This window comes from Prionailurus bengalensis, chromosome C1, assembly GCF_016509475.1.
Source record: "Prionailurus bengalensis isolate Pbe53 chromosome C1, Fcat_Pben_1.1_paternal_pri, whole genome shotgun sequence".
Classification (NCBI taxonomy): domain Eukaryota; kingdom Metazoa; phylum Chordata; class Mammalia; order Carnivora; family Felidae; genus Prionailurus; species Prionailurus bengalensis.
Genome location: NC_057345.1, coordinates 113,784,705 through 113,928,883, shown reverse-complemented (window position 1 = coordinate 113,928,883; position 144,179 = coordinate 113,784,705).

Sequence of the window (144,179 nt, the reverse complement as noted above, 5' to 3'; positions counted from 1 at the left end):
AAAAGTTTGGAAGTTTTAATGACTGTTTTCTTCTTTGTTTTTGTTTTGCTTCATTTTCGGTTTTGTTTGTTTTTGCTTCTTGAGCCCTCAAATTAAAAGTATAAAGTAGGAATTATTATGTCAGCTATGGAAGGGAGTACCTGAAGCTTACATAAATACCTAACTCCTTGGAGGTGAGGAAAAGGGAGATTAAGCTGTGAGAGATACCGGAAGCCGGAGCTTGGCTCGCCACGGTACACACTTCCTGGTTGCTCTTACATAAATCCATGAAGCAATAAATATTGGGAAAGCATGCTTTTGTGACATCACGATGTTAGAGATTCTATGACATGGGCCATGCAAGAGAGCATGCGTCGCACCATTTACACACACACATATGGAAGCGCAGATAGGGAAAGCTAAGTGTGCAATTAACACACGGTTAATAAGCACAGAGGGACAAAAGTCATCTTGGAGACAAAATACTCCCTGGGTGCACAGTTGGGTGAACAGGGTCATAATCCTCCTAGGAAAGGCTTTGCCAGTCATAAGGGCCATTAAGCAACAGAAATTTCTGAAAGGAATAGCACAGACACCAGTATCAGCACTTTCTTTCCAGAAGTTTCCAGGAAGGTTGGTCTTTTGACTAAAGTTCCATTCCTTCCCAGCCTTACAGGGACACATGAAGTAATAGAAATAAATGGCAGGCTGACAGGTATGCCAGAGAGCCTGCAGGGAGAGAAGGCTCTAGATCCTGCCCCAAGCTTTCTAGTTCATGGAACCTGACAGTTTTCATTACGACTTATCCATTTCTTTTACATTTAGATTTATCTCCTGTGTGTTTCTTTTGCATGAAACAGCCTTCAAATCCACTCCATTTAAAGACACTTATGAATCAAGTTTCTACACTTGCGAGGCAAAGGGCCAGACAGCTTCTCTGTGACACATAGTGGCCCTTGACCAGCCAGCATTTTCCTAGTGATACTCATCATTTGTCGAAAGTTTACTGCAAAGTTTTTGAGTTAGTAGCAAGACATTGTCATCTCATGCTGCTGCTCTCATTGCGGTTAAAGAAAAATAATGCAGTTAAGGACAGCATATTTATATGAGCATAGTTACGTGTTTTGTATTACATATATATTACATTACATAAAACTATGGTTGTCACGTACATATATACATACATATGAATGTGTATATATGCACATATATGTATAATACACATATGTGTGTGCATATATACACATATGTGTATATATATTTAGCTTTTATTTTTATTAATTATCAATTATTGCTTAACATATCAAAAACTTAGTGTCTTCAAACAGCACGCACTCATCTTCTCACATTTGTTTTTGAGGTCTCTTATCTGGTCGTGGCTTAACTGGGTCCTCTACTTCAAGATCTCTCCTAGGCTACAATTAAGGTATCTGACAGGGCTATGGTCTCAGGTCTGGTCTCAACTGGCCAAGGATATTAAGTTCATTCATGGTGCTGTTGGCAAGATTCAACTTTTTGCAGGATGTTGGACTGTGGACCTCAGTTCCCTGCTGGCTCTTGACTGGAAATCACCCTTAGTGCTTTCCCCATGTGGGTCTCTCCAACATGACAGTTGACTTTCTCAAAGCTAGCAAGAGAAAGAGAGTCATAAAATAAAATATCCTTATTCTTTTTTTTTTTAATTTTTTTTTCAACATTTTTTTATTTATTTTTGGGACAGAGAGAGACAGAGCATGAACGGGGGAGGGCCAGAGAGAGAGGGAGACACAGAATCGGAAACAGGCTCCAGGCTCCTAGCCATCAGCCCAGAGCCTGACGCGGGGCTCGAACTCACGGACCATGAGATCGTGACCTGGCTGAAGTCGGACGCTTAACCGACTGCGCCACCCAGGCGCCCCTATCCTTATTCTTTTTAATGTTTGTTTATTTTTGAGAGAGAGAGAGAGAGACAGAGTGAGTGGGGAAGAGGCAGAGAGAGAGGCGGCAAAGGATCTGAAGCAGACTCTGTGCTGACAGCAGAAAGCCTGATGCAGGGCTCGAGCTCAGGAACTGTGATATCATGACCTGAGTTGAAGTCGGGTGCTTAACCCACTGAGACACACAGGCACCTCGATATAATGTTTTTAACCTAGTCACAAAATAATCATTCTCTTACTCTTACCACATTCTATTAGCTAGAAACAAGTTACTCAACATGAGGGGGTTTTACATGGCCGAGAATACAAGGAGATGGGAACATTGGTGAGGAGGAGTATTTAGAAGTCTGCGCACTACAGGATATTCTTTCATATCCATTGTTTTATTTACATGTTTCTCATAATAATCCTCTGTATCAATTATCATTGCCCCTGTTTTAAACATGAAGAGGATGAGGTCCTTAGACTTACCTGATTTATCCAGAGTCATAGCACCAATAAAAGATAGCATTGGCTTTGATTTCAAACTGTAACTGAATTTTCTCGGCAAATATGCCTCATTTCCTGAGCGAGATTGGGTGACTCTTCCAGAAACATTACCTGATTAAGGGCATTAATGAATACAGACAAGTTGTATTAATCTAAAGTTCCACCTGTGACATCCTTGGGTTTTCCTTCTTTTGATCTTTAACTGCCTTCAACTTTTCGCATTGGGGAATTAAGAATGGAGGAAGGAGTGCTGGATAATTTAAAATGGTTCATTCACTTCCCCAGACATTATGGATTACTAGAGAACAGGTACTAAGAACACTTGGCAATGCCTGTTTCGTCAAGTGTTTGAAGGATTATAAGCCAAAAAGAACATACCATCTGGCCAGTGGAAGTAGATTGTCAGGCATCCATAGATCCTCCTTGGACCTAATTAAAGAAGCCAATTCCATTCAGTTGAATCAAAATGTACCCTGATCTACTTTCTACTCGGTGCTGTGATTGAGTGCTCAAGACACAAAATGAGTGAGAAACAACAAATCGTACCTTTGAGAAGCTCAGTATTATAAGAAAGAGTATAGCATAAGTGACTTCAGTCGTCCCTGAAGCAGTCCTCTGTGAACCCCTCACTTTTCCCAAGGCTAACACTTGTTGCCATGGGACGTAGAGTCCAAAAAAAAAAAATCTTATGTGTATAATTATGGCCCTTATGAACAGAATTCACAAGATTTTGATTAGGTCCTTCCAAACTGTCTTCTCCTTCCTGCTTCATTTTAGGGAGCAATTTATATTCTACCTTTTTTTTTTTTTTGCACCCAAGCCTTTAATGAGAAAATAAAGAGATTTTAACATTTGCTTTGCCAAAGGCTTCTCAAAGGAGACAATAGAACAAAGATCCCAAGAAAACCTCTGTAGAAATCCCATAGTTACATCCAAGTTTTCATATACTTAGCATTATTGAACATCTTCTGGCCATGAATGTGGAAGGATTGAAGTTGAATGATGAAGGTAAATTGTGGTTCTTCATTTTGGGAGAAATAAGGTAAAAGATCATTTGGGTTATTTCTGTAGAAGTGCTCTTGTAAAGTTATATTTTTATTATATATTACATATACCATGTTTGTCATCTTTATTTATAAATATAAATAAAGGAAAGATAAAATATAATAAAATAAATGATTTTCTAGTATTCCTTAATTCAAAGACTTTTGAAGGTGAGTTGTATCTTTTGATCTAAAAAAATACTTCCACAAATGACACATTTTTTATAAAGATGCCCCTAATAGGGCATAAAAAGTTAATTTAATAGTATTCAATGTCATTACATTGAGATGCCAAGATTAATTAGAAAAGGTGTTTGATCACAAAAACACTATGAACTTTCTCCCCTTTTTTCATAATGAATTTAAATATGCACTTGATAAAGGAGAGCAAAGAGGGAGAAGAAAATTATGTATGCCTTTTTCTTAGAGTGCTATAACAAGCATAATTAAGTGCCCATTTATTATGAAATCCTTTTTATTTTCTTATTTCTTCTATATGACTCATATGACTTTGTGTTTGTAAAACAAAGCCATTGTTAAATTTACATGATTGGGCTAAAATATGTAATTCTATTTACACAAGAAAATTTACTCACCTTTTGATATTCACCTGCATCTAAATTCTATAATGCCTAACCCAAACTGGGTTAGTTTGCACTAGGGAGAGACAGAGGTTTATGGGAAACGTGTATGAGGGTCAATATTCACTGGGAAGTCTACCATGTTGCCGCCGATCATTTAATAATCACCTCATCTGCTCTGGTAGCTCTCAAGCACAGAACAAAATCCAAATAATTCAGCTATATATAGGTTTGGTGAAGATGATCATGGTGCAGTGTCTGCTGTTATGTGTTATCTGTTATCTGTGAATGGTGAGGTCATTTATTGCCTACCACTGGGCCAATTCTTTCCCTTTGTCTCAACCTACTCAGACTGGCTTTGCCTAAGACAGTTGTTCCTTCAATCTTAAGGCAGGTGCTCATCCTAAACCCAGAAACAATTACAAATCGATCACCACCATGACAATTCCATTACGTTTGGATTGTAATTGAGTTAGGAAATGGCAAGCAAGTAGTTCTGGGCAATAAAATGTAAGGTAAATGTTTTGGATTGGGAGTGTGGTGGGAGAACGTTCTGGGAACTATTTTCTTCCCAGAAAAAAAAACTGAAGTCTTCTGAAGAGAAAATCTAAGCCATTTTTCTTCCTGTCTCAAATTGGTATTGGTGTGGGAAGAAGTTGCCTAGAGCATAGCAGGCATATTATGACTAAGAGGTGACAAGCTAGGAGGCTGAGGATGGGAGAATAATAAAATAGAGACAATCGCTGCACCAAGCCTGGATCCTACATCCAGCTTCTGTTTGACATCATCCACTCTCTTTGTTTCTCAATTTAAATCTATCCCAGAATTCTGCTATAGGAGCTTAATTCTGTCTACAGAGTCAGAGAAGGGCAATCACTTTTCCAAGCTTCCCCAGCTAGTGGGACATGGACACAAGAGCTAGTCTCGGCCAACCAGATACAGCCACTTGGATCTTGAACCTGGGGATACTGGCACAAAGAAGCAGGTGGGGGGGATCTCATGGGTCATTGGTGCTGGTGGCAGTTGTGTCTGCCCCATTTGAGGGCAGTGGTACCTGCAGGACCATTGGAGGTTCAGGAGCCCTGTCTCCCAGGCTGGCTAGGTTCCTGGTGGTCCTGGTTACTTTTCTGCTCTGTGTCACTGTGTGCTCCCCAAGCTTGGTTCTATCTAAGCTTGGTTCAATCTAAGAGCCTCCCCATAATGCTTTCAATACTTTCCTTTTGATAAAGTCAGCCCAGGTCAGTTTGGGATGTCAATCACTTGGAATAAAGAATCACACTTGATTCATAAATATTCTTATGCCCAGCTCAAGAAAGTTTAAGGTGGAATTCAGGAACTTGTATTCTGAAAAGACTCCCCCGGTGGTTCAGATTATCAGTTAAATGTGGACTTTACTGGACAGACGACTCTTTAAGCCTTTCTCGTATTACAATTGTTTTAATGTCTATTTCCTTCTTTTTAAATGCAACGAGATATCCATTTTTTATTATTTATTTTTGGGAGAGCACAAGTGAGGTAGGGACAGAGAGAGGGGGACAGAGGATCCACAGCAGCCTCTGTGCTGATGGGCTAACAGCAGCGAGCCTGATGTGGGGCTCAAACTCACAAACTGCAAAATCATGACCTGAGCTGAAGCCAGATGCCCAACTGACCGAGCCACACAGGTGCTGCGAGATACCCACTTTTAAGCTCCTTATGATCAGAATTAGCCTTTGGTGAAACTCTCCAGTTAGCTAAGAATCCCTTAAGAATTCCTTTACTCCACCTGTCTGCCATCCCATCCTCAGATGTTTCACACTCAGGATCATGGGCATCCTGCTTTCTCTCAGTGCACAGAGGCACCCATTCTCCCCCTGTACTTACCAGAAAATTTCCTTAGGGCAGAAGGATCTGATAGCATTAGGTCCCTCTTTAGTGTGACTGCAAGCCATTCCTCTTCTGTCAAAATTATCCACATTTTCCTTTCTGTCTCAATGTGGAAAAATATTTTATCTCTAGAACATGAGTATCACAAACACAACAATGCCAGTGACTTTTATTTACAAATATAAAGTTTCATTCAAACATCCAGGAAGATAGGAAGTTTACTTACCCTACCCACATATGGATGAAGTAAGATTTCTTAAGATGGGGGCATATAAGTGACTCCATCTGAAACTATTTTTAGATATTTCAATACTTCCTGATGAAATAAAGAATTAGTTGTTTGTGTTTTAAACGAAGATCAGTGGATAAATATAAAAAAGGACATTTATTTTGACTCAAATGAAAAAAAGGGAAACGTAGCTTTTACGGAATGTATCTAGAAGTGACACCAATAAATGTAAATCTCCAGAAAAGCCTGCATTTCCTTTAATCACAGGATCTCATACTTGGAAATGAGCTGATATGTTTCCCAGAAGACATAATGATATGTTTTTGTTTGTGTTTTTAATATAAAGAAGCTACTAACTAGTGAAGCTGTCCTCTGCATTGACATTCCATACTTCATTTCTCTAGAGTGTCTCAATAATCTTGTGAAGTGGTAGCTATGCATTACTCAAATGAGAACCTCATGGTTTAGAGACTTTAATTGGTTTATGATTATGCAATGTGTAAGTATCAGAGCTGGAGTTCAAACCATGTCCCGGAGCCAAGTACTTCCTCCTACTCTTTGCAGTCTCATCTTAAAAGCAGAAGTGTCCAGGTGCACTCCTGGGGATGAGTTTCATGGAATGATAGATTGTATGTAGAGGGTCCTGTTTTGTTTTTTTTTCATGTATTTAATGATCTACTTTGCCACCAAGAAGTTCAAAGTGTCCTTGAGGACCAGGGCTGTGACAGCACTTGATGAAGACACCCCAGTCCCTGAAGCAGAGCCTTGGGAGATACCCAAGTACATGACTGTGCCTCACATCTTGCATGGGACAAGTGTGTAGAGGGTTTTATAAGAGGGTGCAATAAGACTGCACCTTATTTATTTGTTTCCCCGCATATACTCCCAGCATATACTCCATATACTGTGTCAGGGTCTGACACAGAAACACTGTTCAGTAAATATTTGTGGAGCTTCTCACGGCCAAAGGCAGAATTCCAAATAAGTAAAATAAAAAATAAAAAATAAAAAAAAACCATAAAAATCATGGGGTGATATTTTCCTGCTCTGTGCTTTTACAGATCTGAAAGAATTTATATTAGCATGGATCTTTCATTTGCAGAATTCCAACCGTGCTGTATTTTCTGGTTCAGCCTTAGGAGATCAGCAGAGTTTTGCAGAATGAGCACTACTTAAATGAAGTTGGAAATTAGGAGGGAAATCATCTCATTCCCTTTACCCAGAGCAGTAAGCTGACAATCCTCGAAGAGCTGAGATAGGCTTGAAGCCCAATATATTGAAGTGAGATATTAGGAAATTATTCTACCTGGAATCCTTCTTGACTTAATGAACAATTAAATTTCATTCTTCCTTTGAAATTGCAGAAGTGAGTGAGCCCAATTGCTCTGAGGGTCCTTCTTCAGAATATCTTCTAAAGGCAATAATTTAGTAGGAAAGTAATTGCATTTTATTGTTGGGGAAATTCTGCCATTGTGGATTATCAGTATGTTTTGTGGAACATTAACCATTGAAGACAATAAAGGACATTTTGTGATGACAGTAAGGACCATTTATAAAATGTCTTCCTTCAAGAAATTAAGAAAGTCAAGTTGGGCTTTGCAGAGAACTAAACCTCGGTTCAAATCTTGTGCTGACACAAGCAGGATGGTTTTTTGGGGCAGTTTGTTCTTTCTCCCTCTTATTTTCTGTTTTCATAAAGTTACAATAGTGATATTTACCTCACCAGTTGGCTACAAGATTAGATGAGATTATGCACATGCGTGGTTGCTGGTATAATTCCTAAAACACATGCAATGCTCGATCACAATTGCCTCTCTTCATTAAGTAGAATACCACCAGTTTGTTGATGCTACATTTTGGCGAGATAGAGATAAGGTGACCTGACCGAAGGGGTTCTGACTGTTCTGTATGACCTCGGGAAGGTCATTTAATCTCTTAGAACCTCAGGCTTCTCATCTGTTGATGATGAGAATAGTTGCAAATTTGAGTGGTTATCAGGAAAATAAAGTTGGTAGGTGTCAGTAACACAGGACTTGATGCCCCCTAGGCCTGTAAGGCAGACTTGCTCCCAGCTGGCTCAGTATTGTTCTCAAAGACATCACTGGTGACATTGAGAAGCTCACTTTGAAATGCATCATAGGGTACTGAGAAACCAGGCATGGTCTACTGGAAAGGCTCCTGGTCAGGACACCATATTTCCCCCAGGGGTATTTTGACTATTTTCCTTATTGGTGTTTTTGTGATCTACTTACATAGTCATTATAGTCATTTTGTTCCTCACAGGTTTATGTGGTATGGCTTACTAAAAATTAAAAAAAATATATTTTTCCTCTTGCAAACATAAAAATCTGAGTTTTTCTCACTCATTATGTCCTGTGTCAGATCCTACTATCCAATGAAGATAATGAATTAAGGAACTCTTTGTATGGGATGTATAAATACCCATTTTATTAATTATCGCAAAGGCAAATAGTATGAAAGATGCACTGAGTGGTTGCTGCCCTGTAATTCTCTGCCTTAAGAATGGGGAACTGGGGTAAATGCTCCTCCTAAGGTGACCTCTGAGTGAACTCCCCCCACTTTTTTTTCAAGCTAGACAGAGGCTGTACCTAAGTCTCTTGACTGTGATTAATCGTCCCAAAGAATCCTCATAACATGAATGTCTAGTTTCAGAGTGTTGAGAATTTATAAAGACAGTCACCTAGAGCCTTGTTATTTTATAAATATAAAAATAAACACATCAGAGTTTACAGTTTTCAAGCTTGAGTAACTTTTCCAAAAGGCATTGTGGTAGCTCCAAGCAAACATTCTAACTAAACTCCCCAATCCAGTATGAGCAGATAGTTCATCGTCTTGGCTCTTTTTTTTTTCCTTGTCTGTGGGCTTTATAAAGCTCTGATCTAACTGTACCTCTGGCTTTGGAAGAGAAGCAAGAAGTATGGCAGTAATGGGCACAGGTTAAAGTCTGATACGCTCTGAAATCTTGATCTAACACCCAGAAATTGAGTAACTTTGAGTACGTTATTTGCCTTTTGAAACTTCATTTTCTCTCCATACAGAATCAGAATAATGGTGATAATTGCAGAGGGTTTCTGTGTGGATCAAATGAGATAATATATTTAATATTTCTGGGTCAGTTCTAGAATACAGTAAAATAACTGCCAAACTGGTGATGTTATAATTGTTATTGTCATCATAATTATGAAGTTGTTCATTATAAAGAAGGCGTTGATAGTAGAAGCGAAACAAAAAGGAAGAGAATAATGTAGTTAATCTAGCCAATCTATAGATCATTCAATCTCCTGAAACAAATGTTAGTACAAATAAGAGTGTATTATTATAAGGCCTACTAAAGCTTTATGTATATGAGATTGCATTGACACTGTGGCAGACACACACAAATAGGCTAATTCCATTTACCCTGTGAACTGTAACCTGTGATAAGCATTTGAGAAAAAGTTATGGTTTATATTTCCGCTGTTCAGCTATATTACGGAGCTGGTCATTTTGGGGCTTGTCTACTGTATGCAAATAATGCAATTTTTTTCTTCATGTTAAATATATTTTCATTTTCTTCTCAAATCTTTGATTTTTGTTGGCATCACCAACATCAGGTAACAATTGGCAAAAATACCCAAATGAACTTTGCTTAACCACTCCTCCTTCAAAGCCCCACTACTATGCTCAAGAACAGACCATCTTCTCAGAATGTTGACTGCCTCACCAATCAGGTGGGGATGCCTTGGGACACCATGTCCCATCTGCCTTGCTAAAATGAAAAAACAAAAAAACAAAAAAAAACAAAACAAAAAACACACAAACCATCTTGAGTGGGTTTTAAGAGGAAAAGAAAAGATAAATCCTCAATTTAAAAAGAGGTATGGGGAGATTGGACTTGTCAAAATATAATTACTCAAGTTGGAAAAGGTCCAAGATATCAAGTTTAACAATCATGAATAAAAAAAAACTATTTATGTCTTGGGGCATTTTTAATGATCACTTTTTTTGCAGCATATCAACATCCACTCTCAATTCCCAAGTCCCCAAGGTGGAAAGCACAACATAAGAAGGGTCATCCCAACCTCTTTTGGTAGGATCTGTAGCAAAGCTGGCAGGTGGTTAAAATGCTTCAAGGACAGAGATGCTATGTTCCCAAGGATCACGGTATCCACAAGAAAGTGAAATCTCTAATGTCAGAGATGAGGCACCTTCTGGAAACTTATTCTCAAGTGTCCAGAAAATGTTATTGGCTATTTTCATCATCACAAATGTGTCCAGGCAAGATGATATGTGATGCCTCCCTTGTGCCTCCCCTGGGCTGGACTGAGTAGGGGAGGATGTTGAGGAAGAGCCAGTCTGTCAGGCTCTGCTGTGCATTCATGCAGATCCAGAGTGACCTCCCTTCTGCACCCTGTCACCTTGTCATGGAGGTCATATGATGAGACTTTAAAAGGCCACCTTGAGGAAGAATAGGGATATTCATCATAAGCCATATGAGGAGAGTTCGATAGAACAGAATCAAAGTTCCTTAAGGACATCAGGAGCTGAACTGAAAGTTATAATTAATCAGGAAGGAAGATCTGTAGATATATTTCATCTGGCAAATTGTGCCTTGGGAGGATTATATTTGGGAAGTTATGACATTATGATCTGTGCAAGGCAAAGAGTTGCTGCTGTGTGATTTCAGGGGACTTTAAGTGTAACTGCAGAAGGAAAGTAATGAACCTGACCAACTGCTAGCCAAAGATATTAGAAAAAAATATATTTGCATTGATTATTTTTATTGATCTACATGGGAGATCCATAATATTTCCCCGAAATCTTTCATGGAGGGGTTGTGGTAGCTGGTGCAAGGATGGGACCCAGAGGCCTCAATACTCACAGAAGAACCTCCACTGGGACAAGGAGAAACATGACATTTGGGAAATAGAAAAACTCCCAGTGCAATACACAAGTCTCTAGGGCAGGTCAGAATGACAGCAAATCCAAAGGGGACAAAGCAGAGGTCACAGCCCAGGCTGGAGAACCAAGAATTTGCACTCTGGAGACATGACAGTGGACAAACTGGGACCAAGTAGGGGTAATGCAGACTGGTCAATGAGGGATCTGCTTCTGAGAACCACATAGCTGCTGAGGACTTATTTTCAGGAAACTCAAGAGTGCAAACAGTGGGCACTTCAATTTGGCTTAACGTTAGGGCCCGATGATAAAGTAAGGTAACAGCCTACAGGCTCAGTGGAGTAGGTAAGTAGATAGGAATTATTTGCTAAGTGCTTGCTAACATTTATTTTTCAAATATTGCATCATTTTTAAATTCTCCAGTTCCAAAAGGAATGAAACCTATAGTAAGTACCAAAGAATACAAGCATCTTATTAGAAGCAACTTACAAAAGTATTAAAAAGAGTTCGCAGACAATTGCATGGAAAATAAGAGATTAATTTAATCTCTTCCAACCCCCAAATTATTTCAAAGATCTCATGTTATCATGTTCTTTTACTAAATACATATCACTCATATGCTTTAAAAATCATCATAATCATGATCATCTAATATAAAATCTCAGGAATCGAATTAAACATCCAATGTTCAGTTCAGCATTTTCTTAAATGACAGATGGTCACATAGTTGGTTAGAAGAAAGAAAATAGGATCTGCCCCTGATCCACTGGTAATCTAATCGATTCTCTTCTCTGGTTTCTATATATGGCTTCATTCTAAGATTTGTACTCTCTGTGTACCCCATTCAAGAGGATAGATTGATTTAACAACAGATCCATCTAGTATTAACTTGAAGAGAAATATTTTGGAATTTCTGTCTCAGCTCCATGTTATGAAGATAAAGGACAGTTGTATTTCAAATTTCAACTAGATACCAGTTCTTGACCATGAGTTAGGACAGACATGTAGATTGATAGCACACATAGCATCATTTTGCATAAAATAATCCTGGTGACATAATGTTAATTATAAGGATAGAAAATCATACATGTAACATTGTATTAATTGTGCAAGTATCTTGTGCATAGAATATATATACCAAATACTAAAACAGTTATCTAGGGTCATTATCTAGGATAATTGTTGAGAGTCATTTCTTTCATTATTAATTTCTACATCAGTTCCCTCCCCCATTTTTTTTACTATTACAGAAGACAAAGCATAAAAATACATTGTATAAAAAATGATAACTTGTGAAAAAGTTTCATTTGGACCATAAACAGCAAGACTTAAGATAAGCTGTATCTAAAGATATTAGATCTCAGATTCCTTAAATTAAACGAAATAATTTATGAGAATGGCTTGACACATGATATGACCTCAATACATCCTTGTTTACTCCCTTTATTTTATAGCTTCACACTCAAAACAATAGTGATAAAGCATTTCAAAAGACTCAAGTTATAATTAGATTCTTGGAATGCCACTCATTTCTATGGAGTTACAAAAGAAAAGAAATCCCCATGTCACCATCTTCCTCTCATAAACCCAGAGTGTTCAGCCTAGTGCTTAGAAAGTACTCTGAAAACCTGGGGAAAAAAGGGCTGGGGGAAGTAAATACTTACTATAGTTCTGCTGACACATTTTTAAAGTGCTAATGGAGGCTATATGCAATATTCAATTTGAAATTCACATCTATCAAGACTTTATTTAGATGACTGAAAGAAACTTACTTAAATGTGAAAAACTGTGAAACTAACTGGGAGACAGATGTAAAAGAAGAATAATTTCACCCATTTACAGATCAGATCTTTTTTCTTAGACACTATATACTCATTGCTCAAAGTTTGAACATTACCACTAAATGCTCCTCAGGAAATGTGTATTCTCCCACCAACCCCAGGAAGGACCCACACTAATAAAGAAACAGGAGTGCCTTTTTATTTTGACACTTATAAAAATTTATTTTTAATGTTTATTTATTTGGGGGGTTGGGCAAAGAGAGAGGGAGACAGAGGATCCAAGCAGGTTCTGCACTGTCAGCACAGTGCATAATGGAAGGCTCGAACTCATGAACCGTGAGATCATGGGCTGAGCTTCAGTTGGGTGCTTAATAAACTGAGCCACCCAGGCACCCCTATTTTGACACCTCTGCCTATCAGTTTACTCAATTATCCTTAACAGTATACTATGGAGACATTGGAAAATATATCAAATATTCACTGAGCTCCTCTTTTGGTGCCCAATGTTGTGAACTGCCTAATATATAGAATTATAAGACACCACTACTAACATTAAAGCACTTTCAGTCTAAAAACAATGATAACATGATCAGCCTAGATAAAAACACAAGTACAAACATGGAGAAGGGCTTTAGATATATATATTTTTTTAATTCAACTGTTTCCAAAGGCTAGTCTGAAAACTTCTGTAAAGTTTGAACTATTTCTGCCAGAATCACTTGGGAAGCCAACTGTTAATACTGATTACTACACTTAAACACCCTGATATTGATTTTGATAAAGAAATTTCTGATGCAGGCACCTGAGTGGCTGAGTCGGTTAAGCGGCCGACTTTGGCTCAGGTCAGGATCTCATGGTCCTTGACTTCAAGCACCACATCCTGCTCTGTGCTGATAGCTCAGAGCCTGGAGCCTGCTTCTGTTTCTGTGTCTCCCTGTGTCTCAGCCCCTCCCCCATTTGTGTTCTGTCTCTCTCTGCCTTTCAAAAATGAATAAATGTTAAAAAAATTAAAAAACAAAAAGAAATTTCTGATGCTATCATTTGGGACCCTGTAAAGATCCTGGAACTTTTAATTAAGTAACTCATTAAATTCCCATTTTTATCTAAGTCACATTTAGATGAGTTTATTGTAACTAAATGAGTCCTTGATATTCAAAGTGGCTGTCTCCACCCCTAAAATGGTAATTTTTTAAGAAAACTGTCAACGGTCACCTTGGTGGATTAATTAAGTGGTCAACATCTACAAAGTATGAGACATGTTTCTTTTTTTTTTAATATGAAATTTATTGTCAAATTGGTTTCCATACAACACCCAGTGCTCATCCCAACAGGTGCCCTCCTCAATGCCCATCACCCACCCTCCCCACCCTCCCATTCCTCATCAACCCTCAGTTTATTCTCAGTTTTTAAGAGTCTCTTATGGTTTGGTTCTCTCCCTCTCTAACTTTTTTTTTTCCTTTCCTTCCCCCATGGGTTTCTGTTAAGTTTCTCAGGATCCACATAAGAGTGAAAACATATGGTATCTGTCTTTCTCTGTATGACTTATTTCCCTTAGCATAACACTCTCCAGTTCCATCCACGTTGCTACAAAGGGCCATATTTCATTCTTTCTCATTGCCACATAGTACTCCATTGTGTATATACACCACAATTTCTTTATCCATTCATCAGTTGATGGACCTTTAGGCTCTTTCCATAAATTGGCTATCGTTGAAAGTGCTGCTATAAACATTGGGGTACAAGTGCCCCTATGCATCAGCAGTCCTGTATCCCTTGGGTAAATTCCTAGCAGTGCTATTGCTGGGTCATAGGGTAGATGTATTTTTAATTTTTTGAGGAACCTCCACACTGTTTTCCAGAGCGGCTGCACCAGTTTGCATTCCCACCAACAGTGCAAGAGGGCTCCGATTACTCTACATCCTCTCCAGCATCTATAGTCTCCTGATTTGTTCATTTTAGCCACTCTGACTGGTGTGAGGTGGTATCTCAGTGTGGTTTTGATTTGTTTTTCCCTGGTGAGGAGCCACGTTGAGCATCTTTTTTAATGTGCTTGTTGGCCATCTGGATGTCTTCTTTAGAGAAGGGTCTATTCATGTTTTCTGCCCATTTCTTCACTGGATTATTTGCTTTTCAGGTGTGGAGTTTGGTGAATTCTTTACAGATTTTGGATACTAGCCCTTTGTCTGATAGGTCATTTGCAAATATCTTTACCCATTCCATCTATTGCCTTTTAGTTTTGTTGATTGTTTCCTTTGCAGTGCAGAAGCTTTTTATCTTCATGAGGTCCCAATAGTTCATTTTTGTTTTTAATTCCCTTGCCTTTGGAGATGAGTCAAGTAAGAAATTGCTGCAGCTGAGGTCAGAGAGGTTTTTTCCTTCTTTCTCCTCTAGGGTTTTGATGGTTTCCTGTCTCACATTCAGGTCCTTCACTCATTTTGAGTTTATTTTTGTGAATGGTGTAAGAAAGTGGTCTAGTTTCATTCTTCTGCATGTTGCTGTCCAGTTCTCCCAGCACCATTTGTTAAAGAGACTGTTTTTTTTCCATTGGATATTTTTTCCTGCTTGGTCAAAGATTAGTTGCCATACTTTTGTGGGTCCAATTCTGGAGTGTCTATTCTATTCCATTGGTCTATGTGTCTGTTTTTGTACCAATACCATGCTGTCTTGATGATTACAGCATTGTAGTAGAGGCTAAAGTCTGGGATTGTGATTTCTCCTGCTTTGGTCTTATTCTTCAATATTACTTTGGCTATTCGGGGTCTTTTGTGGTTCCATACAAATTTCAGGATTGTTTGTTCTAGCTTCGAGAAGAATGCTGGTGCAATTTTGATTGGGATTGCATTGAATGTATAGATTGCTTTGGGAAGTATTGGCATTTAAAAAAAAAATTTAACGTTTATTTACTATTGAGACAGAGAGAGACAGAGCATGAAAGGGGGAGGGTCAGAGAGAGAGAGGGAGACACAGAATCTGAAACAGGCTCCAGGCTCTGAACTGTCAGCACACAGCCCAATGTGGGGCTCGAACTCACGAACTGCGAGATCATGATCTGAGCCGAAGTCGGACGCTTAGCTGACTGAGCCACCCAGGCGCCCCAGGAAGTATTGGCATTTTAACAATATTTATTCTTCCAATCCATGAGCAGGAAATGTTTTTCCATTTCTCCATTTTCCAATGCATCTTCTTCAATTTCCCTCATAAGCTTTCTATAGTTTTCAGCATACAGATCTTTTACATCTTTGGTTAGGTTTATTCCTAGGTATTTTATGCTTCTTGGTGCAATTGTGAATGGGATCAGTTTCTTTATTTGTCTTCTTGTTGCTTCATCATTAGTGTGTAAGAATGCAACTGATTTCTGTACATTGATTTTGTATCCTGTGACTTTGCTGAATTCATGTATCAATTCTAGCAGACTTTTGGTGAAGTCTATTGAGTTTTCCATGTATAATATCATGTCATCTGCAAAAAGTGAAAGCTTGAATTCATCTTTGCCATTTTGATGCCTTTGATTTCCTTTTGTTGTCTGATTGCTGATGCTAGAACTTCCAACACTATGTTAAACAACAGCTGTGAGAGTGGACATCCCTGTTGTGTTCCTGATCTCAGGGGGAAAGCTCTCAGTTTTCCCCATTGAGAATGATATTAGCTGTGGGCTTTACATAAATGGCTTCTATGTTCCTTCTATCCCGACTTTCTCGAGGGTTTTTATTAAGAAAGGATGCTGAATTTTGTCAAATGCATTTTCTGCATCGTTGACAGGATCATATGATTCTTATCTTTTCTTTTATTAATGTGGTGTATCACATTGATTGATTTGCGAATGTTGAACCAGCCCTGCATCCCAGGAATGAATCCCACTCGATCATGGTGAATAATTCTTTTTATATGCTGTTGAATTCGATTTGCTAGTATCTTATTGAGAATGTTTGCATCCATATTCATCAAGGGTATTGGCCTATAGTTCTCTTTTTTTTTTCTGGGTGTCTCTCCTGGCTTAGGAAGCCAGGAATGCTGGCTTCATAGAATGAATCTGGAAGTTTTCTTTCCCTTTCTATTTTTTGGAACAGCTTGAGAAGGTAGATATTATCTCTGCTTTAAATGTCTGGTAGAATTCCCCTGGGAAGCCATCGGTCCTGGACTCATTTGTTGGTAGATTTTTGATAACTGATTCAATTTCTTGGCTGGTTGTCGGTCTGTTCAAGTTTTCTATTTCTTCCTGTCTGAGTTTTGGAAGTGTGTGGATGCTTAGGAATTTGTCCATTTCTTCCAGGTTGTCCAGTTTGTTGGCATATAATTTTTCATAGTATTCCCTGATAATTGCTTGCATTTCTGAGGGATTGTTTGCAATAATTCCATTTTTCATTCATGATTTTATCTATTTGGATCATCTCCCTTTTCTTTTTGAGAAGCCTGGCTAGAGGTTTATCAATTTTATTTTTTCAAAAAGCAACTCTTGGTTTCATTGATCTGCTCTACAGTTTTCTTAGAGTCTATGTTGTTTATTTCTGTGCTGATATTTATTATTTTTATTCTTCTGCTAGGTTTGGGGTGTCTTTGCTGTTCTGCTGCTATTTCCTTTAGGTGTGCTGTTAGATTTTGTATTTGGGATTTTTCTTGTTTCTTGAGGACAGCTTCAGATTGAAAGTGAGGGGATGGAGAACTATCTATCATGCTACTGGAAGTCAAAAGAAAGCTGGAGTAGCCCTACTTATATCAGACAAACTAGGTTTTAAATTAAATGCTGTTACAAGAGATGAAGAAGGGAATTATATAATAATTACAGGGCATGTCCATCAGAAAGAGCTAACAATTATAAATGTCTATGCACCGAATACGGGAACCCCAAAATATATAAAACAATTAATCACAAACATAAGCAACCTTATTTATAAGAATGTGGTAATTTCAGGAGACTTTAAAACCCCACTGACAGCTATGGATAGATCATCCAAACACAGGATCAATAAGAAACAAGGGCCCTGAATGATACATTGGATCAGATGGACCTGACTGATATATTTAGAACTCTGCATCCCAAAGCAACAGAATATACTTTCTTTTCGAGTGCACATGGAGCTTTCTCCAAGATAGATCACATATTGGGTTACAAAACAGCCCTTCATAAGTATAAAAGAATTGAGATCATACCATGCATACTTTCAGACCACAATGCTATGAAACTTGGAATCAACCACAGGGGAAAGTCTGGAAAAACTCCAAAAGCATGGATTTTAAAGAACACCCTACTAAAACATGAATGGGTCAACCAGGCAATTAGAGAAGAAATTAAAAAAATATATGGAAACAAAGGAAAATGAAAATACAACAATCCAAATGCTTTGGGATTCAGTGAAGGCAGTCCTGAGAGGACAATACATTGCAATCCAGGCCTATCTCAAGAAAACATTTTGTTGAACTGCTCCAAAAATACAAGCAAGCATCAAAAGCATTATTCCAAACACAAGTGAGTTGGATCTTCAGACTGGGGAGCAACCATGAAGTGATTAGGAGGTTACAAGTATTCATGGATGTAAAAATAGAGTTTTTAAAAGTCAAAACCAAAAAAACAGATCATCCAGTTAAAAAAAAAATGGGCAAAAGACATGAATAGACGTTTTTACAAAGAAGATGTACATATGGTTAACAGACACATGGAAAGATACTCAACATCACTCATTATCAGGTAAGTACAAATCAAAACTACCATAGCACCTCACACCTTTCAGAACAGCTAAAATCAACAACACAGGAAGCAATAAGCATTGGCAAGGATGTGGAGAAAAGGGAACCATCTTACACTGTGGGTGGGAATGCAAACTGGCCCATCCATTCTGGAAAATAGCATTGAGGTTCTTCAAAAAGTCAAAAATAGAACTACCCTATAACCCTGCAATTGAACTACTAGGGTATTTACCCAAAGGATACAAAATACCAATTCAAATTGATACATGCACCCCAGCCCTTCAAAGACATTTTGTGTACTTTTGCAGTCTTCTGGGTTCCTTCACACTCTCAAGTTGATCTCTTCAGCTTTTGAACCCCTTAACTATTTCTCCCTCCATAGATAGTCTTCCTTTTTCCACCAATGCTGCCTCACCTGCTTGGCTGGGCCAACTCCCATAAGATTGTATAGAATCTAATGCCTTTTCCTCTCTTTATTATATTGTAATTTCTGTTCATCTTTTATTATCAACAATAACCAAATTATGGAAGGAGCACAAATGTCAAATGTCCATTGACTGATAAATGGATAAAGAAGAAATTGGATATTTCTTCTAGATACATAGATACATAGATATAGATATGGGTACAGATATAGATGATATAGATATACATAAATATAGATATACATAGAGATAGAGATAGAGAGAGATAGATATAGATATAGATGATAGATAGATAGATAGATAGATAGATTATGAAATATTACTCAACCATAAAAAAGAATGAAGTCTTGCCATTTGCAACAATATGGATGGAGCTTGAGTGTAGGATGCTAAGCAATTTAAGTCAAAGAAAGACAAATACCATATGATTTCACTAATAAGTGGAATTTAAGAAACAAATGAATATGGTGAGGGAAAGAAAAGAGAGGGAAATCATAATACAGACTCTTAACTACAAAGAACAAACTGATGGTTACTGGAAGGGAGGTGGGCAGGGAATGTGCTAGATGGGTGATGAAGATCAAGGAGAGCACTTGTTGGTGCCTGGGTGCCTCAGTTGGTTAAGCTTCTTGAACTTGGCTCAGGACATCATGTCAGTTTGTGAGGTGGAGCCCCACGTTCAGCTCTGTGCTGAGAGAATGGAGTCTAATTGGGATTCTCTCTCTCCCCGTCCTCTCTCTTTTTCTCTCTCTTTCAAAATAAATAAAGAAAACATCCTAAAAAAAAAAAGAGGGCACTTGTGTTGAGCACTGGGTGTTATATGTAAGTGATAAATCACTAAATTTTACACTTGAAACTAAGATTCCACTGTAAGTTAACTAGTTGGGAAATTAAATAAAAACTTTAAAAAAATAGATGGAGCTTTCTAAGCTAAGACAGTTTCTATGGATTTTATATGATCGGAGCTATACCATGATATACAGGCAAAAACCAAAAGATGAACAGAAATTATAATATAATAAAGAGAGGAAAGGTGATTAGATTCTGTGGAATCTTATGGGAGTTGGTCCATCCAAGCACGTGAGGCAGCACTGGTGGAAAAGGGAAGAATATCGATGGAGGGAGAAATATTTAAGGGGTTCAAAAAGCTGAAGAGATCAAATTGAGAGGGTGAAGGAACCCAGAAGACTGCAAAAGTACATATGATGGCTCTGAAGGACTGGGTTAAACAAACTCAAGAGAATAAAAATAAAAAAAAAACAAAAATAGGCCTGGGGTTTCTTAGAATTCAGCATTTGTAATTAAATTCATGTTGGTAAAAGTTGTTTCAGTCTTGGGTCTTTTAAAGACAGGAAGGCCATGAAGGGAGCAGATGTTCTCTTCTAAAAATATTCTTTTTTTAAAAAAAAACCATACATTCATTTTTGACAGACAGAGACAGAGCATGTGTGAGTGGGGGGCGGTAGAGAGAAAGGGAGACACAGAATCCTAAGCAGGCTCCATGCTCTGAGCTGTCAGCACAGAAGCGGATGTGGGGCTCAAACCCAGGAACCTTGACTTCATGACCTGAGCCAAAGTTGGACGCTTAATGGGATGAGCCACGCAGGCGCTCCTCTTCTAAATATATTCTAGAAGAGGCTAAAGCTGCCTCATGAGCTACCAATCTAGTATAGCAAAGACATTAAAAAAATAATAAATAAATCACAACCTGAATCTTTGCCTTTAATCTGCTTATTAAATACATTTGTATATGCCAAGACCTCCTTTTGAATACCGTCATTAATTAGATAATGGAGACCAGAATGAACAAGGAGCTACATATTAGCATGTCCTTAATGATTGTCATTGCCTGATTCACTAAGCATGGACTGTAAAACAGAAACAAATTGGATGAATATGAATGTTCTAATCTATTTATTGCAGTGACCCAGTTTCCCTTCACCTACACCTCCTCTAGGAAAATATACTGAAGTTACAGGGAGTCATGAGGAGCAGGACAGACAGGATAAAGAAAGTCAGAGAGGGGTGCCTGGGTGGCTCAGTTGGGTGAGTATCAGACTCTTGATTTCAGCTCAGGTCATGATCCCAGGGTCATGAGTTCATCATTCCAGTGCAGAGCCTGCTTGGGATTGTCTCTCTCCCTCTGTCTCTGCTTCTGTTTCTCAAAATACTTAAAGAAATACATTAAAAAAAAAAAAGATTCTCTTTCCCTCTGCCTATCCCCCGATCATGTGGTCTCTCTCTCTCTCTCTCTTTCTCTCTAAAAATAAAAAAGAAAAGAAAAGAAAAAAAGAAAGAAAGAAAAGGATGTGGTGACAATCTTGCCTACAAGGGTGAAGAGTTAGAAAAAACAGAGATGAGGAGGAAAATGAAACAGGATGTGAAATTGTCCTGAATACCACTAATACTGAAACGATTTGATGAAAGACAATAAAGCCATTTGTGAGCATCCACAGTGCGATTTTGTAAAGTACTTGAAAAACACTGTGTCATAAAAATGACTTAGAGGAATGCAAACATATCAAGAAAAACAAGAGAAATTGTGGGTTTTGGGTTTTTTTGTTATTAAATCACAACTGTGGTATAAAGGTGGCAGCAGCATGTAGCCTGTGTATGTTTCTCTTCCTGGGAATGTGACCAAAATTCAAACAAAAGTTGATAGATGGATAGATAGATAGATAGAGAATTAAAATAACACCCACCCTATTTTTAGTGGCAAGTTGCAGAGTGGGGCTTGCAGAAGCCAAAGAAAGGACAAGAACAGCTAAGAACCCGGCATGAAAACCCTAAAGGAGGGCTCACACTGAAACACAACATCATGCCTAAGATAACTGGAACCAGGGCAAGAATTAGCGATTTAGAAATCCAGCAGGAGACACAAGGGACAAGTTTAGGGAAGGGGAAGACTAGAAAGGCCCTAATGAAAGCCTCTAGAAGATGTAGCAGTTGGCAAGAGTACACTCTGAGGGCTGGAAATGTCCTTGAAGTTACTGGCTGCATGTCCTATTTGAAGTGGGCAGTGGCTTCGTGGGTGAGGAAAGTAGTGTGGCAGAAACCCTCATGGACACACTATGAGACCACAGATTACTGCTAAAATCTCACTGAGATGCTGTGTTGGAGGAATGAGTCTGGTGTCAGGCAGAAGGGAGATCTTCAGGGCTGCGAAATCCATAGGGTGCCCTGACCCCCAGAGCACCGAAATGGGCTACAGAGCACTGATGGTGCAAACTCCAAATAATTGAAAACATTCCTTTGACAATATTTTGTAAAGTATCAATACAAAGGTATTATACTTAAAAATGTGAAAGCATTGCAAAATTAAGCAAAGGATGAACGTTAGTGCAGAGAAATTTCTATAAACATACAAGTTCATTGAAATCACAATCATGCAGAAGTATCAGAAAGTGTGTGTGAAAGAGAAAGTAAAAGCAATGGGGAAAAAGGTGGTGTTGGACTTGAGGAAAAAGGAAATAGGGGGTTAGCAGAAGGAAAAACTGTCACAGGAAATAAGACAAAATGAAGATACATAAAGAGACATACATTTGTAAATACCTTAAGGCATTTAGACAATAAGGAGCAAGAACATAAGAAATAATTAAATAAAAATACATTGAACCTTGAACAACATGGGGTTTAGTGGCAACGACCCTCATGCAGTTCAAAATCCACAGTAGGGGGCGCCTGGGTGGCGTAGTCGGTTAAGCGTCCGACTTCAGCCAGGTCACTATCTCGCGGTCTGTGAGTTCGAGCCCCGCGTTGGGCTCTGGGCTGATGGCTCAGAGCCTGGAGCCTGTTTCCGATTCTGTGTCTCCCTCTCTCTCTGCCCCTCCCCCGTTCATGCTCTGTCTCTCTCTGTCCCAAAAATAAATAAACGTTGAAAAAAAAATTAAAAAAAAATCCACAGTAGATTTTTTGAGTTCCCTAAAACTTAACTACTAACACTTTAGTGTTAACTGGGAGCCTTACCAATAATAGAAGTAGTCAATTAACACATACCTTGCATGGTCTATGTATTATATGTTGCATTCTTTTAATAAAGTAAGCTAAAGAAAAGAAAATGGTATTAAGAAAATCATAAGGAAAAGAAAATGCATTTACTGTATTGTAAATACTGTATAAACAAACAAAAAAAAAAAATAGAAGTGGACCCACACAGTTTAAACATTTATTCAAGGGTCAACTGTAGCTAGACAATATATTTTCTCCCATATGTGTGTGTTTATATATATATATATATATATATATATATATATATGTATGTACATATATGTATATGTATGTATGTATACATGTATATACATATGTATATACGTATATAAATACATATGTATATACATATATATATATATATGTAATAAGCAATGAAATATCCTATACAGATTCAATTGGAATGCCCGAAGAGTATGTATTTTGAATAAAACAGATAGATGATAGATAGATGACAGATAGATAGATGAAAAGGACAAAAGGTAAATGTCAGTAAAGAAAAAAAAAACTATTTTTGTTTGCACATAAACTAATTTACCATATGTAGTAAGTCCAAAGGAATAATGATTACATTATTAAAATCAAGCAGAGTTTAGTTGTTTGAATAAATAAAAATCAAAGTGTAAAAAATAATTTTATACATAGCTTTTATAAGTTAGATAATAAACATTTAGATATGTGTGTATCACCTATAATAGCATAAAAATGTCGAGTACTAAGCAATATTTCATTAAAAATAACAATATGATTGAGAGAAACATGAGTGATAGTGAATATCAAATATTAAATATAATCTAAATAAGTGAGAGATGTGCATTGTTGGTAGATTGCATACATTATTATTGAATAGAAGGCAATTATCTGCTCATGATTTATTGACTCAATAAAGTTCCAATAAAAAGCAATAGGGATTTTTTATTTATGTGGCTGTCTAGATCTGCAAAGCAGATTCTATAATTTACATTGAAATACAAGGTACCAAAATAAACATAATATTCTTGAAAAATAACAAAATGGATGAATTGTCCTACCAAATATTAACATCCTTAGCAAAGCCATAGTAATTAAAAGAAAATAGTATTGGCACAGGAATAAAGAAATTAATCAGTGCAACAGGCGGAAGAGTCCTGAATAGACAGATGTGCATAAACACTGTGTATACGCCCAAGTGGTGGTGTACAGCAAAAAGGAAAAGATAGATAAATTATATACTTCTTTAGAAGTAATAATCTGACATACACAAAATAAAAATGATTCTGAATATTGTTACGAAAGAAGAATATATATAGAGAGAGGTTTACATGGACAAAAGACTTAAAAAGGTATCAATAGACATTTGCAAAAGGGAGAGCTCCCTTTGTGAACTTCTGTAATGCAGACATTAAATGCATGGGAAAGTGTTCAGGCACATTAATAATTAGAGAAATAAAAATTACAATTACAATTAAATAACACTGCATACCGATTGGCAACATATTTTTTAAATAATGAGATAAATTCTGGTAATATCAATTATTGAGGTTTTGTATAGCAATAAAAATTCCTAGGCACTTCTGGTGAGAGTGTAAATCGATTCAACCATTACGACTTATAGTTTGGCACTACGTAATATGACTGAACGTACATATGCTCTATCAGCCAGCAATTCAATTGCTAGGTAATATCCTACTGAAACTTATGACTTTGAACACCAAGATACGTGTGCAAAAATGTTCATAGGGGCATAGCATCCAGATCCTGAAACTATCCATCTACATGTACTTTAAGAATGTAAAGGATAAATTGTGGTGTGTACATACAAATTAAATAATAAAAACAAAAAGGAACCCAAGCTACTTGCAACAACGTGGATGGATCTTGCCCTTTAAATAAAAACAAAAAACAAAAAGCAAAAAAAACCAAACAAACAAAAAAAACAACAACAATGATGAGGCACCTGGGTGGCTCAGTTGGCTGAGTGTCAGACTCTTGAATTCTACTCACATCATGATCTCTTAGTTGGTGAGATTGAGCCCAGTGTCAGGCTCTGCACTGACAGCGTGGAGCCTGCTTGGGATTCTCTCTCTCTCTCTCTCTCTCTCTCTCTCTGCCACTGCTCCCACTTATGCACATGTGCACACATGCAGTCTCTCTCTTTAAATAAACATTTACAATAAATAAATAAATAAATAAATACATACATACTTACATAAACAAACAAACAAACAAATAAGCAAGCCTTGAAAAATCACATACAGTATTTATATGGAGTGAAGACATTTGTAAAGCTAAATTATATTATTTAGAGGTAGACAGGTGGACAAATAAGTGGAAAAACTATAAGGAAAAGTAAGGAAATAATCAAGTGAATGATATAAAACTATCCCTTTAGCACAGCTATTTTATAATGTCCAAAAGTGAAAGATGTATCTCCTAAATCTCTATAGTTTTTGTTTGTTTGGGAAACCCTTTAATTCTCTGTGTATTTCCCCAGCCTGCTCTTATGTTTTATAAAAAAAGAAATCTTTAGTCTTTTTCCAGGTTAATGGTAAGTTATCATATTAAAACATTTTTTTAACATTTATTTATTATTGAGAGGCAGAGAGAGACAGAGCATGAGCATGGGAGGGGCAGAGAGAGGACACACAGAACCCGAAGGAGGTTCCGGGCTCTGAGGTGTTACACAGAGCCCGATGCAGGGCTCAAACTCACAAACCCAGCGAGATCATGACCTGAGCTGAAGTCAGACGCTCAACCCACTGAGCCACCCAGGCGCCCCTAAGTTATCATATTTTTTTAAGTGACAAGGGCAATAAATAAAGCAGCTAAAGTAATAATTATAAGAATAATACATTCTAACGTAATATAAAACACTGTTGTATAATAATCTTATATCAGAACAATTTTCTTTTAAATCCAAGAGTCAATAGTTATTTTCTAATGTTAACAAGTAAGAAATGAGATACAAGATTGTTATTTAGAACCATGGTGATTGCCACCAGAATTAAGCGCACACACACGCACACACACACACACACACACACACATACACACAAACTCATATACTCCCATATAAACCATCAAAATAATCTGCCTATGTGGGTTGAATGAGAATCTATCGTTTTTGTCAAAAGTGTTTTTATTCTTTGACTTGATATTTATATGTAGGATCAACTTTGGTGACTTTTTATTGACAAGTTTTAAAAAAGACAGTTAAATTCTGGAGATCCACTATACAGTTTAGTGACTATAACTAATAATACTATTATGTACTTAAAATTTGCTACCACTTTGTTATGTGTTTTTCCAGGGCACACAAAAAATAATGCTAAGGGAAGGAAATGTTGGGAGGTGATGGATGTTTATGACCTTGACTTTGGTGATATTTTCATGGGTGTAGCCATATTCCCAAACTCACTGAGTTGTGCACATTAGCTACAGACAGCTTTTCACATGTCAATCATTTTCAATGAAGGGATTAAGAAAGAAAGAAAAGAAAGCAAAGCATCAAATAAAATAAACAGCAAAAAAAATCAAAATAATTTAGAAACAAAACAAAAAATCAAAGTAATTTAGAAGGTTTCAAACAAAAAGAAATTGAATATATAATAATTATCTAAAGTCAATTGCCAAACTTCATATAACATATAACATGTTACTGGGTCTTCTATCATTGCAACCAGCCATGCTTCTACCAGGAGTACTGATGCTCCATCAGTTTCAGATCCTGGTATATTTTAGCATCTGGAGCATAAAGAATATATATGACTAGAAATGTGGTCTGGCAACATTTCAGAGTCATGATAGACATTTGAATATATCTATTGATTTATTAGGATCTTCAATTTCCCTTATGTCTTCATGATGCCAGGAAGAGTTGACTTAATTATTTATTATTGTGTAAAAAAATATTCCAAAATGTAGTGGCTGAAAAGAGCATGTATAAGTTATCTCACTCATCTGTGGGTCAGGAACTGGGGCACAGCTTAGCTGAATGAATCTGTCTCAGGGTCTCTCACAAAGCTGCCATTAAGGTGTTGGTTGGAACTTCAGTTATTGCAAAACTAGATTTCAAGAAGTAGCCTTTTCGTTGCTGACTTGAATTCCTTGCTTCCTTGCTTCCTTGCCTCCTTGCCTTCTCGGAAGGATTTGATTCTCCACAGACTACTGGGGGAGACCATCAGTTCAGCATTGGCTATTGACCAGAGGCCTCACCCGAGGGCAGCTCACAACATGGCGTCTGGCTTCCTTTGCAACCAACTAGTTAATGAGGGAGGGAGGATAAGCAATATGGAAGTCACAGTCTTTTATAACCTAACACTGAAAGTGGCATTTCTTCATTTTTGCTGTGTTCCATTCACTAGATGACAGTCACTGGATAGAGGCCATCCTCTCTGGGAAAGGATTGAGCAAGGGCATGAGTACCAGGAACTGGGAATCACTGGGGGAAATCTTTGGGGCTCCCTGTACAACATTGAAGAGTACATATTAATCACTCAAAAGGATAGTGCATTGAAAATAAGTGCTATTCCAGCATTAATACCATACAGTCTTTGTTTTGAAAAAATGTTCCCCAATATTAAGAAGAAAAAACACTGGAACAGAAAGCACCGATCTCTGTGCTAGGCAGTTCTCATGCATTACCTCAATAATCCCTTACAGCCACCTTGAAAGTGCTGTTTTCCCCATATTCCAGGTAAGAAAAATTCTGAGGCGGTAAGAAATGCAGTAATAAGCCCCAAAACCACAACAAATAAGTGTGGGCAATTATGCTAGTTCCAATACTTTTGCATTCAGTACAGTTCTTCTCTCCCCTTCTTACCACAGATGTGATCCCAAGATTAGACAAGCCCAGAAGTTCTCCCCTAGTCTGTTCCTCACCGTTACACATCCAGATGTTTCCCCACAGAAAGTCAAAATCTGCTGATGGACAGGAAGATCCCAGCACGTTGCTGTAGTCTACAATTCTCAGATAAATATATTAGCACATTTCTCCCTCTACTTATTTCTATAGAGTTTATTCTGTTTCTGGCCACTTTTATGTGATATGAATGAAGACTTTCATGGGAGACACCTTCTATGTCTTCTTCCTGCCTACTGTTATTCCCCTTCTAGAAATAAATATTCTACCCACTTGGCTATCTGAGCAAATATTTTATGCCTGGCCCAATATTTATACACACATATTTTTTTTTCCAAAAAGCATCAGAAGGGTGAATTTCATGTACAGTAATATATTTGAGGTGCATTGTGTCACTCCTCGAGGGTGAAGCGGGTTGCTGGTGACAAATAAAGGAAAGAATGATTTCAGGAAAACAACTAAAACTTACAGGCGAGAGCTGTCTTGAAAGCAAATCCCTGAATTAGTACGGAAAGCTTATTCTTTGGTAACTGTGGCTTCATTACAAAACCTGTGCACTTAAACTGAGGAGTTAGTAAGGGGTTTAAGGATAGATGTCTGGTTAATCACAGCCTTGTGAGCAATCTGATGTTAGCATCTGGAGCATGCTTTTGGTGGAAATATAGTTTGATCTTTGGAGGCCTAGAAAACCTTAGACAGGGTCTTGGCCCTGAAAGTTACACGCTGTGAACTCCTGAGAAGGTTGGTTAACATTTTTAAAACTCTTACATTCCTCACTTATATGTTTTTATGATTTATTAAGGTTTTTTGTAATGACTTAAGGATAATTCTTGTATGCCATGTATCATATTGTGTAGTATATAGCAAGTGTTTTATTTTAAAACATTATTATTGTTACTAATGTTGATTCTCATCTTGTCTTTACATTTTTGTTACTTTCCTCATGCTATCCCCCCAGAATCTGTAACTTATATTTTCATTTCTCTTCCAATAAACACTTATTAGGAACTTGCTAATTGACAGGGACTCAGCTAGCCATCACTGATATTGAATAATGCAGTCACCCTACCATCAGAAGCTTTCAGGCGAGTAGAAAGGACAGTTTTGAAAATCATCATTTATGACAGCATTTTTACAGAAAAACCAGCAGGGTACCATTCTCATCAATAGAAAATGACATACTGCATTTTAACCCTTGAAAATAATTATCAGCCATTTCAGAAGGAACAAATGCAACAAATAGGAAACAGTTTCAGAGACAGTAGATATTATCTAACTAGATAAATAATCACGTTAAATGCCAGATGTCACAACCTATCAATTAAAAGACAAATTGTCACAGTGACTTAAAAAAGATCAACAACATGTTGTCTGCAAGAAATAAACTGCCTTAAACATACAGACTCAGATAAGGTGAAAGTAGAAGGAAGGATAAAATATGCCACAGTAATGCTAATCAAAAGTAAGCTTAAGCAGTTATATTAATTTCATCTAAAGCATGCTTCAGAATGAGGAAGACTGTAAGAGATACAGAAAATGATTACATAATCATACATAAGTAAATCAAGTTTCCAAGAACACATAAAAACCCTAAACATGTATGCACTCCACAATAAAGTATCAAAATACACAAGGCAAAACCAGATAGAACTGAAAGGAGGAATAATTGAAGACCTCAATATATCTCTGTCACTAACTGATCAATCAAGCAGAAATTCAGTAAAAAGCAAATAGATGATTTGAATAACACTATTAATAGACTACATTAAATTGACATCTTTGGAATTGACCATCCCAAACCAGCAGAATACACCTTCTTCTAAGCTCACATGGAACATATTCTGGGCCACAAAACACATTTTAACAAGGGTGAAAGAGAAGAAATGAAGCAAAGTCTGTTCTCAGACCACAGCAGAATTAAATCAGAAATCCTAACAGAAAGGTAACTAGAAAATACCCAACAATTTGATAATTAGACATGCCTCCACTAAATCCATTGGTAGAGGAAGATTTTTAGAAGAGATTTAAATAATATTTTGAATTAGATTAAAATAAAATACAATTGAATAAAATTTGTGGTATACATCTAAAGTAGTACTTAGAGGGAAACTTATAGTATTAAATGTACATAATAGAAATAAGGAAAACCTAAAATCAAAATCCTAAGCTTTCACATCAGAATACTAAAACATGAAGAGCAAATTTAATCTGTAGCAAGCAGAGCAAGGGGAATGAAAAGGATCAGAAATCAATAGAATTAAAAACAAGACAACAACAGAGAAAATTAATGAACTATCTGGTTCTTTGAAAAGATCAGTAAAGTTGATCAACTTCTAGCAAGTCTATCCAAGAAAAAAAAGAGGAAAGACAAAAGGACATGGCCAGTTGACATCACCAGATTTTTTTGGGTAAGAAGAGGAGTCACCATCCTGACAAGGTAATTGACCCTGATTACCTGGGTGGAGGTAGGGCTGCTGATACCCTAGGAAGGCAGGAAGCAGTACCTATGCACTGGAGTGCCCCTTGTGGTTCTGTTTCTGAAATAAACTAGAATGGTTACCAGAGACTCAGGCTGCCCCCCAATGAGGGTATGGCTCACACCACTAGGCAAGCCTCCAAGACCAACAGAGACAATATGTCCAGAGTGTAGTGTAGGGAGGGAGTGAAGGAGTACAAGTTCAGGCCATGTGACCAAGTGCAGTGTTGAGAATGTCATTCATCCCACCAACTTTTCTTTTCAAAATCCTCCTAAGGGGGGAAAAAAAAGAAAAAGAAAAAAAGTCTTACTGATAAGCTGGGGAAATTTGCTCCCCAAATGTGTTTGGAGATGTGGACCACATAGTGTTGGGTGGATAACAGAAGTCAAGTGATCCTTCATTTGGAGCTCCCTCAAGGAAAGAACAGTTGTTATGTTGCAAGAATCCCCCCAGCATTATATCTCAAGCAAGACTCTCCTTGGGCAGCCCTTGAGTGGAGAGTATGGAGATATGAGAGTCTGCCCATTTCTGTCCTAAGTAGGACTCTTCTGCTGCACAGTGGGCCCCCCCCCCTCTGATTTCCTACCATCCTTTTCTTCCACAGATAGTAGATTTGCACAACATTTCGGAAGCTTCACTTGCCCAATTATGCTTCTCCTCACTGTGTTTTGTACCAGAAAGTCTCTTGCACTCTTAACTCTGTCACACCATCTGCTTCCCAGGGGAATATGAACTAGCACAACTTTTTTTTTTAATGTTTGTTTTTGACAGAGAGAGAACAATTGGGAGAGGGACAAGGAGAGAGGGAGACACAGAATCCGAAGCAGGCTCCAGGCACTGTGCTGTCAGCACAGAGCCCGATATGGGAGCTCAAACTCATGAACTCTGAGACCATGACCAGAGCTGAAGTTGGATGCTCAACTGACCAAGCTACCCAGGCGCCCCTGAACTAGCACAACTTTTAAATAAATATCAATAAAATGCATGAAACTATTATTGAAGTGATCAATGATGAGCAAGGATACTTCCTATCTTATAAATGACTTTCCTCTTTTTCAGGACCTTCTGGAATGTTTTTAAAAGAGAAAGGAGAAATATTCAAAAAACTAAAACAAAAACTAGCAAATCTTCTGAAACTATGATTACCTTATATTATCAAGGAAGTGAAAACCTTTAGACTAATGCCCCAGTGCTTAAAACTTCTTAATAATGCCTGTTAGAATTGCCTTTTTGTTTGAGTGGCAATAAAGCAAAGCTTTGAGTGGCAGATATAGATATTGAGATAGATAGATAGATATAGATAGGTGATAGATAGATAGATAGATAGATAGATAGATAGATAATAGATAATATGAAGAGAGAGAGATATACAGAGAGAGTTTAAAGTCATAGATATACATATATTGATTTTTTGGCTACAGAAGATGAAACACAGCACCTTTATAATTATGCTCTGTAGATGGAGCAAGGAAATAATGCTATTGTTCCATTAAAAAGCAAGGAAATAATGCTATTGTTCCATTAAATTCCTGCCATATGAAACCATCAAGTTAGCTAGGCCATAAAATCTCACCTTCCCACAACAATAAAGGCATCCTATCAATTTATCATCAAAATATTTCTTGGACCTGCTCTTCCTCTCACTGCCTTCTACTTCTGTCTTACTCAGGTCCTCATTGCCTCTTACCTGGATCTCTAAAATAGACGTCTCTCTGCTGCCCTGTCTCAAATACTGTTCCTTTCAAAACAAATTTCAAAAACAACAAGTGAGCTTTTTTGGAAACACTAAGGTGACTGTGTCCTTCCTTGGCCATATAACCCACCAAGCCTTAATTCCTCCAGCCTTATTTACACCATAGAGCTTCTGTTTTCCTGTACCTCCCGGCACATTATGTTTCTCTTGTCTGGAGTGTTTCCTTTACAACCACCACACTCTGCCATCTTCTTCCCCTTCCCACCAAGCACCCCATTCTCTTTCCCTGGCTATATCCTATTACAGAGTCAGTACTCCGCTCAGATATCATCCTCTCAGAAGCTCCTCTACCCCCCATTCTGCATGACCTCTCAGGTCAAGTTGTTTATAGACTAAAGTTACTGAGCAACTGAGCACATTGTGTTACTCCTTATCAGAGCATTGCCATAATATTTTGAAAACTTGCTCCTATATGTTTGTATCTCCTCCCATTCCATAATCTTCATGGGGGCGTGCACTACACGCGGCATTTATAGTGTCTGGCGTAAGGCGGGATTTAATACTTGTTTATTGAGTTGCGTTGTAACTTTTACTAAACTTCAGTGAGTTATCAGATAGAAAATTCATCAGTCTCCACAGTTTATAAAGATTTCAAAACATTAAATGGCATTCTAAAGCACCGTTATCCCCAGAAAATGTTGTTTGAGTCTTCCTCCACTCTGACAGAGTGACCATCACTCCCTCCTGCATTACCTCTATAACTTATACCTCAGCCATCATAAAAATTAATATTGTATTTTAATCCATTTGTTTACATAGTTATCTCCCTATTGGCTATGATGAAATGAACTATTTCTTACGTATTCCTACATATTTATGGCTTGGCACAGTGACTTGCATACACCAGATTGTTAATACATTATTTGTTTAAAGTGATAAATCTGTCTTTCTAGCTCTGCTGATAGGAACCATTTTGATGAGACATAATGTAGCATAATCTATTGGATGCTTTGCTACTCTCAGATTTCAAAGACTTAATTTCTGGCCTTTAGTAAGTTGATTTTCCTAGAATAATTTGTTTGGAGATTACCTCCCAAATAGGACTGTTGTAAAATGAAATAAAACAATAATTTAAAATCTGTCTTGAATGCCAAAAGTTTGATTAAAATGTAAAATTTTGAGTAGTATCATACTAATTTCTGTCATAATTGTCATCATGGTTAGTATCATATTCTTTTTAAATAGCTACACTGAGCTGGATTCCTAGTGTTTCTGTGAAAAGTCTTTGAAAATGTGAGTAGAATATTGTACAGCTGCACAAGCAGAAACTGATTGGAAATTCAATCATTTGGAAGGATATCTGTTATTTTCCTCCATTGCTTTTCTTTTATCCCCTGAGTGCTTGCCCAATTTCCTCTTCAGTCCAGGAGTGTAGCTTTTGTGACCTTAAAGATTCCTCTGAATGGGAAATTTGGCTCGGGAGAACATACACCTGCACCTACCTAGCAGGGTGGGGCCACACCACAAATTAATTGCACTCCAGTGAGTGCTGTGAATCTGGGGAGTCAATTTCCCAGCCATCTAAATTACGGATTAGGCACTAGGATGGCTAGGACTTTGTATCTAGTCTCTGTTATGGTGTTTCTCTTTCCTTTCGTACCATCAATTTGAAGCCAATCAAACCTTGAGGTTAAATTTATCATTTTTCATCTCAGAGTACACACTCCTTGAATTTTTACTGTGAAGTTTATATGCCTGTATACAGTTCACAGGTCTGTGACTGTGGGCTTTTCTTGCCTCTGTGATTCACCCCATTACTGTTAATATTTCTATCCTCAAACAAAAATATAGAAGTGCCAAAAGAAAAAAAAAACCCTCTCTTGGCATTTATAGCTTCCAAATAAACAAATCTATTAAGACTCTCATCATGTTTTTTATTTGTAAGCATCAATTATTCTATTCTGGATTTTCTCTTTTCTGGCGCTGTTTCTTCACTGTTTCCCTAGAATATATATTTTATTATAGCTATATTTCTTGACCACTTTAAGTTCCTCCCACTTTAGAAGTAAAATTTTTCATTGAGATGCCCATCAGATAAAATATTTCCCACCAGACATATATTTACTCAAGTTGCATTGGAAAAGTAAATTTGTGTCATATTGTAGACCATAAGAGATGCTAGCAGCAGTAAATCCATGCCAAGAATCTTGCAGCTTTTTGTGTTAAATGGTAAAATATGTGATAGAGTATGTCCCTCTTATTAGTTAGCCGATAGTTCTTTGAAGTAATCCAGAATTATCCTCTTAAGGGAAGATGTCATATGCAAAAGGAAATGTAGCCTTTGATTGGCACCTCCTTCCCTGGCCCTTTTAAAGGAAGATGCCTATGGGGAATGCACAAAAGCAAGTCATGGCAAGCCGGTTTTCATTCACCCTGACACTCCCGTCTAGCCACTTTGCTCTTATGCTTCCTCTGACACTCTTTAGAATATGAACTATCAAACGTTTTTTAGTCTATGTGACTTTATAGTTCTATATTAAAATAGATAATAATTGCTTTCATTTCGCCTTTATGCAACATTATAACTCAACTGACTATGGTTTGCTTAGAGCCATATGAGATTTAATAGCAAATTACGACAGTAAGCTATTGATTGTTTGGAAAATGTTGTCAATTAAATATAATTTTCTTTGAAATCTCTAAGCATTGGATTTCTTTTTTCTTCAGGTGTTGTAATGCTCTGGTGGGAACCATTCTTGTAATAGTAGTTTTATATATAAAATCAACAGTCTCCGAGCTTTCTGGTTGCCAGGATAGATCCTGGGGCATTCTTCCCTTTTTCTTGACCTCTGTTTTTGACTTCCTAGTTTCTGTGCACTCTAGTTTCAGATTTCCAGATGTATGAGAAGATTTGGAAACCACTTTTCATGAAGACAAGATTAAACTGAGAACCCAGTAAAATTTATTAGAATGCAATCAGAATAATAACATCGCAAACGATTTACAAAATGTAAAAATCAGAGAAGTATACTTATTATGTGATCTAATCAAATCATTGGTCAGCTCAAGTAATTCAGATTTTTTTTTAGAATCAATATATACAGATTATGTTTGTAAAGGGAAACACATGATAGCAATATGGTATCTCAGTTTCTTAGGGTTTAACAATCTGTTGATAAAGACATGATTTCCCGAGACAGCTGTTTCTTCTGCCTTTCAGAAAGAAATTCTCTATATGTGAAGATAAACCTCAAACTTGTCGCGGCCGGCACAACAAACACCGAGGTCAGGGTCCTGAGGGTAGGGGAATGCAAGAAAAAAAGAGAGAAGAGAAAGTTTGGGAACAGGAGGGTCCCCTGGGCTGATGGCCCAAGTGACGACTTTATTGTTGCTATACACAATCTTTTATAACCAGACTCTTATGGGTTAGGTCATTCTAAGAATAAACAGGTTTCACATAATTGCTGCCCACCAAAACATTTAGTTCTGTGTTTCTTGTGCATTTTCTAGACGGGTCATAAGACCTTGTTGATAAGATTGCTAGCAAAACACAATTCCCATGTTTGTTTCTATCTGACTCAGGGTAGAAAAAGGGAGGTAGCATTACTGCCAACACCTGCAGACCACAGTCTTCAGGAATTAACTTTCTCAGCCTTGACAAGGCTTTCATATGCCATTGAAAGTGGGGGAATGGGAGGGGGAACCACCGGGTTGGCTTGAGTCAACGGGGAACATTGCTCGACCCGGTCTCAGCCTGGCACCGGGGCCCAGCCCCCCACACAAACTAATGGGGAGAACAAAGATATGTACCACACAGTCAACATTACCTTAGGTCAAGCATATGTTATGGTCTCCATCAGCTGTGTAACCCTGAACAAAAAGCAAATCCTACAAACACAATTTTTGACTCTGTTATGGGTATATTGTCTGAACCCACAGCTTCAGTCTGTGGCAATTAGTTTCCTTGCCTCCATGGTAGCCGTTAGGTTTTTCCATCCAAGAATGCCCCATAAAGTAGTAGCACTTCCTGTAAATAAATATGAGATAGCCAATAATATAATTTCATACTCAGAAGCTTTGCATCCCCAACACATTGATTCCAAAAACATTCATCTCTCAATCTTTTACCTGTGTTTACACATGGAATGCTATCTGCAAGGAAGACCTACAATTGTTAATGACACTTACTCCTGAATGCTGGAATTTGGAGACAATGTAGTTTCCCCATGCTCTTATTTGAAGCTTCCTGTTTTAATTTATTATTTTTTGAGATTAATAATTTCCTCTTTGCACAGCCAAAAAGAAGGGAGAAACATCTTACAGACCCCTAAAGGATTATATTGTTTTTATTTATTGGTTTAGAAAGATGTATTCTATCTGCTGATTTCAGCTCTGAATTCCATTTCACACTCTCATTGATGTAACAGTTACAGAATTCTGCGCATGTGTGTGTGTGTGTGTGTGTGTGTGTGTGTGTGTTTGGTTATTGTTGTTTTTTTTTTCATGAAACAAACAAACAAAAAAACAAACAAAAAACAAACAAAAAAACAAAATGGAACCCCTGGGTATTTGTATGGTCTTCAGTTAGTGAATTACTCCTATGTGTACTGGATTGATGCTAATTCATTGCAAAGATTTGATCACTACTCTGTTCTCTCATGGTGGACTTTACAAATTAAGTATAAACATTCTGAATCCATCTTGGCCCAGAGCTTCAAGGAGCTGCTGCAATTTGTTGTAGATTGCAGACATGGTAAAGCCTGTGTACCAACACAGATCTGTGGAACCAAAACCCAAATCCATGGAATGACACAAAATCCCTCCATGATCTGGCCCTTGCCTCTTGTTCTAACTTCATCTCTAATGATTGTCCTTCATTTTAACCAGGCCATGAAAATTTGCTAAAATGTGTTGTTTTATCACCTTGTGCCACTGCACATGCTATTTCCTCTCTGTGGTTTGTCATCAACCAACTTTTGCCCAACAGGTGAGTTCATGTTCATTCCCTTTTTAGCTCAAATGTCAACTCTTGGATAAAGCCCCATTGACTTTCCATGCAGAGTTAGATCTGTTCTTGGTTCAACAAGGGTGCTGAGTACATGCCTCATTTTTAGCATCTATCCATAAAAGTATCCATTATACTTTTGTTTGTTTTCTGTACCAAACTGTGAAGTACTACAGGTCAATTTTGGGTTCTGTTCATCTCAAGGTTCCTGGTACTTAGCAAAATTCTTAGAATCAAATAGATTTCATAGATGAGTGTGACTAGATAAATGAATGACCAAACTTTACTCTCCCAAACGTGAATATTAAAAGCATCTTGGAAGAAGGTTAAGTTATCTGACTAAAGCTTATTAGTCAGGATAAGCTAAATAATGCCTAAGAGACAAAGAGCTTCCTAATCTCAAAGCTTCACTTCCCACTCATGCAAAATCTGCCACAGAAGGCAGCAGCCCTCTAGACCATCCACCTTCTCGGAGACCCAGGGAGATAGCAACTCCATTACCCTGTGCCTTTACCATCTGGAACCTGTATGATCCCCTGGTTGACATGAGAAAGGAAAACTGTGGAAGGGTAATACATACGCTGTGAAATGTTTGCATCCAGAAATGATATAGCACATGCTCACTCAACTTCACGAGCTGGATTTAGTCACATGGCTACACCAAACGAAAAGTGGGAGGGGAAGTGTAGTATTTTCTTGGCCAAGAAGGAGAGGTTAGTCACCTGTGGGTGAGTACTCTTAGTCCTTATCATCAACTATGAATGTAAAACAGGTGTGAATCTCTTAATTTGGAAGCCGAAACACAGATGGATATGAATAACAAAAGAAAATATACTACTATTAATCCATTGTTGTAAGTACGCTCTGCCCTGCAGGATGCCAACTGCATTGAGCAAGGGGAGAACCTATTTTAGGATCCTGTAAAATAATAGGTCTGGTTTTCATGGAATGAAAAAGGGAAGAAATACAGCCACTGCCTGTGACAATGATTTATTGGGGTGACTTAGCTCAGAGAAGAGGTGAGTGAGTAAGAAACTATAACTATCTTGAAATTACTAATGGTGTTTCAGATGAGTGGGCTTGTTGCATCAGAAAGGACTAAGCATGGGCCATGTGGAAAAGTTCATCGTTTCTGCAAGTGTTGCAGAATATCCTAACAAGGGAGAAATAAAATCTATTTAGTGGTTCATCAATTTTCTGATTCAGATGTAGTATAGTATTGCGGAAAGCATGCTTATTAAGTCTTCAAGGTTCTAGACATGGTTCTGTCAAAAAATGCGTGAATAATCTTTTATAAGTTATCTCAAGCACTCTATGCTTTGATTTATTAATCTATAAAATATAGGGAAATCAAAGACATGAGTTCTCAGATCTCTTCAGCTCCAAAAGTTTATAAGTCCTATAAGTCATGCATTCATTCATATAGTCTTCCATAAAGATCAGGTGCAATAATTTAGTTTCAGAGATTTAAAAAAATCACTTCCGGGTGTCAATCCAACGTCACCTTTCATCTCCTCTCTGTTTTCACACTGCCTTTTTCTTGGTGTACCTTCTTCCTGTAAAAGATTACCAGGTGTTGAACACTCTGGTTAAAATCTTTAGTACTCAATTGAAACATTTGCCTTGATGCACTCTGAATTAATGAAAGGATATTTAAATAGAAAGAAATTGGGAGTATGCAGCTGGCCAAATAATGTATTGTTGGCATGAAATACTAACTTATTGATGGGATCTTCCAGAGCTACAGCCAATGAATGAAAAAAGTCTCCCTTAGTCATGTCTTGGTAATAAAACTCAAAATAATTCAAGATAGAAATTATTTAGCTCTGATTTTACCTGTCTCCAATATACCAAATTGATTTATTTCATAGGAGACCATCTGAAAAACGAGTGATAGTAACAGAGCTTTTTCAAACCTTCCAGTAGACTATGTAATTTAATTTATGAAGTCAAGATGTGACATCTTTATGTTGCCATAGAAACTTGTAGAGGGTTTCCTACTCTCTTCTTCCAATCTACAGGTTTTTCTTTACCATATATATTGGTACCTGGAAAGAAGACAACAGTCCAAAATGCAAGAAAATGGTGTAAATTTTGTTGTCACCTAAGATCTAGAAGTTGTCTCGGTGGCTTGGCCTCATGCTAACTTCATTGTTGGAACTGGAACGCATGGTTTTGGAAGGCTAATCAGGAAGTAAGTAAGGGACAGCAGGATACAATCCTCAGAGATACCACGGGACTTTTAAGAACTAAAACTTTAGTACGAACTAAAAGGAAAAGTTGGAGTTCAGGGGGAAGTGACATATGTGCTTCTGAGGACATGAAGGGACCATCTAGCCTTCCTTCTGATGGTTCTGGTCGTGTATCTTAGTTTGAGCTGCTGCGATAAAAATAACGTAGGCTGAGGGACTTAAACTACAATCACTTTTTTCCCAGTTTTGAAGTCCAAGATTAAGGTGCCAGCCAATCTGCTTCCTGGTGAGAATGAGTATCATGGTTTGCAGATGGTCACCTTTTTACTGGGTGCTTAGATGGCCTGTCTTTTCTTATAATGGCATGAATCCTATCACAAAGGCTTCACCCTCACGACCTAATCATCTGCCAATGACCCCACCTTCTAATACTATCAAATTGGGGGTTAGATTTCAATGTGTGAATTTGGGGGGACAGGCATAGTGCCTATCCACAAAAAAAAAGCTCTTTCTCTCTCAAGTAGTCCAGAAACTCAAGTTATCAGTCCAAGGGACTTTCTTGGAGGCTCGACTTTTTGAGGTGAATCATGATTGGCTCAGGCCAATCACACCAGTGCTAAAAGCAAGCTGCTTGACAGTAAGCAAGCAACCCCTTCTGGACAATAAAATGTGAGGTGAGTCTGCTGACAAGCTTGTGGGAAAAATTTTTGCTCATTATCAGGAAAACAATAGTTGAGAATAGCCTTCCCTCACATAAAGCTGTTTGAAAACACCTGAAGTAGATATTGCAGCCAACCACTTTGAAGACACAAGTGCACCAGCCTAGAAACAAGAGCAGGCTTACTTTGATGGCCACATGACAACAAGGGGGGTCCTGGGTTCCTAATGACATTGCTCAGTTACTGAGATGTTCCAGGGAAAGCCAACTTTGGAACCTTTATTGAGTACACAGACAGGACTTTAAATGACAGTTAGCTAGTTTGCTGCTTCTTTTTGCACAAATTATGCATATTAATGATCCACCCACCCCTGTTTTTACCCCACTCCCTCACTCTATCAGTAACCTGTATAGTTATGCACAGATCTAGAGCCTGTGGCTCTTAAGATTGAAAAGGCAATTCAATTTTCTTCCAATAAATTTATTCTGAGGGTGGGGGGGGGGAGGTGGGGAGAAGGAGGGAAACTCCATGGCCAGGAGAGCCTCCTGAGATTCCTTCCTCTTTTCTGGGAGACACAGAACCATTTCTATCTTCCTTTTCTGATAAGTAATTACTCAAATTCAATAGAGAGTCTGTGCTGTATTTAATTATGTCACAAATCAAAACTGATCCCCAACAAAGCCATCATATTCACAAGGTGATTTTTTAAAACCTCTTATATATCTTCATCTAATTATTAATCTGAGTAATATCAGTCAATTTCTAACACAGATGGTAGTAGAAGAGCAACATATTCCATCTGGACCAAGCAGATGGGCAAATGGGATTAAAGTTGTGCAGATAGAAATTATGAGCTTTAGGAAAAAAGTCCTGACTGTTTTTTCATTTTTTTTTTAATGACAGCATAGCTCCCTTCAATGATAATATCTGTCTTCTAATAAAAGAACACCATAGTAGGGAAACAGAGTTCTTGCCACTGAATTTGTTCCCAATTTTAATTTGTAAAAATAGTATTCTATTATAAAAATATTAATATAAGGTTAGTGGTACAGCTACTTACATAAATGAGATATATAGATATTTACTTAAGTTTAGAGATATAAATGTCTATGTAATTAGAGAGTTATAGATAAATTAAATTAGATGTTGACATCTATATGATTAAGAGCATTGATATCTATTTAAGTTTGGAGCATAGTTACCTATATAAATTTAGAGGTGTAGCTATCTATATAGGTTTAGGATTGTGGACAGCTTTATAGCGCTAAAGTTGTAGATAGCTATTTAAGTTAAGGGCATAAATATCTAAGTTACAGGTATAAATTCTATATGAGCATAGGAAGTAGATAAAAGTTAGAAAGATAGATATTGACATAAATGTTGGAATGTAGATATCTATGTAAGTTTAGAGGTGTAGATATCTATATAAAATTATGGATATAGAAATCTATTTAAATTAGATGTGTAAAAATCTATTTAAGCTAGAGTGTAGATGTGTATAGTATTCCTATTCTATATTTATAATTCATGAATCACATTTTTGAGCACTGAATGAAACGATGTAACAGTTATTTTTATTTTTATTATCTAAGTGTACTAGGAGCTCTGATAAGCCAGACAGAATTTCTTATGGGGAATGTACTGATTATAGTTTCTTAGAAATTAATAAAGTTTGTCTTTCCAGCACAGACTCAGTTTAGTGATAGTTACGGTCTGCTATTATGGACTTTGTAATCTGAGAGATCTAGGGCCAACTGTATTTTCTCCATCATATTAAGTATGTAACTTGCTTTACTAATCAATAAAATACAAAAATAATTGGTTGATGTAAGGATGATATAGTATGGCATGGGAATTTCTAGTGTGTTTTATCACTTAGATGCTTCTCCCATAGACTCTTAAATTGACTTGGGGTAAACATAGCCCTGATGGAACCTACAATGCTCTGAGTTTTTCTTGTGAAATTCACATACATATTTTGAAGATGGACAAACGCCCAGGCACCACCAGAGACAGAACAAAACGTATCCCCAATAAGGAAGAACTAACAGAAATTCCTTCAGCTCTTAGAAGACAGGAGGCTAACATGGACAGAGCAGTGGGTTAAAAAGATGAGAACTAAAAGTCACTCTTTTTGAAAATTCAAACTCTTTGATCTCACATAGTGTCACTGAGTTTTTAGGCATTCATCTACAAGGTGATGGTAAGGATGATACTAATTTACTGAGTTCAGACTCTACCAGATGTCTAGAAGAAACTTAACCGATATCACAATGGGTTGAGGGGACAATGTTTAGCCAGATATTCAGTGGGTTTGTCTTGAGATGGGCAAAGGGGCAGAGGGCACAACTGCTAATGTATTCGTTGTGTCATCCCTGTAAAAACTGAATCACTATATACAGTATATTATTTCATCTATACAATGAAACACAGTACATATTATTAATATTACACATCTTGTGAATTAATTTACACATTATTCATTTACACATCTTGTGAATAAGAAACTAAGACTCACAAGGATTAAGTAACCAACTCTAGATTACACAGGTAGTAAGTAGAAAAAAATAAACAAGCAAAAACAAAAACAGATCGGTAAAGCCGATCAGTCTGCCTCCAATTCCCAAGTTTTGTGTATATTTCAAAATCTGTTCCGCAAAGTGTGTGTCTCCATGAAAAACTGTTTAAATAGTTCTTTAACTCCATCGATCATTGTTTTCTTTGGTGAATAGCCCTATTTGGAGCGAACTTCCCCCAGATGTCCTAATAGATGGGCTACATTTTCACAGGCCTGCCTTCTATGGTGTCTTCCTGTTTACTATATATACAGCTCTGTAGTCCACTGGAAGAAATGCAGTAACCTGTAAATCTCAGACTCATAATTCCAAACAGGACTCTATGGCCAAAAACAAGTCCTCCCTTTCCTATAGTTCTATGCACGCATCCACATTATGATTTCCTATGGTCTGCTATTGTCAAGGCTCCAACAACATGCCTTCATAAAACAATTCTTAAACCTGTGCCATTGGTTAGGGGACACTATGTAATCCATCAAGGATGTATGTGAATATAAGATTGTATATGGCTAGGTTATGTATTTTGTTTCATCGGTTAGGCATCGTGTAAGTTTTTGACCAAAATAACAGATGTACGTATGTGGGAAATCATAACAGTTATATCATGAGCTAGGAGATTATAGGGAACACATTGCAAAGCAGAAAACTGCTTTCTGGCCTTGCTGAAAACAGTGGCCACACTTCGCTTATCTAGTTCATGTCTACGGAGGGGGCACTCACTTTACTTATCTAGTTCATGCATACCTAGGGGATTAGGTCCTACCTATACTCATAAATTCCTTAGACCAGGTTTTATCCCATGGAATATTTTACCCTGTCTTAACTTGTTTTTCTGCATGTTTTCTACACATTCTTACTGGCACATAGCCCACTGACATACTGTTCATTGTTTCCCTAAATGTGTGCTCAATAAATATGGGAGCTTGTAAGCAGCTCAGGGAGATTTCCCTTAGCATCCTTCTCACCTCTCTTGACTTGCATGAAGTCTTGGGTAATCCTTTCTGCCATTCTTGGCTTTGCTGGACAAAGCAGAAAACAGAACCCACATACATAAGTTGTCTTTTAAAATTGCTTAGATATTATTAAACTCTGTTCTCTCTTTTACATTTCCAATCCTAATTTTGGCCCTCAGCCTTCCTTTCTTACTCTTAAATTAAAAATTTCCTTATTTTATGGAATAAATTTGACATGTAACATTACATAAGTTTAAATCCTATGGCATGTTACTTTGATTCGTTTATTTATTATAATGTGACAATTATCACTTAGACTTTTATTTTGATAAAATGATGCTTTGCTTTCATTTTTGCCCCTTCTGAACTATAAATGGACTTAACAGTGAGATTTTTTAAGAGGCAAATGTTTTATATCAGTTCCTCGAGCAATTCTTTAAAAACAATTTTTTTTTAAATCTTTATTTATGTTTGAGAGAGAGACAGAGTGTGAGCAGGGGAGGGGCAGAGAGAGAGGGAGACACAGAATCCGAAGCAGGCTCCAGGCCCTGAGCTGTCAGCACAGAGCCCAATGCGGGGCTCAAACCCACGAACTGTGAGATCATGACCTGAGCTGAAGTCAGACGCTCAACCGGCTGAGGCACCCAGGCGCCCCCTTGAGCAATTCTTAAACACTTTTTGATTCACTGCAAGGTACAAGTGACATTATGTACAAAGCATTTATGAAGCATTCCTGATGGACTTCTTCTCATTGTCCCCAAACATTTTGTATTGTAGGCCAGCTGTAGTTAACTACTGTGTGATTCCTCAAGCTTCCCTTCATTTGTACACTATTAGCCTTACTGAATTTGGACACTTCCCTTTTTTTTTTTTTTCATATGAATAATTCTTACCCATGCCTTACCACAGCTGCAATACTAATGGTAAAACCTGTTAACCCATAAACTTTGGGTTGATTAACTCTATATTGTCTTAATTCTAGATCTTAGAGAACCTTTGTTTAGTTCTCTCTAGGCCTGACATCCAGTGGGTGAACCCTGGAAGAGGCACACACATCAATGGAAAATTATTGAGAGAATTCCATACCATGTGGTACACAGCTATTTCCACAAGCCATACTAGTGACCCACCATGACAACTTAGTCCGCCTTGACCAAGTGAGAGAGGCCATCTCCTTTCCTAAGATATGTCACACTGTCTACAAATCCAACTAACTGGCCTAACGTCCTTTCTTTGTGACACAACTGGCCGTCATTCTCTACGGTCAGTACCTGTGCCCTGCTGCTAATTATTTTATCTTCCCTGTCTCTACCATAGCATTTAGGACACTTCATGAAAGCAATTTCTTAATCTTCTCAAAGTAGCTGTAAGTACTCTGAAGAAAGGAACATTATCAAATTCATCATTTTATGACCCGCATCTAGAAACAAGCATAGCAAAATTTGGTAATTAATGAATGTTTTATTAGTAATTAAATAAATGAAAGAATGAATTAATAAAATTGATGTATAGTACAGCTCTCAAAATGCTGGCTCCACTGAAAAGCCTTCTGCCAAAATACCATCATACAAAGTTGCACAGAACAAAGTTTACACTTATCTTAAAGCAGACACCCTAGTTATTTATTTATTTATTTATTTATTTACTGTGGCTACACACACACACACACACACACATGCACATACACACACACACACATATAATAATTATATATATAATTCGAATTGCTAGTTAAGCAAAATGGAAAAAAGTGCCTTATATCAGTCCTTCAAATAGCCCCCAGCCAGGATGGAGCAAATGTTGAAATAATTTGCAAGTGAGGTGTGCTCTGCTTCCTCAGCAATCTGAGAGGAGGGTCGCACACTGGGAATACAGGTTGCCCAAGATTTAAGGAAGACTGTGTAAACTGGATGGAACAGAGCAAGCGAGTGGAATGGCACCAGGCTTTCCACCCATTTTCACGTTGCCCTTTTCTTGATGTAGCATTCATTTGGATGCTGTAAACCTTTGTGTATTTTCCGAAGCTCTGACAAAATTGGTTCACAGTTTCTGCTTGTGTTTTAGTGTTTCTGTGGTGGTGGTGTGGGTGAGAGCTTTGAAGTGACTGTTCTGCCATTTTGTTGATGTCACGGTAGACACCATAGTTACTATTTATGAAATACACAACCACTGCTTTAAACACCGGGCTCCATTCTTCATTACCATCATTATTATGGTTTACCAGTTATATTATACTTTATATTTATTAAGAAACTCAAAATCATTGGGAGACATTACTTCATATTATACACTGGTAGCTCTACACATCTATGAAGATAATGTTTCAGAGAATCTGTGAAGAAATCTTCAGGAAAGGACAGATGACGCTATGGACCATGGCCAGTCATCTCAATTACCATAGGCCATTGATTAGAAATGAATGAGCACATATGGTGCACACTAAGAACACCTCCATGGAATTAAATTCTGCCAATTCTCAAAAGCACAGCACAAATATATTATATCATGATATAATATATAAATCCTTGAGAATAAGTAGATAATTTGAACTGAATATTTACCCACACATAAAAATATGATATTTGAATTATTTACAGCATGACTCCATAGTCAAAATGGTCTATGAATATTTATTTGTTGCCCATTTGTGGAAACAATTTGTTGTAGACACCGCCATGGATAAGGGTTTTCAGGATATTCATTTCTATCTTGTTTCACTATTCCTTGAAAGGTATCAAGAAGAAAGTGCTAAATTGGAAGCTGTTATTCCCCAATCTTCTTTAAGCCTCAAGAGGCCAGGGTTATTTCTATCTTGCACATTGTTAAATCGCCAGCATCATGCTGAGGCATATCAAAGACACTTAAGGAGTATTTGTTGCATGGATTGATGGATGAATGAATAAAAGAATAAAGTACTAAAGAACTAATTTTTTATCAAATTTTAACAATCACTTGTCTGCTGGAGTGACTGATTAGAATCCAGAAGAGTCCCATACTTGGAACAAGTTTGTACTTGCCAGCCGGTTTCAGGGACTGCAATGGCAGAAGGTAGTTCAAGTGCCTAAGTTATAAAGAAGAGTTTAGAGATATCTTCCCTCAGGCATGTGGCATCTCTCCCAAATATGAAGTCCCACATAAGAATGGAAGACAGCAGGAAAACAGAAAAAAAAAAAAAAAAAACAAACCCATCAGAGGTATTTCTCTTTCAGCTTAAGAAAACTGAAGGCTAGGGCATCTGTGTGGCTCAGTTGGTTAAGGGTCTGACTCTTGATTTTGGCTCAGGTCTTGATCTCATGATTTATGAGAATGAGCTCCGCTTCAGGCGTTGCACTGAGATTGTGGATCGGCTTGGGATCCTTTCTCTCCTTTTCTCTCTTCCCCTCCCTCCACTCACGTGCATTCTCTCTCTCTCTCTCTCTCTCTCTCTCTCTCTCAAAACGAAAAGTAAACATTTTAAAAAAAGAAAAGAAAACTGAAGGCTGTACAGGAAGCCCATCATTCCAATATTTCAATCACTGAAGAATGAATGTAGGGAAGGAGAGGAAAAGAAGAACCCCTCAAGGTCTTCAAGAAGCCTGTGGCATCTGCCATGTGCATTTTAAAGTCTTTGGAAGGAGAAATAAAGATGTAAGAGATCACCAGAGGCACAGAAAAAAGTGGACTAAGCTGGAAAACAAATAGATCAATGATACAAAAGCCTGGCAGCCATATATAAATATATAGCAGTTCTCTGAAATGATTATAAGGAAAAAAAAAATAACTAATATAATAAAATATAAGGGTAACATGCATGAAAATATGAGACATTTCAGTAGAATCACAAAAATGAGAAGAGTCCCAATAGAAATGCTAGAAATGAAAACACAATATCATGAATAAATGATTTGTGCTTAATAGCAGATTGAAGGCAACAGAAGGAAAAATCAGTGAAGACAGATAAAAAGACAATACCAGAACTGAAACAAAGAACAAACCATGGAACAAAATGGAACAGAAAATCTGAGATCTAAGGTTTAGTACCAAACAGTATAAGTGTATGTATACTTGGAATCTCCCCTCAAAAAAGAAGGGAGAGGGGCGCCTGGGTGGCTCGGTCCATTAAGTGTCCCACTTCGACTCATGATCTCATGGTTCATGAGTTCGTGTCCCACATTAGGCTGTGTGTTGACAGCTCAGAGCCTGGAGCCTGTTTCGGATTCTGTGTCTCCCTCTCTCTCTGCCCCTTTGCTGTTCACGCACTATCTCTGTCTCTCTGTCTCTCTGTCGCTCTGTCTCTCTGAAAAATAAACATTAAAAAAATTTAAAAAAAGAGAGAGAAGGGAGATAATGGGCAGAAATAAAATTTGAAGAGATTTCCTTTCTAAAATCGATTAAAAAAAAATCCACCCGCAGATTCAAGGAGTTCTGTAAACCCCCAAAGTATAAATGCAATAGAAAACCACACATAGACACACCATTATAAAAATGTAAAGTAAAGGTTCAGAACAGATATTAAATGCTTTCAAAGAAAAAATACCAGTTCTTACAAGAAAATAATGACTTCTCATAAGAAACAAAGGTGGTTAGAAGATAAACAAAATATTGAAGGTAATAAATAAGACATTAAAAAAATTGCCAAAGTAGAATTTTGTATCTGCTTAAAATAGTTTTCAAAACTGAAAATAAATAGTCATTTTTATGTAGTCACAATGTGAAAGAATTTTTTTCAAGCAGACTTGTACAACTCAAAATGCTAACAACAACAACAAAAATTTAGTGTGAAATAAATAATACCAGGGAAATCCAGCTACTCAGGAAGAAATAAGGAACAACAGAAACAATGAATATATTGTTAAATATGAATATCCTTTTATAATTGTCTCCCTATATTTGAAAATACCATTGAGTAAATAAGGTAAGAATAATAATAGATACAGTAGTGTTTATGGCATAGTTATAGAAACAAACTTTAAGGCAATGAAAGTAAAAGTATGAAGGGGGTCAACAAGTTTACATTTCCTGTAAGTTTTTACATTGTCCATAAGGTAGTGAATTATTTAAAGACATACTTCCATAACTTGAAGATAAGAATTATAATTTCTAGAGCAACCAATGAAAAAATAATAAATTGAAAATGGATCTTTTACCCAAAACATGGCAGGAAAGGGAGAGCTAACAAACAGAAAAAAAGGGGTAAGTATAGAATAAATGCAAATACAAAAACTATTAACACAATTGGACCAATACTTGTATTAAATGTTATTAGATTATGTACAAATTAAAAAAGCAGAGATTATCAACTCAATTAAAAATAACTAAAATAACAGAGAAAACAAATCGAAATAAAAAGAAAAAGACCAAATTATATATTGTTTGTAAGAAAATTTAAAAGTAAAGACCCAGTAAGTAGAAAGAATAAAGCTGATGAAAGTTCTATCGTACAAACATAAAAATAAATAACACAGAAAGATTTCAAGAAAACATAATTATGAGTTAAAGAACATTTTATAATGGAAAATATTAATTACTCAAAAATATGTATAATACGATATGTGCTTGCAAATTATTAAATAAACATTGGTAGATTTTAAGATAGAAAGCAACAAATCCATCCACAATCATAGCTAAGGTTTTGATGCATACTTCTCAGTAAATAAAAATCAAAGAAGGGGCACACGGATGGCTCAGTCAGTTAAGCCTCTAACTCTTGATTTAAGCTCAAATCATGATATCACAGTCGTGAGATCAAATCCTGCATGGGTCTCTGCCCTGGGCATGGAGCCTGCTTGGGATTCTCTCTCTCCCTCTCTTTCTGCCATTTCCCCACTAGCATGTGCACACGCACTCTCTCTCTCTCTCTCTCTCAAAACAAATAACTAAACATTTTTTTTAAATAATAAAAATAGGGGTGCCTGGGTGGCTCAGTCAGTTGAATCTGAATTCAGCTCTGATCATGATCTCATGTTTCACGAGTTTGAGCCCCATGTTGGACTCTGGGAGGACAGCTTGGAGCCTGGAGCCTCTTTCAGATTCTGACTCTCTCTCTCTGCCCTTCACCTCCTCCACCTTTCTCTCTTTCTCTCTCTCTCTCTCTCAAAATAAGTAAACATTAAAAAATAATAAAATGAATTAAAAAAATCAAAGGAACAAAACTCAGTAGAAATATAGATGAAAACAATAGAAACAACAAACTTGACTTAGCCAATAATTATACAAGACTATAATGCACAATATTATCAAGTGCACATTCGGTGTTCATGAAGATTGACTATATTCTGGGTCAAAAGTAAGAATCAATAAATATGAAGAAATTGAAATCATGCAAAACATAGATTCTGACTCACAGGAATATTACATTAGCAATAAATATCAATAAGATATGTTAAATTTCACAAATGTATGTGAACAAAATTTCTAAATAATTCCTATGTGGAAAAAGAAATGGTGAAGAAAACAGACAAGGTATTTTGAACTGATGGACAATACAAACCTAATTTATCACAGCTTATGGGATGTAGTTTAGTGTGTAGGGAGATGTTTACAGCTGTAAATGTTATATTGAAAAGGAGAAATGCTTAAAATTTATTAACTAAATTTACAACTTAAAAAAAGGAGAGCAGTATAGTTCATATTACTCTAAAAGTTCATATTCCCCTTTCCTCTAAGGTAAGTAGAGGGGAAGAAATATTAAAAACAAAAGTAGAAATCAATGTAATAAACAACAAACAGTAGACCAAAATATTTTTGATTCTTTGAAAAGATTAATAAACTTGGTATAACCCAATGATACAGATGTAGGTAAAAATATATTACATGCAAAGTATCAACAGCAAGAATAAAGGAGGAGCATTATTATAAGTACTATTTAATAAAATGATAATAAAAACATTAGAAGCAAGTTCATGCTAGTGAAAAAGGTAATTTATAGCAAAAAGGACAAATTCCTAACACAAACAAAGCACATTAACTACCAAAAACTGGCACAATACAACAAAAAAGAGAAACTAAGAAAGCTCATGTCTACTGAAGGCACTGGTTTTGCAATAAACATTTCCTAAAGAAAATTTCTGATACTAATAGTCTTTTCTGGTGAATTCTACCAAAACTTGAAGACTAAAGAATAAATTTATGCAAACCTTTTAAGATTATAAGAGAGAATTGTACACTTAATTTGTTTATAAGGCAAGTCATATGATAATCAACTTTTTAAAGAGCCAAATTTGGACACTGTCATAACAACAACAAAATATGTATATATATATATTATATATATATATATATATAGTGTATATATATATAATATATATATAGTGTATATATATATAATGATCATACATACATATTTTATTAATTTGTATTAAAAATAATATTGTAATTTATTGGAAATTATGTGTTGTTCTATTTATTTTTTGTTATACAAATGCTGTTATTGAAACGAAACAACCGTCTTGCCAGATACCAGTGGCAGCTACTAGTAAATAATGATAGGACTAATTAAACAAATAAAACATGTGGAAAAACATTGGATAAAATATTGTATGCTGGTGTATAACCCTTATTTTAACATTTCAAATGATCTCTAACACTTATTTTAACATTTATTTTCTTTGTTTTAATTTTTCATTGAGTATTTAAATTCTGTATGCTGTATCATTTCATATTTTTAAGCTACAAAAATGACTTTTAAAGGGAGGATACAATTGTAATAGGACTATATAAACAGATATTACCTATTTAATAATATAACAATATTGACCTTTTTTTTTTTTTGAGACAGACAGAGAAGGTACAAGTGAACGAGGGGCAAAGAGAGGGAAAGAATCCCACAAGAGGCCGAGAGAGAGATTGAGAGAGAGAGAGAGAGAGAAGCAGTGCTCACCCAAACCAGGGTTGGTGCTCACCTGATGCAGGGCTCAAACTTACCCAAAGTGGAGCAGGAGCTCACCCCATGCGGGACTAGAACTCATGAACCATGAGATCATGATCTGAGCTGGTCAGATGATTAACCTATCGAGACACCCAGGTGCTCCAATATTGAACTGTTTTATTTTTGTCCCACGATACTGTAGATTATTTGTTCTGTTTCCCTTTCTAATAACGCTATGTTGAATTTTCAGTAAAATTTAAGAAATTCTTTTCTTACATGGAATGGTATAATTGAATACAGTTAAACATGAACGTCTCTGGCTTGCAATTCTTCCTTTATCAAGCCTTCCTTATGAGAATTCCTGTTGTCAGGTCATGTAATGTTCAATATGCTCTCAATAAGCGTTCAAGCATGGATCACTTCAGAAATTACCACCAACAGCAGTTTTTAGGCTTGTGGAATTAGTTGTGCAGATTTTCAAATATGTCCACTACACCATGCTTGTTTTGGTATATCAGCTGTTTGTTATCAGGTCCTTTGCAACTATACATTCATCATATATTTTATCCACATCTAAGATGTCCATCAATTATAAACACACTGAAAAACATTAGATGGTAGAGGTTGAATTTGTTTCTCAGGTAAACACTTCTTAAAGTGAAGAGATCATTTGAAATTCTGAAGCTGACGTTGGAAACTAATTGAGTTACAGTTTTAATAAAGAAACTTAAGAAAGTCCTGTTTAACGTGGCTGCCCTTTTCCTGATTTTTTTTTCTGCATGTCTTGTTTTTTAATAGCTACAGAGTATTTTTAAATCTATCTTATTTACTTTGAGAAAGAGAAAGAGAGCACACAGCAGGGGTGAAAGAGCAAGTGAGAGAGAAACCCAAGCAGGATCCACACTGTTAGCGTGGAGCCTGATGTGGGGCTTGAATTCACAAGCTGTGAGATCATGACCTGAGTTGAAATCAAGAATTGGATGCTTAACCGACTAAGCACCTCCTGAGACATATTTTTTAGTTCAGAAACAGTTTTGTTTCCAAAAAAATGAAGTTTTTAAAAATTCTTTCTGTTTTTGTCACTATCTGCACAGAACAACTCAGGTGCAGTCAATTCATCCATTTTTATGGTCCAATAGCCTCTTCAATGATCATCACAGAGTTTTGGAAAAAAGAGCATATACATTTCTGCTTACTGTAATATTTTTTCTCCATTCATTTCCTCAATATATTCTCCTTGTCCCACATGTATAAAATATGATTTCATGGCAAGCCAACATGTTAACATCTTTTCTATGGTTAGCAGGAGTGATATCCATCTCATAAGCTGAGAAAACTCTTTTCTGTTTCTGTAAAGTCCAAAATCTCAGTAAGAGCTTCTGCACATTTTGGGGCAATCAATAAGTAATCAATAGGTAACCAATATGATATTGATATCTGTGTATTGTGCAGTGTGCTCTGCTTTGGTAATTTACCGCACTAATCCAGTTGATTTGTCCTCCCAACTATCATATCTGAGGTACTGTTACAATTTTTCCCATTTAATTATTTGAACTTGCAGAAGAATACATGGTCATAATATTCTAAAGGGTCAAAATTATACTAGTACTAAGCTCATGAAAAGCACAATAGTCATATTGCAAAATCAGGTAGACCATCCATACTCACAACTGCAATGCATTTAAGTTCCACACTTAAGTTGCTTCATTCATACAGTTGACCATATTTGGGGGAATAAAACAAACAAACAGTTATAGGGATTACTAGGATATACCATACCATTTTGACTAGAAACAGTGTATGTTTAGTTCTTACTTTTTTTTTTTTTACATTGTGTTTCATTTTGTACTTTTTCTATGAACTTCTGCATCCATCACTAACATCTTTTTGCATCTCACTGTGGGGTTTCCATGGACATGGAACTTTCAGTGTTAAAACTGAAAGTCTCAAGAAAGCCATGATACCTGGTCATCTTAGAAGTCCAACAGTGTTACTCACACCTGAGAAATAAACTTTTAAAAAAGATGTACCGCTAAGACTCATGTCCATAGAACAAAAATTCTTGATTAAATAATAATCATATTCAGTCATTTTAAATGTAATAGTATATTATGACCCAGCAGGATGTATTCTAGAAATGTAATGTTTTCACATTCAAATGTAAATCAGAAGATTTCACCATATTAAAAAAAATTAACGGGGTAAACAATTTCACTTTTGGCTTGCAAAGATTTTAGAAAGTATCACTCTGGTCCTTTTAACAAAAAAGACTGGGGGAACTTAAACAATTAAATGACTTGTCCTGGACCTCTCAAGACAGCTGATGTTACAGGGAAAAACATCATCCAGTAATTTGATTAGACAAGTGCAACTAATGAGATACACTATCTAATATTTGCTCACCAGAAGCAGAAGCAGCTGGAGGAAAAACTGGCAGGAACAATTGAAGGGTCTTATGATGATTGGAGGAGGTTGAAAGTGGATTAGCTTGGGAGTGTGAAACACCCATGGAGCCACAGCCTCAGGGAATTCTCACACCTCTATGAGTTGTCTGTCCAGTTCCAGGATCTCCACCAGGCTCTTATGATAAGAAGGACAAGAATGTGGAGAACATCCCCTCCTGGCCTCAGCAGGAAAAGGGAAGAGCAGCTTTTTTAATACACATCTAGACTTAACTCTCTAAAGAACTAGTCATTAGGAGGAAGGAATTCACAAGGCAACACACCTGAAAATTTATTCTAGCTGGGGAAGGAAATGTAGTCTCAGCTTCCCTCCTCTCCCGCTTCATGAAAAGAAAATAAATAAAGGAATGTCAGCAGGAACAGAACTTCAAGGAAAGAGATTTGGGATGGTAAGAATGTTGCATTCTGGGAATGAAGTAAAAGAGGGAATAAGCTCTCTACCTGGGAAGGAAAAAAACCTGTAAAGGACAGTCCCAGGCACATGTTCCTTACATGTTGAAGGAAGTTGAAACAAAAGATCATAGAACATGTCCCATCTCCCATGCCTATATCAACAGAAAAAGTTCCTGTAAAATACCAGTAGATAAAATTTGAAAAGCTGCAAAATGTAGAATATCTCTGAAGAAACACGCCAATGCCAAAGAGGGAGGGGGGCAGTAGACACAGTAGTTAAAAGCACTGATGCCTAGAGATATAACAAGTTATATATGGCCCAATTCAATAGCTGGTTACCAAAATTTCTCACATTTAAGATTTATTTAACTCAATGACTATTATCCAGTAAAGTGCATCTGGCCTTTAACAAAAAATAACAAGCATGCTAAAAGATCAGAAAAAAAGCACAGTTTAAAAAACAAACCATTAGGACAAGATTCAGATCAACACACATTTAGAATAATCAGATAAAGAATTTAAAATAACTATGATTAGTATGTCAGGGGCTTTAAAGGAAAAAATAGACAGCATGTGAAACCAGATGTGTAATATCAGAGAGAAAGAGAAACTTTAGAAATAATCAAAAGGAAATGTTTCCACTATAATCAGGAACAAGGCTAGGATGTCTCTTTTCAACATTACCTTCCAATGTGGTCAGAATAGCCAATGCAATATTGTCATAGAAGATTTTCTGATAGATATTAAAAAAGTGTTCTAAAGTTTTATTGAACAAGCAAAGAACCTAGAATATTCAACACAATTCTAAAAGAGAACAAATTTAGGGAACACATTTTATTCAACTCAAAAATTTCCATAAAGCTTCTGTATCAATACAACATATTATAAAAGAAAAGATACATTGATTAATGAATACACTAGACAGTCCAAATTAAACCCACACAAATATAATCAAGAATTTTTAAAAGATGCAAAGGCATTTGAAGAATCATCTTTATTACAATGGTTCCAGAACAAGTATATGCCCATGTATGAAGAAAAAAAAAAAAAGAAGTTAACTTAGGCACAGATCTTCTACTGTAAACAAAGAATAACTCAAAATGGATCATAGTTGCTAAAAAGTTCTCAACACAAGAACAAAGAATTGTAGTTAGGTGAGGTGATGGAGGTTAATTAAACTTGGATAACCATTTTACAGTATATACATATATCGAATCATTATGTTCACATGTAAAACTGATACAATGTTATTTGTCAATTACATATCAAGAAAAAGTAGATCCTAGTCCAAAATGTAAACCAGAAACTTTTTAACAGAGGCATGGAGACATTCCTTTATAATGTTGAATTAGATTGAGATTGCTACCCAAAAGAACTAAAAATAAAGGAAATATTGAAAATAGGACATTCAAAGTTATAGTTTCTACTTATCAAAAGCCATCATAAAAAAATTAAGAGACAAACCACAGAATGGGAAAATAATACATGCAATTCCTTTAACTAACAAAGAATCTGTGTCAAGAATGGATAAACAAAACTCCTACAGGGACACCTGGGTGGCTCAGTCAGTTAAGCATCTGGCTTTTGATTTCAGGGCAGGTCATGATCTCATGGCTTCTGAGTTTGAGTCCCGCACTTAACAGAGCAGAACCTGCTTGGGATTCTCTCTCCTTCTCTCTTTGACCCTCCCACACGCATGCTCTCTCTCTCTCAAAACAAATAAACATTTAAAAAAAGCTCCTACAACTCAATAGGAAAATAGAAAACACAATAACAACAAAAAAAAGTGAAATGTTTGTATATATATATATATCTCCCACAGGGGAAAACCTATAAAAAGCCACTAAAGATATGAAAAAGTGTATACAATCATTACTTATTGAGAAAATGCAAATTAAAGCCACAATGATATAGCACTACACACCCACCAGAATGTCTAAAATTCAAAAGGCCAGCAATAAGAAACAGTGAAAAGCATGGTAGATAAATTGAAACTTTCATTCGTTGCATTGGGAAAGATAAAATGGCACCATCATTTTGAATAATAGTTTGGAAAATAGCTTCTTATAAAGTCAGGCATAGGATAACTATAACACTCCACAACTCCACAGTTAGATATTTACCCCAGAGAAATTGAAACAAATTTCCAGGAGAGACTTGCATATTAATGACGCTTATATCAGCTTTACTTTAGGTACCGAAAACTCAACGCACCTTAAGTGTTCATGAATAGGTAAATTGGTAAACAAATTGATATAATTGAGATACAATTGTCTACTATTCAGTAATAAACAACAACAACAACAACAACAACAACAAACCCTACTGATTAATGTAACAATGTGGATGGATCTCAAAAACATTATACCGAGGAAAATAAGGCATTCCTAAAATAATACATAATGCATAATTCTGTTTACATGAAACTCTAGGGAAAAAGTGCAATTCAATTACAGTAACAAAAAGCAGATGGTGATTACCTGATACAGGGGTTGAGAATGATGATCTTTTGCAAAGAGACATATGAGTGCACTCTTGGGATGATATGGGAAATTTTTATTTTTGATGGTGTTCCCACAGGTGTATGTATTTGTCCAAAGTCATTGAACCCAACACTAATATCTATTTTTTTTATCTTATGCTAAATATACTCAATTAAAAATGACTAAATGGATGGGGGAGTTTGGATTACAGAACAGAATGCAAATATTATGAGATTCTGTAAAATCCCAATTACATAATATAATCAAAATTCAAGAGGTTTAGTTAAAAATGTATGGTTTCTTATTTAATCTATGATAACATGAAGTTAATGTACACTATCAATAATATATGAAATTTACCCCCCAAATCACTTTAGTCTCTTAAAGTTATTTATAAGCATTTTCCCCCTCACTTCCACCTTTCAAATATGTTTTAAAAACCTTGCTCTTTTGTAGTAAAGAAACAATTACTTTAAACTTCTCACTACTTTTATTACATATCAGTTTTTGTTCTCTAATTTTCAAGTGAAATTAATTTTAATAAGTTTATTAGAAAATTAGGCCTAGCATACTTCTATTTTACTACTTGTCACTATCCATATACCTGTCCATTTATTCACCTAGCAAAATCTTATATCCATCCAAGTGTCCATCCTTTCATCCATCCACCTATACGCCTATATGCTTATACTATGATGAGTGTATTAGCTAATTAACAACAGTTGCAGTTCTCTGCTAGTCAGAAGAAATGAGAAAAATAAAATTTTCTGTACTACCCTTTTGATTTCATAGAGAGTCTTAAATGTTATTTAGATTCCACCAATCGGTTGCAGTTACACTAAATTCTAGACCTTAACTTAGAATAAATCATGTGAAGGGAAAAGCATCTGGACAAGATTTTGATTTGGGACTAAGTTATGTGGGAGAGAGAGGTAGGGTTCAGAGTCATTTTTTTAATGATACTCATCTGGTCATAAGAGTTTGGTTATGGTTATGTTGGAAGTATCTGTAGTAGTGGCTCCTGATTTACTTTCTTCTTGCTACTGACAAATGCAACAGATCCACTGGCCATTCAATTCTACTGCATGCCTCGATATTTCATTTAGAGTTGTTTCTTCAGGCTTTTAAAAGATTCCCTTTAAAAAATAAATTTAATATGTACTTTTGAGACAGAGACAGAGAGAGTGAGAGCAAGTGAGCGGGGGAGGGACAGAGCAAGAGGGAGACACAGAATCCAAAGCAGGCTCCAGATGCTGAGCTGTTAGTACAGAGCCCAACATGGGCTCAGACTCCTGAGCCATGAGATCATGACCCAAGCCAAAGTCAAACGCTTAACCCATTAAGCCTCCCAGGAATCCATTTTCAAAGATTCTTAACAAATTATCTTTTGCTTAAATGTTCTCAAGTGGATTCTGTTTCCATTATGATAAAGTTACCACATTTGTAATGGTGGGAATTTCTGGGTATTTCTAAATGGTGGCATTTGAAGTAATTTGTTGCTTTTCTCTTCATATTCTTTGTGTCATGTCTTCATTTTTTCTTTTAAGGAACAGATGTCAGTATCATATATTCAATTAAATAATCATTTAGAAATAATGAGTAGGACAGTACGTAAATGTTCCTTTTCCAATCATCCACTCTACTATTGTATATACTCTATTTGACATATTGCATATATGCTTATCTATGTATATACATATGTACACAAACATATGTGTGCATGTATTCATGTACAGACCCACATGTATATATGAATTTTTTCTTTATTATAATGAATTTCTGTAGGTCAAGGGAATTTAACATCATCATCTACTTGTTTCCCCTACCTTGAAACATGGCCTGGAACATAATGAGTATTTAATATATTACTAATCAAACAGAAATAATTATACAGTGATTTTAGGAGGCTCAAAAATCCCTGTTATAAAATTTGCTTTTTTGCAAAATCATCCTAAACAACAGGAGAATTTAACTCTTTAAAAATTGGTAAAACAAAAACAAAAACAAAAACAAAAAAGTGTAAATTATCATGATATATTCAAGTTTAAAAGCAAAGGGTAAAATAGTCTGGTTCCAGGGTCAAACTTGCAAAGAATTGAGCTCAATGCACAAATGTATGAAGACAAAGCCTTCAACAATTCCAGTTTGTAATAGCTTTCCTCATTTGCAATCCCCACTTTGTTAACTAAAAACTACTCACTAAACTCATTGTAAATATAAATATGATTCCAAATTGAGTAAAAGTTCCAAATATAGCAAATATTAATTTAAATGAGCTAACACTGTAAAATGTCATCAGAAAATAATTGCCTGGTGTTGAGAATTGGCCATTTCACAGTGATATGTAATGAAATCCTTGTCTGGGTAACCAATGTGAGTCATCACATGTTAGCATTGATTCCCTTCATGACACGAGAACAAACAAATCACTATTCTTGGTGCCTTTCCAGGTTAGCAACATCATTTCCTTATTTACTTTCTCAGACACAGATGTCTTAACACCTTAATAAATTGATCAATTACCAAACCCACTAATTTATAGAAGAGATTATCTTTCTTTATTGTACATTCTTCTTGATTTTACTATAGGTCTTAATATACTTTGTGGCAATTGTCTGTTTAGAAATTTAGAATTTTGCTTCCTTTGGTAGAAACATAATTCTTGGTAAACTAAAAACAAGAACATATATTTTTAACCTATGTAGTTTCAGGGTCAAACATAATTCTTAAAGCATATTTATGAACTAAGAACAGAACAAGAAAATCCCAAGAATGAAGCAGTTAGAAACGAACCAAAATAGTCAAAATGAACAGTAAAAGATTTATTCAAATTTGCTTATTGGCATGACTCCTATATGTTAGAATGTGCATCGTTAGAATAGGTAATGCCGTTTACACCATCTGCTAGATCTTCCAATTCTATCAGACTGCTGTGACACTTACATGACTGTTGACATTCATTTCAGTGTTTATTTACTTAAGATAACTTCTATTATGGACATCCTATTATATTTATTGATAATCAACATTTTAACATAAACTGTTTATTAAAATATAACATGCAGAAAAATGCACATGTCATAAGTATATAGATGTATAGATTATCACAAGGTAAACACACATAGGGAACCCCATGTAGAACATGACCTCCTTGCCAAAGACCCCCTTATTTTTTCCACCATTCTCTATGGCCCACTATTGTCTCAGTGTTACACACCATCCTCACTTTTAACACTCTAGACTAATTGTCTATTGTTTAACTCTGCAGAAATGAAATCCTATAACGTGTAACTGGTTTCTGGCTTCCTTCACTCAAAATTATGTTGCAGTAGTTAGCATGTGAGTTAGCATAAAACGTTTATTTTCAGTATTATATAAAATTGAAGTTATCAATAGTCATAAATTCCTTATTCACTCTACTATGGATGGATAGTCCATTCGTTGCTAGTTTTATGGATGAAATAAATAGCACTACTATGAACATTCTTGTAAGTCTTAATTTCCTTCCATTTTTTATTCTGTCTTTTTCTCATCCTTAATCCTTCAATGGGCAGATATACTAATCTAAATTCAGTCTAATTTGTTTAGATTTTTGGATTCCTATTTAAGAAACATTTCCTCATTTTATAGTCAGGAAGGTATTAAACTTTAAAAGCTTCATTGTTTTACCTTTCATATTTGGATTTAAATTCACCTGGAGTTGATTTTTTTTTTTTCTTTTGGAGTTCATTTTTACATGTGCTATGAAATAGGGTCAAGTTTCTTTTTCATTTTTTTCTTTCAATGCAGACCTCAGATTGACTCAAGCTTATTAATTAAATAGCTCATGCTTTCCCCAATGTTTTTTTACTAAATATGTGAGTTTTGTTTCCAGACAGTTCTATGCCAGTGGTTTAATTTTTTTTAACACTGTGTTAATGCCACACTTATCACAATGTACCTTTGTAATAAACTGATAGTGTTTATTTTTCAACTTAGTTATGTTTTTTTCTAGATTAAGTTGATTATTCTTCAACCTGGCCAACCTGAATAATTTTTAAAAATGTGCTGATATAAAATTCATATAACATAAAGTAACTGTTTTAGTGTAAACAATTCAGTAACAGTGTCATGGCAAAGTTGTGCAACCACATTTTTATAACTTCAAAGGAAATACTATGTGCACTAAGCAGTTTCTCCCCATTCTTCCCTCACCTAGTCCTCTGTAATCACCAATCTGTGTTCAACCTTTACTGATATATCTATTCTGCATATTTTATAGAAATGTGCAGTTCCTATCAAAATTCTAATGGCCATTTGGCAAAAACAGAAAAGCTGATCCTCAAATTCATATGAAGCTTAAAGAAGTTCTGATTAGCCAAAACAATACTGACGAAGAACAAAACAGGAATAAATATTCATGATTTTGGATTTGGTAATGGGCTCTTAAATAGGATGATGCCATAAACATGGGCAACAAAAGGAAAATGTAATAAAAAGCTTTCATTTGTCAATGATGTTATCAAGAAAGTGAAAAGAACATACTGAATGGGAGAAAATACTTTTCAATGTATATATTTATGAGGTTTAATACCTAAAACATATAAAAATTCCTAAAATTCAGCAAAGTAAAGAAAACGAAGCCAATTAAAAATAGTCAAAGGCTTGAATAGACATTTCTACAAAGAATGTAGACAAATGGCCACACCACTGGGGCGCCTCGGTGGCTCAGTTGGTTGACCTCAGCTCAGGTCATGATCTCGCCAACGATGGGGAGTTGGAGCCACACGTGGGGCTCTGGGCGGACAGCTCAGAGCCTGGAGCCTGCTTCGGATTATGTGTCTCCCTCTTGCTCTGCCCCTCCCCTGCTCATGTTATGTGTGTCTTCCTCAAAAATAAATAAACATTAAAAATATATATTTAAAAAAATGGCCATACTACTTCACATCCACTAAGATGGCTAATAATTGAGAGAGGGAGAAGGAGAGAAGAGAACCCTTGTATATTGCTGGAAGGAACCAGCTGCTGAGGAAAGCAGTTTGGTGATTCCTTGAAGGGTTAAATGTATAATTACCGTACGGCTGACCTGGCTGACCTATTCCATTTCTAGATGTATGTCCAAGTGAAGGAAAAGCCAATATTCAAAGAAACACAAGCACATGCATGTTCATACAGGCATTAATTGTGATAGGTAAAGGCAGAAACAGTCCAAATGCCTATTAACTGATGAATAGATAAACAAAATATATATACATGAATGGAATACATGCATATTTATAAATAGATAGATAGATAGATAGATACATGTATACATAATGGAATATTATTCAGCTATGAAAATACAAAGTATCAGAACAAAGTACTGATACATGCTGCTATTTAGATGAACCTCAAAAATATTACACTAAGTGAGAAAAGCCAGACACAAAAGATTGTACATTTCACATAAATTTTAACACTAGTTTCCCAAATACCATTTAAAAATATGTTAATATGTGTCTATATACTGAGTTACTAGCTTGATTTTTTTACTAGTATTTTTCTACTCCTGAGTTCCTCAATACATAAACATTGAACATATTAAGTCTTTAATATCATTCACTTATGTCATGTGGTTCTGTGTGTGGAAATTTAGAACGTCTGTCTTTAGATTTATTTTCAGTACAAACTTTTTGATGCTATAGTAAAGGATAACTTCTTTTTCAGTTTTTGTTGCCTATATTTAAACAGTGAAAACATTTATATTACCCTTTTATCAGTGATTTTGCTACATTAACTTATTAATTTCAAGATATTACCTATATATTACTTTGCCTTTTATGTATGAACCCATTATACATTGGGTGAAGAGTTACAGTTATTTTTTAAAGAAAAACATTAGCTAAATGTTTCTAAATATCATTGAGAAATTATTTCTAAATATACCAAGCGAGTATTGTGATTAATGATGATGAAAAAAAAGGTCAATACAAACACCAGCACATTTCAAAAGTAAAAGTATAAATAAATAGTGAACAAAATTCCATTTACATTGAATCACGTACAAGTATTTCTACTGCGGGAATCTAAGAGACAGCACTATTGGAGGGACAATTGTGTAAACTAGGAAAGAAATTCTAAAAATGAACAAAGGAACTTTGAGTGTAATCAGATTACCACGAGAGTGAACTTGATTACAACCTGCTACCATGTACTATCTGGTGAGCTCAGAGATGCCTCTGTGTGTCACTTAAAACAACTTAGAACTTCTCTATCTATCTATCTATCTATCTATCATTTAACCCATCATCTATCTACTTATGTATCTATTATCTATCTTCTATCTAATCTATCTAATCTATCTATATCTATGATCTATTTATCATCTATCATCTATCTATTATCTGTCTGTCATCTATTTATCATCTATTATCTATCTTCTATCTACCTATCTATCTTTCTATCTATTGAAAATCTGAATACCAAAAATAAGCCTCCTGATCTAGTTAACTACACGTTTTGTTTTGTTGTTTGTCTCCAGAAGTTTATTTATTTTCTGAAAACTAAATGGCTCTATAGTATAAATAAGGGTAAAAGTTTGTTCCATCCTTTTCTTGTAACCAATTTCATGATAGCACCACAACTTAGAATTTTAGAAGATTCGGAAGAATTTCTATGACTGTTTTAGGTCTTTGTCCCTCTCCTCATATCGACTGATATTCTTGATAAGTGAGAAAATAGAAGTTGAGCCCATATATACTGTATCTTAATGATTTTGAAAAAAGTGGTTTATTACAAGATAGAGATAAGCCTATTTTTCAGAAAGTCAGATACTGCTGATAAGCTGAAATTGAAATACCCAAAATGGAAATGTCCCATGGACTGTGAATTATCCGGAAGGGTGTGGAAACTTCCCTCGGAAACCCTCACCGACATGACTAATCCTCACCTGAACTGGTATATGTAGTTATGACCTCCTTGGTGCTGCCCCCACACTTTGCTCTTAATTGTATTTACATGCATATCACATCATCAATCTGTTTACCTGTTTGTCTTAGGCAGTGACCTTGAGCAGCAGCAGGGAGAAGATTGTCTTCTGCATTAGTACCCCAGCATCTTTCATAGAGCCTGTAGCAAAGCTCAACAACTCTTTGTGGAGTTAAATGGGACAGAACAGAGACAAAATTCTCTCAGTGAAGTGGACAGTCAAATTTTAAATTGTGATAAGGAAAGGAATATTCTGCTGATGTGACCTCACAGGGCCGCAAAGCATTTGAGGATAACTGCAGGTCACGACACCTCTACTTGCTGAGATACATAATTTATGAAATCAAAAGGAGAAACTTAGTTATATCCTCAGAGGGATAAAGAGTTTACATATTTTATGAATATAATTTAGATGTGAATGCATTTTTGTAAAAGAGCTTCTCACTTCGAAGGTCTGAAATATAAACTCATTGGTAGTTCCTGTTTTTATGAGTAAGTGCATAGAAGTGGCAATTATACATAGCCTTGTCTGTTACAATGCTTTTAGGTACAGTTGATACAAAATTAGACTCACTCCCAATCACGTTAGCTGAAGTCGACAGGTAAATAGAGAGAAGACCTCACTGACTCAGGTAGTGTCCTCTGGACAGTGACACTCACCCTTTCTCTCAGCGCTTTGTTTGTTTGTTTGTTTGTTTTTCCTGAATGGCTCAGGTCTGAAGCAGAAACTCTTCCCGTTAATCCCAATTTGGCACTGACAATTTCAGATGTGCACACTAGCCCTAATGGAAAAGAGAGATTTTCCTAGACAAATATCCTCCAATTGGATCTTACTGCTTCCAGTTGTACACAGATCCTGTGACCTATGAGCTGTGGCCAAAGGGATGGGGCACTTTGGCTAGCCCTGGTCACATGACAATCCCTGGGACTGATATGGAAGTCACAGATTAACAGGGGAGTTCTTGGAAAAATTAGAAATCTGTTACTAGAAATATGGATAATCGATGCTTGGAAAGTAAGATTAACCAATAATCTTACACTAGAATGTTGTCGTTGCTAAAATGTATCCATTTCTCTTCTTTTTAAATGTTTATTTGTTTATGTATTTATTTAGAGAGTGAGCAGGGGAGGGGTAGAGAGAGTGGGAGAGAGACAGAGTGAGAAGGAGAGAGAGAATCCCATGCAGGCTCCATGCTGTTAGTGCACAGCCTGATTCAAGGCTCGAACCCATAAACCCTGAGATCACAATCTGAGCTGAAATCGAGACAGACGCTTAACCAACTGAGCCACCCAGATGCCCTAAAGGTCTCCATTTTTTAATCAAGATTTTACCTTGTTAAAATAATAGATTATAATCCACCCTCCTTCTTCAGTACCTTATGAAACCATATCTCCAGTTATATAAATTAACATGGAGAAGGAACTTTATATTTGAATATACTTGCACAAATCCTTCCTTCTGTAGAGAAAACCTTCTGCATCCTTGCTTTTAGAAATCATGATTTCCAACCACCTCCTGAGAAGGCTCCTTTGACTTTCCAAGTTGTGTTAAGTATCTTTTAATGAAAAGATTGTATTATTATAATCCTTAAGCATGTATGCCTCAACTCTACCACCTAATATAGAACATCTAAAATAAACCTTTGTGTTTATTCTACTAGACTATACATTCTTTGGATGCCAAAACTGAGTCTTTTTCCCCCCTAGACAGATTCCTAATCTTGAAACATATAGCAGGTGCAAAGCATACCCTTCTCATCTATAGACTAAAGATAATGATATTTCACTAAAAAAAAAAAAGAATCTTGAGAAAATTAAGACTATACAAGCTAATCTCACATTTTTGCCTTCCTCCCAATCTTTTAAAGTATAATCCCCAATCCTTGACATTACACTGTATCATTTGAATTCATTCTGGGTCTGCAGAAATTGAGAGGTGAGAAGATGCTAGGCATTATATACAATCACTTACTACTATGTTTCAGAGCTGTTCTCAAGTGTGTAGAACATGTAACCTCACTTAAAGCTCACAATGGAATTGTTAAAGAAGCATCATTACCCACATTTAAGACATGTACTTACACAGAGAGCTTTGAATTCCAGCTTCATCCTTATCAGTTGTGGAAATACATGCAAGTAATTTAAAGTCTCTGTCTTCCATCCCCTGTCTGTGAGACAGATATTAGAATAGTACCTGCTCAATAGACTATTACAGGGATTGCAAGAATTCCTATAAAACGCTTACACAGTGGGTGTCACATAGCAAATCCTCAATTAATTCCCCAATTCTTATGAAGAGGTGAATGAAGTGATCTTCCCAGGACAGGATTTGTAAATGAAAGAATATGCAAAGCCTAGCCCTTCTGATTGTAAACCTGGGCTAATTTTATCAATTATAGTAAACTATAGCTATAGTTTTTTTCTTATTTAAAATGCAGAAACTACGAGCAAGAGTCATTCCTGAATGTTATGCAAAGACAAATGGAACATCGTGGTATATAGCATGTTGACTAACCTCTAGCTAACACCAAACACTGTAATTATCAGTAAATTCCTTTCCAGGTACTAGTTGACAATTAACTGGGAATAAAACAAACAAACAAACAAACAAACAAGCAGTAAATACAATAGCTGCTTGGGTAGCCAGTGGGGGGGGGGGAATAATATATATATATATATATATATATATATATATATAAAATTCTGAGGACTTAAGCATGAGGAAAAGTAAAGAGATAACAGGGAGAAACTTTGCCAAATAGAGATTATTTTCTTTATTGTAATTGTGTGAATGATGGGCTTTCCAATTCTGGGATTTGCATCCTCATTAGGAAATATCCTAACATGCTGCCTTGTATAAACATATCTGAACATTTAAATGTCACCTCATTTACTACCTGCATATGCACAAAACCTTTCACTAAGAATTCTGATGCCATTTGCCAAAGACCCTGCATTTCTCACACTCATTTTCTCCCTGATGTGGGCTAAAGTCTCCTACAGCCATGGGTACTATAAAGTCTGGAAACTCTGGCCCCTCTCTTGTTGTGTAGAAGCAGTGCTAAATGACGGCCCTTACTGGGTTGTTTTTCGTCTCCGTGACCAAGTGTAACGTAGGATGCATATAAGGCAGCTGAGGTTATTGAAAGTATAATCAACGTTCTCTTGCCCCAGGCCTCCCGCAGGAGCACAGCACAGCAAACCTGCCCTGGGGAGACACAAATACAACTCTAGGAAAGGCTTAAACATAGTTTTATTTATGTAAAGTTATTACAGCTCATTTCATTTGCTACAGAAACATCATCCATTTCATATCTTCTTTACTTCTCATTGCTCAGAGTACAAATTAATTCCCTGTGGATAAGGGCTGATGTTATTTAATACTGAGCACCTATTAATAAATCACATTAGGATACATAATTAATTATCTAACCCATGGGGGGGGTAATAAAATCATCTACTTTTAAATGTCCTTTGGGGAAATATGAATATAACCCAACCACATTTTTAATGGCCTTCAGCATTAGCTGCAATCATTTCAAAGTTCTGATCTTTTTTTACTATATCATACAAGTGAAAGGCTTTTTTAATCTTAATATTTTATGAACATAAGATTTAGGGCTTTAGCTGAGTTATCAAAAAAAAAAAAGGAAAATTTGACTAAGTTGGGAAGTTGGAATGAGAATAGAGGCATATCTCAGAGATATGACGGGTTTGGTTCCAACCATTGTGATAAAGTGGATATTACATTGAAGTGGGTCGAATGAATTTTTTGGTGTCCTAATGCATATAAAAGTTATGTTTACAGTATACTGTAGTCTATTGCATGTGCAGTAGCTTTATGTCTAAAAAAACAATTACATACCTTAATTAAAAAATACTTTATTGCTAAAAAATGCTAACCATCATCTGAGCTTTCAGTGAGCTGTAATCACTGATCACACATTACCACAGCAACTATAGTAATAATGCAAAGATTTGAAGTATTGCAAAAATTACCAAAGTGAGACTCAGAAATGAGAAATGAGAAAATGCTGTTGGAAAAAATGACACCAATGGACTTGTTCCATGAAAAGTTGCCACAAATCTTTAATTTGTAAAAAAAAAAAAAAACCACATCTGCATAACAGAATAAAGCAAAGCACAATAAAAGAGGCATGCCTGTATCTTGGTTGTATTTTCATTGTTGTCACCTATGACTGTTAAGTAGTTTCTCCTCATTGGAGGCCAGGTGTACCTAATTAAGTAGGAGTGAAATTAATGAGCTATTCGACTTTCAATCATGTGCAAAAACCCCTATTTATTGTAATCAACACAGTAATCCCTTGCATTGTCCGGAAATGTCCATGGGTGGAACTCAATTTTGCAAATAAACTAAAAACACTCCTTATGTGAGTTTCTTACTACCTCTTTTAATCCTTAAATTCGGCTCATCCTCCATTCTTCCACCTCCTCTTCTACCCAACCCTGTGAATTTCACTGTGAACCTCTACCACTGTCACATGCTGAAAGAGCCTCAAACAGGACAAGACTTCCTGTGGAAATTAAACACGGACATGTGCTGAGTCACTGGAAGCTGATGGATATTCTTCTAGGTTTAATCGGCAGAACTAAAAAGAACGAAAGGTTAAAAACAGGAACAGGCAAAAATGAGTTTTGAGATACAATGGGCAGACAACACAAACAATAGAATTAACTTCTTACCACATATCACATATCATTAATCTTCCCCAACCATGGCAAAGTCAAGAGTATTACCTTCATTTTTCAGGGAGGAGAAAAAATTAAACAAACCCTCTTTAAGATGATGTACCTAGACTTGAGCTAACCCAGGTCACCTCTGGTGGTGTAAGAACTGAATACAGCTCTTTCTCTTCTTATAATGGGGTTACATCCCAATAAACTCATCATAAATGAAAATATTTTCAATAGAAAAGGCATTTACTACACCTAACCTTCCAAACATCACAGTTTAGCCTAAGCTACCTTATATTTAAGCTATTGAGCTCAGGACAATGATACTAGCTTGCATTTGGGCAAAATCACCAAACACAAAGTGTTGAACATCTCATGTAATTTATTGAATACTATACTGAATGGGAGAAACAAAATGGTTGTATCCGTAGAGAATGGTTGTGTAAGTGTACTGGCTACTTATTCTCATAATTACGTGCGTAGCTGACTAGGAACTGTGTCTCAATGCAACTGCCCAGCATCCTAAGCATATCATTAGCCCAAGAAAAGATCACAGTTCAAAATTCGACATATGGTTTCTACTGAATACACATTTCTTTCACACTATTGTAAAGTTGAAAACTCCTGAATTGAGCCATTTTGAGTCAGGGAATATCTGTATTAAATTCTTCTAACTACAAAACCCAGTCCCCTTCCAATATGTCAGGATCTTAATTGTTAAATTGTGTGATTCTAAGAGTTGAAGCAAACAAAAATAAACATTCAGAGAAGCTTTATTGTAGATTGAAGCAAAGAAAAAAAGGGAATAATTGAGAAATGGATCTCAAAGCATGGGTCAGATTCAGTTAGGTTAAACAGATATTTTCTAGGATATTATTTTGATTTTTTTCCCACTATTGTATTTTTCTTTTTCTTTTTTTTTTTAAAGTAGGTTCCACACCCAACATGGGGTTTGAACTCATGACCTCGAGATGGAGAGTTGCATGCTGTACTTAATGAGCCAGCCAGGCACCCCAGTATTGTATTTTTCAATTCCAGAATTTCTATTTCATACTTTAAAAATAATCTTTATATTTAACTTATAGTCTATATTTGCTGAGTCATCATCTTTATATCTCCCTTTCGTTTTTTAGACATAATTTCCTCTTGTTCCTTGGACATATATAATATAACTGATTTAAAAGTCCTCTAATAATTCCAAAGTCTGGTTTTCTTATGGGTCATTTCTACTGATAGATTTTGTTTTCTTTTTGTGATTTACACTTTATAGTTTTATGGGATATTTTTCTTTTTGCATATCTCATTTCTTTAAAGTTTTTTTTTTTCAGAGAGAGAGAGAGAGAGAGAGAGAGAGCACAAGTAGGGAAGGGGCAGAGAAAGGGAGAGAGAAAAGAATCCCAAGCAAGCTCTGCACTGTCAGTATGGAGCCCAATACAGAACTTGAACTCACAAACTGTACGATCATGACCTGAGCTGAAACCAAGAGTCAAGAGTCAGATGCTTAACCTGCTGAGCCAACCAGGCACCCCCATATCTCATTTTTTTTAAACAAGTCATTTATTAAAATATTGTAAAAGAAATACATAAATAACTCATCCCTTGCCCCAGGAGGTGTTGTTGCTACTGTGTATTGCTGATGCTGTTATTTTTTTAAATGTTTATTTCTGGGAGAGAGAGAGAGAGAGAGAGAGAGAGAGACAGAGACAGAGAATCATGAGTGGAGGAGGGGCAGAGAGAGGGAGACACAGAATCTGAAACAGGCTCCAGGCTCTGAATTGTGACAGGCACAGAGCCTGACAAACTGTCAGATCATGACCTGAACCAAAGTGGGACACTTAACCAACTGAGTCACACAGGTGCCCCGCTGATGATGTTGTTATTATTGTTACAGTTGGTTTGTTCTGTGGCTCTTCTGAACTAATTCTGTAATGTGTATATTCTCAGTGGTATGTGGCCATTGGGATTTCTGTTCAGTTATCTTACTGGTCAGCTGATTTCCCTAAACTCCTGGAAGCCATGAATCACCCCAGGTCTGCTGAGGAGTTCTGTGTGCACATTGAAGTATACATACAATAACGATCCAGGAAGTTTACCACACTGCCTGGACCTCTGAACCGTCACTTTTTTTTTTTTTTGGCATTAAAAACTCAGCATCAGGTAAAGGTGAGAGCTAAGATCTCTCTTGGCTGTTTCATGAGCATACATATTGAATTACACATGTGTATGGTCTTCTAGATTATAAGGGATATGTCAGAAATGTTTCAACCTCCTATGGCCAGCTCAGTGTTTAAGCATTTTGATTAGGCAATTGTTTTTCTCAACTGTGATCCACTGCCTCAGGGATCTGTGAAGTGAAGAACATTTAGAAAACATTGCTGACAAACATCTCTGGGAGGAAGGCTTTTGTCATTGGGCAAGTTCCAAGTGAGGTCAATAAAGAAAACCTGGAAAGTGTGTTCTTCCAGTGAACTACCACATGGCTAAATAATGACAGTTCTTTGAGAAAGAGGCTGTAAAGGAACTCCGATCTCATTTTGCCTGCTCTGGTTGGCTGCTGCTGGCTTTTACTATGACTGTATTTGTTGGTTTGCAAGGTTACCTTGGAGTTGAAAGAGTGGCGGCAGGGGAGACAGCAATTTAATATGCCACAAAGCTAACATTCTTAGCAATATTCACACATTTTTCATGAACAAATGTTGTAAACTTTTGGTTGACTTCTTTAGTTGACATTGAGCAGGCTGCCATACTCACTCAAATACTTCCATTCAGTGGTTTGTGGGCACACTTATGTGAAAGGCATTGTGCATCCATGGCCATCCCTCCACTTCTCATCCATTTATTGGTGTATCCATCTGCAACAAGACAGCAGTGCATTCTGACCAGATAGACCCCAGTGTTCACAGCACAGGGGGCTGGGCTTCCAGACAGCTCATGATTCAGATCTTAATACTCAAAGAGACGCTTCTGTGGATAACATCCCTTTCTGAGGCAACAGAAGTGGGAGCCAGGGAAGTAATTAATGTTTGAGTCTCTAACCCCAATTGGATAGGGATGGCTTAAAACTCAGCTTCTGAATGTTCTCAGATAAACAAACAAAAAAAAAGAGTAAATTTCAGAATTTTGTAATTCTGAAATGCTGACTTTGATCATTTTTACAAATTTTCTCATGGCTTTCATGAAGAAGAGAATTTTTAGAGGTTTTATTCTGTCATTTTTACTTACATTCCCTTAGGATTTAATTATGAAGAAGAGAGAAGAGAAAGCAATAAAGGTGAAGATATGAGGTTAGGTGTAAGCATAAAAGCAAGAATTAGCATGCAATATGTTAATTAATGAAACAATTAGTTGGACAGAAGCAGTGGGGACCTGTGGGCTAATTAGGGAAAGTTGACTGCAGCCAGTGATTGAGCACCTTGCAGATCAGATGGGGAGTCTGACCATGATATTGAGCCAATAGGAATCTCTCGTTGGTTTAAAAGAATTGCTGTCACGCAACCCCATCATGAAATCCCAAAATCTAATCTCTCACATTCAATGAATTAAATCACTTCTAGTAAACAGGTTTTCTTGCTAAATTAGAAGTGAAATTCTGTCTATTGTTCCATTATTCACTCATTCCTTATAAACTAAGATGATCTAGATCTGTTTCACGTAGGACAGGCAATGTTGTGCAGGGGTAACAAGAACAGCAGTAGTAGCGATAGGAAAAATGAACAAATTTTTTAAAAAATGTGATTTTATTCCTGTCCTATGATCATTAGGTTTAGGAGATCTTCTTTTGCATATTCTTGAAATTCTCCACTTTCTGTCAGTGAGAAGAGCATTCACTGGAGAGTCTTGTTACCGGCAATTAAATTATGTGTGTCACGTCAACTCAAAACTCCTTGGTCCACACGGGTCTCATAACTTCACTTTCACCTGGGAATCCCAGTTGTGCATTACTGCCATCTGCCAGGGAGGCAGAGAGCCAGAGAGGTGCAGAAAATGTCCCACATAATTAGCACAAGCTCCTCAAGCCATGCACACTGCTAGGCACTGAATTTAGCTTGGCTATTGTTGTGTTAGCTTCACAGTAATGGTTATAGGCCTAGAACAGCTCAGCCTGACCGTTTCTTCCTGATATACCTTTGGGGCACGTCCTACAGGGAGACTTACTGGCAACATAAACACTAACCTCGTATGATTAGTACTGCTGAGGAGTTAAACAAATATGTGTCTACATTTTCACCAATGTAGACCCCAATTTAAACCATAAACATACAAACTAACATTTTTATGCAAAAAACTGTATAATATTTCCCTTCCAAAAAGATGTGGAAGTAAAAAAGAACAAACAAACAAACAACAAACAAAAATGATGACAGCAACAAAAGCTAAAGAATAACATTTAGAATAAAGAATAGGAGATAATTTAGTTCAGTAAAGCAATAAACAAGTAGTATTTGACTTATGTGTGTGCAATGGTAATGGTTGGGAATGTATTTCAAAACCCAAGCAGTATAAAATAGTCTTATTCCTACCCCTACATATCTGGATAGTTTTAACTATGCCCTTCCAAACACACACACACACACACACACACACACACACACACACATCCAAATTAGCTTCTACCCTTGCAATAAGCAAGAAACATATATAAAATTTCCCAGTCTTCCCAATGTGATCTTAGTTGATATATGTGGTGGAATTTACAAAAGGAGAAAGACCCAAAGATGCTTAAAGGAGAAGCTCATGTGGTCAAATGTCTCAAAACAATGTAATAAACTTTCACTGAGGTACCATTCCATGCATGGTATTTGGTAGTCTTCACGGTGTTTAAAAAGCTGGATATGATGATCTTTCTCTCAAAGACAAATTCCTTTTATTTGTTACTGAGATCATTAGTTGCCCCTATATTCTCCTCTTCTGCCTTAGAGTCAGTACCCTTTGTTGTGCCTATGCACATTGTTACCAAGGTCAAGGGTCTAAGCATGTAGTGTGCCTAAAGAAGCACTATGACTAGGGTCTGATGAATGAAATATATAACCAGAATAGTTTTATGGAATTTTCAGGAAAGCTCTTTAAAAAGGAGAAGGGTGGTGCATATTCATGTTTTCCCATTTCTTCTTATTCCTGTTATTAGCCTACAACATAGATAAGAAAAATTGAATTCTGGCACCAACTTTGAATTATAAGGTGACCTCATAGATACAAACAATACACAGAATGGTTAGCAGAAAGAAAAAAAGATGTACATCTCTGATGAATTATTGGATCTATCACACTAGTAATGGGCTCTATATGTTTTGAAACCTTTTATATGAGGAGGAAACAACCCTTATTTGCCAATGCCTTCAGGCCCTTGTTCATAAAAATGGATGCAATTCCTAGCTAGTGAAATTCTAAACACACTAAAGATTTAGATGGCATTTTAAAGATTTCTGGGTGGCTCAGTCGGTTAAGCGTCTGACTTTAGCTCAGGTCACTATCTTGAGGTTTGTGAGTTTGAGGCCCTCATCGGGCTCTGTGCTAATAGCTCAGAGCCTGGAGCCAGGCTCAGATTCTGTGTCTCCTCCTCTCTCTCTGCCCCTTCCATGCTCATGCTGTGTCTTTCTCTATCTTTCAATTAAAAAAAAAAAATTAAAGATGCCATCCTTCATGACATCTAAGCTAGAAATCTAGAGTCAACATTGATTCCTTTCTTTTCCTCATCCATAACACCTAACCTGACATCCAGTTACTCCCCCTTCTCTATGACCTGGATTGTTGACAAGCTATTTCTATATGGCTGCCCTAGCTACAGTCTTCATCATCTCCCACTTGACTATGCCAATACCTTGCTTTCTTGGCACTCCTATTGATTGTAAATATCATTCCTCAATTGAAATTTCTAAAATGAATTTTTCCATGTCTGTTCCTTTAAGTAATTAGTTGACTTCTAATAATCTATGGTATAACATCAAGAATCCTGAGCATAGGACAGACTGCCCATCTTGAACTGGCCCTTATCTACCTGTTCATCCTCTTCCTACAGAACTGCTGTCTTGTATTTCCCACCCCAGTGATATAGAAGCACTTGCAGTTTCCCAAAGGTATCATTCTCTTTCATATGCTGTTATCTTTGGACAAATTGTGCCCTTTGCATGGAAAATCCTCCTCAGTCTCATACAGTTGACAGAATACCCTCAAACTTATGTTAAAAACCCACTCACCCTGTAATATCCCATGATGCGCTGCATCTTGTATGCTACTTGGCACTTTGCACATGCTTCCATTATCAGACTTACGGAAGGATAATTGCCTGCTTCCATTCCTAATGCATCAAATGTCTAAGGTACATTCATCTCTGAATCTTTACTATTTAACAGTCTGCCTCACAGATAATAGATGCTCAATAGGTATATAACTTGGGTATTTAATTCCTTTGTCCATAGCTCAAGTGCACATTATGTTACAATTTGTCTTTAAACCTTTCTTTCACAGATAAGTGGACCCAAAATGTCCAAACTAACTCCCTGTTAGATACCTAGGGAGCCTTGAGGAGTTTGGGTGTTCAAGGGTATTGACCATCTTAAGGGTTGTAGCCTCTCAGTATTATACCTGATCCAGAAACTACTGACTCTCTGGAATCAGTCGCCCATTTTTCCCGTGATCTGTTCTTCTCTGAGTGCCTCTGTCTTTCTTTTTGGAACAAGGAATGGCTACTATTCATGTCCATACCATCTCTACATGCTTTCTTGGACAATAAAGCTTGATAGCTAAGATGGGCCTGGACTTTGTCTCAACCCTCAACCAAAATAATAGATTGTGTCCCTGAATCTCAATGATGTGAGTTCAAGTCTTATCTCTGACATTTACGAGTTATCTCACTTTAGACAAATTATTTAATTTTATTATACTTTACTAGATCATCTGCAGTACCAAGAAGGAAAGTGTACCTCCCTCATGATGTATGTGTGAAGGTTGAGTGAATACCTGTGGGTTGTTAGTGTATGTCCATCTACAGCAAGTGCTCCATAAATCTTCTTATTGTTTTCATGATATAGTCTATTCTACAGCTTAAGAGCAGCCTCTTATACTATTTCTTATAATAGGAATATACATTATCATAGGCATATTCATTATAATAGGGACATTGATTTAGCTTGCTCTGTGTACTGTTCCAAACACTTACCATAACATCAGCTTTCTTTCACTGCACTTCTATTGTATGAATAAGAAAACCCAGGTACAGACAATTTAAGTTATTTTCTCAAGGTCACATACCGTATAAGCAAGACACAGATTTCAACACTAGACCATCTGGCCCTGGTTCTTGATCAAATATAACCTTTCCTGCTGTTCTGACTTTAGCTTTCTGGAATACAGAGGAAGTATCATTTTATTCTCTCTCTTCATCTTTCTTCATTCAATGTTGTGAGAACATTCCAGAACTCACATACCTAGACTGCTCTCCAATGAATGTTCCATTTATTTTAATCAGAAGGAATGCAATTAAGATTCATCGCCCCTTAAAAAGTCCTGGAAAGTTAGTCCAAAACTTGGTCCTTCTTTTTAATGCTGCTCAGATTATTCTAATTTATCTAATCTTTATTTGTACCTATCATGAGCCAGACACAGTGCTAGGCTAAAACCTTGAAGTAGTTAGAGAGTTAAAGAGAAAGAAATGTAAAACTGCAACACAGTAAATGAAGTAAGACTATTTACAATGCATTAGGAATATGTATAAGCAGCAGTTTATATGAATAATCCAGGAAAGCTTTCTGGAAGAGGTGACAGTTAAGCTGTATATTAAAGGATGTTGTAGACCCAAGTGAAGAGGGGTAAGGATCAAAGTAAAACATGGTGTCCCAGACAGAGGTATAACATCTTCAAGGTGCATGTTTCCTCTGTGGAGTCTTACTCATTGGATAGTTGCTTTTTGGGAAAGAAGAAATCAGATTACTGATATTGGGAAGGCTCAAGTGCTGCATTACTTATCTATAACTGCATAACAAATGACTCAACATTAGCAGCTTAAAAATAGCACACACTTATTTCATTGCTTCTGTGGGTCATTAATATAGGCACAGCTTAGGTGGCCTCTCTGATTTAGGGAGGCTGTAATGAAGGTGTTGGACTGGAATGCAGTCATCTTAGGACTTGCATGGAAAAGTATCAACTTCCAATTTCACTCATATGGCTAATGCCAGTCCTCAATTTCTTGGTGTATGTTGGCTAGAGGCATCACTCAGTTACTACCAAAATGGCATCTTTACTGGGGAGCTCAAAAAATAAAAGCCTATTGACTTCCTTCAGAGCAAATGTCTTAGAGCACCCAGGATGGGAGTTACAATCTTGTAATATTATACTGGAAGTGACATTCTATCATTTTTCTTACATTTTAGTTGAGCTAGTCTAGGGTTGTCAGATAAAATACAAGATACCCAGTTGAATTTGAATTTCAGATGAACTTTTTTGGTATAAATATATTCTAAATATATAGGGCATGCTTAAATGAAAAAAAATACATGTTTTTTATCTAAAATTTAAATTTAAGTGGGCATCCTGAATTTTTGCTTGCTAAATCTGACACACCTAAGTTAGTGATATCCTTTTTCTGCTGCCACATTCTATTCATTAAAAGCAAATCACACAAACTCCAAGTCATACACAAAACGGTGTAGGATTAAAAAAAGAGGTGAAAGATTATACAAGATTGTGAACATTAGTCTATGGGGATTACTGAGGACCATCTCAGAGGCTGCTTATAGCAGTGACTAAAGAAAAGCATTTAATGACGCCCTATATGGTACATTCTGGGTCTCTGAGAAGCATTCCAACATATTGTCCCTAAATTGCTTTAGTGTCCTACTGCATTAGTCCTCTTAGAATTCCATAACAAAAGACCACAGTCTGGGTGGCTTAAACAACAAACAGTTATTTTTCTCACAGTACTAGAGGTCTAAAGTCTCAGATTAAGCTATCAGCAGGGTTGATTTATGATGAATCTTCTCTTCCTGGCTTGTAGATGGTCACTTTCTTGCTATGTTCTCACATGGCCTTTTCTCTGTGCTGCTGTAAACAGAGTAACAGATCTCTGGTGTCTTTTTCCCTTCTTATAAGGATACTTATCCTTGGGGCACCTTGGTGGGTCATTTGGTTGAGCATCTGACTCTTGATTTTGGCTCAGGTCATGATCTCACAGTTCATGAGTTTGAGCCTGGCATGGGGCTCTGAACTGTCAGTGCAAAGCCTGCTTGGGATTCTCTCCTTCTTTCTCTCTTTCTATGCCCCTCTCCTGCCCTCTCTCACTCTCTCTTAAAAATAAATAGTCAAAAACTAATGTGGGTACTCATCCTACAGGATTAAGATCTCACCCTTATGACCTTATTTAACCTTCATTACTCCCTAATGTCCCTACCTCTGAATGCAATTTGAATGCAATCAATGCTTCAACAAGAAATGTGGGGGACACAGTTCAGGCTACGACTCAGTCTTTCACAATAAAAGGACAAGTTAGAGCAGTTCAGTCTGCTGCTACAGTCATAGCCATGCCCATGTACTGATTGACAATAGAAAGCACTTTCTATCCTCATTCTGGGTTTATAGGCTGACATAATAGGAAAGGACTCTTGAGCTCTCCTTTTGCCTGCAATCAAGCCCAAGCAAGAAATCATATAAAATGTGTTTCAGAAACTTAAAGTATATTAGTGGAGAGTTCTCTCTACATGCTTCCCAAAGGGTTCAGACACGTTTAAAGTCTGATTGTTTACATTTTATGGTGCATAATTCAGGTGAGATGATCACCTGAAGCTATATTTTGGTCCTTAAGTTAGCCAATTTGATAACCTAGAAATTAATGTTGAAAGTCAGTCATGAAGGAATCTCCCAACAACTTCCACTCTTGTAAGAATTTTATAATAAAGCCAACATGCAAAACAGAGGCAGCTCAGTGAAGCTGCTTGAAGTGACAATCAGAGCATTTGGGTTTCTGGCCAAGGGCTTTAATAACATGAACTTATTGGCTTTGCTGGAGTTCAGGAAGGTCACTCAGTTCTGTCCTCTCAGAGTCACTCATTGCTGAACCTGAAATGAAGTCTTCTTTTCTCCTTTCTGCCTATTTGAATATATCAGATTAGCATCTTCATAGGCAAAGCCTCCTATAGGAATGCTTTCTCTCTGCTGAATTCCAAATGGAACATTTGCTATGAACTTGAACTGCATGTCTGGCATTTTATCCTGAAAGAACCATACTGCCTCATTCCCTCTGGCAATCTACAAAGAATTGGGTAAAATTCAAAGGCTACATAAATACTTCTAGGAAAGAATGATGACTAGTGAGTGTTGGAGGTCTGGCCTACAGGACTTGAAGAGTGGGGTCTCATGAGACTTTGCAAAATCATGCAATTAAATGGGTAAAAATTCTCCTTCAGGATATAGTTCAACATTTTTAGATGACACATAGCCCATCACGATCTCATTTCTGTCTTAACGTTGCAGCCCATCTCCCTCCTTCAACTTGTGCACCGAACTTGACTCTTAGCATTTTGCTAAAATTACATTGCATTCTTTCACACCTCTATGCCTTTGAAGTAACTTTCCACTGCTTGAAAAGTACAAACTCCTGTTTAATTGGCAAACTCTGAGCAACCCTCCTGAATTCAGCTTACATGTCAACATCTCTAGGAGGCATTTCTTGGTTGACACTCCGTTACATCCTTGGGTTAAATGAACAATGCTTGTTCTCCCATGAAAATGTCTTTCTACCTCTATTTTAGCACATACTGTTGTTTTGTGATTATTTGTTTGCTTGTCAATACCTCATTCCCAAATAAAATGATATATAGCTCTTTGAAGACAGGAATAATTCTATTTATGTTTTCATTCATAATTTTTTAAATTTCTTTTCTGGAACCATGGACCTATTACTGTCACAGCTACAGTCCAAAAATTGGTACCAAGTTCTTAGTCAGCTCCTGAGCCAAATGAGAGCTATTCATGTCTGATTTCCTAAAGGAAGCCTGGCCATCCTTCCCTGAATGCTTGGTGCTTAGCCAGGGAGGGCCGTCTCGGGGATGGGAAGCCAATTTACCTCCCCACCCAATTCAGATACCTTCATTGGGAAGAGCAGACTGCACATGCACAATGTGCTACAGGACCTGGTCAGCACAGAAAGAACATTTTGAGGGAATACTACACCCGCCTGCTTCCAACCACTTGACCAACAGCTGGGACCACATACCTGGGACCACTGAATTACTGCTGCCCTTATCTACTGATGAGAAGGGCAGGAAACACATCCTCGTTCCTAACTTTTAACTCCTAATAGAGTCTGTGGTACCAATAGGTGTTCAAGAGTGTCCTTAATGAAATCGTGCATTAAGGATAAATCTTTTTAAATTCTAATTTCCTGCAATTACAATAAAATGACATCATATCAGTTTCATTAGCCATGATAGTAAGTTATACCATGTAATTGTACAGAAATATGTCAATCAGGGCAATTTATTTGTCTCTTAAAAGAACAAGACATTGCATGGGCTGCTAACAAAGCTTAACACATTATTTTGGCTTTTAAAGTGCTTACAATAAAGTTAAGGGTAGCCAATGCATGCTCAACTAGAATTATAACTTAAGTATAACAGTAGACATTTATTTATTTCTTAAATTGTACTAAGCCTTGTGCCATGCATGCAATAAATTAGATGTGACATTGTTATTGTCCTTAAGAATCTAACACTCCAGTCTGAGAGAAAAAGAAGACATAGGTAATTAAAGTATTGTTGGAAACGTATGTTACAGAAGTATTATCCTTAAACTAAACAATCAACTGTAATAAGAAGGAAAATATGTATATTTATATAAATTTATATATATAAATATAATATAATGCATTATAACATAATATATAATATATAATAATATTTATATAATATATATTTATATAATATATTAATATATTTTTATAATATATATAATAATATAATAATATTAGATTATAATAGATATTATATATATACATATATAATATGTATCTTTAAACACCAATTCATCTAGCCTCAATCCAGATGGTTTGATCAATAATTAAATACTTTGTCTAGGCAACCAGCGGCAGATACAGTTCATCTTCAATGACATCTTCCATATTTAAAAGAACAACTTGAGGTTGCAGGGAAGAAAAAATAACTTTCCCTCTACTCTTCACAGTTCATAGCAGAAACCCCTGTAATAATAGATAAATAAGAGAAAAACAAACAAGTGTATTAACACATATAGCTCATATGTACAAGAGAGATACCCAGGGAAAAATGAGTAATTCTCAGAGGTGGCTTAGAACTTCTGCTTAGATGCTATCTTAAGCTAAAGACAAAAGAAAAAGATGTGGGAAGCCAGTTACAGGAAGCCTACTAGAAAAAGAAAAGTACACAAGTTTCATTATGCCAATTTAAGTTCCCACTTCTCCTTTAATAAGAGTTTCTTGTGATTTAGCTATTTTGCTATTCCTTGAAAGAATAGGAGACACCCTTACAAATGGAGATTTCCCTTATAAATGTAAATTTCTGTTACAAAAGAGCAACTTCTACTCTGTTTTCAGAGATTTTCCTGTGTCTGCTGTTTCTCACAATAATCAGCTCAAAATAATCCTTATTGCCAAAGAGACATATTTTGCAGCGCTACCTTTCAAGATTCTCTTACAAATAGAACTTTCTAAAATTCAACAACAGAAAGCCACAGCAACAATGACAACAACAACGAAAACAAACATACAGAGACTGAAAGTGGCCACCAGAAAAAGATCACCAGGGGGTAACACACAGAACTTTAGACAGTTAGGTTTCTTCTTACAACCACAAAGAGCAACACATGGTACAGGGAAGGGAATTATGATGCCTTTCAGTGAGGGGAGTAGGAGGGCTTGTCATGGATTCGAGCTTATATTACATGAGTGAGAGAGTTCAAAGTTTATGTTACACAATTTGTGAGAGAAATCAAGGAAAAAAAGTTGCTCTAGACTGAGTGTTGCCAGGTGGTGGAGGGACAATTACATGATTGTATGTATCAATACTCGTAATTGAATAGACAAGATGAATGGAGTGGGACTAGATCTAAAACTGGTAGTCTAGCAGTCATTCATGTTGAGAAGAAAAAGGAAAGTTTCTGCATTTTGCACATTGTGCTTTTGTTTCTGTCTGTGCTCAGACATGATTACAAAGTGCTCTCTTTTGTTTTCTTCCATCAAAGCCACAGATAGATCTAATCTAGAGGTTTTCAACTATTGGCGCTATTGACATTTTGGGCCAGTTAATTATTTGTCATGGAAGTACTCCTGTGCATTGTAAGGTATTTAGCAGCACTCTGGACTTGACCCATTCCAAGCCAGAACAACCTCTGTTCCCAGTCAATACAATCAAAAATATCTCCAGACCTTGCCAAATGTCCCCTGAGGACCATAGTCTCTGGTTGAGAACCTCTGAGCTAGTCTTGTGTATGTGTTGTGTGAATTTTTAAGTTAAACAGAGAACATCACAGCTATCAACTGATAAATGTCAGGGATTTTTTTTTCTCTTTCAAAAATAAACAACAACAACAACAACAGCAACAACAACAAAAGCATAATTACAGGTATATAGCAAGCAATCTGGCCTTGGGAAATCTTCTGGAACTCTGAGAGCACCTTTCTCATTCAAGATTATCTGGAGGGGTGCCTGGATGACTCAGTCAGTTCAGTGTCTGACTCTTGATTTTGGCTCGGGTCATCATCTCATGGTTCCTGAGTTTAAGCCCTATGTCAGGCTCTGTGCTGACAGCGCAGAGCCCACTTGGGACTCTCTCTCTCCCTCTCTCTCTGAGCCTCCCCCCAACCTTACATGGGGTCTCTCTCTTTCTCTCTCTCTTAAAATAAAGAAACTTAAAAAAAATCTGGAAAAAATATAAAATGTTTCTTACATCAGGGATTATTAACTAATTAACAGTGGTTAAATAAATCATTCAGGAAACCATAGTGCACAATAGTTTACAGTCATATAAAATAATGTAATAAAAAATCTAAACAACCTGCAATATGATGCCATTTTTTTACCACTAGAAAAGAGATTGGACTACCCTCCAACCTCAGTAATTCAATGTTTAGCTCACTGCTTTCTAGGTTTCTCCATTCTTGTGTTGTTTGTTCCCCTGTATCCCATACTATACTTCTCTCACTTTGTAACCAGCAATTTTTTTAAACTTTTAATTTTTTGCTTTTATTTCAGACAAAGAGAAAGAGAGACAGAGAGAGAATCTTAAGCAGGCTCCAAGCTCAGTGTCAAGCCCGACACAGGACTCAACTCAATCCCACAACCCTGGGATCATGACTTGAACCAAAATCAAGAGTCCAAATCTCAACTGACTGAGCCACCCAGGTGCCCCTGTAGCCAACAATTCTTATATGTTTCATGAGAGTCTATTGAATACATTTTCTTTTTTGTGTTAATACATTTTCTTGAATAAATGTACCATTTTTCTGTGTGAATATTTGACGTTTTTATTATCGTAAAACATAGTAACACGCAAATCTTAAATATGTAACTCAATAAATTTTACATGTTAGTAAAATTAGGTAAAATCAACTCAGATTAAGATCTAGACTACCTCCAGCTCTACAAAGCATCTTTCAGAATGCATATTTTCCCTTACATGTAACAGAAACATCACTACTATTCTTTGTACCACCATTGATACTGATTACCTGTTTTTGAACATCTCATCAAGGACTTACACAATAAGTACTCTTTTGTTTCTGAATTATTACACTTAGAATGATATCTTGTATGTGTACTGGTCCATCATTTATCAAATCTGTGTAGAATTTCATTTTAGAGATACACCACAATTTATGTCCTTCCTCTGTTGATGGAATTTTAGGTTGCTTATAGCTTGTTAGTATTGTAAGGGGTTATAAACATTCTTGTTTAGATCTTTGGTTGGACACATGGGCTTATTTGTTCTTATATATCCCTAAGAATAGAATGGTTGGTAACAAGATAATATTAATTTTATAATATATTTCTAAAATGTATTCTCCAAAAAATGTATTCCATAGAGGCAAGCCATTTATTATATGATGTTTCTAGTTGCTTCACATTCTTACCAATCTTGGATATTGCCCATTTTCTTTTTTGAAGTTGGGATATCAATTAGGTTTTTTGTTTGCTTATGTTTTAAATTTAGCCATTCTAGTAGTTGCAAAATATTATCATATATATTCTATTTGAATATTGAGTTTGTGGATTGCTTGTTTAAGCCTTCTGTCCATTTATTAAAATATGGTTGTCTGTATTTTTTATAGATTTGATATAATTTTTATATCAAATATTAAAAATTTACCTCTTTTGAATTCAAATCAAAACAATGAGATATCACCTGTGACCTGTTAGAGTGGCTCGTATAAAAAAGATAAGAAATAATAAGTGTTGGCAAAGAAGTGGACTAAAGAGCTCTTATAAACTATTAATGGGAATTTAAATTGGTACAGCCACTATGGAAAATATTAAGGATGTTTCCTAAAAATTTAAAGTAGAAATGCCATATGATCCAGTAATTCAACTACTGGGTATTTACACAAAGAAAATGAAAACAGTAATTTAAAAATATATGCATCCCATCTTAATTATAGTATTATTTACAATAGCCAAGATATAGAAGCAATCCAAGTGTCCATTGATAGATGAATATGGTATGTAAGTCTATGATATATACAATAGAATATAGATAGAAGATATGGTATATATATATGCAACGGAATATTAACCTTAAAAAAAGAATGAAGCCTTGGCATTTGACCCAACATGGATGGACCAAAACGGTGTTATGCTAAGTAAACTAAGTCAGAAAAAGACAAATACTATACAATTTCCCTTACATGTGGGATCTAAAATCCAAAATAAATGAACTAACAAGCAAACAAAAACAGAAATGGATCATAAATACAGAGAACAAACTGGTGGTTGCCAGAGGGGAAGTGGTTGGGAGAATGGGAAAATAGGTGATGGGTATAAAGAGGTACAAACTTCCAGTTATAAAATAAGTAAGTCACAGACATGAAAAGTACCACACAGGGACTATAGCCAATAATATGATAAGATTATATAGTGACAAATAGTGACTACACTTATCCTGGTGAGCACTGAGTAATGTATGTAATTGTCAAGTTACTGTGTACACCTGAAACTAATATAATATTGTATGTCAACTATTTAATAATAATAATAATATTAGAATGATTATAGCTGTAAATCACAGAAGTATTTTAGTAAAGCACACCAAAATATGCTTAGTTTAGCAAAATAATTATAATCCATTTGAATAAATGTTAAGGTATTGCATTCTTTTTTTTCTTTTTAATTTTTTATTTAAATTCCAGTTAGTTAACATACAGTGCAATATTGGTTTCAGGAGCAGAATTCAGTGATTCATCCCTTACCTACAATGCTCAGTGCTCATCACAAGTACCCTCCTTAACACCTATCACCCATCTACTGATCCCCTGCCCACCTCCCTCCATGAACCCTCAGTTTGTTCTCTATCTTTAAGACACTCTTATAGTTTATTACCCTCTCTTTCTTTTTCTCCCCCATTCTATTCATTGTTTTTTAAATTGCATATACGAGTGAAATCATATGATATTTGTCTTCCTTTCACTGACTTATTTTGCTTAGTATAATACACCGTAGCTCTATCCATGTTCCTGCAAATGACAAGATTTCATTCTTTTTGATTATTGAGTAACATTCCATTGTGTATATATATACCACATCTTCTTTATTCATTCATCAGTTGATGGATATTTGGGCTCTTTCCATAGTTTGGCTATTGTTGATAATGCTGCTATAAACATTGGAGTGCATGTATTCCTTCTAATCTGTATTCTTATATCTTTTGGGTAAATACCTAGTAGTGCAATTACTGGGTCATAGGGTAGTTCTATTTTTAACTTTTTGAGGAACCTTCATTCTGTTTTCCAGAGTGCCTGCACCGGTTTGTATTCCCACCAACAGTGCAAGAGAGTTCCTCTTTCTCCACATCCTCACCAAGACCTGTTGTTTCTTGTGTTGTTAATTTTAGCTATTCTGACAGGTGTGAGGTGGTGTCTCATAGTGGTTTTTATTAGTATTTTACTGATGATGAGTGATATTGAGCGTCTTTTCATTGTCTGTTAGCCATCTGGATGTCTTCTTTGGAAATATGTCTATTCACGTCTTCTGTGCATTTCTTCACTGGATTATTTGTGTTTTGGGCATTGAGTTTGGTAAGTTCTTTTTAGATTTTGCATACTAACACTTTATTGTATATGCCATTTGCAAATAACTTGTCGCACTCCATAGGCTGCCTTTTAGTTTTGTTGATGGTTTCCTGTCTCACATTTAAGTCTTTCATCCATTTGAAATTATATGGTGTAAGAAAGTGGTGCAGTTTCATTCTTCTGCATGTTGCTGTCCAGTTTCCCAACACCATTTTCTGAAGAGACTGCCTTTTTTCCATTGGATATTCTTTCCTGCTTTGTGAAAGATCAGTTGGCCATACCTTTGTGGGTCCATTTCTAGGTCCTGTATTCTGTTCCATTGATCTATGTGTCTGTTTTTGTACCAGTACCACAGTCTTGATGACTACAGCTTTAAAATATAGCTGAACTCCGGAATTGTGATACCTCCAGTTCTGCTTTTCTTTTTCAGGATTGCTTTTACTGTTCAGGGTCTTCTGTGGTTCCATACAAATTTTAAGATTGTTTGTTCTAGCTCTGTGAAAAATTCTGGTGGTACTTTGATAGGGATTGCATTAAATATGTGGATGGCTTTGGGTAGTATAGATAGCTTTATGATGTTTCTCCTTCTAGTCCATTAGCATGGAATATATTCATATTTCTTTGCGTCTTCCTTAATTTCTTTAATCAGTGTTTTATAGTTTTTAGAGTAGTTATTTTACCCCTTTGTTTGGGTTTATTCCTTTAGTCTACTTATTAAAAGAAGCTAGATCCAAAAAAATAACAGTAAATATATATGGAGCTAATGCTTTGCAGAACTCTATGATCAGCAGACTTGGTGCATGTTAGTGGTTTGTGCCGGTGTTTTGGGAGAGGGGCATGGTGCGCTGATTCTCAGGTTCATTTGACCTTGTAGAGATGGGCCTTTAGACCACATCGGGGTGTGCTCGTGTAGCGGCTCCAATATCCATTTGATGGTGCTGTTTAGCTCATCAAGGTTGGTCCCTGCTGGTGGGCAAGGGGTGAAAATGGCTGCACCCCGATCTCATGTCTCTGGAGGAAGGAATTTGTGCCCGCCACTCTTTAGGAAGCCCTCACAGATGAACGAACAAGCATCCCTCCTGTGTCCCTGGCTTCTGTCAGATCCCTGCCTGCACCCTGTCTGTGTCTGAGCTGTCAGCCTGCCAGCTGGCACAGCTCTCCCATGTTTTATCTCTGGTGCAGCAGTGTTTCAAAAGTCAAAACTTCAGAGACTCTTGCAGTGTGGCCCCATGCTGATCATCTAGGGGGAAGGTTTTGCTGTGCTGTGGTGGTGCTGGCTTATCCCTGAGAACACTCAGGTGATCATGGAGCAGTTCGAGTTTATGGTAAATCAATGCACAAAGCCAGCAACTAGGTTTGCTGCCCTCAACCTGTGTCTTTGTTCCTATGCTGGTGATGGGGGCAGCTCAATAGTGCCCACCAGGTTTCCTGCTCCTGGATAGGCCATATCACCTCTACCAAGTGCCCTCCAAGCAGTGGAATTGCTTCTCTTCCTATGACCTGGGGGATCCTCAGACCGGTTGCATGATCCCAGGGCACCACCTTCCTTCCTTGCCTGAGCACCACCACCACCAGGTGCTGACTTCTGAAACTTCAGATTCTCCACTCTGCTGTTTATAAGAAACTTACAGTATTTAAACCCTCACCTTTCTCCCAGTTGGTTTTGAGGAAGATTTTTTTCTTGTGAATTCCCTTGTGTGAGTTTTCCCTCTTTTTCACTCTTTCTCTCTTTCTTTCCCCTCTCTCAGTGGTAAGGGCTCCCTCCCCTCTGCAATGCTCTTTTCTCCACTAAATCAACTCTCCTCTTTTGCTACCTTCCACAAGGTGGCCATTTTTTTCTGCTTGTAGATGTGCAACTTTGTTCTCTCAGTCCTCAGATTAATTTCTTGGGAGTTCGGAATGATTTGATATTTATCTAGCTGTGTTCAAGCTTAGGGTCACCCTATTCTCATGCCATCATAACCCTCCCCGCCCACCCCCCCCCAGGGTATTGCATTCTTTCAAAAAGGTGAAAAGACATCTTTTTTTTAATTTATTTACTAGTGTAAAATAAAGATATTTGGTTTAGTTATGACTAAAAAAAATAAGGGACTTTTCTTGATACATATATTATCAATATAGATATATTTTATGGTTTACCTTTTCAATTTCCTCACGGTGTCTTTGATGAACAAAAGTTTCAATTTAGGGGTGCCTGGATGGCTCAGTTGGTTGAGCGTCCAACTTTTGATTTTGGCTCAGGTCATGATCTCCCTGTTCGTGGGATCGAGCCCCAAGTCAGGATCTGTGCTGACAATGCTGAGTCTGTTTGGGATTCTCTCCCTCTATCTCTGCCCCTCCCCTGCCTTGCTCACTCTCTATCTCAAAATATATAGACATTTTTTTTTAATTTAAAATAGTGCCGTTCATAAATATTTTATTTATTTATGTACTTATTTATTTTCGCTTAACTATGTTGTGAACATATTCCCATGCCATGAGATATTGTTCTACAATATGATTTTTTAATGATTCATTAGCATTCCATTGTATGTTTATCCATAACAAAACTCTGATGAACATTTATTTCCACATTTTCTTTTTGTTTTGCATTGTTTTGTTTTGTATTTTTGATATTATTTAAATCCAAGTTAGTTAACATATAATTAACGTATAGTGTTTCAGGAGTAGAATTTAGTGATACATCATTTACATATAACACTTGGTGCCCATCCCAATAAGTGCTCTCCTTAATGCCAATCACCCATTTATCCCACCCCCCACCCAGCACCCCTCCAGCAATCCTCAGTCCGTTCTCAGTATTTAAGAGTCTCTTATGGTTTGCCTCCTTTGGTGTTTTTATCTTATTTTTCCTTCCTTTCTCCTATGTTCATCTGTTTTGTTTCTTAAATTCCACATATGAGTGAAATCATAGGATATTTATCTTTCTGTGACTGATATTTGATGATTAGTATTACTTGTGTCTGGTTGAAGAAATCATTTCACTAAGCACATGGTCATGAAGATGATTTCTTGCTTTTTTTTAAATTTATAGATATTTTATTTTTTTAACCTGTCATATTTACTTGTATAATCAATGTGGGATTGATTTTGTGTGGAGTATGAGGGAGGTTAGAATTAAGATTCTTTTTCTTTCTTTCTCTCTCTTTGTTTTGTTTTTGTTTGTTTGTTTGTTTGTTTTGATAGCCAGTTGACCTTGCACAATTTTTTGTAAAGAATATTCTTTTCTCGTGACATTGCGATGGTGACTTGGTTGTATAGCAAATGACTGCATGTGTACAAGTTCAATTTCTTGATTTCTAATGTCTATTTTCTTCCATTGTTTTATTTATCCAATATTTTATCAATACTATAATTTTTAGTGTAATTTTATAATAAGTCTTGAAATCTAGTAGCCTAAGACTTACAGTTTTAATTTTCTACCAAACTTCATTGGCTAATACTTAGGGTATACATTTCCATATGAATTTTGGAATCAATTGTCAATTGTTGGGGAAAAAAATCTGGGATTTCTATAAAGAATTGTGATGAAGCTATAGATTAATTTTTTGGAGTTTGAAAACCTAATAACATTTAGAATTACAATCTAGAAACATGACTTTCTTTTCTATTAAGTTACTTGGAGACGATTCTCAGCAATGTTTTCTAGTTTCTATGTGAAATTCTTTCATACGTACTTTCTGTTTTCTTGATGCCTTTGTGTAAGATATTTTTTAAATTTCACTTTTAATTGTACTACTGATACAGAGAGATGCAATTGAGCTTTGTATATTGAACTTATTTGTATATTAGTTCTTTGTTAAACTCATTTATTATATCAAATAATTTATCTGAATATTTTCAGGGGGACAGATGTTTTATGTATGTAATTATATCATCTACAATAATGACAATTTCCTTTTTTATCATACCACACTTATAATTTTTCTTTTGCTTTTGTAATTATATTGCACTTACCAGTGTCTCATAAAGCATTGAATACAAGTATTTATAGGAATAGTCTTGCCTTGCTTCTATGAAAATGGTGGTTAATATTTTTCTATACCTATAATTTTTTTCTCTACATTATTTTCTTTATACCTTATCAAATTTAAGATCTCTTCATCTATTCCTAAGTTGATGAAAATTATTATAAATGCAGTAACGGATTTTATCAAAGTGTTCTATGCATCTGTTGAAATACTCATCATTTATCTCTTTTCTCTTCCACATATTTACATTTAATTGCTTAATATTCCAATGTTAAACCACCTTGCATTCTTGATAATAGTTTCCTCTAGGTAATAGGATCTCTTTATTAATATATTGTTACATCAAAATATCTCACATTTGAAATTGTCTTTGCATTTATTTTCCTCTAGGTAATAGGATCTCTTTTTAATATATCGTTGCATCAAAATAGCTCACATTTGAAATTGTCTTTGCATTTATTTTCATAGGGGATAAAGGTTTATCTTTTTTCCTTTCTGTAATGTCTTTGTAAGGTTTTGGTATCAAGGTTATGCTAGTCTCATAAGTAAATTTAAACAGTATGTCTTTCTACAGAGTTTTTGATAGCTTTAAATTATTTCCTACCTGAATTTTGAAAAAAAAAATACCAGTGTAATTATTTATTTCAGAATGGGGAATATCTTAGTTCTGGGATCAACTTATTTTAAAATTTTTAAAAGATACAGATTTTTATATTTCTTTCTGTGTGTGTTTTCTTTTAATTTGTGATCAGGGAATTTCATAAAAATAACCTTCAAATATATTAACATAATGTTGGAGGATCTGTAGTGATGTTATTTCATTCTACTATAGGTAATTTCATGTTTCTCTATTTTTTTCTTTGATGAGGTTTGCTTAGGAATCATGGGTTTCAATTTTTCCCCCCCAAAGGACCAATTTTAGCTTTATCCATTTTCTTTATTTACCTGTTATATATTTTATTGATTTCTTGTCTTACCTTTATTATTTTCTTTCTGTGGATTTAATTTGTTGTTCTCTTTTGGCTCTTGATATAGAAATTTAGGCTGTTGGTTATTTTTAACTTTTCTTATTTTCTAATACAAGCATTTGGAGATATATATTTTGCTTTCAATATTGCTTTAACTCCATATTAAATACCTTGTGTTAGTTATAATTTGATTATTATACAGTTGAAAATATTTTCTAATCATCCTTGTGATTTTGTCATGTTTTTAATTATCATTTTAGAGAGAGAGAGCATGCTAAAGGGGGAGTGGGGCAAAGGGAGAGAGAGAGAATCTTAAGCAGGCTGCACACTCAGCATGGAGCCCGACATGGGGCTCAATCCTACCACTCCGACCCTAGGATCATGACCTGAGCTGAAATCAAGAGTAGGATGCTTAACCAAATGAGTCACAGAGGCACCCCATGATTTTGTCTTTAACCAAGAGATTTAGATATGTACTGATAATTTCAACCACACTGAGGATTTACTAGTTTTAGTTGTTTTTTTTTTTTGCATTTTTTTTTCATTGTGATAAATTACATATTTAACCAATTTAACAAAACTAAGTACATTTCAATGGCATTCAGTATTTCCAAAATATTGTGCAACATTTAGCAGTATGTAGTTCCAGAAAATTGTTTTCCAAAGGAATCCATTAAACATTCATTCCATGTTCACACCACCCCCAGCCAGTGGAAAACACTAATCTCTCTAGCTCCATCAATTTTCCTATTTAGTATATTTCATATAATGGAATCATAAATTTGTGGTCTTTTGTGTCTGGCTTCTTTTACTAAGCATAATATTTTCAAGCATAATCCATGCTGGAACATGTATCAGAACTTCATTTCTATGACTGAATAATATTGTTTGGTATGAATAGACCACATTTTTTTCTGTAAACATAGCAGCTGATGGATATTTGGATTGTGTTTGGTTTTGTAAATTTTGGCTTTGTGAGTAGTGTTTATATGAACATTCATGTATGTACAAGTTTTTGAGTACAGGTTTCCAATTCGTTCCAGTACATACATAAGAGTGCACTTCCACTTAAAAAGTATTTATTTAAATTACTGAGGAGATAACAGACACTTTCAACAGGCTATACTATTTTATATTTGCATGAGCAATGTGCAAAATTTCTAATTTCTCCACATCCTCACCAGCATGTGTTACCCCCCATTTTTTGTTTTGTTTTGTTTTGTTTTTAATCTCGCCATCCTAGTGAGTCTGAAATGGTACTTGCTATAGTTTTTATTTGTATTTCCCTAGTGACTAATGACATTGACCATCTGTTCATGTGGATATTGACTAGCATTTGTAGATCTTCTTTGGAGAAATGTCTATTCAAGAACTTTGGATATTTCTGAATTGGATTGTTTGACTTGTTTTTGTTGAATTGTAGGAGTTACTCACATATTCTGGATACCTTATGCTTATCAGATACATGATTTGCAAATGTTTCTTCCCACTCTGTAGACTTTTTTCTCTTTCTCTTGATAGTGTTTTGTTGAGCAAAAATTTAATTTTGATTAAGTACAATTTATGTATTTTGTTTCTATTATTGTTCATGCTCTTGGTGTCACATGTAATTAACTAGATCCAAGGTCATGAAGATTTAATCTTGTGTTTTGTCATTGAGGGTTTTATATATTTTGTGTATTAAATTTAGGTCTTTGATACATTTTGAGTTAGTTTTGGGTATGGAGTAACGTATCAGTCCAAATTAATTATTTTGTATATGGCTTTATTTCTAGTCTGTCAGATGTATTCCCTTGATCTATATTTATAGCCTAGGACATTACAACACTATTCTAAATACTGTAGATTTTTTACTAAGGTTGGACATCGAGAAGTGTGGGTTTTCCAATTTTATAAATATTCTCCAAGGTTTTTTGGGCTATTCTTGTCCCTTTAAAATCCATATGAGGGGTGCTTGATCTGTTAAGTGCCAGATTCTTGATTTTGGCTCAGGTCATAATCTCACAGTCATAAGATCAAGCCCCAGATTGAGCTCCACACTGGGAGTGAAGCTTTCTTAAGATTCTCTCTCTCCCTCTCCCTGTGCTCCTCCCTCCCTAAAATAAAATAATAATAATAAATAAAATAAAATCCATATAAACTTTAGAAGCAGATTTTCCATTCCTGCCTCCCTTTCAGGAAATTCTGTGAGATTTGAATAGATATATTGAAACTGGAGATCACTTTGGGAGTATTGTCATTTGACAAGATAAATTCTCCCAATCCATGAACATGTGGTATATTCTATTTATTTGAGTCTAATTTCTTTTTTTAATTTTTTTATGTTTATTTATTTGAGAAAGAAACAGAGAGAGAGAGAGAGAGAGAGAGAGAGAACAAAGACAGAGACAAAGACAGAGCAAAACAGGAGAGGGACAGAGAGAGAGGGAGGCACAGAATCCAAAGCAGGCTCCAGGCTCTGAGTTGTCAGCACAGAGCCCAGTGCAGGGCTCAAACTCAGGAACTGTGATATCATGACCTGAGCCAAATTCGGACACTTAACCAACTGAGCCACCCAGGTGCCCCGTGTCTAATTTCTTTCAGCAATGTTTTGTGTAATTTTTGGTGTACAACCCTTATACTTTGGTAAAATTGATTTCCAGTATTTATTTTATTTGTTTAATGTTTATTTATTTATTTTTGAGACAGAGGGACAGTGAGGGGGAGGGACAGAGAGAAAGAGGGAGACAGAAAATCCCAAACAGGATTTTGGGAGCCTGATTTGGGGCTTGAATTCAGGAGTCATGAGATTATGACCCGAGCAGAAACCAAGAGTCAGACGCTCAACTGACTGAACCACCCAGGTGCCCAAATTTCCAAGTATTTTATTATCTTGATGTTGCCATATTTAAAATTGTTTTCTTAATTGCATTTTCAGATGGTCCACTACTAGTGTTTAGAAATACTATGATTTTGTGCAGGGATCTTGTACTGTGCAAATCTGCTGATTTATTTCTCTAGCTCTACTGGGATTAGGAGTAGGCTGGAAGGACAATGTGGAGCCAAAGAGGATTACTCACAAGTCTTAAAATGTAATTAAATTTGCCTTACTGAGTTTGAGACTTGCTTGGGACTCTATGACACCTTTCTTCCAATTTGTTCCTTTTGGAATGAGAATATCTATCAGATGTGTCTCAGAATTGTATCTTGGAAGCAGATACCTTGTTGTCTAGTTTTACAGATTCATAGATGGAAAGGAATGTTCGTGCCAAACAAATTATACCTGAAATCTTATGCATACCTGATTTAGAAGATATTAAGAAAATCTTCAGCAATTCAGAGTTGATGCTGGATTGTGTTAACATACGTGAAAGCTGTGACCTTCAACCCAAAGTTGGAAAATACACTGTGATCTGCCTGAACATGCTTGTTTCTCAAAGGTACTAGACCTTCTTCTTCCTATGTATACATTTCCAAAGTGTGATAAAATAGACTTGTTAGTTCATCAAAAAATAGGTTTGCAGAAATGATGAAATAGAGGGTCTGCAGTCCATTTACACTACATCTAAAACACTGAAAAAAAGAGGGGGTATCTTTAGATAATGCCTGAAATAAGAACTAAAACAGAGAGCAAAAAGGTATTCAAAACACAAAACCAAGGCAAACTTGCATTCAGAAAAAGTGAAATCTTACGTTGCTCACAGTTTGCCACAACAAATGGATCAATCTGATAACAACTGAGGCTCAAACATGGACTTTGACAGTAATTGGCCACTGAAAACATGGTAAGTAATTACACTCTATGTTATATATCCATTGGCCACTCACAGCATATTTTTGCTCTCTTTAAAATACATTTTCACTTCTCCGGGGTACATCATGTTTTCAGTATAATGGACATTCAAACTGAGATGGAATGGTTTTGGGGGGTTTCATGATATTTGAGGGGGAGAAAATGCACCCCTAGGAAATCATGACAAGATAATGTGTGGGAGTTCAGTGGTTTTGAAAGGTGAAATTATAGAGAGGACTTCCATTGTCTGTGGTCGTGTTTGGGTAAGAACTATCTATATGAATTAGGAGTGCCAACCCTGTATATTTTCATGTGCATTTGTTTTTGACAAAATGAATTTACTACCATGCTTAACAATTGCTTAGCTCACTATTTTCTTTTTGCATCCAAACCCCATAGAAGAAAATCTAACAACGATGTTGTTTATAATTTTCAAAGCTTAGACAAAATAAACATTTTTAGAAATGGCCATAAATGGCTTAAAATACATATGAAATCTAAAATAAAATAAAAAGTAAAAGATATTTAAAATCTAACGAGGATAATAACCATTAGAGAAATTGACTCTATAATAAAAAAATTCTACAGCAAAAGTTACCAGATTGAAATGATTATACATGAATTTTACAATAAGAATGTATAACTCCTTTTGGGGCACCTGGGTGGCTCAGTCGGTTAAGCGTCTGACTTTGGCTCAGGTCATGATCTCATGGTTCATGAGTTCGAGCCCTGCGTCGGGTTCTGTGCCAACAGATCAGAGCCTAGAGCTGCTTCAGATTTGGTGTCTCCCTCTCTCTCTGTCCCTCCTCTGCTTGTGCTCTATCTCTCTCTCTCTCTCAAAAATAAATAAAAATTAAAAAAAATTTTTAAAAGAATGTATAACCCCTTTTAAAAAACGCAGAAGACAGATGAAGGAAAACTATCTACCTTATCATATGAAATTAGTATAACCTTGATGTTGAAACTAGGTAAAATTCAATTGAGCTTCTAGTCATGATGAAATAAACACTACCAGATTTATTCTACTGTACAAAAAGCAATTAAAAAACAGACAAAAATTGGGGCACCCATTTTCAGACAGTAGGTAATAAGCAGTGCAGGACTAATCCTTGAGAGAAGAAAACACTGAGGTTGGCAACGTATTGACTCAAGCTGTCCACCTAGGGGCACTTTCTGCACAATGGTGAAGAGAAATTGAGACTAAGAAGAACAAGGTAGTCTTAGGGAGATTAGTGGGCAGACATAGCATTTGGAGCTATTGACATGGATGAAATTTGAGGGGCAGAGTGCAGAGTAGGAGGGAGATGGACATAGGAAGAGCCCTGGGAGTCTGTGTGTATGTCCCTCATGGTTCTTTGATCAAGAGCTCAGGCAAATGTGCTCTATAAGGTTCCACTTACCTAGGCAAAGTGTAGCTTCTAAGGAGTTGAGAGCAGAATAGAGATTGCAAACGTCTGCACACTCAGAGATATTGGGATTTAAGCCAAGCCAAGGTGGAGACAGGCTCAAATGCATTTCCAGCATCAGTTGAACATCAAGAAAGGTAAAGGAGCATGGTCTTCAGGAAGTGTTATGCCCTAGGAATAAGGGAACACTGAAAGCATCCAGACCTACCAAGGAACATAACAAAGCCTACGTGGTCAAGATAATCTACGAATTACTTCTTTCCTATCAGAACAAAACACAACAAAATGGGTATATACACAAAATACTCGATTTTTGTATCCCACTAAGAAATTTATGTGACTTTGGTTAAAATGCATCACTAAAGTAGCACAAGGTTTGGAAAAATAATAAAGGAATTTGTCCTGTTGCCACATTCTCATATTTAAAGACAGAGGCAGTTGTTGGTAGCATTGCGTAATGGCTCCAAATGATTCTCATCTCCTAGTGCTCATCTGCGTGTGTGATCTCACTCCCTGAGTGTGAACTGGACCCAATCACTTGTTTCTAATGAATGTGATCATTTCCAAGATCAGGTTATAAATGATGGTAACTTCATCTCTTTTTCTCTCTTTCTCTGTCTGACTGTCCCTCTCTTTTCTGTGCTGTGTCTCCTTGGCTTACCCCCTTAAGAGAACAAACTGTCACGTTTGAGAGGTTGACATGGCAAATGCTGAGGGAATTCGAATGAGATCTTTGGCCAGTGATGCATGAAGAAGGAGGCTTGTGGTCCAACACCCTGCAAGGATCTGAAACCAGCCTATAACCATGCGAGTAGGTTTGCAAGTGGATCCTTCCACCATCTGGCCTTGATGTTACAAGCAGGCTGGGTCCAAAGACCCAGAGGAGATTCCCACAGGACAAGCCAAGAGGGTATTTGGCTTCACACAGGAGGGAAATCAAACCCAAGCTGAAGAATGTGAAGGCAGAGTTCATTAAATAGCATTAGTGACAGGTAGAGAATAGCAGACTGAGTGTCTGGGAGACGCAGAAGGGAAGAGAATGAGTCTGGCCATTGCTTAAGACTAGGAGCTTATGTTGGAGAGGGCTCTAGAGTCCACCTTCCTTTAGGATCCAGGATAGAATCCAATCAAAAGCAGGTGACAGGTGAACAATAGGTATGATCCCATAAATCACTGAAGGTTGGGGGTACTGATGCCAGTGTCAGCCGAGGTTTGTTCAAAACGAATGTCCTGGAACGTGTTTGGGATCCATCTCTTCTCAGATGTTATCAGATGTTTGGCTCCTGGGACCAAACTCAGAGAATGATTCACTTTCTTGCTTCCCCCTTGAAACAGGAACATCACTTTTATGGCTTATTCAGAGGCAGAAGGTGGAACATGAGTAAGTAGGGCCCAGTAGAAAAAGAGCAGAGAGAGAGAGAGCTTTTTTAAAAATGGAGTCCCTTCAGCTTCCCTACCTCATTGAGATGACTCCAGCCCTCAGTGACAAATTCACAAAGCTTCCTGGGCAACTGTGAAGCAACGGGACTATCCAAGATATGCCCGGGTGTGTTATCCACAGGAGCTGTGAGGTAATAAAGATGTATTATTTTAAAATGCTAAGTTTTGGATCAATTTGTTAGGCCAAAATAAATAATTAATACAGGTATACGGTATTAATTTTAAATATAGTATAATTAATTAAGGCTGTTGCTTACAATTAGGAGTGTTTTTTGCAATTGTTTGAGCACTTTAACATAATAGCTATACAAAGAGTTATAGACAATAAAATGTAATATTAAATGGAAAGGAATAAAAATATTCAAGTAACCAAAAGATTGAAACATTAACAAGAAAACGAGAATGAATTGGTCACAGCCTTGGCAGGAGGCAGGATGCTTTGGCTTTGTCTGGTCTGCTGCAGCCCAGCCAGGCCCTGAGACTTGGAGCATCCAGGAGGCTGGACTCTGCGTTGGGGACCCCTTCCCGGGCTGGAGACTTGGAGACTCTGGTCTGCACTGATGCCTGGCCTTGGAATCATTCCTGCCCTCGCACCCAGACTGAGGACTTTCTGTCCTTTGGGGTGAATTGTAATCAATTAGGGATGCTTTATCGGTCTAGAGTTAGAAGTGAGAGGGGCACCTGGGTGGCTCAGTCGGTTAAGTGACTTTGGCTCAGGTCATGATCTCACAGTTTGTGAGTTCTGAGCCCCGCATCAGGCTCTGTGCTGACAGCTCAGAGCATGGAGCCTGGTTTGGATTCTGTGTCCCCCTCTCTCTCCGTGCCTCCCCCACTTGTACTCTCTCTCCCTCAAAAATAAATAAATAAACATTTAAAAAAAGTGAGAATTCAGATATGTGAGGCCACCATTACTACTTTGAGCACCCCAGAATGGGAGAAGGGATTTATTAGGAGTGAAAAAGAAGAGCTTGGTAAAAGTCAAAGAAAATAATGACCAGGATCCCTTCTACCAAATGCAAAGTCTACTTTGTTGAGAAGTCCAAGGATAGCTCTAAAAATAAACGGAGCACCAAGCAGTCCCGCCAGAAGGATTAGAACAAGGATAAAAGAGGCGCAGCGTTTGCAGTGGTAGCCACGGCATCAGGTCTCATCCAGCTCTGCCTACGGCTGGGACATGAGGTCCGGCCCTGCCTCCCTCTCCAGCTCTTTCTTCCTGGGCGCTGGGGAAGTCCAGCACATCCCATAGCAACCCCGGTTCTTCCAGGACTTCTTGATGTAGGCGGGACAACAGGCGAGGTTCACGCTCCAAGTCGAAATCACCCAAAAGGATAGGAAAAGGTGGAGCCTTACCTCCAACCTCACCAAAGTGCACATCGGGAGGCTCACCAGGAATGCGACCGAAGATCACGTCAGGGGGATATTCTCCACCTACGGGAAAACTGGTTGTACAAAGGATGCACCCCGTCTGTGTAACGGCTATGTAGACAGGGAGTTTGAGAATCCGCATGAAGCCAAGAAGCCACGGAAGCACCTGGATGCAAGACGAATCCATGGCTAGGAGATAAACTACCCCCCTCCCCCCGTGCTGCCCCCCTGGCTTAGTCCACCCCCAAGGCAATTCGGCCTTCCAGGGAGACTGCTGCCACCACCTCCGCTGTGGCCCCAGGCCTCTTCCCCCCATGGAACAGGATCAGGTGGCGCCCCCTGGTGCAGGCCTCAGAGCACCTGCGACCTTGCCCTCACCTCGCAGGCCACCGCCACGTGAACAGCTGGACTGTTGCCGGTAAGCATGGCCGTGGAGCCCCCCCGCCCCCCACCTCCTAGTTTACATACATCCCATCCATCTCAGTTTTGTTACCTTCCTAATGGAAGAAGGATCCACTCAGGGCAAAGCTCCAGCTGCAGAAGCAGTGGCGCTTTGGTGTGGTGCCTGGAAAGATGGTCTCCAGTTTTCTGGCTAGAAAGGTTCCCTGCTTCCAGATCCTGAGAGTGAGTTTTGTGGCAAAGCCAGCAGGGATGAGCAGGACTCCAGGTGGCAGTGCAGCCCCAGCCTACAAGCACGTTTTTCCATTGCACAGATGACCTGGGCCAGTGGGAGGCCTGTGGAACCTTCAGAAAAGGGTGCACTTTTCACAGCTGCTGTTCCTGTTAGCTCCAGCCTGCTGCCCTACTCAGTCCCCTTCTGACCTCCAGGGTCAAAAGCCCGAAGTTAATTGCGATGAGTGGTTCTGTGTTTACACATGCCCATGCGCAGCCTCCCACCCCACCCCACTCTCTCTTTCTCTCTCTAAACGGTGAGCAAGCTGAGAGCTCTGTCTGTAGGGTCATCTCAACGTTCCTGTCACTGCTGTTACTCGTGGTCTTAAGGCTTTTATTGTGCAGTAGACATTTTCTGTCTTGAGTTTTTGGATCTTGGCAACATGTTAGATGATGTTGTGTTTGCACTTTGTTGGGTAGAGTGAAAGATTGTGTTGAATAAACCTAGGATTAGAATGGAAAAGAAAAACAAAACAAAAACAAAAACACACAAAACTCCACAGGAATAACAACTAAAAGAAGAGCAGCAAAACAGATGGAAACAGGAGAAAATGGAAGGATGGTAGACTGAAACATCTCACAATTGCATGAAAATCTTAAAAATAAGCACTTTAATTAAAAGATAAATATTGTAAGATCAAAACCAAAGACCAAATATATCTCTGTCTTTAAATGGGTTGCAAATGCAATGCTGGAAAATGATATAAAATGCAGGCACCCAGCTTAAAGCAGTGAATTCAGACAAAACACATTCTGAGACAAGGAATGTTGCCAAAGATAAATTGGAACACTGCATTATGAAAGTGGGTCAATTTCGCAACAAAGTATGACAATCCTAAATATGTCTGTACTTAATAGCAGAGCTTCAAGCTACCTGAAGCACAGAAGAAAAAGGAAAATAAAACAGCAACAAAAACTTATACAGCAATCGAAGATTTAAACAAATCCATAATTATAATTGGAAATTCTAGTATTTCACACCTCCCAACACTTGATAGGCAGAGCACAAGAATAAAGAGAGATGTGAATAATACTATAGGCCAACTTAACTAATTGATATTTACAGACATTACACTCAGTAGCTGACAAATTATGTTGTATTCAAGGGCACTGGGAGTCCCGAATGCAGATAACATATATTTAGTACATTGAAACTTAAGAAATAATACAGGTATGTTCTTGACCAGGGTGGAATAAAATTGGCAATTTATAGGAATAACATATCTGGAAATCTCTGAACTATCCAGAAATTGTTTACAAATGTATTTGTAAATTAAACATGCACAGATATTCGATTTCCGGAGGAAGAAATTGCAAGGGAAATTAGGAAATATTTTGAACTGGATGATAATGAAACTAGAACATTACTGAATTTGTAGAAAGAAGCAATAACAGAACTCAGAATTCAACTGGCCTTGATAGAAATTTTAATCTTCAGTGTGAGGTGAATTTATTCCTTCTCCTCTTGCCATCTATTCTCCTAGTTTCCTTCTCCTTTGCTTCCTGAACTTGTTGGCTCTGAAAACCATCAGATGGGGCCAAGTGAGGTAACCTCACTTGAGGGAAGAGACGGGGAGTGGAGATTATGGCCAAAGGCAGGCTTGAGAACGTAAGGAGTAGGTCAGTAGTGAGGGTGTGCAGTCTGGCTGGTAATACATGGCACAGTGATGTATGTGCTGATTTCTGAGTTGGTTAGATCTCTCTCCTCATTGGGGAAGAAGCATCTCTTATATGGGTCAGAACCCAAGTGGAATAATAAGGGTGTCTCTTATAATAAGGGTGTCCTGGAGCCCAGGAAGTCAATGGCAGTAGGTAGAGACTGGTTTCTATACAAAGAAACTACAAACAAGTGAGTATGTTAAGGATAATGGGATCTAGTCTTCTCAATATTGAGCAATGAAGTTAAAGATATGGAAAATAAAAGAGGGAGAGATACGGAGAGACAGAGAGAGAGAACTTGAATGATTTCTATGCTGTTGGATTAGAATTAGAGATAACCTTTATGAGTTCATGGTTGTCAACGTAGACAGATAAAGAAACAATCAGATGTAAATGTGTACACAATGTATAAATGTGTAGGTGTATGTGTACGTGTGTCTGGTAAAAAATATCTAACTCCCTAACTGCCCACTGAGGTGCCTGGGAAGCAGTAAGCCATCAGTAGTAGCATATATACTACTTAGGTCTGAGCTTCTAAATACCCTTTGCCAATAAAAGGAACAAAGAACCCAATTAAAAAATCTGCAAAAGAAAATAAAAGACAAAATATTTGAACAGATGTCTCATGAAAGAAGACATTCAGATGGTTAAAAGGCACCTGAAAAGTGAAAAATACCATTACTATCATGGAAATATGAATTAGAGCTGCAATGGACATAAATGAGAAGGGCACTTGGGTGGTTTGCTAGGCTGAGCATGGGACTCTTGATCTTGACCCAGGTCATGATCTCATGTGGGATTAACCTCTCATTTGGATCTGAGCTGAGTGTGGGATTCTCTCTCTCCTTCTGCCTCTTTCTCTCCCACGCAAGCACTCTCCAAACAAAGAGACAAACAACCACAAATGAGTACATTACACATCTGTGAGGATGTCTGTCCCTCATGCTGGAGAGGATTTGAAAGAGCTGGACCTCTAGCAAACTGCTCATAGGAGAGTCAAACATTATAAACACTTTTGAAAAGAACTTGGGATGCCTGGGTGGCTTAGTTGGTTAAGTGTCCAACTTGGGCTCAGGTCATGATCTCATGGTTTGTGGGTTCAAGCTCCGCATCTGGCTCTGTGCTGACAGCTCAGAGCCTGGAGCCTGCTTCAGATTCTGTGCCTCCTTCTCTGTCCCTCCCCCACTCACACTCTGTCTCTCTCTTTCTCTCAAAAATAAATAAATAAAAATAAAATAAAAAAGAACTTAACTGTTTCTTTTTAATTTTTTTATTATTTTTTAAATTTAATTTTTTTTCTTTTAATTCTTGAGAGGGAGAAAGAGACAGAGCATGTGCAGGGGAGGGGCAGAGAAGAGGGAGACACAGAATCTGAAGTAGGATCCAGGCTCCGAGCTGTCAGCACAGAGCAGGATGTGGGGCTTGAACTCACAAACGTGAGACCATGCATGACCTGAGCCGTAGTTGGATGCTTAACAGACTGAGCCACCCAGGTACCCCATCTTTTTTTAATGTTTATTTATTTTTGAGAGACAGAGAGAGAAGGAGGGAGAGGGAGAGGGCAGAGAGAGAGGGAGACAGAATCTGAAGCAGGCAAATTGTACATTTTAGATATGTGCAGTTTATTATATGCCAATTATTTATCAATAAAGCTGTTACAGGTGTGCCTCCTTTTGCTCTGCTTCATTTTACTGTGTTGTTGTTCTTGTTCTTGTTGTTGTTGTTGTTTTCCCAAACTGATAGTTTGTGCAGTGCTGTACGGAGCCAGTTCATCTGTGCCTTTTTACCAACATTTGCTTACTTTACGTTTCTGTGTCACATTTTCGGGAATCCTAACATTTCCAACTTTTTAATTATTATTACATTTGTTGTGGTGACCTGTGATCGGTGATCTGTGATGTTCCTACTGCAACTGTCTTGAGGCATCACAAACCACACCCATACAGGACGGTAATCAATGTTGTATGTGATGTGATGGCTCCACTGACAAGCGTCGTCCCTCTTTCTCCTTCTCTCCAGGCCTCCTCATTCCCTGAGACATAACAATATTGAAATGAAGCTGATTGCGAGCCCAATCATAGGCTCTAAGTGTTCATGTGGAAGGAAGAGTCACATGTCTCTCACTTGAAATCAAAAGTTAGCAATGATTAAGCTTAGCGAGGAAGGCATGTGGAAAGCTAAGACAGGTCAAAAGCTGGGCCTCTTGGCCAAGCCGTCAGCCAAGTTGTGAGTGCAAAGGAAAAGATCTTGCAGGAAATTAAAGTGCTTCTCCAGTGAACACACAAATGGTAAGAAAGTGCAACAGCCTCATTGCTGATGCTGGAGAAATTTGAGTGGTCTGGATAGATCGAACTAGCTACGACATTCCCATAACCAAAGCCTAATCCAAAGCAAGGCCCTGACTCTCCTTGATTCTAGTAAGGCTGAGAGAGGGGAGTAAGCTGCAGAAGGAGAGTTTGAAGCTAGGAAAGACTGATTCATGAGGTTCAAGGAAAGGAGTTCTCTCCATAGGATGAAAGTGGAAGATGAAGCAGCAGGTGCTGATGTAGAAGCTGCAGCAAGTTCTCTGGAAGATCCAGCTAAGGTCATTAGTGAAGGTGGATCCACTAAGCAGCATATTCTCAGTGTAGACAAAACAACCTTCTGTTGGAAGAAGATGCCATCTAGGACTCACATAGCTAAAGAGGAGAAGTCAACGTCTGGTTTCAAAGCTTCAAGGAACAGGTGCACTCTTTTGTTAGGGGCTAACACACCTGGTGACTTTCACATTGAAGCCAATTCTCAGGGACTATGAAAATCCTGGGACTTTTAAGAATTCTGCTAAATCTACTCTGCCTATGCTCTATATATGGAATAAAAAAGCCTGGATGATTAAAACATGGTTTACTGAGAAAGAGAATGAGTGGGGTAGGGACAGAGAGAGAGAGGGAGACAGAGGATCCAAAGTGGGCTCTGCAGTGAGAGCACAGTGAGAGTACAGAGCCCGATGTGGGCTCAAACTTACTAACCATGAGATCATGACCTGAGCCAAAGTCAGATGCTTAACCGATTGAGCCACCCAGGCACCCCTAATTATTTTTTAATTAAATATAACATACAATAAGTCCTCCCTCAACCCAGATATTCCCCTTCCTAAATTTACTCAAGGTAATAAAAGCAATTTCCACAAAATCACACACACACACACACACACACACGCACAATTTTGATAATGGCTTGTTTCTTAGTTGTCAAAAGATGTAAACAACCTAAATGTCCTTCAAGAATAGAATGGATAACCAAATTGAGGTATAGTCATGCAATGGAATGCTACTCAAAAATGAAAAAAAAAAAAGAGCAGCTACATAGGTAGCAACATGGATGAACTTCAAGACATGATGATTGAAGAAGTCAGACAAAACAGTATCTACTCTGAATTTACTTATATGGGGTTCAAATAAAGATGAAAATGACCTGTGTTGATAGGTATCAGAACAGTGGCTGCCCGTAGGGAATGGGCATTGATTGAAAGAGTGCACAAGGCATTTTCAGGAGTGATAAAAATGTTCTATATAAGGTTTAGGGTATTGGACAAATGAGATATTCATTTGTCAAAACTGTTTGAGGAGCCCCTGGGTGGCTCAGTCAATTAAGCCTTCAGCTTCAGCTCAGGTCATAATCTCATAGTTTGCGAGTTTCAGCCCACATTGGGCTCTCTGTGCTTCCTATACTCTGTCTCCCTCTCTTTCCGCCCCTCCCTTGCTCTCATGCACTCTCTCTGTCTCTCTCAAAAATAAATAAACATTAAAAAAATCAAAAAAAAAACCCTGTTTGAATTATATGCTTAAGATCTATGCATGTGACTGTATAAAATTTTAATTGTAATTCACAACTAGACAAGAATACAGCATCCATATTCATGTTGTCAGTGATAACCACATACAGTTCAAATGTTTGTTGTAATAAAATAAATAAATAAATTGAAATATACTCACTCAATGTGTATTTATCCAACAAATGAGAGTGAACTAGTTACACCTCCAAAATAAGGGAATGAGTGAACTATAGAGATATAAGAATGAATCATAGAGGCCAAGCATGAAATAAAACATACACCATGGCTCTATTTTTCTTAAGTTAATAAAGAAAACAAAACATACATGGTGTAAAAAATAATCAGAGTCATCAGGGCACCTGGGTGGCTCAGTTGGTCAAATGTCTGACTCTTGATTTTGGCCCAGATCATGACCTTGAGGTCCATGAAATTGAGTCTTGCATCAGGCTCTGTGCTGACAGTGTGGAACTTGCTTAGAATTTTCTTTACCTCTCTCTTTGCCTCTCCTCTCTCTCTCTCAAAATAAATAAACATGAAAAAAATAGTCATAGTCATGACACTTGAAGGGCAAGTGAATGGAGTGGAAAACAACAGGAGCTTGTGGGGTTCAAGTAAAGTTCTGTTTCTCGAACTTGGTGGTGCCTGCATGAGTGTATGCTCTATAAAATTCCAAAAAGATGTGTACACTAATAATTTGTATAACTTTCTGTATGTTTGTTATCATTTCAAAGTCAGTGTTTTAAAAAAGAGCAACAATTGTTTATTTTCTAATTTAAATCCTGGTAGCACATTAGTAAATAAATTATCACGCTAAATTAATTAATTTAAAAAATGTCGAGCAGGATCCTTTGAAGAAGCAGAAAAGTGGTTTAACATTTAAAAACCTATTAATGTAAATCCACATTAACATATTTATGAAGAATAATTATACAAGTATCTCAATAGATATATAAAAATAATCAATAAAAGTCAACATCCATTCACAGCAACAAAATTATCTTTAGCAAAGTGAAAATGGAAGTAAATAATCCAAATCTTTGTAAATTTCAAACATTTGAGTGTTGATCAAGAAAATAAGATGACAAAAAAAAATAAGAGAAACAAAGATGGGAATGAATAAGCTATATCACTTTATGTATAGATAATATACCTACCTTAAAAAATCTAATAGGATTTATAATCCATTGGAATTCATCAAGAAGTTCATCAGGATTACCATATAAAATCAATCTTTAAAATTCATAACATCTCTAAAAAGAGCACAAAGGAAGAAAAATCTAATCACAAAAAATATATTATTCAAAATATCAATCAAGTGTATTTAGAAACCAATCTACTAAGATATAAATAAGACGTTTTTAGACAAGATGTTACAGCTCGTGAAAGAAAATGAAAGACCTGAATAAGTGAGGTGAGATGAAATGTGTATTCATAAGAAGACTTGCTGATAAAACTATGTCAATTAATCTATAAATCCAGTATCTTTCCTACTAAAAGCCTAATAGCTTGTGACCATTGAAATGGAGAAGTTCATCTCCATGTTCATATTAAAAAGGCAACCAACGGAATGGGAAAAGATATTCGCAAATGACATATCGGACAAAGGGCTAGTATCCAAAATCTATAAAGAGCTCACCAAATTCCACACCCAAAAAACAAATAACCCAGTGAAGAAATGGGCAGAAAACATGAATAGACACTTCTCTAAAGAAGACATCCAGATGGCCAACAGGCACATGAAAAGATGTTCAGCGTCGCTCCTTATCAGGGAAATACAAATCAAAACCACACTCAGGTATCACCTCACGCCAGTCAGAGTGGCCAAAATGAACAAATCAGGAGACTATAGATGCTGAAGAGGATGTGGAGAAACGGGAACCCTCTTGCACTGTTGGTGGGAATGCAAATTGGTGCAGCCGCTCTGGAAAGCAGTGTGGAGGTTCCTCAGGAAATTAAAAATAGACCTACCCTATGACCCAGCAATAGCACTGCTAGGAATTTATCCAAGGGATACAGGAGCACTGATGCATAGGGCCACTTGTACCCCAATGTTCATAGCAGCACTCTCAACAATAGCCAAATTATGGAAAGAGCCTAAATGTCCATCAACTGATGAATGGATAAAGAAATTGTGGTTTATATACACAATGGAATATTACGTGGCAATGAGAAAAAATGAAATATGGCCTTTTGTAGCAACGTGGATGGAACTGGAGAGTGTGATGCTAAGTGAAATAAGCCATACAGAGAAAGACAGATACCATATGGTTTCACTCTTATGTGGATCCTGAGAAACTTAACAGGAACCCATGGGGGAGGGGAAGGGGAAAAAAAAAAGAGGTTAGAATGGGAGAGAGCCAAAGCATAAGAGACTGTTAAAAACTGAGAACAAACTGAGGGTTGATGGGGGGTGGGGGGGAGGAGAGGGTGGGTGATGGGTACTGAGGAGGACATCTTTTGGGATGAGCACTGGGTGTTGTATGGAAACTAATTTGTCAATAAATTTCAGAAAAAAAAAATAAATAAATTAAAAAAAATTAAAAAGAAAGGTACAGATCTTCTGCCCATTGTTTAATGAGATCGTTTTTTTTGGTGTTAAATTGTATGTTTTTTTTTAAATATATTTTAGATATTAGCTCGTATCAGATATATCACTTACAAATATATCCCCCCCCCCATTTAATGTGTTGTCTTTCTGATTTGTTGATTGTTTTGTTCACTGTGCAGAAACTTTTTGTTCTGATGTCTTCCCAATAGTTTATTTCTGCTTTTGTTTCCCTTCCCTGAGGACACAGATCCATAAACATGCCAATGTCTAAGAGACTACTGTCTGTGTGTTCTTTTATGAGTTTTATGGTTTCAAATCTCATCTTTAGGTCTTTAATTCATTTTGAGCTTATTTTTGCATGTACAGTGTAAGAAAGTGGTCTAATCTCATTTTTTTCAGGTAACTGTCCAGTTTTCCCTAAAGCCTTTATTGAAAACAAACAAACAAACAAACAAACCATCTTTTCTCCATTTCATACTCTTGCCTCCATTGTTGTCAATTAATTGACCACATAGGCATTGATTTATATATGGGATCTCTGTCTATTCTGTTGATCTATGTGTCTATTTTGTGCCAGTCCCCATACTGTTTTGATTACTGTAATTTTGCAGTTTATCTTAAAATCTGGGCTTGTGATACCTCCAGCTCTTTTCTTATTTCTAGAGATTACTTTGACTTCTCAAAGTTCTTTTTGATTCCACACAAATTTTAGGATCATTTGTTCCAGTTCTATAAAAAATGCTATTGATATTTTGATAGGGATTACATTAAATCCGAGAATTGTTTTGGGTAGTATGGACATTTGAATGACATAAATTCTTCCAACCCATGAGCATGGTATATATTTCCATTTGTTTGTGTCATATTCAATTTCTTTCCTCAATATTTTATAGTTATCAGAGTAAAGGCCTTTCACTTCTTTGAATTTATTCTTAGATATTTTATTCTTTTGTTGAAATTGTAATTGAAATGATTTTCTTACTTTGTCTCTCTGCTACTTCATTCTTAGTGTATAGATGCACAAGGTCAAGAATCTACTGTTTTCAAAGTGAAGGCTATGTACTAATGATATATGCTATCAGACATTTTAAACACACAATAAGTAAAATAGCATGGCATTTTGATACAGGGGGAAACATATAGATAAATGGATCCACATGTATATGGGAGCTTGGTGTATCATAGAGGTATTTTATCAGTGGGTCAAAGATTTATTTTTCAGTAGGGTAAATCCCAAAAACCATGCTACATTCAGGAAAAATAGTAAAATAAGATTTGTATTTGGTGCAAGCACCACCGCTATTCTGTCCAGATTTCCTAGGATCCCTTTTTATCATTGCTGTACTTTCTTCTTGAGTGCCTGTGTACTTTTACTTCCAATGCCAAGAGTCTGTGCTTTTCTTGGGTGGCCTGACCTTGATCTCCTAAAGCTACTTTGCCTTTTTTGCTTCCTCCCCCTGCCACTACCAAATTCATACTTCTGCCTTTTATCTTTTGAAGAAAAAAAAAGAACAATGAAAAAGTGTTCTACCTAAAATTTTCCCTAGTGGGAGGATTTTTCTTCACAACTGTCTTTCAGGATGTCTAAGAAAATGGTACCACTTTCAGGAGTTGCCTAAATGTCACACAGAATCATCTGTAAACCAAACCCAATTGGTCTCTTTTACTGTCAACTGATTGTAGGAATTCATATTAAAGTCATAGGGACAGTTTGTTGATGAAGGACTCTTAGGAAATTATTAGTGTAAATAATTATGAATTTAATTTCCAAGACTCTTATTTTCTGTTGATTTTTCATAGGAGATTCTTTTTGTACTTTTTTATTTTTATTTATTTTTATTTTTTTAATGTTTATTTAATCCTGAGAGAGAGGCAGAGTGTAAGTGGGGGAGGAGCAGAGAGATTAATGTTTATTTAATCCTGAGAGAGAGGCAGAGAGTAAGTGGGGGAGGAGCAGATTCAGACAGAATCTGAAGCAGGCTCCAGGCTCTGAGCTGTCAGCACAGAGCCCGACGCGGGGCTTGAGCTCACGAACCCTGAGATTATGACCTGAGCCTAAGTCGGATGCTTACCGACTGAGCCACCCAGGTGCCCCAATTTTTTTGTACTGTTTTTCAATTTTAGTTTACTATTCATAGTATCCGCTTGAGCCTTCTGAAGATACTAATTAGATATTTTTAAGTGTTATGTTCCCTGCATTTTCTTTTTTATTCTTGATGTTTTTATATCTTCTATTGCTTTATTAATATTTTTCTATATCTACATGTTTCTATAGTTCTGTTTTTGAAATAAATATAGTGTTAAGTAGTTTGGAACATAACAAAATTATCTTGGTTCTCAAGAATATTACAAATCAGCTGGAAAAAAAAAGAATGCCTTTAAAGATGTTAGTGACCCAAATAGCATTCCTAATTTTTTTTCTTTGCTACTCCCCCAACCATGTTTTACTAAGCCACTATTTTCTCAATGTGTGTATTGCAGGGACTTCCTCCTATCTCTCTGTCTCAGTCGTTTGTTCTTTGTGTCCCTTTTACTGATCAAGTTCATCTCAGAGTTGGATTCTCAAGCCTATGGCTTCTCTGTTTCTACTTAATAGACCCCATCCTTCAGTAGGCATTCAAAATTCTAGATTGCATCAGCTAGTATTTCTAGCATTACAATAAACTTTTAAGCATGGCGGGAGTTGGATGGGTTATATCTCCCTAAGTCTCCAAAGTGATCTTTATACATATATAGTCAGATTAAGTAATTGTTGATCCCATCCGCCTCTAAAATGTTTCCTTGGATTGTATCCCATAGCAAACCACCTGCACTGGATATTAATGATCATTTGAAAGAAAAAAAAAGTAGGGACATATTCTATAATTAAATTAATATAATAATTTTTATAGCTCTAAAAATACTAGGGTGCACTATAAAGGGAGGGTGCATTGTGCATATAGGATTTGGAAAATTTATAAAACAAGTGAACTTATTTCATGTCTTTTCATCCCTTTGTGAAAGGGGATAAATGGGGCTTTCAAACCATTTTGTTCTACTACTCCCTAATTTTTTGATAAGTACTGTACTCCCTGACACATACAAAGTTTATGTTTAAAATGTGTCAAGTATAGTTTGATTAGTAGCAAGAACATAACATCCACACTGTTAAAACTTAACATTAAAAATCAACCTGTTGTATTACTTTTCAAAATACATTTAATAGATTCTAAATACCATCATGATTTTCTATCCATGACCTTTCATTTAAAATGTACATGAAGAGGCGTCTGGATGGCTCAGTCCGTTAAGTGTCCGACTTTGGCTCAGGTCATGATCTCCTGGCTAGTGAGTTCTAACTCCCACAGAACTCTGTGCTGACAGCTCAGAGCCTGGAGCCTGCTTCAGATTCTGTGTCTCCCTCTCTCTCTTTACCCCTTCCCTGCTCATGTTCTGTCTCTCTTTCTCTCTCAAGAATAAATAAACATGAAAAAAATAAAAAATAAAATAAAATAAAATAAAATACACATGAATATGCTCTTCTTCGACAGTTAGAAATTTTGTATCTTTATCTCTTTGAACTTGTATTTCTCTTCTCCTTTCCAGCCAGAATTTTAGTCTCATGTGATATATCATGCCTAACACTCTTTTATCCTGGAACGTAAAGAATGAGTTCACTTACCATCTCAGAAATCTAAAATGGCTCCTGATTGCCTAATGAAAGAAATCAAAATTTCTTGATGTGAAATTAACAGTTCTGGGATTGTCAATCAATATTTCTATCTTTATTCCACTACCTTCTATCTATTCTATACACTAAGAAGAAATCTCACTAACTACCTTGAGGTTTTTTTTTTTAAGGTATCTGTCTGTAGAAAACCTTGCATTTTCCCAGAGTGCCTATTACCACTTTCTTACTAAATTCACTTTTTTACCTGATTGCTGAAATATTGTGTGATGTTAAAGTCCCACTGAGACACTTGCATATCCTTGTAAAAAATTCCTTAATTCCACTGTTAAACACTCCTGAGTCCATCTCATGATAGACACATCACATCCTTCTTCATAGTTTAGCTACACACATGTATGTCTTAACTGCCCTATCCTACTATAAAGATTATCAAAGGCATAACACATATGCCAGCCACCTTTATAATCTATGCCAAGGCAAGCATATTTATTTTCCTTCATATAATCAACATTTATCAAGATATAGGTAATTTAGGTATCGACCTTGAGTTATCAATGGAGAAAGGGCATTTTATCACTGAGGTGTGACCATAATAATACTGCTCGAAATATCCAAGAATTACCCCAACATGTATTTATTTTTCTTCCTGTTCAGTGTGTGGGTTAGTTGGAGTTTTGTGGATCTACGTGGGGTTCACCAGAGCCAAGATCCAGATGATATATCAGGTTTTGGTCTGCCTTCCATGTCCCAGTTTGTGACCTGGGCGGAAGGGCCAGTAATCATTCAAGGATGTCGCCTCACGGCGATGACAGACCATGAGGGGATGAACCAACCACACCAGCACATTTCAGGCCTCGGCTTTGCAAGTCTTACTAATATTCTATGGGACCAAGCAAGTCAGGTGGCCTTGTAAAGGGGCGGGGAATGATACTGCCACACTGGGCAAGGCCTCGAATGCATGGCATCACAATAAAGTAAGGAATTCAGACTATTATGGCCATATAATTCATTGCATGAGAAGGCATAGAACGAAGGTGTGTAAACAGGGGCTCCTGGGTGGCTCAGTCAGTTAAGTCCAACGTGGGCTCAGCTGATGATCCCCCTGTTGTGACTTCGAGTCCCGAATCAGTCTCTCTGTTGTCAGGGTGGAGCCCACTTCCGATCCTCTGTCTCCCTCTCTGCCCCTCCCCTACTCATGCTTTTTCTCTCTCTCTCTCAAAATAAATAAATAAACTTAAAAAAAGGAAGATATGTAAACAAAAGTAACTTTTACTGGTAAAAACATTTCACAGAAAAGATAACTTGAGACCTGACTTTTTAGCTTGAGCTATTTGCCAGGTGTTGTGGGCAGAGGAGGACATTATGTAACAGGGTTACTATACGTAGGCACAAGGAAGAGGTTTGGATGGTCTCCACAGAGACACGTCTAGTGCTGCAGGCTGGCCGGTGCAGCACTGGGGGGAAAGGCTGTTGGTCAGAGGTACATATACCCTGAATCTGATGAACATCTCATTCTTTGACAAGACAGTTGACCTTTATTTTGTAGACAGCAGACTACCAACAGGATTTATTTAGCTTTAATCAATGTTTTGTGCAAATTGCCCTGTTGAGCTGTATAAGGTACTTAATAAACGTTTTGAATAAAGGCATGAATAAATGGCTGTTCCATTCTTCCCTCCCTGCCTGCCTCCTTCCCTCCCTTCCTTCTTCCTTTCCTTCTGGATCAGGAAGTTTTCCTAAAAAAAAGGCTATGAGGTTTCCTGAAGTCAATGTGGTAGGGTCATAAATTATTCATATAGAAATTGAGGCAAATAATATAGAAAAATGCAAACAACTAACTTGCTGAAGCAACAGAAGCAGAATTGGCTCAGCCTGCCACAGTGCCCCTGACCTTGCCCCTGACAACCCACCTGATTTTAGGACAGTTCCAGGCTGGGTTGGCCTGGGCCAGAGCCCCATGACAGCCAGCTTGAGTTAGCAAGGCTTTCGGACACCCACTCAGTGCAGTGGGCATCTTGGGGCTCTGAGACCTGCAGCGGGCTTGTGGAAATGGAACAGCAAAGGCGGCTGGCTTCAGCTTAGTCCTCTACTGCCACCTGTGTGCTGGCCGCGGCCAACACACCGTGTAGGAAAGAGCAACCGGGACCCTGGGGCAGCACTGGAATGAACAGGGATAGGGAGATCCTAGGTGACCAGAGCCCTAGAGAGTAAGGTTCATTACCTCCTAGCCCTGCGGACTTCTTTCTGGGAGCTAATTCAGAAACCTTTGATAGGGTGTAAGGCAAGGGGAAACATTACAGAGCGTCTCTAAAGAAGGAGAGCATCCCCAGGTCTTGGAAATAATTCACACTGTGAAGAGGCTTTGAGATGATTCAACTAGTTTCCTCAGAAGGAAAAGGACATTTTTAGAAGTGAAAGTGCCAGCTTTTCTTGGCTTTTCTCTGCCCTAGTGATTCTAAATGTATCCCTGTGGCATATGCAGAATGGACAAGGGATTTTGTTTAACAGAAAAGGAAGCTGAGTCACGGAGAGGGTAAGTAATCTGGAAATACTAAATAGTCTGGGTCTGATAACTATAGGATGACATCAAAGTCCTTTAAGAACGTTTTAGTTTCTAAATTGTGTCTATAACTGTTTCGAAAATATTGCCTTATTTCAACTTTGTAAAATAAACATTTCAAATTATAGCAACTGCTGATGGAATTGCTTTTACAGGAAAGTTCTAATTTCAAATTCTCTGTCTTGTCCTCATCCATGTCAGACAATACACCTTGATTTTGAGGTCCAAGGAACACGTCGATTTTGTTAAATTAATAAGTGCACGATCGGGCTAGAATATGGAATGTTTACCGAATACATATCCCAGGGATATAGGTGGGTCAGAGCCTCCCAATCTGGGGACAGAATAAGTGGTCATGTACTTCCAGAGTTTCAAGGAACTCAGAAAGGACATGTGAATTTCAAACACCTCACCAACACAGGACGGCCGGTAATAAAAAGTTTAATGTAGAGCTATATACCCAGTCAATTTAAAAGGATTCACATCTTACCCTAAACCATATTTTTATTTGTTTGTGTTTAGCTTTTATTTAAATTCTAGTTAGTCAACATACAGTGCAATGTTGGTTTGAGGAATAGAACTTAGTGATTCATATAACACCCAGTGCTCATTACAACAGGTGCCCTCCTTAATGCCCATTCCCCATTTAGCCCATCCCCCCTCTAGGAACCCTCAGTGTGTTCTCTATAGTTAAGAGTCTCATAAGGTTTGCCTCCCTCTCTTTCTCAATACATGTTTTTTTTTTAATGTTTGTTTTTATTTTTGAGAGAGAAAAAGAGAGAGACAGAGTGTGAGCGGGTAGGGACAGAGAGGCAGACAGAGTCCAAAGCAGGCTCCAGGCTCCGAGGTGTCAGCAGAGAGCCCGACGCAGGGCTCAAACTCATCGACTAAGACCATGAGCTGAATTAAAGTCGGAGGCTTAATAGACTGAGCCACCCAGGCACCCCCCAATACATGTTTTTAAGAAAGCATTTTTTGTTTGTTTGTTTGTTTCATTTTTCTAGGAGTTGAGGAGCAGTACGTTACTGAATTAAAGGGCGGGGGGCTGGGGGAACTGCTATAAAAGAACCACAGATTGATATCGCTGGGGGCTCAAAAGCTCCCAATGGAACATGCCAGTTTGACATGAGGTGAGTCTGCCCCACCCTGGAGGGCTGCACTAATTTGTACACAGGCCACTGGATGCACTTTGGATGTATGCAATCATGTCCAAATTAATACGATGGAATTAAAGCAACACGCGCATTTTTGTTTTCTTAATGGTAGTGGTTCAGAACATGTGCTATAGATTCAGTCAGACTTGGCTACAGTCCAAATGTTGTCAAATATCTGCCACATATCTTTAGGCAGTTCACTTAACCTCTGAGACTCAGTTTCCTCATTTCTAAAGTAAGGCTAATACTGGTTTTAAAGTCATAGGGTTTTGCTGTGAGAATTAATTTGACTCTTATAAGTCTCTTCCTGACTTGAAATAAATAATCAATTAATGAAAACTATTTAATATTACATGAAAACGTTCAAACACACACACACACACACACACACACACACAAGATACTAAGGGAATTCAACCACCATCCCATCTCTAATGGAAGTAGGATAAACATCTATTAAAAAAAATGAATGAAAATAAGACTAAGGTGAAGTATATACCAGAAGACATCCCAGGGAGTTAGCAAGGCATCTTAATATTGTGGAGAATGCTTTGGTGCCAGGTTACAAAGAATGGTTTGTCACTTACAGTTTGTGCAATACTGGTAAAGTCTCTTAACTTCTCTGGAAATTGGTTTCTTAATTTTTAAAAGGAGGTTTGTATCCCTTAACTTCAAATCTCACTGAAATATTGTGTCCTTAGTGGAAAAAGTTATGTCACCTTGTGAACTAGAAAAAAAAATACAAATTGAATTTTTTTTTCATAAGAAAGTAAGGAAACAGGAGATATGTTAATACCTATTTGGTGAAGGTGGAATTTCAGATACATTTTGAAAGGCAAGACAGCTTTCAAATGGCAATGGACAGAAAGGAGATGAACTGTTGGATTCATAACCTACACACCAGTGCTTCTCAGTGTGTGTATGTGGAGGGATTTCCAACTCATGGCTTTTGGCAACTTTGGACATACATTTGGTTGTCACAGCTGGTGGAAATGTTAATTGGCACCTCCTGGGTCAAGGCCAGGCATGATAATAGATATCCTACAATGCAGAGAAGAGCACCCCCTCCCCCAAAAAGAATTATCTGGCTCCAAATATTAACAGTGCTGAGGTTGAGAAACGGTGATACAGACACTTAAGTCACTAGCCTACTTACTAGACATGGAGATTGAGTCAGAAAATGTTGGTGGATTATGAATGCTGGGAGGGGGAATTAGGACTTTTGTATGCAGTGTGAAACAAAAGAAGTTTACTTGTCGAGGAGTGATGAATTTACTTGGTAATGAAAGACAATCATTATGGATCTATTATTTAGCAAATCACTATTATGCAACTGTTTATTGCAGACTAAATATAGATTGGAAACAAAGTAAATTTGAATTGATTCACTCTGTCTCTATCATGTTTTGTTAATTGTAATGGGTTTCAGTGTTTTCCAGTGAGATTTCCCAATCCATTGAGAGTAGGACCTGTGGGGAGTTCAAGTTATCTATCCCCTTTGGGTTAGGGAAAGTGGCACTGTGACATGCTTTATCCAATGAAAGGGGAGCAGAGTGAGGCATGCCTGTTGTGATGGAAAGCTTTTAGGGACTGTTATACAGTTCTCCATGTTCTTTCTTCTCTCGACACGTGATGGAGATAGGTTAAGTTTTCTGGATGTCACAGATATAACATAGCAGAGCTCCCTGGCTGATACAGAGTGTGCCTCTTTCTACCTTACCTGAACATTAAATATGTGTGGATACCGGGATCAGAGAGCCGCAATTTTCTTTGGATTCTAGTCTCCAGACTAGAATGAAGAGTCTAAACAAATGATTTTTGAAATCATTTGTTCCACCATACTAAAGTTCCACCATCCTAAAATGAATATTTACAATGAAAAGACATTATTTTTTTTTCAACTTTTCCCCTAAACTCTTGGTGTTATGTAGACATTATGTAGACTGGAGACTAAACATCCAAATACTTAAATGATTTAAGACGCTAGTCTCAGATTAGCACAAGGTTCCCAAGGAACCTTGGGATATTATTACTCCATTATGTGAAGACACATCTTTAATCATTACAAAGATGAGAAGACGCGAAAGATTTAATTGGTAAGGAAAACGCAGGCGTTTAGGACTCATTTATACTATAGCTGGTGTTACCCAGATATTTAAAGAGCAGGTGTATACTAATTTGTCACGTAAAGAAACTAAATTCCAAAGAGGTTGGAGCACTCAACAGGGTCACTCAGTCTATAAAGGATGAGTCATAAAGTGTACTCGGCTCCTATGCACTGACCATGATGCTGAGAAGTCCTTATACATTCACAGAATGCTCTGTTACTCTAGTAAATCTCTCGCTTCAGAGTTACTTTTGTTCAGTATCTTCCCTGTGTGTTTATCCTTCTGCCATTTCACTGCAGACTCAAAGAATGGGGAAAAAAAGGGCCTGAATTCCCTCTCCATCTTGTGTGTATTATTCTTAATATTAATATTATTATTAAAATTTTTTGAGATTGTTGTAGACTCCCACGCAATTATCAGAAATAAGATGGAAAGACTATAGGCTCCTTTTAAGTTTTCCCACTGGCAGTATTTTATAAAACTCTAGTATAATATGATAATTTGATTATTTACATTGGTATAGTCATAACACAGAACTATTCCACAACCAAAAGCATTCCTCGTGCGACCCTTTTATAGCCACACTCACTTTCTTGTGCCCACTCTTTTCTAAACTCCTGACAACCTCTAATCTGGTCTCCATTTCTACTCTTTTATAACTTCAAAAATATTATGTAAATTGAATCATACTGGATGTACATTTTTTTTTCAACGTTTATTTTTGGGACAGAGAGAGACAGAGCATGAACGGGGGAGGGGCAGAGAGAGAGGGAGACACAGAATCGGAAACAGGCTCCAGGCTTCGAGCCATCAGCCCAGAGCCTGACACGGGGCTCGAACTCCCGGACCGTGAGATCGTGACCTGCCTGAAGTCGGACGCTTAACCGACTGCGCCACCCAGGCGCCCCTACTGGATGTACATTTGAGGATTGTTTTTTTGTTTTTGTTTTTGGTTTTGGTTTTGTTTAGTTTAGTTTAGTTTTGTTTTGTTTTGTTTTCACTCAGCATAATTCCTTAGAGATTTACCCAAAATGTTGAGTCTCTCGATAGCTATTTCAGGGGCACCTAAGTGGCTCAATTGGTTGAGTGTCAGACTTCAGCTCAGGTCATGATCTCATGGTTTGAGTTCGAGCCCCACGTTGGGCTTTGTGCTGACAGCTCAGAGTCTGGAGCCTGCTTCAGATTCTATGTCTCCCTCTCTCTCTTTGCCCCTCCTCCATTCACAGTCTGTCTCTCCCAAGGAAAAAAAAAACACATTAAAAAATGTTGAAAAATTATTTTCCTTATTTCTGATTATTATTTATATTATGGGTGTGTTACAGGTTTTTGAACTGTTTACCCACTGAAGAACAAACATCTGGGTTGTTTCAAGTTTGGGGCTATTATCAGTAAAGCTGCTATGAACCATTACATACAGGTTTTACGTGAACATAAAGTTCAAGTTTTTCCTTCTTGAGGATAGGTGCCGATGAGTATTATGGCTATTTCACATGTTAACTATATATTATTTTACAAGAAACTGCCAAACTATTTTCCCAAGAGTCTGTACCTTTTTACAATCCCATCAACAGTATATGAATGATTCGGTTTCTACACATAACCATCAGCAATTGGTGTTGTCACTATTTTTTGTTTTAGTCAATGTGACAAGTACATAGTAATATTTCTCGGTTATTAAATTTGCATTTCCCTAATAACTAATGATATTGGATCTCTTTTCACACATTTATTTGACATTGTTCTGACCCCTTCACTGAAATTTCTGTTCATGTCTTTCAACCATCTTTCAAATGAAATCATTTTTAATGCCAAGTTTTGCATTTTTTACTAATTATTCTAGAAATTAGTCCTTTGCTAGAAATGGGGTTCACAAATATTTTCCTCCTATCTGTAACTTTTCTTTTTATCCTAATAAAGTCTTTCTCAGAGAATGTTTTTTTAGTTTTGATGAAGTCCAATTTAATGGCTCATGCTTTTCCTGTCATATCTAAGAAATATTTTTCTAGCCCTAGATTATTAAGGTGTTACCCCATGTATTTTTCTTTTCCTGAGACCTTTATAGTTTCCCATTTTATACTTAAGTCAATGATCCAGTTTGAGTTAATTTTTGCCCAAGCTCAGATGTTTAGGTTGGGGTTCATTTGTTGGAAAGGTTATACTTCCCTCATTGAATTGCTTTTGTATTTTTGTCAAAACTGAGCTGTTGTAAAATTAGCGGTGATGATGGCAGAACTGAGGAATATCCTGAAAATGACTGAATTATCCTCTTTAGGGGGTCAATTTTATTTTATAAGAATTATATTTCAATAAACCTTTTATGAAAAGTTCATATAAAAACTGTATTGGGAAAATTTGTGTGAGTCTATTTCTGGGTTCTCCACTCCATTCCTTGGATCTATCGTGTCCTCACCTCTGCTGGGACCACACTGCCTTGATTACTTCGGCGTGTGGAGTGATTCTTTCCATTTTATTCCTCCATTTCAAGATTGCTTAGTCTTATGCATATTATATATGAATTTTAGAAAAAGCTGTCACTGTCCTCAAAGCACTCTGATAGAATTTTATTTAATTTTGTTTTATTGACAAGAACACTTCACAGGACATCTACCCTTTTAACAAAATTTTAAGTGTACGATCCATTACTGGAGAATATAGGTACAATGCTAGACAGCAGACCTCTATAGCTTAATCATTTTGATTAACTGAAACTTTATTCCTGTTGCTTAGTAATTCACCATTTTTACCTCCTTCCAGACCCTCACAACTACCATTCCACTATGAATTTGACTATGTTAGGTACTTCACATAAGTGGAATCGCACAATATTTGTTTTTTTGTGACTGGCTTATTTCACGTAGCATAATGTGCTCAAGGTTCATCCATGGTGTAGCATATTACCAAAGTAGCTTCTTTTTACAAGTTGAATGGTATCCCATTGTATATATCTGCCACATTGTCTTTATCGTTCATCAGTTGATGACATTTAAGTAGATTCCAAATTTTAACTACTGTGAATAGAGCTGCAATGAACAAAGTACCAATATCCCTTCAAGATAAACCCACTGGCATATGTTCAATTAATCTACAACAAAGGAGACAAGAATATACAATGGAGAAAAGACAGCCTCTTCAATAAATGATGTTGGGAAAACAGTTTCAGTTATTTGAGACTGAATTTTTGAGGGGGCACCTCTATGAACTCCCTGTACGTATGTCTTGCTAGAAATTGTTTTTCCATCTAACAGATATCTTATGAACATCACGTAGTCTAAAATTAGAGTCTGTACAGAAATCAAGTGGAGGGAAGCAAACCACAAGAGACTCTTAAATACTGAGAACAAACTGAGGGTTGATGGGGGGTGGGAGAGAGGGGAAAGTGGGTGATGGGCATTGAAGAGGGCACCTGTTGGGATGAGCACTGGGTGTTGTATGGAAAGCAATTTGACAATAAATTATATTTAACATAAAAACATAAAAAAATAAATTAAAAAAAGAAATCAAGTGCTAGCCAAATTTACAACAAAATAATAATAATTATTTGCATACTTATGACCCACAATTCATCTTCTAATATATGAAGTATATAAGGGGCTACAGAATAGCCTCTGAAATAAGAGTCTTTTACAGATACTGTTGAGACATCAGTCACATCACTTATGGACAGCAAATATTATGTAATATGGGAATTTAATGTCACCAAGTTTAGGGAAAAACACATTTCACTTACCGAACTTCTTCAGTAAACTCGAATTTCTTTGCCTCCATAACTATTGTTGATCCTTACTTCAGTGATTTTATTGTATTCACTTCATATGTGTTTGTGTGTGTGTATATATATATATGTATATATATATATACACACACACATACATATAGGTGAATATATTGGTTGGTCGAAGATATAGAAGTTTGGGGAATAGTGTAGTGTTTCTATGTTTTTAAATTATATTCTATTTTATAAAATTATATTCGTAAGAATTAACCATGCTTCAGGGCACCTGGGTGGCTCAGTCAGTTAAGCATCCAACTTTGGCTCAGGTCATGATCTCACAGTTCATGAGTTTGAGACCCGTGTCAGGCTCTGTGCTGACAGCTCAGGGCCTGGATCCTGCTTCGGATTCTGTGTCTCCCTCTCTCTCTGCCCCTCCCCCACTCATGCTCTGTCTCTGTCTCTCAAAAATGAATAAATGCTAAAAAAATTTTTAAAAGAAATAACTATGCTTCTTACATAATTTTACAAAAAAATAAAAAGAGCTTTTTAAAAAAATACAAACTGTAGTTGGCTACAAAATGTCAACTTAAAGTGAAATTCTATATTTGTCATTTTTCTTTAAGGTTAGTGTATGGTATATGGTATATTCTTAAAGCCAACACCTCAGTGAAACTTAACAAATATGTGTTAGCAGAAGAAAGAAAGAAAAGATTCTCAACCCCAGACACTATAAATATCTCAATAATATATTTAGAATATAATTAGTAAAAGTGAAACATTTATTTAAACAATTGAAAAATGTTTCCAAGGTTAATTGGAGGGAACCTGGGTCAGGTTAATCACAGGGAAGGAAGGATATAATTAATGACATGGCTATTTTACATACTGAGCCCCTTATTTTCTTTCTGTATATGTGAAAATGTGGTAGGCTGTGTAGAGTTTGGAATGTATGCTTTTCCTTTCCAAGAAAATTCTTCTGGCAAAACCATTTCTTGCATTGCTAACATTATGGCTTTCACAAAATCTTTTTTTTTTAATTAATTTATTTTTAGAGAGACAGAGACAGTGCAAGTGGGAGAGGGGCATAGAGAGAAGGAGACACAGAGAGAATCCCAAACGGGCTTGCAGTAACAGTGCAGAGCCCGATGTGGGGTTCAAACCCACAAACTGTGAAATCATGGCCCGAGCTGAAACCAAGAGTCAGACCCTTAAATGACTCAGCCACTCAGGCATCCCTACAGAATCTTTTTTGGCCAAGTGACAATATGGGAGATGTGCCAGGTTGACTTGGAGTGAAAGAGAAGAGAATGTTACCATGCCTTCACAGGGTGACAGAATCTTTTCTCCCCCAGTCTGATTTTTGAGTTGTTTCTATGATTGATTTTTATACAACTGATTTCATTGGCAGTTTGGTAAAAATAAATGTTTTGTTTAACACAACCTAAGTTTATATGTGAAGGTATCTACATGGCATATTTATCCTCTCACCGACCCATTCGTTCAACCATTTACTTGCTCACTCACTCACTCACTCACCCACTCAGAGAAAATGTTTTGAAATCAAATATAGGGGTAAAGCAGTAAAGATGAATCTGCATGGTTTCTGAGCTCAATTGATTCACAGTTCAGAAATGAGATGTGCACATTTACTAATGAGTACAATGAAGTGTCAAGGATTCCATGATAGAAAGTCATACAGCGTAACCTGGTGCCTCACAAAAGGGAAAGAGGTTGTTCTGGAGGTCATGATACTAAAAGAGATTACTTGTGAGAAATGTTATAGCCAATGTGAGTCTCACAATATGAGTTGGTCTTTACAAGTGGAGCAAGAAAGTGGAAGGTGTTCCATGCAGGAGCAGAATAAATGATGGGATCCTGGAATACCACTCCTTGGGATGCTAAAAGTTTTAAACTGTTCTAATGCATGGTTTACTATGTCAAAACAGCACTTATAAAATGTACAGACGGGGGGCGCCTGGGTGGCGCAGTCGGTTAAGCGTTGGACTTCAGCCAGGTCACGATCTTGCGGTCCGTGGGTTCGAGCCCCGCATCAGGCTCTGGGCTGATGGCTCAGAGCCTGGAGCCTGTTTCCGATTCTGTGTCTCCCTCTCTCTCTGCCCCTCCCCCGTTCATGCTCTGTCTCTCTCTGTCCCAAAAATAAATAAAAACATTGAAAAAATTAAAAAAAAAATGTACGGACGGCGACTTGGTCACTGGAGGACATGTGCAATCTCTTGAGACATTTTGGTTGTCACAACTAGGGTTGAGTGCAGGACTGCTACTGGCATCTATTGAGTAGAAGTCAATGATGCTGCGAAGCATGGTACAACGTACAGGATAGGAAAAGGAACACAATGGGTACAAAATATGATGATGCCAAGGATGTTCCACAGACGGAAGATCATGGATAGCTTTGTATACTATGTAAAGAGTTTGAACTTTACAAGGAAAGATGGTCACCAAGAGGTTTTTACACTTTTCATTTATTATATCTATATCTATATCTATATCGATATCTATATCTGTATCTGTATCTGTATATCTATATCTATATCTATATCTATATCTATATATCTGTATGTATAGATATGTAGATATATAAATATGAGTTATCATTAGGATCTATAACAACAGCGTTAAGAATGAAAGACCAAATGCCAGTCAGGGGAACCAATCAACATTAAGTGAATTCTTAAGGTAATTCAGGGGCGAAGAGACTGTGTGACTTTAGTAATATCATTCCTTCAATCTGGGTCTCAGTTTTCTCATTTATAAAATAGAGGTTTGAATTAGATGATCTAATGGCCATGCAAGTGTTAAAATTCTAGAATAACTTGCTTGTAGAAAAATACAGCATTGTGAAGAATTGCTCTATATTTGCATGCTTTTATGAATCTAAGCCACATGTGCGCACACAAACATATTCACATGTACCTGCATCTCAACATCCTGATTTCAAAGCCATGAATGACACAATCAGTTTGCTGTGGGTTCACTGATGAAGCCTGATACTTGTTCGTCATGAGTACTTCTCCAAAGCACGGATTAATAACATCTCAAGTGTCCTGTATGACGTCAAGATAATAAACCAAATAACCAACTACCTTTCTGTAATGTTACAACAATCGTCTGGTGCTTAGAGGATCTGGGAGAAATTTAGGGACCCTTCTAAGCCCTCATTACCTATGACATGGGACAATCATTCCATAAATTTAAAGCAAGTTTCATCACAATGTCGATGAAGGTCAAATGTTGCTTGTCCCTAAAAGAAGTCATCCCATTATCTATTGGAAAGAACTTTAGTTTTAAGACATCCTAAAATACTTTTATAGAATTAACAAAAGCACATTACCAAAAGGAACACATAATAAACAAAATGAGTTTGTGTGGAGAAGATAAATATGGAGTCAAAACCCAGAAAGAGCACCAGTGACTTCAACATCCTGTACTCATAACAAAAGCAGCATGGGAATAATTTCCTAGGGTTTCTCTGTGTGAGGGTCATCAGATTTGCTAGGGGAGGTAAGCTGAGTATAAGAAGAGACATAAAATTCTACAGACACCATCAGGTATAAGGAGCAAAATGTATCTGAATAAACATTTATATCACAAAGGAGGAAACAGGAGAACCCAACTATATTGTGCTTTCTCAAGAAGCCAGTATTACTGAATATGACTTTAGCAAAATACAAAATGAAGAATGTTAGAGGAAATAATTTTGCCTTAAAAGTGTTTTAGAGAGAATTAGATGGAAACTATACGAGCTCCCAAAATGTAGCCAGACATCTCACATTTTCCAACTGCAGGTGCCTATGATTGTATCATGAAATTTATGTAGCTTTTTTTGTCATCTTCTGTAACTGGGGGAGTGTTGATATTCATGTATGGCTCTGAAGGTGGAAATGAAATACTAAGTTTTGAGGAAATAACAGAGGAGTTTCGGTGACATTCAGAATGAGAAAACATGACAGCTGTGACTTTGAGGCAGTTTTTGAAAACTCCATGTAATACAGCCTTTGGTTAAACCCTAACCACATCTACTCAGCGGCAGGTTAGGGCCACGAGGTAGCAAATGAGGGAGTCTATGAAGGATAATGGAGCCTCATGACAAGAAAAACTAGTGGATATGAGTGAAAGACTCATTACCACCTGATGAAGATCAAGAAGGCAGAGGCAAGGAAGAGAGACAGATGAGATGCAGGGACCAGCAGCAAGAAAAGATTCTTGATACTGAGCACATCTAGTCTTCCCATCTCGCATGGTTTTATGTCCCAAATTCCTAGGGAAAAATAATTGCTGAGTTAGGCTTGAAGGTACAGTGAATGGAAGTGGACCTAGCTGGCTAGGCAATAGGGATGAGGGGTCACGATCATTCTGCAAGTGGACCTAGCTGGCTAGGCAATAGGGATGAGGGGTCACGATCATTCTGGTAGCATTATTTTTTCTTAAAATCACATTAGAGCATCAAAGAAAAACAGACTTGTATTGATAGTAATTCACTGCTCAGTGAAGCAGCGTTTCTTTCCATCCATAGATTAACTTCTGTATAAGCATAGAAAACTAAATTAATCTAGGACAGAAACACAAGGCCCTATATAATATGTAGAGGGGAATATAAAAACATACCTTAAATATGTCAACATTTGATATGAAAGAAATAGGAAGGCAAAATCTGATATGAATTAAAGAAGAATTTGAGTTCCATTATTCTTACATATAAACAAGTTCCTTACTTGTTTCTTGTTTCTTGAAAAAGAATTCAGAGTTTATTAAAATATTTTTCTGGCTAACTATCCAATTACATATTCTTATTCTTCTCCAATCACATGACCATTTAGCAAATTATAATTAATATAACAACCGATAGTTACATTGAAATTTCCATCCTCTTCCTGAACTTTTTAAATTTTTATTGAAGTATAGTTGACATACAATATTATATTAGTTTCAGGTGTATAACATGGTGGTCTAACATTTATATACATTACAAAATGATAACAGCCATGAGTCTAGTTACCATCTGTCACCATACAAAGTAACTACAATATTATTGACCATATTCTCTATGCTTTATTTTATATCTGCATGGCTTATTTGTTTTACAACTGGAAATCTGTACTTCTTAATCCTTTTCCCTACTTCTCCCATTCCCCTAACTCCCTCCCTTCTAGAAAATGCATTCTTTCTCTGTATTTATGAATCTGTTTCTGTTTTTTTTTTTTTTGCTTATTTGTTTGTTTTGTTTTGTTAGATTCCACATATAAATACAATCATGGTATTCAGAGGCCATTCTGCAGCCTTTTGTCTGTATCCTTCATATAGTAACAGCTGCATTATGGGTTTTAACTATGCAAATCATTATTATTATTTTTGTTCTGAATTTTATCAGCACTTTATGTCTGTACATACTCTACTTATAGACTCTGTGATGCTCTGTGACCCAAAAAATGAGATGGGAACATTTTTCTATCAAGGTATACATACAGGGAGTTCACAGAGGTACCCTCTAAAAATTCTGTTTAGATAACTGAGAACAGTAATACATTTTATTCTTATAATTCTCAGGATTGTGTGATCCACAGAGTGTAGTACAAGCCTGTGAGCTTAATTGTTTTATAGTAGTTCATGAAAATTCATCACATAGGTGTTAATCACTGTTTTAATAAATTTGTAGGAGGATATAAGCATAGAAGGTGGGCTATGTCCCTAATTAACTAACAACATTTGTAAAATAAAGGAGAATACTAACAATCAGAACCTAATATATTCTAATTTTGTCAAATTTGTTTTTTAAGTAGCTCTACAATCAACATGGGGTTTGAACTCATAACCTCAACATCAAGAGTCCCATGCTCTACCAACTGAGTCAATCAGGTGCCCCAGAACTTAATATATTCCAAAATTATGGTGTCTGTGGGATGGTAGTGAGCTTTGAGCAAGTCAATCTTGGCAGTAGATTTCAGAGTTCCCGACTTTGCTGAAGCAGATGCTGTATTTTTTTTAAAAGTTTATTTATTCACTTTGAGAGGGAGGTGAGGGACAGAGAGAGGGAGAGAGAGAGAGAGACTCCCAACCAGGCTCCACTCCCAGCATGGAACCTGATGTGGGGCCTCAAACTCATGAAGCTTGAGATCTTGACCGGAGCTGAAATCAAGAGTCAGACCCTTAACCTACTAAGACACCCAGATACCCCTAAGAAGATGCTTTAATAAAAACCTCCTAGTTGCTCTTTCAGAAACACAGAGACATATAGCTTACCAGGACAACTTTTAGTGCTGAGAAAAGATGAAAATCAATCAATACTCCAATTGGGACAAAACTGTCAACCGTATTTTAGGCAGCCGGTCCAAGTCATGAGCTTAGAATTAGCACTGTCTACCTGGAATGGTGAGAAAAAACCAAAATCATACATTTTATTTTCTAGGTCTGAAACCCAAAGAAAAAAACTGTAGTTGCCAATTAAATAATTTTAATACAATCTATGGGATAGCAGAGGTGTCAAGATCTTACGGATCCATTCAGGGTGGACATTCCCTTTGCTGATGGAGAAACTCCTGCCAAGAGAGTTGAAGGGTTGCCCCAGGTGGCACCATTAGATGTAGGAATCTCAGGGGTGCAGTCAGTGCTGGAATCTCAGCTTAACAGCCACATGGTGTAAGTTGTTGAGAAAAGTAGAACAAAATCATGAGTTTTAAATACACTTAGTATAAAAAAAAAATCAGATAGTATAATTCCATGAAGAGCCAGGGAAGGGGGAAAGTGAGTGGACACTTGACGTAGAGTGAAAAATCAGTTGGAGAATGGGTATCTGAGATCAAAACAGAAAGAATGGGGAGGAGATCAGGGAAGCAATGAGATAAAATGAAAAAAAAAAAGAAATATACAGAGAGTTGTAGTTTATGAGAAACAGACACTTGATTATGGAAGGAGAGGAAATGGGGGTAAAAGGTGAGGGAATAAACTATTTTTCTACTTTTATCCCACCCTGCCACCAAACCATGTTCTGAGTGTTACTGGTCACTCTCATTGTTGCTCTTACAGGCATTGTTTGATACCAAGAGATTTCTAAATACTCTGTCCTTCATTCTTCAGGTACTGCTCTGCACTGGCCAGCAACAGCAGGTCCCCAGATAGGGGAAGATGTCTCTCCAGGCTTTAAAGACAGGTACTGAGTCCATCATTCTGAGCGCCAAGTAGATGGAAATGTTTCCTTCTTCCCAGAGATTTTCCTCTTCTAATATATGTGACCCAGTGAATCTTGTAATTGAGATTGATTTACTGCCCTGGATTTATCCTTATCCTTACACTTTTTTTTAAGTTTACTTATTTTGAGAGAGAAAAAGCAAGCTTGAGTGGGTAAGGGGGAGAAAGAGGGAGAGAGAAAGAATTTCAAACAGGGTCCATGTTGTCAGTGCAGAGCTCAATGTGGGGCTTGAACTCATGAACAGTGAGATCATGACCTGAGACAAAACCAAGAGTTGGATGCTTAACTGACTGAGCCACCCAGGGAGTCTTATCCTTACACTATTTTGTCAGGGATGTAAAAATGACTAACAAACTGTATGTGTATACAGACTGCTACATTACTCATCACTAAAGGGTTATAGGAGAAATTGAACAAAAGGACAGGTGAATTATTGTTACTTTATGTTTTTTAAAGACACGATCTTGCGGTCCGTGAGTTCGAGCCCCGCGTCGGGCTCTGGGCTGATGGCTCAGAGCCTGGAGCCTGTTTCTGATTCTGTTGTCTCCCTCTCTCTCTGCCCCTCCCCTGTTCATGCTCTGTCTCTTTCTGTCCCAAAAATAAATAAACGTTGAAAAAAAAAATTAAAAAAAAATAAAGATAAATATTCAGTCTTTTTTTCCAAAGTTCTGAACATATAATAGGTACTCATCAAATGTTTGTTGAAGTTAACGAAAAAAGAAAGTTGATTTTTCAAAGCAATATTTTGGATATTTTCAAGCATGCACATATGGATATTAAGGTTTTTTTTTCTTTTTTGAGACCAAAATCATCGTCATAGATAGAGATTATCACAACATAATGATAAAATATCTGAATTACCAGAAAGATAAAAATTGTAAAACTGTATAAACCAATCAAAAATGGCTTCAAAATATGAAACAAATTGAAGTGTGAAACAAAATATGAAATATCTAATTGACAAATCCACAATTATTGTGGGAGTAATATAACCATCTTGATTAATAGGCCAATCACAAAAAAAGTTAATTAAAACATTTATTAGAACATACAGATACTCAACTTAGACTTACAAAGTCTTATTCTACTAGTGTTTTTGCTACCTACAGAGAACAGAGTTGAATAAAGAGGTTTCAGGGCACCGGGGTGGCTTAGTCGGTTAAGCATCCAACTTCAGCTCAGGTCATGATCTCACAATCTGTGGGTTCAAGCCCCATGTTGGGCTCTGTGCTGACAGCTCAAACCCTGGAGCCTGCTTCAGATTTTGTGTCTCCCTCTCTCTGTCCTTCCCTTGCTTGTGCTCTGTCTCTCTGTCTTTTTCTTTCTCTCTCTCAAAAATAAGTAAGCATTGGGGCGCCTGGGTGGCTCAGTCGGTTAAGCGGCCGACTTCGGACCAGGTCATGATCTCGCGATCCGTGAGTTCGAGCCCCGCGTCGGGCTCTGTGCTGACAGCTCAGAGCCTGGAGCCTGTTTAAGATTCTGTGTCTCCCTCTCTCTGACCCTCCCCCGTTCATGCTTTGTCTCTCTCTGTCTCAAAAATAAATAAACGCTAAAAAAAAAAATGTAAAAAAAAAATAAGTAAGCATTAAATTTTTTTCTAAATAAAAATAAAATAAAAAGAGGTTTCTAATTAGTTTATCTTAGACAAAATGTTGATGTTTTACATCATATTCACTCAATCTATTTTGGCATCCTTAGGGTAACAGTGAAGAGATTTCTATTTAGTCGATGTTACTGAAATTTTTGGTGTCTAAGGTGTTTACCAGTGTATTCAATATATATAATGAGAGCTCCAGGAACTTAAAAGTCTCTGGGTAACATGAATCACGGGGGAAAGATGTGCAATGTTCCAGTAACAGTTTGATTTTCAATGAAACAATCCTTTTTTAAACTCGCCTTTTGGGGGTTATTAGTGTGTTACCCTTTGTTTCCCTCTAATTGCCCAAGTCATGTGGAAGAAGCAGTGAGTGGAGTTTGGGATTATACTTTTCTCCATTTGGCCTTTGCTTGAATGGGGTTTGAGCCCGAGTCCAACAGCCCTATTCAAAAAGCAGTTTTAGGAAGCCATCCCCTGAGTCTGTCGTAAGGACATTTTCATTGAACTGGAAGATTCTTAAGCTAGTAACTTCAGACAACATAGCCTGCTTCACCACCAAGAACAGTCACATCCACTGAACAGGGGGTTTCTGTTTAATTGTGTCACCCCAGCGAGATGTGTAACTGACCTGATTCTTAATTTGGGTTCTGGAAAGATTAAAATCAAAATTGTGACCTATATATAGAAACAGTGTGAAAATACATTTTGAAAATAATTCTTAATATCATTCATATTCTTCTTCTTGCCTTTGCATTTTCTTTAGCTGTTACTTTTGGTATCTTATATTTTACATGGCCTTGTACTAATTATAAAAACACATGTAAACACTTACATGACACTATGTGCTGGATGCTTTTGTAAGGATTTCCCTTCCATTATCTCATCTAATCCTCACAATCCTTTTAGGGACGCAGAATATTAGGTTTGTTTCCATGGTTGTAAGGACCAGAGAACTAAGTAGTTTGCAAAAATTACACAGCTACAAAAAAGCAAACATGGTATGATTTCATTCACTCTATCTCCAAGGTGAGTGTTCTGAGCGACTCTTCGGTGCTGGGATGGCACCATGATGAGTGCCATCTACTACAGTCAAGTCTGCTTCTTTCTTTTGTTCTTTCTTTCTTTCTTTCTTTCTTCTTTTTAAATATATATATATATATATATATATATATATTTATATTTATATTTATTTTTGAAACAGTGAGAGACAGAGCATGAGCAGGGGAGGGTCAGAAAGAGAGAGAGAGAGAGACACCCAGAATCCAAAGTGGGCTCGGCTCTCCAAGCTATCAGCACAGAGCCGGACCCGGGGCTCAAACTGGTCAACCACGAGATCGTGACCTGAACTCAAGTCCGACGCTCAACCGACTGAGCCATCCAGGCACCTCAAGTCTGCTTCTTTAAACTATTCTTAGATAGAAATCCGGTGAATACACGAGTAAAGCAAGGATGATAAAGTCTGAACAACTTGGTTGGTGCATATGAGGACCTGGCGCTGTGCATCCCACTGTTTCTCTAGATGCTTCTAATGCTCATCAGTCAAGTCATGATTTTGGCATTCCTCCTCATATTTCAGGTGAGAAGTGGCTGCATGGAAAATGCAAATCTAATTTTATTTTTATGTATTTATTTTTTTAATATTTATTTATTTTGAGAGACAGAGAAAAAGAGAGAACACACGTGTGAGCAGGAGAGGGGCAGAGAGAGAGGGAGAGAGAGAATCCTAAACAGGCTCAGGAGCCGGAAGTGGGGCTCAATCCCATGAACTATGAGATCGTGACCTGAGCTGAAATCAAGTCATACAGTTAATCAACTGAGCCACCTGGGTGCCCCTGAAAACACAGATTTTAATTAAAGCTCCAAAACTTACTTTTTAATAGCTTTAATCCTTAATTTGTGTTGGCTCTTATTTAGAGGAAGGTCTTGACCTTAATTTCTGAGTCTTGGTATGGCTGTCTTTCCTTAATATTTTTTATCTGCGTGCATGACTTTCAATGTAGTGCACACATATTTTCTTTGCGTGTCCATATATATATTGAATGATTGACTTGCCACACTGACCTCAATGCTTTACACCTCAAATTAACTAGGTTAGTCTACACCAGTATTTGCAAAATAATTTAAATATTTACATCCCAATATCCTCACTGAACATGAGCATCTGGCAATTTAATGGATTTCTCTTTCCTAAAAAATGCAAACCATCAGGGGGGAATATACCAGCTTTTCTAAGTTTCTTCTTAACCAACATCTTTACCAACCAAATTTGACTATAATTTAGATAGATTTTTAAATAAACTTCCATTTCCATGCATCACAAAGACTGAACTGCCGTCACCAAGTTCCAGGCATTTTGCTAGTCACTGGTGATACAAAGGTAAAAAGAATGTATCTCTACCCACAGAAAGATATAATTTAGTGAGGAACAAAGCAGGTGTTTTTGGTAAAATATGTAATGTTTGTAGTCACCTAGAAATTATTTAGTGTTTATATAATAGGCATTTGAAAGTGTTGGGTGTTTTTACATAAATAAATGAATAATTAGATGTGTATAGATGGCATAAAATACATTTTATCTGGATTTAAATGTTACTGGTCCAGCAGGCTCAATTCCATTTCTCAAATCTGTTCAGAAATCAGTAATTTTGGGACTTCTTCCCTATGGATAGATCATCTATGTTTTCCTTTTTTTTTTCAGAAAAAAAATATTGCATAACCCGCAGGTTGGGTAGTTGATTCTCTTTCTTTGTGGTCTATACCACATTGTTTTAGTGAATGGGCTTCCTTCCTAAACTCCAGAGTAAATGATTCTCATTGAGATATTGATTTTTGGCTTTGACTCAAGTACAGTGCATTTACTTACAAGATGTGTGATTACAATGTGAAAACAAAGCATTGAATAATAGAAAAAAATCAGTCAATCGACTCTTTGCATCAACGTTATGGTGAGCAAGAATTGGACTAATTTTTCTGATTGATATTTTTCCTCATTTACATAACTGTTTTCTATTCATTCAACTATTTGAATGAGCCAGATGTTTTGGTGTATTGCAGACATAGTCTTGATTACTTGTATAAATAAAGAAAAAGTAAACTTCAAGTGGATAAAAAAATGGCCAGTGGAAGTGGCCAGACTTAAGAGGATGAACATTATTCAATATGAAATATTCAAAAAACAATCTAAGAAATAATATATGAACAATATGTTCAACTGAAATTGATTTATTGGTTTCTTCAATAAAGATTTATTTTTCATCATGTTTTAAGATCTGTACTGGTCACTGAGTATACAAAAACAAATGTAATGGGATCGTGTCCTTAATTACATTGAATCTAAAGGAGAAACTGTTTCCAAGCATGTGAACACATGCGTTCTTTATACAATAAATGTTTATTGTGCCATGCATTGTACTTAATACATAGGATAAAAATAAAATAAGAAAGCAATAGATTCTGGTATCATGGAGTTTATAAACTAGATATAAAAGAGAAACAAGATAATTATAGTAAGTTCTAATGATTGTCATAAAAGATCTGTAATACTATGAGAACTTTATCTGACATAAGAATAAGGGAGTCAGGAAATAAGGAAAGATGTTCCTGGGAAAGAGTTGGTCATTGAAGCTCAGTCCTAAAAAAAGATTGTGATTCATTAAGAAGCAGAAGGAAGAGACAATAGAGGGATGTTACTGGCAGAAGGGTTAGTAATTAAGTACAGAAACATCCAGCATTTTTAATTTATTGACATAAGACCTTGAAGTATCAATCTTCTTAATATCCCCAAATTAATATTAATATAAAATTAATGAGATCTTAATTGCTGAGCTAAATTTAAGTTATCCTGATAAATCTTCAGGAAAAACAATGGAGGGTGGTTCAAAAGAAGAGACCAAATAACTCTTTTAAATAATACTTTAGGAAGCAAGGTATGCATGCATTTAATTAATTAAAGCTGTTGACTCCATGAATATTACATCTCTTACATCCTGCAAAGTATGTCTCCCATTTGATTTTTAGAAGAAACTAATAGCACACCAAGACATTAAGGAAAACAATTTTTAAACGCTATGTGATACTCAAAACAAAGCTAATATGAAGGGGATGAGCTGCCAAATTGGACAAGGCCAGTCAGTTATCAATTTTATTTTTGTCACATTAACTTTCAATTCCCCTTTTAAACTCTGGCTTGGATAGGAACTAACTATAAATACTAGGTGAATGTGTAAGCACATATGTGCTCAGTATATATCAGCTGCAATTTTATAATATTACCAATACTATTACCATTATTATAACTGTTCTCATTGGATTTTTATTAATAAAAGAAAATTTATTTTCAGGACAAAATCTCATTGCTAACAAATATTTGATTCTCATAGCTTCTACACTGGGAAGTAGAAAATTAAAGGAGTGTTACTTCTACTGTTATAGAGAAAAAAGCCAAGAAACATCAAAGTCTTTTCTGATTTTCAATTCACTAGAGAGCTAAGGTCACAGAGCAATAAACTTGACCAAAATTTAAGGACAGGTGGGCCCTACAGGAAAAAAAAGAGGTGAAAGAAAGCATGCACTTGATGTCCAGAGACATCAGTGAGGAGAGATCCACAAAACAGCGGACAGTTGATGAAGACCACACACAAACTTTAAGGATAACATAAACCTCCATATGCATCTACTGGAAAGCTCTTTCTTAGTGAACTCTACTAGTACTTCACAACAAAAACAAGAAAAAACTTGGGCCGTATGTGTGCCTCAATCAGTTGTGCTTCTGACTTCAGCTCAGGCTATGATCTCACTGTTCATGAGTTTGAGCCCCACGTGGGGGTTGCTACTGTCAGTACAGAGCCCTCTTTGGATCCTCTGTCTCCCTCTTTCTCTGTCCCTCCCCCATTCATGCACACACTCTCTCTTTTTCCCTCTCTCTCAAAAGAAAATATAAATAATAAATAAATAAATAAATAAATAAATAAATAAAAATGCTTGAAGATCTCTGGTGAAGATCTGGGTAGGGGATCAGAACTATGGAAGGAATTAGAAATTCTGCCTTGATTCTACTTTCTAATCTCTACTATAGTATAAAAGCCTTAATGTATAAGATGGGGAAAGGAAATGCTGTTGCCTTTAAGTCATTGGCAATAATACCATAGGTAAGTGAAAAAAACATGGAAGAGAAAGGAACAAAACTACAAAACTACAAAGCAAAACTAATTCTGGCCAAAGAGTTTGATAGCATGCTGATACCGCACTTAAAACTAAAGAAAGAACATGAGATAAGTTCAGGACTCCAAGATCAAGGGACACAGTGTCTGCCTAACATTAAGGTTTATTCAGAACAATAGAGACTGTACTCACCCAACCATAATTAACCTAACAAACTTAAAATTACATGTAGCAGCAAAATAAAGTTGGGGAAAAGATAAAAATTACTCTTTCTGGTACACAATATAAAGAGAAGACCTAAAACTAAGAAACACACAGATATTGCTCTGCAAAGTCAACCTTGATACTAAATATAAAAATTCCTCTAAAGGAAATTGAAGTCTCTGGGGATAGTTCACTGAGGATAACCGTAACAACAACAACAAAAAAATCCCAAAATTGGGCAAACTTCTAGCACTCAAATTAAACTCAAATACCCTCCCTGGGAGAAAAAGAAGCATGCCCATTTTCAGGCAAAAAATATATTAACCTAGTCACTAGCATGTTTAAAGATGTTTAACACATAATAAAACATTACAAGACATGTAAAAAGCAAGCAAAATATCCAAAACAAACCAACAAACAAAACAAAAACAAACCCCCAAAGATATCAGAATTATATTTAATTATGACACAGATGTTATACCTATCTGACAAAATTTTAAAATAGCTATGATTAATATATGCAAGTGTTGAATCACTAAATTTTACACCAAAACTAATATTACACTATCTGTTAAGTAACTGGAATTTAAATAAAAACTTGAAAGTAAAAATAAAACAAAACAAAACTTGAAATTGCAAAAAAAGATTCTAGGGACAAAGGCATGTCAGATAAAATGGATGATTGTAGCAGGGAGATGGAAAAATATAAAAGAATCAAGTGAAAATCCTATAACTGTAAAAAAAAAAAAAGAATCGAATACTCTAACATGCAAAACAGAAGTCACTAAAGAGGAAAAAGAACAAATACACATTTTCCAAAATTGATGAGAATACTAATATGAAATACAAAAAGTTCAGAAAATACCAAGCAGGACAAATATTAAATAAACAATCAAATAATGAAATAACTTTTTAGCACACACACACACACACAACTAAGGAGAACATATTCAAACCACTAAAAACAAAACACAAAGGGAAAATCTTAGTCATCCAGAAGAAGAGGAAGTATTTCATAAAGAGAAACAAAGATAAACATTCAAGGTGAATTCTTGTCAGAAACCATAAAAGACAGATTTTAAAAAATGACATCTTTAAACTACTGAAATAAACCACTTCTCAAAAAGTTGTCAATTAAGATCTCAAAACTTGGGAAGGAGGGAATCCTTCAAAAATGAATGAGAAATAAAACATTTCTCAGAAAACAAAAAAATTTAGTGATATCTTTGCTGGCACAGTAAAACAGTGAAAGAAAATTTTTCAGGAAGAGTGTGACATCAGGTTGAAACTTAGTTCTAGATTGGGAAATGAACAGTGCTCTAAATGAAATACTGGAAGATCAAGTTAAATTTACTTTTTTGTCCTACAGTGATTTTTTCTAAATGCACTATCTAAAGCAAAAAAAAAAAAAACAAAAACAAAAACAAAACACTTAAATATTCTATGTTTTTGGCACGTGTAATGTTAAAAGGTGTGGCGGAAACAGCACAAATGTGTTTATACTGTTGTAAAGTCCTCCCACTACAGTGAAGCAGCATAATATTTGAAAGTCGACATATTATCTTACAGTGACTATCCTAAAACAATACATAACTTTTTAAAAGAGACGTAGACAACAAAGAGAAATGTAGAAAATATGACAATAGAAAAGGAAAAACGGTATTCTAAAAAAAATGCCCAATTAAGAGAACATAGAAAAGGAAAAAAGACATAGAACAGATGTAAAAAATAAAAAAACAGCTACCAACATGGTAGAATGTAATTCAATGATATCAATAATCACATAAAATATGAATAGTGTAAATTCACCAGTGTACAGACAGGGATTGATAGATTGAGCAAACAAACAAAAAAACAAAACAAAACAAAACAAAACAAAACAAACAAGAATCAATTATGATCATGCAAACGCTAACCAGGAGAAAGCTTAAATAGCTATATTACCATCAGACAAAGTAACATTCAGAATAAGAGATTTGGGGTTAAAAAAGAAAGGCAGTATATGATGATATAGTGCTCAATTTAAAAAAAAAAAACTGTAATTGCACATGCACCCACATAGAGATTAAAAATACACAAAGAGAGAACTAATGGTAGAGAATGTACTAATAGATAAACTCAATTATATTTGCAGATCAACTGTACTCTCTCAGTAACTGATAGAATAAATTGACAATCATTACAGATATGGAAGAGTTGTACAAACTGACAACCAACTAAATCTAGTTAGAATTGAAAGAGCACCGAACCATAGTAGAATACACATTTTTCTTAAGGGCATATAGAGCAGTCACCAAGACAGACCAAACTTTCGTTTATAAAATAAATCTCAAACAAGTACAAAGACTAAAATCATGCAAAGCATGTTCTTGAACCAAAATGAAAATAAACTAAAAATTCATAACAGAAAGAGATATGAAAAATCTCCTATTTAGAAATTACATAATATACTTCTAAATAACGCATGAGATAAAGAAGTATTATCAAAGGAAATTAAAAAGCACTTTAAACTGAATGAAAATGAAAACACAATGTGTCACATTTCCCAAGATGCTATTAAAGCAGTGATTGCAGAGAAAAATATAGTGCTAAATATTTACCTTAGAGAAGAAGAAAGATCTTAACTCAATATTCAGTTTCCATTTTAATGAACTAGAAAAGGAAGAGAAAAATGAACCTAAATTAAGCAGAAGTTGAAAATGATGAAAATAACAGCAGAAATCTGTTACCATACAATGAAAAGCAGTAAGAATAAATTGAGAAATCTCTAGCTAAATTTCCCAAGAAAAGAGAAAGAAGCTACTAATAATATCTGGTATAAAGAAATGATACATTTGCATATTCTAAAAATATTAAAATGATACAAAGGATATAGTACAGGCAAGTCTAAGCCCTCTGATTTGACACAATTTATAAAATTGACAGTTTTGAAATAATCCAACTTATATAATTTACTAATGAAATAATAGACAAGCAGAATAATTATAAATATTTTTAAATTACATTCAGAGTTTAAAACATTCTAAAATGAAAAGTCCAGGACCTGATCATTTCATTGGTGACCTTTAATCAACATTTATAAAAGAAATATTTCAACACTTTGTTCCAGAAAATGGAAGATAATGAACCACTTCCTGATTCATTTTATGAGACCAGAATTACCCGAAGTTAGGCAAAAATGTTATGAAAAAGAATTCTACAGACTAATATCCAACATGAATCTGAACACAAAAATCCTCAACAAAAAGTTTACAAGCCAAATTTAACTATACATAAAGTAGATAATACACCGTGATAAAGGGAGTTTATACCAGAATATAAACCCATTTTAACATTCAAAAACCAATCAGTATAGTGCACCATACTATAAATGCATCCTACTAAAAATTATATAGTGTTTATGAATTCCAAGACTCAGTGTTGTTAATGTCAATTCTCTCTAATTTGATACATAGATTGAATACAAATCCTGATAAAAATTCAAAGGCCTTTTTGTATATATCAACAATTTCACTCTAAAATTGATATGTGAAGTCTCAGGAAATAGAATATACAAAACAATCTTGAGATAGATTATCAAAGATGGAGAGCTCAACAGATTCCAAGACCTATTATAAGGTTAAGTAAATAAAAGTGTCATGTTGGCAAATGGATCCACAAATAGCAGAGCACAATAAAGAATCTATCACACACACACACACACACACACACACACACACACACACACAAATGTAATCAACTTATTTTGAGCAAAAATCAAAAGACAATTCAATGCAAGAACAGCATTTATATAAAAAAGTGATATAATATTCAACATTCCTACACAAAAATTTAAAGTATACATAATATATGTATGCAAAAATCCTCAACAAGGCAGGTTCAAATCAAATCCAGAAATATGTAAAAATCTACCATGACTGAATGGAATTTATCTCAGAGATACAAGGTTGGTTTAACACCCGGCAGTCACTTAATGTGGAACAACTATCAACAGGAAAAAAAGCCCCATATGACCCTCGTAATAGATGGGAAAAAAAAGAAGCATTAGACAAAATTCAACAACCTCATCAAGATAAAAACAATCAACAAACCAGGGGGAAAAATTACCCCTGATAAAGAGTCTCTATAAAGAAACAAACAGCTAACCAGATAATGGTGAGGTATCAACACTTCCGCCTAAAGGTCAGGGACAAGACAAGGATTTCTGGTCTTCTTAATTCCAGTTATCATTATACTGGATATTCTAGTCAGGACAATTGGATAAGAAAATGAAATAAAGTCAACCAGGTTGGAAAGGGAAAAGTAAATCCACCTCTTTTTGCACACGTATGTAGAAACGTTTAGGAAAGTGATTACAATGTTTTAGATCTAATAAATAAGCTCAGCAAGCTTTCAAAATACAAAACAGGTACAAAAATTCATGGTACTCCTGTACGTAACAATGAACAAACCCAAAATGCACATAATGAAATAATTCCATTTACAATTTTGCTAAGATAAAATACTTAATATTAGACTTTGAAGAAAAGACCGTGACTATACTTTGAAAACTACAACAAATTATTATTTTTTTTTCAACGTTTTATTTATTTTTGGGACAGAGAGAGACAGAGCATGAACGGGGGAGGGGCAGAGAGAGAGGGAGACACAGAATCGGAAACAGGCTCCAGGCTCTGAGCCATCAGCCCAGAGCCTGACGCGGGGCTCGAACCCATGGACCGCGAGATCGTGACCTGGCTGAAGTCGGACGCCCAACCGACTGCGCCACCCAGGCGCCCCTACAACAAATTATTTTAAAAAATTTGAAGACGTGAAATCATCTCAAGTTCATGTGTTAAAATACTTTACATTATCAAGAAGTATAATCAGTATACCACAGATTGATCTACAAATTCAGTGCAATTACTATAAAAAATGAAGTAACTAAAAAAAAATGAAGTAACTTCTCTGTAAAAATTGTTAAGGTGATTTTAAAGTTCATACAGAAATTCAAAGGACTCATAATAAACAAAATAATACTGAAGAAGAATAACTAAATTGATGGATTCATGCTTCCCAATCTGAAAAATTGCTACAAAGCTACAACAATCAAGATAGTGTAGTACAGGCATAAGAACAGACATGTAGGGGTTCCCGGGTGGCTCAGGCCAGTAAGCGTTTGGCTTTGGCTCAGGTCATGATCTCATGGTTTGTGGGTTCAAGCTCCACATTGGGCTATGTGCTGACAGCTCAGGGTCTGCTTCCACTTCTCTGCCCCCCTCTTTCTCTTCCCCTTCCCCACTTGCACTCTCTCTCAAAGATAAATAAACATTAAAAAAAAAAAGAATAGACATGTAAACCAATGGAATAAAATTGAAAATCCAGAAAAATGTGCTCATATTTATGGTTAATTGATTTTATTTTCTTTTTTTAATTTATTTTATTTTATTTTTATTAAATGTAATTTACTGTCAAGTTGGCTAACATACAGTGCATACAGTGTGCTCTTGGTTTTGAGGGTAGATTCCCATGATACATTGCTTACATGCAACACACAGTGCTCATCCCAACAAGTGCCCTCCTCAATGCCCATCACCCACTTTCCCCTCTCCCCTGCCCCCCACCATGAACCCTCGGTTTGTTCTCTGTATTTAAGAGTCTCTTTTGGTTGGCCTCCCTCCCTCTCTGTTTGTAATTATTTTATGGTTAAGATTTTCAGTGAGGCTGCCAGACAATCTAATAGTGGATAGAAGACTAGCTTTTAATGGATGGTACTGAGAAAATTGGATATCCACAGGAAAAGAAAGAAATTGGACTTCTCCCTCATATCATATGTCAAAATTAACTCAAAATACATCAAAGACCTACATGTAAAAGCTAAAACTCTATAATGCTAAGACACCAATGTAAGCATAATTTTCATGGTCCTGGATTGATTCTTAAACATAACTCAAAAAACACAAGTAACAACAACAACAGAAATAGGTAACTTGGACATCATTAATGTTAAAATCTATTGTGCTTCAAGAGACACCACCAATAAAGTCAACATACAACTCATATAATGGTAGAAATATTTACAGTAGTATATCTGAAAAGGGACTTGGATCTGAAATATTTACATAGCTATTACCACTCAATAAAAAGACAAACTGATTTATAATTAGCAAAAGATTGGAATAGACATTTTTCAGAAGATTACAAATGGCCAATGAGCACATGAAAAAAGGTTCAATATCACTAGCTATTGGAGATTTTATAGGCCTCAGGGATTTTATGGCCCTCTCGTGGTGCCTGAATGGGCCCTCACAGAAAGTTTGGTTCAGATGTCAACACTAATGATACCATACAGAACAGGAAAGGTAAGAAAAGGTTTGTTATGTACATAATGATGCCATCTAGAAATCAGGGCCATTCTCTCAGACTGGTTCCAAAATAAGTTGAGAGATCAAGGAAAACAATTTGATTTGTGGTTTTCATGGTGGTTAAGAAATGGTGCTGTGTAAGAGGTCCCACACATATGTAAAGCCGGCAGGCTATAGAACTCTCCTTGGACCAAAGGAAGGAGCACGCAGACTTTCTCATCAGCTTGGTCAGATGTAAGAGAGAGGGGCAGAGGAAGGGGCTTAACCAAATTAAAAAAAAAAAAAAAAGGACTTATATTGTTAATTAAAGGCAAATGCAAATCAAAACCACGATGAAATACCTTTCACATCCACTAAGGTTTCTAGTCAAAAATAAAACTAATAACAAGTGTTGGCAAAGAAATGGAGAAATTGAAGTGCTCTGAAAATGCTGCCGGGTTGTAAAATGGCCCCATGACTTGGAAAAGTCCTTCAGTTCCTCGATTAGACACAAAGTTACTTTCTGGTCCACTGATTTCACTTGTAGGTATAGAGCTGAGTAAAATGAAAACACACATGTACATGAAAACTCAAACACAAATGTACATTGCAGCATTCTTCCTGATAACTGAAAAATAGAAACAACTCAGACGCCCACCACCCGATGAACAGATAAATAAAATATAGTATATCCGCACAGTGGAATACTAGTAGGCGATAAACAAGGGGGGAAATCTATTGATCCATGCTACAATATGGATGAACTTCAAAGCCATTGTGCCAAGTGAAAGAAGCCAGTAACAATGAACCACCTATTGTGGGATCCCATATACAGATAATGTCCCAAATAGGCAAATTTATAGAGACAGAAGGTAGAGCCATGCTTCTAGGACTATGGGGGTGGGCGGTTGAGGAGTGACAGTTACAGAATGCAAGATTTCTTTCTGTGGTTACAAAAACACTCAAAAATTCATGCAGGTGATGGTGCACGACGCTATCAAAAAGCCATTTAATTATACACTTAAAATGGATGAATTGTATGGTTTGTGAGTTATATCTCCGTTGAGCTGTTAAATTTTTAGAACAGCAATCTTCAGCTTTTAACCTATATCCAATACAAAAATTAATTCAAAGTGGTTCATGACCTAAATGTAAAACCTAACATGATAAAACTTCTCTAGAAAAGTAGCAGGAGAAAAATCTGTGACCTTGGATTAACTAAACTGTTGTTAGATACAATGCCAAAAGTGTGATCTGTAAGAGAATAAATTGATAAATTAAACTTTCTTTCAGTTAAAACCTTTGCTTAGGGAATATTCATTCATTGCTAGTGAAAACTGCAAGCTAGTATAGCCATATATGAAAAAGTTGGTCTGTCTTTTTTATAAACATGTTCTTACCATATGACCCAGAAATCTCTCTTCTAGATTTCTACCCAACAGTAATGAAATACTGTGTTTACATGAAAATCTGTATGCGAATGTTTATGGCAGCTTTATCTATAATACCAAATGCTGCAAACAACCCAGATGTCTTTCAGCCCATGAATGCATAAACAATCTGTGGTACATCCATACATTAACATATCACTCTTATTAAAAGGAACAAACCATTGATTCACACAATAAATTGGATGGCGCTCGGGGCGCCTGGGTGGCGCAGTCGGTCAAGCGTCCGACTTCAGCCAGGTCACGATCTTGCTTGAGCCCCGCATCAGGCTCTGGGCTGATGGCTCAGAGCCTGGAGCCTGTTTCCGATTCTGTGTCTCCCTCTCTCTCTGCCCCTCCCCCATTCATGCTCTGTCTCTCTCTGTCCCAAAAATAAATAAACGTTGAAAAAAAAATTTAAAAAAAAAATAAATTGGATGGCGCTTAAATGTTTTTTGTAAAGTGAAAGAAGCCAGACCCCAAAAGTTACATAGCGTATAATTCTATTCTTGTTACATTCTGGAAAAAGTAAGATGAGAGGGAAGAAAACAAGTCAATGATTACAGGGTTTTGTGGGGGTGGTGGTGGCAGGGACAATCTGCAGAGGAACAGCTTGGGGGAATTCATTCCTTGCTGGGATAGAAGTAATTTAGCATGGAAAATATTAGTACACCCACAACAGACACTCAATTCTTTTTTAATATGTTTTTTAAAGTTTGTTTATTGTGTGAGAGAGAGAACAGTGGGGGAAAAGAGGAGACGGACAGAGGATCTGAAGCAAGGGCGCTCAATGCAGACAGCAGAGAGCTGAACGTGGGACTCAAACCCACAAACCAGGAGATCATGACCTGAGCCAAAGTCAGATGCTTAACCAACTGAGCCACTCAGGCAGCCAGTAGACACATGGTTCTATTCACTTGCCTAAACCCCATAAATCTGTACAACACAAATATTTAGCTTTGTGCAATTTTTTTTTAATCAGCTAAGATGTGGACATCATTGACTCCTCAAAACAGTCAAGATCATGAAAGACCAAAAAAATAAAAAAAAGACTCAACTGTCAACTGCCAGATTGGAGGCTATTAAGGAGACATGACAAATAATTTGATGTGGAATCCTGGATTGGATTCTAGAATGGAAAAGGAAAATTAGTGGAAAAATTGGTGAAATCCAAATATAGTCTATAGTTTAGTTCATAACATTGCACCACAGTAAATTTCTTAGTTTGGATAAAGTTCCCTAGATTATGTAAGATATTAACATAAGGGGAAACTACATAATGGCCTTATAGGAATTGCAAATCTTCTCTGAATCTAACATTATCTCGAAAATAAAAAAAAAAATAGAAACAATTTTAAAAATTACACCAGGTTTAAAGAATTCTACCTTCTCCAAATATACCCCTATATATTATATATGATATTAGTAATATATATTAATAACATGTATATTAAGGTTACTTATTTTGAGAGAGAGCACATGTGAGCAGAGGAGGGGAAAAGAGAGAGGGAGAGAGAGAGGATCCCAAGCAGTCTCCAGTGCCAGTAGGGCTTGAACCCACGAACCATGATATCATGACCTGAGCCAAAACCAAGAGTCAGGCACTTAACCTACTGAGCCAGCCAGGCACCCCACCTATTTATATTAACTCACCATATTTTTAATCATATTGTGTGCTGTGGTAGGCTAATAATACCTCCTTCAGTCACATTTGCATGCACATATGCATGCACTCACAAAGCTGTCCATATTCTAATCCCTGGAAATTGTGAATCTGTTACTTTATGCAGGAAAAATGGTTTTACAGATGCGGGATCTTGAGCTGAGGAATTATCCTGGGTTATTCTAGCAAACCCAAATTTGTAATCACGAGGGCCCTTATACTTTGGAGGCAGGTGGATTAAAGTCAGGGACAGAGAAAGGAGATCACGTGATAATAAAAGCAAAGATTTGAACATGCCACAATGCCGACTTTGAAAATGGAAGAAGGGACCACAAGCCAGGAAATAGAAGGAGGGCAGTTCTAGAAGCTACAGATTTTCCCCTAGAGCTTCTAGAAGGGGTGTGGCCACGCAGACACGTTGATTTTTTCCAGTGAAAGTGA